This window comes from Elgaria multicarinata, chromosome 3, assembly GCF_023053635.1.
Source record: "Elgaria multicarinata webbii isolate HBS135686 ecotype San Diego chromosome 3, rElgMul1.1.pri, whole genome shotgun sequence".
Lineage (NCBI taxonomy): Eukaryota > Metazoa > Chordata > Lepidosauria > Squamata > Anguidae > Elgaria > Elgaria multicarinata.
Genome location: NC_086173.1, coordinates 99133862 through 99278040, shown reverse-complemented (window position 1 = coordinate 99278040; position 144179 = coordinate 99133862). Strand labels below are relative to the sequence as shown.

The following is a 144179-nucleotide window of genomic DNA, read 5'->3' as shown; positions in this document are numbered from 1 at the left end:
CTTTTAAGTTGTAGTAATATTATTAAAGCTTATGTCATAATCAATCCATTTGTCTTTAAGGTGCTATAGGACTGTTTGTTCTCCAACATGGGTTACTCTCTTACATAAGATAAAAACTAATAAATATATCTGGGCACTCAATTATGAATGTCATTCTAAAGATAGCCAGTAACATGGCATGGACCAGGTTCTCAGCAGTCTATGGTGTTAAGAAAAACATTCTCCTAATTATAAAGGCGTATTTGTGGGCAAAATAAGGATAAAGATATGGATCAATTCATACAATCTGATCTGAGCAAGGCATCTGTGGTTTAGAGTCACTGTGCTGATTTTTCACTTGTGCTGCCATGTGCAGAGCTAATCAATACTAATGCCACGTGCAAAAGTTTGCATGAGGCAGATATTCAGATGCCATCATCACTGAAGAATGGCTATGGTGAGGGTATGAGAACAGCTGACGTGTGTGTGGCATACACAGAAATCAGCTAAGGGCCCTACTGGATCAGACCAAAGGCTTGTCTAGTCCAGCATTCTGTGTCCATCTGGCCAACCAGATGCTCATGGGAAACAGTGGCATCAGTGCTCACACAGAAGTCTACCCCATGTGACAGCATGGCTAAACATCAACATGGGCCTGACCAAAAAAACCCAAAAAACATCGCTGTCTTGAGCAGAATAGATTGTGAGAACAGGCCTTGAGAAAGCACATTTTAGCTCATTTTTCTACTTTTGCCTCCTGTGCTGACATTTTGCAGTTACTAACAAAACACATACTGTTTGTTTCTGCTTGTTGTCACTATCTCACACAGCATCTTAAAGGTGTCAGCTAGAATAAACATCCGTTGGTTCATCTGGCGTCAGCTTATAAAACTGAAATCATGGTGGGTAGAAGTAGGCTGTGCACACAGAATTCCTTCCTGAAGGTCTCTTGGATGATTAACAGCCCTGGGCCATGGGTACCACTTCCTTTCTGCAGAAGCAGTGAGTTTCCATCTTGATTCACCAGAGTCATTTAAGCATGAGACTCGTTATTTCCAAAGGATGACAGGGTTGCCCCACCCCGACTCACAGCTCAGCAAGATTGCTGCCACACAAAAAGCCTTCCTCCACCAACATTCTCCCAAGAATCCATCTGGTCCCTTTTTGTACACATTCCTGGTGTTGGAAACACATTTCTCCATCTTTGATTCCAAGCCTCCATAATGACCTCATGGACAGGGACACACACACACACACACACACACACGAGTTCTGGACTTGCAAAAAAAGGGGCCCAGTAAGATGCCAGAACCAGGCAAGCTGCCTGTAAACTCACCCCCCAGAGACAGGTTAAGAGACTGATTTAATTAATGCAAGCAGCACATTAAGAGCTGCCAAACACTGTTCCCATGTTGACACTCTCCAGACTTTCATCAGAAGAGCTCTGGCTGTCATCACCAACCCTCACGTTCTTTGGACATAGCCTTACCCCTCGCTGGGGAGACAAAGCTTATCCAGACACACAGGCTTTCTTGCGCTCAACTCAAACCTCGCTCTTAGGATAGGTGGGGTTGACTTGTGCTTCTTTGCCGCCATTTTGAAGAGCTGAAGAATACCATCCCAGAATGGGCTAGGTATTGGAGTGGGGAAGGGGAGGGAGATGAATGGGAGAGTGCCTGCTTTGCTTTCCCAGGTGTGATCTCCAGGTAAGGCTGGAAAAACTCCTGCCTGAAATCCTGGAGAGCCACCGCTGCCAAACTCGGTGTTGACGCTGAGCTAGATGGACCATGGGTCTGACTCAGCTTCCTCTGTTCCTATGAAGTGTCATCCAATTTTCAGACTACATATGAAGGGCTAAGATGCATAATTGGGCCTTTGTTATCTGAATCTGCTTTCTGTTCTCTTAAATCATGATATTGACCTCGCCAGGCTGTATGTGAGTTGTGGCAGAATGCAACTCCTTTGGGTCCAGCCAGCATGGATCCCTGAGTGACCGGGCTTTGGCAGCAGCTGTGGCCTGGCAGGCAGGCGCGGCTTCCGACGTCAATGAAAGGTCACCTCTTATTTCTTGCTCAAACGAGGACCATCCAGTGGAGAAAGCGTGAGGCAAAAAAATGGAGAAGGATGAGGGCTGCAGTGGTGGTGGACGCAGCCACAAGGCCACAAGCTGGCCTAACTGGTTTGACAGAAAACGACAAAGGCAACCTGGTAGGGACTAATCCCAGTGGAGGCTGGTGCCTCCAATTTTGGTGGGGCTGTGAATCCATTCTGGGTTTCCGTCAGAACCAGCCAGAACTCTAAAAAAAGCTATCCAAGGTGCTGAACCATATCCCTCCAAATGGCTGCTCTGCTTAATGGTAGGGCTGACCTATTGTAGGCATGGGCCTACAAACCAATTTGGTTTATATTTATGAATGGCTTGCGGCTTGAACAGCAAAACCTCTGTAGCTGTGCAGCAAACAACCTCTTTTCCACAGCCTCCTATCTCATTCCTTTAATCTGCACTGTTTCTCTTTTCCTTCACATCCCATACCAATGTCACGCCTCCCATGGCCTTACTGCTTGTTGGGAGAACATGATGCCAAACTCTGTTCAATGCTCATGGGGCGGGGGGGGGGGGGCTAAAAAAAGAAGCCAAGCAAATCTATGCAAAACATAAGTACATTTTCATAAAGTATCTTTGTTTTTAGCATAGATCTTCAGCTCCCTTGGCGCATAATCTGATTGTCCCATTGAACAGGCTCCGCAGGTCTGGGCCTGCCTTTGTTTTGACATTATGCATATATTTTGCATAACTTCTTTAATGTACACCACACATGCGGTTTTTCTGTTTGTTTTCTTTTGGGATGGGGGCTTGATCCCAGGGCCAGAAAAGTGATTGGACGAGTTCTCATTGACTTCACTGGAATCCTTTGGGCTGGTCCTTTGGTGAGATGATGAGATGGACATACAGCACTTAATTGAGGTTGTTTTTGGTTTGGGGGGAGGGTTCCTGTTAAAATGCAAGAATTGTCTAAGCAGAACGAAGGGCAGCAGCTGAACAAATAGAACCTGTATGGAATAATTGATCTGCAGGATTGTGCAGCTGGCTTTCTTTGTGTGCAGGCCCAAAGTTCTCAAATTTACTCATTATTCCAAAAATCACTGGCAAATTTCTTTGTGCAAATTTCCCCTGAGAGCGCTTTGTGAAATGCCTGAAGTGCACGCTGCTTCAGTTACACACATATCCGGTTACGCACATCTTGGCTGGAACTATCTAAACACAACACAAATTCCAAATACTACAACTTAACTGTACAATCTGAAATTCATTTCCGTAGAATAGTTGGTCTTCACCTACGAAAAGCTCCACAGTTATAGCCAGTCACGCTAGAAGAACTAAGCCATAGATATTGTGGCAACTGGTTGCCCCAAAAGGGAGCTGAGGCCCAAAGTGGTCCAGCTCTGCTTTCTGAAAGGGAACCTCCCCCCCCCATCCCTACAAATATATATAACTAAAACCCCAAACCCTCCTCCTGCAACAGGCATAGGCAGAAGATCTGGATCTGCCAGTGGATCTCTGGATGACTTCCAGTAGATTGTCAAGGATTTCTGACTTACAACTGTTTAACAATAGCAGCAAATAAACAAACAAAAAAAGGACTCCCCACCACTGTCCTAAAATGAAGGACGCTTGGGGCAACTGTGAGTGGGCTCTTGTGTGGAAGCACTGTGAGCTCCATTCAGTTCTGGTGCGCAAAACTAATTTATGGCCTCAGAATTCTAAAATGACAACCCCATTAATTCTAATGGCAACCCCAGCAGATCAATTGCAGAAAGGGTGCTGATGTAAGCAACAAGGAAAGGAGGACTTCTATAGCAAATGTTCCTGGGATACTTGCCTGCAGTGACCTGGAGAGACTGAGGGTAAAACAAGCCATGGCAAGCCAGTGTGGTGTAGGGGCTAAGGTGTTGGCCTGGGAGTCGGGAGATCCAGGTTCTAGTCCCCACCCGGCCATGGAAACCCACTGGGTGACTTTGGGCCAGTCACAGACTCTCAGCCCGACCTACCTCACAGGGTTGTTGTTGTGAGGATAAAATGGAGAGGAGGAGGAGATTTCAAGGCAGAGCAGTAAAACTGAGAGGGGAATTACATAAAACCTCTACCATTCTTGCGCAGTACCAAAAATATGTTTTTTAAAAAAAAATCTGACTGTGTTTGGGACACTCTCCAGTGTCCTTTCAGAGCCACCTGGCAAGAGCGATTAAAAACACCGGTGCTCCTTGCCATGTTGCTACCGCTGCCTCCCTCCTCCATCATCAGTATTTTCCACCACCACCCCATCCGCTCCGCCACTGATACAGAAATGACACTTGGGAATGTCCATAACTCATTGACACCATATATATATATATATGCTTTGGAAATATGCAAATAGCTTGTTTTTTTCTGTCGTTTGCAAGTATGCAAACATGCACATTCGCCTGTATGCTATTTACTTTCTTTTGCCTTATCAGCACTACAGATCAACACACACCCCTGTACATATATGATGAATCCCATTTGTCAATATCACATTACAATTTCACTGTATTATGTCTTGAAATGATCCTTGCCAGTTTCCTCCCCCACTTCAATGCTTTTCTTGACCCCAAACACCAAAAGAGGTGGCCTAAGGAAAAGGGAACCCTAAAAATTCAAGTCAGACCCTGAGATCTGCCAAACATAGATTGGGTGTGGAAAAGTCCACCTCAAGGGTAACTCAAAGTCCCTCAGAGCATAGATTAGGTGGGCTAAGAATCTCTATTACACTCAAGGGGTCGGGCAAATACTTTGTGCGTCTTTCAGTGGAATGTGATTAAAGCAAAAAGTTGCCTTTCGATGAGTCCCTAAATGTTTGGGTTCAAAACTAAGCAGGCCTGCATCCACCTTGAAGTAGGTCCTCTCAGACTCTCTCTCAGCCAGCATATCTGCTGCACCTTGGGGCTCCTTCTAGCTTTTTGGCAGCATTATTAAATCTCCCTTTTAAAGCTATTACAATAATTAATAATAATTTGCGGCAGCTACAACCTGAACCATGAGGAGGGCTGAAAAGCGGAATTTCATCTGGCCAGCTTTACATGTCGCGTGCAATTACAGCCCAGTCATTTTTTTGCCAGGAGAAAAATGCTGTGAGGTCATTTGCAAAAATAGAATTTCCGAAGAGTAATATTTTGGACTGATTTCTGTGGCCATGGTTACTCTGTGCTGCTCTCAATTTGCCCCAGTGACATAAGGCCTTGATGGGGTGTCCAGGGGTGGGGGGGAGAGAGGAGGGGATGGAGCCCAGCTTGGTTCTGCCATGGCTATACTGGGTTTCTTAGCCAATCACCTCATTGTTTTGCTTCTAAACTGCGACACAGCACACCGACTCGCACAAAAGTAGGCTTGTCCTGTCTGTCAAAGACATCACGTTAGGAAGCTGGAAAAGTGAAACAAAGAGAGTTTCTGAGCAGCACGTGTGTGTTTTCCTCCTCACAGGGGCCTGCGGCTCTCTACACTTGTGCCTGTCCAACACCCCAAGCAGGCCCTAATCCCCTCTCCCCCCCCCCCACAACCAATTGTCCCAGAAATCAAAATGAATCAGGTTATTAGACTCCAGACGTACTTTCACTTCTCCAGGGCACCGATTCTGAGAATGGAAAGTTTATGTGCAAAGACTTCTTTCCTTTCTTCCTAACTCACAGCAGAATGCACAGACACACACACACACACACACACACACACACACACCTTATTTCCTGTGCAAGTATAGGAGAAATCACTTTTTTTCCAGTAGCGGAAGAAAACACTGTAACAAATAAAGTGGTTAGAGAGATGTAGCCTAGAATCCCTGCACTGAATAGGGGTTGGACTGAATGGCCTAAACATCCTTATCTGGACAGATATAGCCTAGAGTTATCCATGCTCTGATAACTTCTTGTCTGGATTACTGCAATGTGTTATATGTGAGGCTGCCTTTCAAAATGATCCACAAACTTCAGCTGGTCCAAAACAGGGAAGCAAGACTGGCCAATGAGTCCACATTGCGCCAGTACTTTTCCCAGCTGCATTGGCTGCCAGTCCATGTCCAGGCCCAGTTCAAAGTGCTGGGATTAACATTCAACGCCCTAAATGGTTACCTGAAGGAATGCAAATCTTCAGGAGCAGTGAGTTCTTGACCAGATTTGCATTTTCTGGCTGGGGATCTAAGTCAATCCTTTTCTGGAGGACAAAAAAGTATTTTTGAATCCGAGGAACAAATTCAACAAATGCTCCTCTTTCCCCACCCATAAGCATTGTGATGTTGTTGTGATATTCTGTTTCTGGTGAAGCATTTGCGAAACAGGTGAAAGAAGCTGAGGCCTGTAATTGCTCAGTTATTGCAAACTAATCAGTTATCATTCAGTCTTGTAAGCTATTTTTGCTCGGTTTGTAAACAACTTGTTTAGTTTCTGTAAACTATTACTGTATTCTTACACTTGATGCATGATACAGCACAATTAATACGTTATATAAAATGTTTGTTTACTCCAGTTCTTTTGATATCATTTCATATTCTAGCAGTTGTGTGCTGGTTAGCATTATTCTATGTTGGCAATTCCCACTGCTGCCTTCTGTATTGTTTAATTGTGTTTCTTTTGTCGACACGTGTGGCTACTCATGGGGGCCGGTTCGGACGACAATAAGTCTAAGTAGAAATGTAATAAATAAATAAATAAAGTACATGAATGAACTCTTAGTTGAATGACCATCATAAGGAGATACAGCTGATTTAGTCCTCTACCTTCTGGCCTGCTTTTAATTGCTGGAGAAAGGCTCTGTATTCTGTATTTATATGCAAACATTGGTGCCTACTGGAATCCCATTGGTAGAATCAAAGTTTTGTCTTAGGGCAATTGACATATTTCTCAGTTGCTGCACCTCTTTTTAGCCCCTTTTTAATCAGGGGCACATCTATGGGGACTCTTTACAAAGGACAAAGTGATTGGCTGAGCTCCCGCCTTCCCACCTATCTCATCCTCCTCTGGCTCCCTTGTTCCTTTGCGCCCTTTCATTTTTTAATTCTATGATTCTCTGGAGCTTATATTAAATATGAAAACAAACGGGGGAAACGGGCAGCCAGAGGCAGGAGACGTGTGGTTTTCAACGCTCTGCTTCCCCCCCCTCTCATATACTCCTGTGATGCCTCGTTCCTTTCCCTTGCTTGTTCCTTTCTCTCGCTTGCTGTGGATGCTGCAGTGTGATACTCCTTGCATAGATTCGAATCTATGAAAATTCGACTTTACATGTAATGAGGAGCAATCCCGTTGTCATATAGACAGGGGCCAGGAGACATCTGTGCAAAGTGGTGACAAAGACCGAAGCGTGTGTGTGTATTTCTGTAGGTGTCTCATGGGATTATTCTCTGTAGCTGCACATCTGTGGATAGAGGCAGGTGGAGGGAAGAGACGTAAAGGCCTCTCCTGATAGACTTGCAGTGTGCAGTTGACATTCAGGGGGAAATGTGCCTTGTTTGAAACACTTGCTCACCAGCATCATCATTTACCCACCAGCAGCCTTCTAACCTTAGACATCGCAACACAAAGACCTCTGTTGCAATAATAAACTCTTCATGTCTGTAACTGTGGATCAAAGGTCTCCCTCCCGCTCTGTTCATGGGCTGTAAAGGTTAGGGCTTCAAGGGAAGACTGAGATGTCATTTCAACTCTTGCGTAGTACAAACCTATAGAGTTCCCTCCACTTTATTACCACTAGCTGAGCAAATATGGACTCTTCCCCCATCAAATACAAAAATGACAAAAAAGGGGCCTTTGTAATGTTTACTTAGAAAAGAGAACGTGCCTGAGCATTTACTTCTGAAATAACAAAGGCTTACCGATAAGGAAATTTCAACAACTCATTCTGTTAGTCATGGCATCATAATCCACAAATGTCATTTTGCAGTCTAAGATACCGGAAAGATTCTTGGTTTTCTTTCAAAGTGGCCTTTAACGAATTCCACCGTGTACGTTTTGTAGGAGCGCTTTTTAACAACGTGCTTTTGTAGATTTTAATCACATTTTTCCCCTCTTGCCAAATGCCAGCCATCTTCTGCGTCAATGGTGTGATGTGCACCAAAACCCACAATGAAATGCCATTGCTTGTCACCTACTCTATGCTGTCTGACCATTCAATATCAAATAGCGTTGGATGTCAAAGACCCAAACTCTCATGCTGTTGGGTGAAGATGTCTGGCCACTTTTGAATGCTGGGTGAAAATCCAGGGAATGCGCAGAGGAGGATTTGGGGTAGGGTGACCATATTTGGGAAACCAAAAAAGAGGACACCTAGTGTGTGTGTGGGGAAGCAGCTTTCTGAGTCCTGCAGAAAGTACGTTATTCCCCCGCCACCTTGAAGAACCCGATTGGAGTGGAGGAGGGGAAAGGATTTCATTCTGCACCACCACCATCCACTCCAATGGGGGCCTTTTCTATAATGTCCACGAATGACCCACTTTCCCCTTTAAGACCTCAATTGGAGCTCGGGGTGGGGGAATGACGTGCCTCAAGAAAGCATGTCATTCACTCCTGCCATGCTAATGGCAGCCTTAAAGAGGAAGGTGTGTCATTCCAGGACATTATTGAAAATTATAGAAAATCCCCCCTGACACCATGGAAAGAACAAAAACCAGGACAAATCCGGGGAAATCCTGACAGTTGGTCACCCTAATTTGGGGAGCAAATCCACTTCGCCACTCCTCTGGCTTGCAATGGTCAAGAGTGCGTGTTATGTGCGCGCGCATGTGTGTTTAAGAGCTCCAGCATGTGGAGGCATGTGATTTGTAAGAGTCGCTGCATTCATTGAAAATAGATGCCTCCAGCCCTTCATGGTTGTGGAGAGAGGTGAAGAAACCAGCCCTTTGGATTGGTTACCACAAACACGGTAGACAAAGTTTAGGGGTGTAAAAGTTCACAGACCCCCAGTTCCAAGGTGCTCAGCTGTCAAGCACAAGGCTTGTGGTGTTCTTCCAGCAGGCTCTGAATGAATAAGTGCAGCAGGTACGGCCTTCTGTAATTCTCTTTGAAAAGCGAGGGCCCAGGGCACTTCGCTGCTCAAGCCAGAACGTTGCACAGTGCTGTGGCGATGTGTTCCTGTGACTTCAAAGACTCTATTGATGCAAGTGGAGGGAGCATGGGCTGTGCCAGTGCTTTGTAATTCTGTTTGACTTTTTCACTCTAAGGCAGAAGTCATCCTTATGCAGGGCGGGCGCTGCAGAGGGAGGAATGAGGGCCAAGCCGAGGACTCAGAACTCCTGGAGTCGGTTTTCATCTCCTGGTGGGGAGGTGGGAGGGATTAGGGGCTAGAGTGCGGAGAACTGGACTCAGGGAAAGGAGGTCTGTGGTTTATTTCCAGCTCTTAGAGCTTCGAGAAAAGCCTGTGATTCTAATTCAAGGGCTGGGTAGAAACTAGCATTCTGAATTTCCTAGGGAGGGCAAAGGACAGCCCATACTCCACCCCTCCTCCTCTTACCCACAATGCTGGGTTAGAATGATGACAGAATTGAGAGGAATATATATGCTTTCTTAGGGAAGGGGAAATTTTATTTACATATAGTAGAACTAGCTGAAGGACACTCACCTTTCCATGATCAAATGACAAAGGGGTGGAATTTAGTGGGAACTAAATGAGATCTGCCAGCATTGCCCCTTGATGCCCTACCCCTACTCCAGTTTTAGACAAATCATGCCTTCTTAGGGTGGCCATGTGTCCTACTGAGGTCCAGCCCTACCATTAGACAGGGTGAAGCAGTCACCTCAGGCAGCATATGCTGGGAGGTGGCAGCAAGGTGTTGGAGGAGAGAGCTGTGTGCTTCATGGCCTGCCCTCTGCTCCCTCTGCTAGCCTGCTGTCTTCAGGGTCAATGGGGAATGCTGTCCCATTACCAGTGTCGTAGAAATGATCAGGTCAGCTTTTGTACATGAAATGGGAGGGGGTGCCATCTTGTTCTTCACCTCAGGCAGAAAAATGTCTTGGGCCAGCCCTGGTCCTACTGATGTGTCCTACTTGACAGAGGTCAGTCCTCAGTTTGAAAGTGTCCTCTATTTGAATAGCTGTCCAGTCAAAGTCAAGTTTAAAGATAAAGAAGGGACAGCAGAGCAAGGAGCCTTGAAGGCGCCTATCAAGAATTAGCATGTAGTCAGCAGACTGAGCAAGCAGACCAATAGTCACCTGGTTACAATTGTCCCCATTATAATGAGATATATAGTATTTCTATTTAAATCAAAGTAATTACTTCTTAATTTGCATCTAGCTGTGTAAATTAGCATATGAATTTTTTTATTGAAAGTACCTCTACAATAGCATTACTATTCTAGAAAAAGCAATATTCAGATACAGCATGCAAATATGTGTCCTCCATTTTTTACTGCTGCATATACTTTTATACAATTTTTTTTTAAAGGCACTCACTGGAATAAGAATAAAATCTAAAACCCTTTAAAATAGTTCTAAAAGCTGTGATCAGAGCTGACATCTCTCTTAGTTGCAATCAGTGATGTCTCAGCCACTATTTAATATTTGTCTGTGACACTGGCACAACAACCAATGACACTACATCTGCAATGAATTGTTCTGCTGGAAACCTTGCCCATGGGGGTTCCCCATCTAACCCCCATCTTCTTCCCCAGGTCCCGCCTTTTCTTCCAGCAGGGAAAAGCTCTTATCTCCACTCAGCTGATTGGAGATAAGAGCTTTTCCCTGCAGTGAGAAAAGGAGTGTTTGTCACTTGCAGCAGGGAAAATCTCCTTCCAATCACCTGTTGGGCAAAGATAAAAGCGTTTTCTTTCAGGGGAGAGAGGGGGGACCTGGGAGGAAGCTGCTAGCTACTTCTGAAGTTTGTCCTCCTCACTTGTGAGTAGACATACAGAATGGATGCATATTCATGAAGGAGCTAAATAGAAGGGTACATGTGTTCATGAGCACAAACGTGTTTCTCAAAAATTTAAACACATATTCACTCATGTGCGTGACTTAACAAGAATGAGAAAAACAGGATGGAACAGAAAACTGTTGGAAGATTCAAGTGTACATGTCCAGCAATCTTGACAAAGTCTGGAAATCCATTCTGAAATCATGGTGGATAACTAATGCACTGGTGTCACTGCATAATCGGAAGCAACTAACTAAGAACCACAAAATCTGGGGAGAAATTTGGTGGGAGATAAGTTTATAAGCATCTCTACTTTCTAGTGGCTTCTAGGAGATCTACTATAGCAACGGCTTCTCAGGAATTAGCAACAAATGAAGCAGTACTTCAGGTAGGGGGCCATGAGGGACAGTAAGGTTTTTAACAGCCCAGCATCCTGTGTTAGTCCCTCCTTGGGTGACTGGGGATACCAAAAATAAACCATAAAAAAATATCAGCCCACCTTCCTTGGTCAATCACTTGTGAAATCCCTTTGAAGCAAGAACATAATTCATGAAAGATTAACTCCAGCTCCGACGGGATGGATGGGAGAGGTTATGTGCAAGAAAATAGCATTCCTATATTAAAGCTTTTCATAGCAACAGCAGGTTAAGTTTTCACATGGTTTCTATGTAACCAATATTTGATTCCTCCCATCTTATTTTTTTTTCTCCCTTTCAGCCTATTCTTTAATAATTATACATCTTCACATTTCTGTGACTGGGTGTAAGTGCTTTGCGTTTCCAAAGGAAGGGGATTGACCTTGTGCCTTTACATGTAATAGCCAGTTCCAAACGTTCTACCTCTTGACCAGGCTCTGAGCTGTCACACCCAGATCTTTCTCTCCCTCTCCCCCAGCTCATGAATTGAGTTGGGCAAAGAAGGCAACTACTGGCTGATCCAGGGAGAAGCATTTCCCAGGAATTGGGTAAAGGAGACATGTTGCCTTACTTTAATGATCCAAACAGGAATCGAGGATGGCCAAGAACAGATGTCCTTGGAACTGAGGATGTCCAGCAACCTGTTGGGTTCAAGCAACCTGTTGATGTGGTGCATAGCCTCCAGGGAAAACCTAAATGCACACGTGATGTTTTTCCAGTTGCAGCAAAAAGCACCCGGGGAGGGGATTTTCATCAGCAAATTGTTACAGGGGGAGTGGTTGTGGCTCTTCGTAAAAGTTTCAAGGAAATGGAGATGCATTTGTCATAATGTGTGCATTGCCCCCGAGTTGGATGTCCCAGAGACTCGAGACACCAATTTGGCTCTTGGCACTCTTTGACTTTGCAGGCACCTTTCCCACTTTCCTCTCCCCCCCACCCAACTGAATTGGCAAGCATCTCATTTTCTTTATTGTCCAGCAGCTGTGCAGAAAAACAGAGGCCTAATGCATTCACTCCATTGTTGCCTTGGTACATTCACTATGGCTGTTCTTTCGCTTCATTGAAAGCTTCCCTTCCAGGGCTAATAGGAACTGGGGTGGGGGTGGGGGTGGGGGTCACTGGAACCACAACGATGGGGGAAAGGGTTAAAAAGAAAACCTCCTTGAGTACCATCTTCCTGAAGAAAATCCTCCCCCTCCCGACACAAAAGACACATGGTGGCTAGTAACAATTTGAAAAATGCAACTTCAACTGATACATTTAGCTTCACATCTAGTTTGGCTCCAAGGGCACGACATCTGGTAGAAGTGGGCAACATTCCAGCAAGCCAAATGTATTCCTCAACCTGATGCTGGTCATCTGGTTGCCACCCTATCTTTCATGTTCCATACAGGCCAAAGTCAATACAGTAGAAATATACTCCTTCTATGTCAATTTTACAGTGCTTGGTGGGTGAGTGGGAAATAGGGTCCCCATGACGTGAAATCCGACAAATAATAGAAAAGGCAGACAATAAAAGAACTGTCAACTATTGCGCAGGACAAGTGAGCAATTGTCCACACTTTGCATATTCTTTGGGCAACAGATCAATGGCAAGCCCTTTATAGTTGACTGGGTTCCAGGTTGCTCTGAAGTTCTCATTTTGACACACACACAGTAACAAATAATAATTTAATTGGAGCAGCCAGATTTGAGATGGGGGAGAAAAAAATACCTGCTTTAGTCCTTTCTTTTCATTTCCCCTTTCTTCTTCCTCGACTTTAAAGAAGGCAAGTTCAAGGTCTGACACGTTGTCTCTCCTTGCCAGGAGGAAGATATTTTTGAGCGAGATCAATAGACCCAAAGAGAGAGTGAGATGAGGAAATGCATTTTATCGACCGTCTAAATCTCCATGCTGGGAAACTCTCGCCGGGAAATTATTTCCCTCCAGTTAAAAACAATCACCAAGAGAATCAAAGCACTTACTGTGTGCCTGGCTCTCTGCCAGCAGGGACGTTGTAGGTGTGGTGGGTTCAGAGGCTTTCTGAAGGGGTGCTGCTGTCCAGGCAAAAAGTACAGCTGACAGTTCACACACACAAACACACACACACACACAGGGGGCGGGGAGAGAGAGAGAGAGAGCATCCTATGCTACCTGGCTGCATGGGAATAGAATGGGCAAGTTCCCTGCATTTCCTGTTCTTCCACAACATCACATCTGAAATGCAGGCTTTGGATTGGACCCAATATCAGTCTAAAACTTAAATCCAATCCATTTCCCCTAAGTAGGACTAACATTGGATACAACCCATAACATTTCCCCCTGGCTGGAGATGCCACCTCCAAGAACAAACAATATCAATTTTGGATGACTTAGGGATGATGCAGAGATGCAAACTCCCCCATGAAAACTCCCTGTGTGGAGGCAGCTCCAGAGAGCCACAAAATGACATGGCTGCTCTGAAGCCATTCAAGCCACCTTTTAGAGCTGGAGACGGAACCAAGGATTTCTAAGTGACACCCTGTTCTCTTCCTCTTTGCTAACTAAAGACTCTCTTAAATACTACCCTTCCTCTCCTTTTTGACTTGCCATGTCATTGCAATCTAGAAAACACAAAGGGTTGGATCCAGTTTTAGACATACTTAGAATATGGTATCAGTGGGACTTCAGTTAATCTGGATCCAATATTTAAAAAGTATTGAGTCTGAGCATTGGGGTCCAGGCATGGGGAACCTCTGGCCCATGGACTTCAAGTAGTCCACAAGGCTCCCTGATGTGGCCTGCAGAGCTCTTCCAGTTGGCCACGCCTCCTGTCCACCATCACCACCACCACCACACCCATTTGCCATTTCACTGGATTTTGATCGCCCTTTATTTGCAGCTTCCAGAAACACTTGTATCTTTATTTTATTTTGCTTGCCAGAACAAGCTGTGCACTTTTTCCATGTGTTCTGGCTTCTTTCCATGTGTTCTGGCTTCTTCTTGACCTGAGCATTGTTAGTGTACTTCGTCTTTTTCCAGAGCACTTTGGCACCTCTGTGGCTGCATTGCGAAAGTTCCTGCAGTTGCTGCATCAAAGCTCCCATTCAGGTTCCTCTTTTATTAAAGACCTATTGAGGGGTGGGAGGAGGGATGGGAAAGACAAATCATATTTTGACTTTGATGTCTGAGTAGATATGCATAGGATGGTGCAGTGGGTCTTTGAGTGGTAAGTTTGAGTCTGTGATTGTTGGGTTATTTCACTGCTTGGGGGTGGGGTGGGTTGAGGCTACAACGATCACACCAGAGGACACAGCAGAACTGGAGGAGACGGGTGGCTAGAAAGGGAGCTGGAGTCCATATCCAGCAGGCACTGTTACTATCTACTCAAAATCAGTAAGAATCACATTTTGGTTACGCCCACTTTGACTTTGGCCACACCCACTGCTGGAATGTGACTTCTAAACCTTTTCCAGATTGGGATTTGGCCCTGGGGTGGAAAAAGGTTCCAGACCCTGGCTGGAACCAGGCTTCTTGGGCAGGGGGGTCTTTCTTATCATGCACAACCCAATGGTTTTGACTGGAGATGCCAGTGATTGAATGCCAAGCTGAGCTTTTTCATGCTGAGAGTGCTGCTCTGCCGCTGAGCTACTGTCCCTCCTCTAAAATAGCATTTCCTTTATGCTGTTCTAGAGTCAATGCAAATTCAACTGTACGTCATTTCAGGCCTGCGTGGGCAAAGGGGGCAATTTGCCCTGGGCCCCTGCACAGTGGTGGTGGGGGGACAAGGATTTTGTATGTGGGTGTGTGACAGCCCTCCCCCCACAAAAAAATTCCGTTGCTCCGGGCCCCCTGGGTCCCTCTGTGTCATTTGCAAATCAGTGGCCAGAATCCAAAGAAGGCAAACTAGTTTCATGAGCCTATGTTTTTGTTGTTGTTTATTCGTTCAGTCGCTTCCGACTCTTCGTGACTTCATGGACCAGCCCACACCAGAACTTTCTGTCGGCCGTTGCCACCCCTAGCTCCCCCAAGGTCAAGTCTGTCACCTCCAGAATCTCATCCATCCATCTTGCCCTTGGTCGGCCCCTCTTCCTTTTGCCTTCCACTTTCCCTAGCATCAGCCTCTTCTCCAGGGTATCCTGTCTTCTCATTATGTGGCCAAAGTACTTCAGTTTTGCCTTTAATACCATTCCCTCAAGTGAGCAGTCTGGCTTTATTTCCTGGAGTATGGACTGGTTTGATCTTCTTGCAGTCCAAGGCACTCTCAGAATTTTCCTCCAACACCACAGTTCAAAAGCATCTATCTTCCTTCACTCAGCTTTCCTTATGGTCCAGCTCTCGCAGCCATAGGTTACTACGGGGAATACCATTGCTTTAACTATGCGGACCTTTGTTGTCAGTGTGGTGTCTCTGCTCTTAACTATTTTGTCAAGATTTGTCATTGCTCTCCTCCCAAGAAGTAAACGTCTTCTGATTTCCTGGCTGCAGTCAGCGTCTGCAGTAATCTTTGCGCCCAGAAATACAAAGTCTGTCACTGCCTCCACGTTTTCTCCTCTATTTGCCAGTTATCAGTCAAGCTAGTTGCCATAATCTTGGTTTTTTTGAGGTTTAACTGCAACCCGGCTTTTGCACTTTCTTCTTTCACCTTCGTCATAAGGCTCCTCAGCTCCTCCTCGCTTTCAGCCATCAAAGTGGTGTCATCTGCATATCTGAGATTGTTAATGTTTCTTCCTGCGATTTTAACTCCAGCCTTGGATTCGTCAAGCCCAGCATGTCGCATGATGTGTTCTGCATACAAGTTGAATAGGTAAGGTGAGAGTATACAACCCTGCCGTACTCCTTTCCCAATCTTAAACCAGTCCGTTGTTCCGTGGTCTGTTCTTACCGTTGCTACTTGTTCGTTATACAGATTCCTCAGGAGGCAGACAAGATGACTTGGTATCCCCATACCACCAAGAACTTGCCACAGTTTGTTATGATCCACACAGTCAAAGGCTTTAGAATAGTCAATAAAACAGAAATAGATGTTTTTCTGGAACTCCCTGGCTTTCTCCATTATCCAGCGGATATTGGCAATTTGGTCTCTGGTGAATTTTCTTCAAGTCTGAAGAAGACAATAGAATTCTTTTGGATATTTATCCCAATAGTGCATTCTTCCCTGCTTTTCACAGCCATCCATGACAATAGGGGAAATGATTATACCCACTCTTGTGTAAAAGAACAAAAGCAAAGAATCAACCAGACAAAAACCAACACACCATTGAGTTTTCTTCTCCAGAGCTCTGATAGCTCCCTGATACATTAATTATGAGACCCAGGTATATATAATTTAAGATGTGTTCCATCTCTGTTCCTTTGTAGTGTAACTTTGCTTTGCTGAGCTTTGCATCTGGGGGTTGTTTTGGAGAAATCATGACTATTTTTCACCAGGTTTCTTTGCAATGCCTAGGTGCTACAAAATTACAACAAACATTAGTAACATCTTGGTAGTTCCTCTTCTGTAGGCAACTATATGAGCTCGTGAATATACAAACAAACACTCCCGGGCTTCATGATTGGTTGGGAAATGATTGATGCGTTTATTAAAGAGGACTGTACTGAGAATGCTTCTCCAGTCTGCACCTTGCTTGTCTAAAACCTCTAGTTTCTTTTCAGCTCATATCCTGCATTTGATGGATTTGTACACAGATTTAGTGAGGTCATATGTTTCCCCCTCCAACTGTGTTTTATAGCAATTTAAGGAACAACCCTGGATACCAGATGAAGTCAAACGTTTTCCTGAAGTCACTGGCAAATATTTTCCTTTCTTTCATGTTTTACATGTTTGTTGATTGATGACTATGTTGCAAAGTTGTGGTTAGTGTTGCTTTTTCCAGGGAGGAAACTAGTTCAGCTTAACAGAGTTACTGTGTGTATCAGTATGAATTATTCTAAGGGTATCTCATTAGTATAAATTATTAGATGTGTTGTGGTTATCAGTAGAATGAGGAAAGAGGATGTTCTTTTAGTTGGGCAAACCATTCTTATGGGACAGTTCTATGGTCCCTGGAACAGTTTCAATAAAAACTTTAAAATCAGAGAGTGAACAATCGAACTCAGCAGCAGTTTAATGAGTCTTTCATGGACTGGTGGTAGGTGGGAGTAGGGCCAGCAGGCCTAGAGTGGCCAGGTATTCTACTTTACAGAGGGCAGTCCTCTATTTTGGAGAGCTGGTGTAGGACAGTCCTCTCTTTGAAGGATCCTCTCTTTGAAGGCTGTCCAGTCCAAGTATGTTTTAAAGATAAAGAACCATTAGGAGGAAGAGCTGGGCCTTGAAGTTGTCTACCAACAGCACCTGAACAGCAGACGAGCAAGGGCACATAGCCTTCTCCACTGTGGTGAGATGTATCATATTTCTATTTAAATTATAGTAACATTTGCATGTATATATGCAAATGTTATGCAAATTTATGCCCTTCTCTTTGGGCAATGCATAAGTGGCCACCCTAGAGTGGGGACAAGGAAGATGCTATGGCAGAAAATAAAGGTTTGTGTAAGCAGGAGCCTACGTTCCCAAAAGGAGCCAGCTCAGACATGCAATCACAAGCGGCTCTTTTGTTAGGAAAAGAGTCTGAAATCGCCATCAGGTAATCTTGAAACGGCCAGCCTCAAGTGTGTTGGTGTCCCTGCTCTTAAAGCACTGGCAAGCACATGCATTACTTCCAGTTGTAACTTATTGAGGTCAGAGTGGTTCTCCCTTCCTTCCCTGCCCACTCCCCACATACACACAGACTTTGGGGGACTTAGGTTACTGGAGGCAAGTGAGAGAAGAGACAAGCCTCCTCAGTCCTTTGAAGGGCCACCTGGGCTGGAAGAGGGCGGCACAGCAGTCCTTGAGAGAAAAGGCCCTGTTGAGCTAAGCTTATGGCAAACTCTTCCTGGATTACGGATCTCACCTATACAAATCTGGGAGGGTGAGCAGGGAGATGGTTTCTAAAGGAATTCACTTGCTTCTAATGTTTCACAAAGAGCTGGAACCAGTCGTCTTGCTGTTGGCATCAGAGGCTACAGAACATTCAATCCTAAAAAGAGGTGTGAGGAAGCTACATAATGCTAGGAAATTTGCCAAAGATGTGTGCTTCATACAGGCTTCAACAGCATGATCCTTCGGTCACACACAGGACTCCGTGACTCATTTTCAACAAAGAAGGAGAGGGCTTTATTTAAGCCAAACCACAGCCCTGGAATATACCTTGACACATACATAATGACAGAGTATAGACCAAGATTGGATTTATTAGTGGTTCTGTTACATGGTGTGTTTTTTAATTGTTAGATCTTAAAGACAGTTGTGTGGGTGGGTGTGTTATTATTACATTATCCTCGTCATCTATACAGTCACAGTGCTACCAAGGTCCCATTTGGCTTTTGGGGACAGTAAAAATGCAAAAAAAAACCCAAAATAATAGAGTAGATAGTTGACTAGAAGTATACTATTATCAGTGTGAGATTCAACATTTAGTATTAGTATTAGTATTTGCCCCATAGCAGAAGCTCTCTGGGTGGTTTACAAAGATTAAAACATTGAACGTTAAAACTCAATATTCAAAATTTAAAACCATAAAAGCACAAATTTTAAAAACCATAAAAGCATACACACACACACGTAAAACAACTATGAACTCTCAGCAGATCCAGGGTCAATTAAAACTTAGCATATATTGTTAAATGCCTGGGAGAAAAGTCTTGACCTGGCATCAAAAAGATAACAAGATTACAATGTTGGCACCAGGCCTCATCAGGGAGATCGTTCCATAATTGGGGGGCCACCACAGAGAAAACCCCTCTCCCTTGTTGCCATCCTCCAAGCTTCCCTCAGAGTAGGCACCTGGAGGAGCACCTTAGATGTTGAGCATAGTATATGGGCAGGTTCATGTTGGGAGAGGTGTTACGTCAGGTGATAGAAATTAATTTTAAGCCTGTGTAGGCAGAACAGATCAGTAGAAGCAATGCTTATGTCACAAGAAAGTCTCCATGTGACTGGCTCATTTAAACATTGTCCCAGCTCTGCAGGAGTGGCTCATAGATAAACTTCCCCCATGCAGTGGGACCAGAAAAATATTCGGGATGGGAACACAGCAGAGACAAAGTACATTGTGGTTGTGAGCTTTGACCCACAAGTGAGATTTCTGACAGAAATAACGCTCCCATCCAAGACACATGGAAAGGGGGGAGCTCTTTGCCTGGGGAATGTTCCCCTTCTAGTGCAATTACTATTGATTGGTCATATTCATATCCCACCCTTCCTCACAAAGAACTCGACCAATAGGGAGAATAAGCATGGCACAGACTTTTATTTCTGTCCAAACATGCATAGGATTGCAAACTAAATCTAAATTCTGAAAGTTGGGAGTGAAGGAGAGACAAACATGGATGATTGCTGTTGGGGATAAAGACTGGAGTGAAAGGAGGCAAACAAGGGCTTCATTGAAATATTGGGTTCGGATTTGGAGGACAAGGGAGGTGGTGAGACCACATACGTATTCTGGGAATGGAACCAGTTATAAAGGGCAGCAAAAGAGATAGTTGCTGTTGTCCTGACTCCAGCTAATTGTGTTAACAAACCACTGGAAACCCAATTTTCTGAGTGACTCAGGAAGTTGCTTGATATGGCACAGATGGAAAAGCATACAGCTCTTGCGCATCTTTGAGGGAGGGAGCCTGACCAAGTGCTTTCACTGAGGAGGGCTTTGGAGGGACTTCCAGGTTTCCAGTCACAGTTGATTAACTACTGAAATAAAAACATTTGAACTACTGCCATTAATTGTATTGTCTAGTTGAGCCTTGCCCACTCTGGCGTCCTCCAGTTGATGTGGATTTCAACTCACACCAACCCCAGCCAGCAGGGTTGATGGTTAGAACTGCTTGGAGTTGTAGTCCAAAACATCTGGGCAGCATCAGGTTGGGGAAGGCTATTATAGTCTGTAAATTGTTCATCTAGCTAAGCCAACACTCAAATGCATCTCCCTCCAACAAGTATAGTCTAATCTCTTTGGCAGAGATACAAAAGCCACCCAGCCACCGCCACCACCAACCCCACAAGAGGGGGGGGGATCTCACCCACCCACCGCTGCTGCTGCCACTCATCATCATCAGAAGAGGAATTAGCCTGCTCCTCCTGTTCCTGGCGCCCCTGCAGCAGCAGGTACCACAGCTTCCATGCTGCCATTAGCAGCACAGAAACAGCGATGCCCGTCAGTGTCATTGGGGCAGAAGCGGCCTCCACCTATGTCAACCATTTATGTACTTGTATGTGTATATGATGGAACATGCATGCACGTGCAGCCCTGAGGCACCCCTCATCTATGGGATTAGGAAGCAGGGCTTCCAGGCCAGGGCGTTTAGCCTTTGTGCATACTTGAGATGGAGATGGCTTTGGAAATTAACCACTGCCAAGCAGGCAACCAAAAGGGCTCCAAGTGAGAGTGAAGGTTAAAAGCAGAGACCCCAAAGCCTGAAGCAAAAGGCCAAGCCATACAACCATTCTTGTTGTATTATGTATCTGCCATTATCGGAGAATAGTTTGCCTATAGGAAATGGCTATCACAGATCAGCTATCATGGACAAAGCTTTCCTTAATCGCATGAATGCATGAATTGGTGGCAAGATGATCTCTTGGTAACAAAGACCTTCGGTAATTGTGTTTTGACCTAAGGCAACCCTCATAGAAACTAAACATCCACATCCACAGTAAAGCTCTTGATGGGGAGCCAATTTGGGGGGGGGGGGGACAAAGCAGGCATTCTTGGAGATGTAGTGTCATCTAGTGGGGGTTGTGCGGTACTGTAGATGCTTCCAAGGCAGCCACAATTCTGCCCAGCTTTGTTCTGATTCTACAGATTAAAAATAAGCATTTGTGACCCATGGACAGAGGGAAATGGCAGCTACTCCAACTACACCTCTACACTAATATTGCCTTACAACACACTTGTCAAACTTATAGGGAAAAAGGAGGGACAGCACCAACTGGAGATGAAAAGCCTCAGATGGGTCAAATGCCCAACACCCTTCTTGTTTTCTTCAGGAACATCTTCTTGCATTATCTTGTAGCACTTCACTCAGGCGGTGTTTTTTCAACATGTGACACAATAAGTTTTCTACCTGCGAGCATCCAGTTGAGGCTTTCCGTCTGCTCCCCCTTGTTAAACTTTCTTGGTGAACTTGTATCTTTGAGGCCATTGTTGTCATGTCCCTTTAGGGACATTTTTTTTTTTAGCTGGAAATCGCTCGAGACAATTCAGTTTCCAGAAGTGAAAACAGATTCCATTTTCCAGGGCTCAGGTCTGACCAATTCTCTAAAATTAAACCTCAGATTGATCAGTGTTCACACGTGCATTCAGTTCACCTACTGCAAGCTACTCAACACTCAAGAGTGATTTATTATATTTCTATCCCACGTTTCCTCTACAAAGCACCTAGGCAAGGATTGAGCACAGCTAGCTTGAGCAAGGTTGCTACAGCATGTGCCTTCAGACTATGCCTTGGCTTCTGGATACAATTCCACTTTGGATGTGAATGTGTAACTCAAGCCGTCCATTTACTTCTCAGCAACTGCAAAGAGTACAATGCTGTAAAATGCAAAGTCCCAGTCAGGTGTAGCAGTCAAGTCCACCTTACAGCATTTAGTCATCATGAACTACAGCCCATGGCTGCTTGAGATCCATGCTGGGTGTTTGTTACAATTCTAGGCTATTGGATCTATTATCACTTCTTCCAAACTTAGTAGTACATGAAGATAAGGATGTCCTTCAATAGGAGACTCCTCCCATCTATTTCATGAAGAAGGACATTCAGAGGCCTCTGGAACTTCTATTGGTAGGAGCCCTCTAAGCCAGCCTTTTCCAATCTTGGATCTTCAGATCTACAGCTCTAATCATACTCAGCCAACATGGCTCATGATCAGGTATGATGGTAGTTTTAAGGCTCTCTAGACCTCAACTGCAAAGGAACAAATTAACTACACAACCAATTTATGTTCAAGGGCCAAACTAGAACTGATGTGGGAGATCCATGATCAGGACCTCCCATTTTTCCTGGCTGCTTGGAAGACAAGGAAAACAGCACCTCTGAGGCAGAGTGTTGAACCCTTTCTTCCCTGATCTAAAACATCCCCTTAAAGCTGCTATTTTGTCAGGATCATGGACTCAAAAACTGCCAAGAATCTCCAGAGGAGCAGGACTTTACTCTGCCCCTAGCTCAGACTGGGACCATGGAAAGTCAACACCTTGTAGGGCAGCCTGAGCCTACACCACCTTGTCCTAGCACACTGCAATATTGAAGGATCCAAATGCCAGCCACCATCACTCTCCATGACCACTGCAGTAAAGATGACAATCGACTCATACCAGTGCCTTGACCACTTCCTTGATCTTCAAAGGAGTTGCATGAGGGTGCCAATTAGCAAAAACAATAAAACCCTCAGAACTGAGAGATTGCATCCCATCTAGTTTCACCTTAATCTAACTCTAATATAACTATTTAAAATAGTTAAGATGCAGAAATGGCAAGAGAACCATGTCCAGGTGGGCCATTGTGTCCTTTTCTGCGTAAGCAGTAAGAATCCTTGCAAATAAGCTGTCATTGAAAACAGCGGTTGGGATGTTTTAAGAGCATTGCCCACATTTGGTCTGCTTACCTGCAGTTTGTATACACCACCACCTGCTAGAGGCAAAGGTGTTGATGTAATGTCTGACAAATGGTGAGATTATCATTGCCTACATTAGAGCATTATATAATTTTTTCAGAGCCATGAATGACCTCCAACCAAACTGGGCCACAACAGGCACCTTGGACCATTGGTAAATGGTTAAGGCTCCAAGGGTCTTTCCCCAACCTGCTGCCCTCCAGATACAACTGCTAGCATTCCTGACTATTCGCCATACTGGCTGATGGGGAGTTTACCTCCAAAAACACCTAAAGTGCACCGGATTGTGGAAGGCTTTGTATGGTATTCTCTGCCCCCACGTGCCTTTTAAAACCGAAAGACTGTAAAATAGAAAGTACATCAAGTCTTCTGCAAAAATCAGCTAAATTTTCACTTTTGCACAGCTCTGATGGCAAGCAAAACTGATTACATTTACATTTATCTAGGCCATCTCAACAATACTATTTTGTCCTGCATGAAAATGTCTGATTTACGATACTGAAGGGAGATAGGTACGTTACTGAAAAGAACAGAATGTACAATCTCTCCATTTCATTAGGCAAGAAAAAAAGTGCCTAAAATAATTAAACAAGATTCAAGAAAGTTCTCAAACGCCTACCATTACTCTTCCCCACACCTCAGAAAGCTCTTACAGCTTCTGATGTCCTCTATCAATAATACAAGTAGGGCAAGAGTCTCAGTAACTAAGAAACTTTATATTATAAACACAAACACACATACAACCATCCTTTCTTCGAATTGTTGGCCACTGGTCATGAACTTCTTTTTAAAAATGAAACGTATTCTTAATGGTTGTCAGCCCATGTAGAGGGCTCTTTTGGGGCCACCTAATGCTACACGTTTTAAGTAATACATCTCAGTCTTCTTAAAGGAAGCATTTTTTGTATTTTGTATTAAATGTAATAAATACTGCAACCTCTCCTGAAAGAATCTGGACACAGATCTTTCTAGGCCTGTTGCTGTTTTCTTCCTGGATGGTGAATGTGAGTAGCTGCAGATCAACTCCAGGTACTCAAGGATGGAACAGATTTCCTAGATCTATTTCAATCATTGATTAGGTTTGGTTTGGGCACTGAAACTGCCTTGATCACCAACAACAGGAATGGGGTCCTGCAGCTTTTGATACCATTGGCCAAGGTCCAAAAGGCTGCCATTTCCAGAAGGGTGTGCTGGGAGATTACTGCTTGACCTCATGGCATTGTGCTTAAGGGTCCTCATGCTGTTCCAGCAGCCACACGACATCCCTGAAGTCACCCAGTGGTTTAGAGCAGTGTCACCACTATGTAATGCAACTCTCATTTTAATTTTTCAGCAAACCCAGGTGAGGAAGTAGAGTGTGCCTGGCTATAGTATAGGACTGAGAAAAAAGAAACTGAATCCAAAGAATGAAGTTGTTAGCAGTTGGCTTAAACTACACAGATGGGTGTTGATCAAGTTGTTCCAGGTACACTCCCCACCCTAGCCCCCAAAATCAGGTCGCTTATTTATCTGTCTTTGTCACCGAAGGCACAAGTAGCCCTGTTGCTCAGAGCATCTCTTCACAACAGCCTGGCTTCATTGATCCATGCCCTGGTAACCTCCTCTTTATGGTAGTGCAATGTACTGTAGGTGAGGTCTGCTTTTGAAAATGGTCTCTGAACTCCAATTAATACAAAACGCTTCACGAGTATTAATTGTGCATTACGAACATGTTGGATTACTAATGTCTGCACTGCCTCCCAGTGTTTCCAAGACTAATTAAAAGTCTTAGTTTTAAATTCATAAAGACCTTCATGGCTTGGGACTTCAGTATCAGAACACTTACTCCTTATATGTACTTACCTGACCCCTGGAGAACACCCATTAAGGACCTTCCAAATGCCTCTAAGATACAGCAAGTGGCTATGAGAGTAAAGGGCAGTGCCTTTGCAGTTGCCTACTTTAGGGAGCAATCCTATGGCCCCTAGACATCTGAAGGGCCATAGGATTGTTCTGCTTCCTCCTTGTGAGGTTGGAGACAGAAGATCACCCACCCCCGGAAAGAATCGTGCTGGCTGCTCTAAAGTAGTAAAAGCAACCTTGGAGTAGTAAAAGCACCCCAAAGGACCCCAGCTAGACATGCAACAAAACCTGTCTAGCAAAAAATGCCAGGTCAAGGAGGCAACAATCACCTCCACCACTCCGCCTACCCTACACTGACCGGAAACCTCCAAGTTTGGAGGCTCCCGATCATCAAGGGCACAATCTATATTACGCTACAGTCTGAGGACAGATGTTCAGCTTTGTTAAATTGGTTTTTTTACCGCTTTCTTCTAATTGGTTATTCCTACACTACTTTAATCACTTGATTGCTATTGAAGTGATGTGTTTTAATTTTATTAATTGCCTTATTCTAATGATTTTTAATTTGTACACTGCTCAGAGGACTCTTCGTGATTGACTAATACATTTAATAAAAGTAGAAAGAAGCATGTTTGTAGAGCAGGGGTACAGAATCTCTTTCAACCTGAGAGCCAAACTTGATTTCGCAGAAACCCTCAGGGGCCACATGCCAGTAGTAGCGTTTTGGGGGCAAGAGCTGAAGGCAAAAGTGGGTGGGGTCAGAGTACTACCATACTGTAGCTTACTTGAACCTTTTCAAATTGAGAAAAACTACACAAAAGCTAGGAAACCACCAAACTATCAGTGGCTGGTGTAGTGGAGTGTGGCCTTCAGGGGACATCCAGTGGGCTGGTTTGGGATCCCAGGGCTGAGGTTCTACACCCCTATTCAGGAGGGTTCAAAAAACAACAACGATCATGATCTGCATCCCCAGAATAAACAAGCAGATATAGTGTGAAGACATCTTAATAACATCAAGAAGGCAAGCTACATAAAGAGCTAGCTTACATTCTGTAAGATTTAAGATGCTACAAATGACACCTAATGCCATTTGGAGGTCACAACAATTGCAAAATATGTCAATTACCATAAGACAAAACTTCAATTCTACCAATGAGACTGCAGGACTTATGAGAGTTTCTCTGGCAGTAGGCATCAATGCTTCCATATAAATATGTAATATAGACCTTTCCTCAGCAATTAAAAGCAGGACAGAGGGTAGAGGATCAAATCAGTCATATCTACTTCTGATCATGAAACCAGGGTTCATTCAGGTACTTAAGGCTCAGAGTCATCCATTCTGCCCCACAAACCCACCTTCCTCATTGAGAAACAACATTTGGTTTAGGTTTTATTTCGTTTTGAAAGAAGCCTGGACTGGCATCTAGAATCAAAATCTTCAAAAAAATCTATACAAATAGTTATCTTACAAAATGTACAGGAAAGTTTTGCCAAAAATGAGAAACAATACAAAGTCAGCAGATACAGCAGTGTCAAATCATCTTAACACTTCCTCAACTGATCCACAGGACAGGAGTGGCTTTTAGACTACGCAAACCTCTGAACACAACACATTAATTTACACTATATACAAATATGTATAAAGATGCAGCACCCCCCTTTTTATCTAGTTATGGTTCTTCCAACATGAAGCTGTGATGCTCTGCGTTCTATGATCCATCATGGAAACCATTACACGCTGGAAGGAAAGGAAAACCTGGAATAGAAGTGGTTAACCTCAAGCCATAACTAAAACACTACACTGCCTCCAAGGCCATAAGGGTTTTAACAGTTATTTTGGGAGAAGAGTTAAATGTTTCATGCCTTTTATGATTCCAAGATGGACAGAGCTTATTCCATTTCAGTGAATCGGGCAAACATAGCTTTCCGCACTGCATCTTTGTATGAGTCTGCTGTTGAGACACCATAAGAACTACCTTTTGCTCCTAGGCCAGCTCCCCTCATTCTCACTTGAGCCTGCAAAGGGAAACAGACATTTCAGCTGTTTCAAAGCAGGAACACAAATATTATCACCATAGCTGCATCTTGCACACATCAGGTCTCCGAATGAACAAGTCCCCCAACATTATTTAAACTCTCAACACTTCTCAGGTAAGGTATTTCCTAACTGATCCTCCGAATGTGTATTTGGAATCATAAGTCATATTCCTGTCAAGATGCTTCTAAAAATCAGAATTGAAGGAGCAAGAAAAATGCAGTTATCTAACAGATCTTGTTCCCACATGCACCAAAAAAGTCTGTATGGCTCTAAAATTCACATAAACTGCTCATCAGTATGACAGCGAACAACCGCTTGCAGAATCTCCACATTCTGTGTATGCATCAGAGTACAATTCTACGATTTTTCATGTGTGATTAAGCAAACTTTTATCTATAGCACCAGCCTCCAGAGGAAAAATCAGCAGGACCTCTAAGCTAATCAGCATTTTTTACTTTGTTTTAGAAACCTATTTGCATGGAGATAGTTCATAGAATGTAGTCTAACATTAAACTCATCCATGCTTACCTCAATGGGAGCTGTTATGCCTTGACATTTCCTTCCTAATCCTGAACCTTCCCTCCACCCCATGGCCTGAAGCATTTTATTGCCAATATTGCTGTGGTCAATGCCATCCTTAGTGGGTTGCTCGTAATTCCTATAGAAAAAAACAACATATAGTTAAGCTAAGGAAAATCTGGGAAACTTTATTCTAACAGTACCCCTCCCCACCCCCCTTTTTATCTAATTGTAGTCTCTCAAATACATACACAGTGCTTGCATCAAACACTTTTTTCCGCTTTGGTTCAGGTGGCTCTGGTATCCCATACTTCTCACGTCTTTCAGCCGCTCTGTCTCTATATTTCATCTGAAATTAGTTAAATCCAATTTATTTTTGAAATCACTGTCCACCCCAACACATACCATAGTGCCCTTCTGCCTTCAAGTAACAAAACAAGGTGACTACTGACAAAGGCTGGACAAGGAGAAGGGATTCAAGTACTTTAGCCAAACAGGAGAGCACAGCATGTATACTGATCCTACTCTGTTGCTACTAGGGTGGATCTTTTTCAGAAGTCACTACCAAGTTTTTCTGGTGTTCAACAGTGTAAAAGAGGGTCACAATAGGACGTTCTGAACCAGATTGACATATCTTTAAAATTTATGCATGGCTATCATCCATCAGCATTTGACTGAATACGGTAATCTGTTCGTCTAAAACCCTGCTACACTATTAAATGAGACATACAAATGGGACATACATTTTGTGTGTGTCCCAGGCAACTGCAAGTTAAGAGCCCAATCACAACTGGCTTTAAGTATCAGGCATCTAATCTCCACTTGAACTTGTTTCAATTATTACAAATTCCAGCTCAATATCTACTCCCCCTCCCCCCGTCCCCCGTTTGGCTGCTTTCCTGGTTGGGAGGTGTTACAGACCATTTCTGCAATTCAAGTTTCTCTTGGCAACCATAAGGACTAGTAATGTACACAAAAACCTAAACCTACGGTTGTTACTTTTGGGATTTTATTGCTTGGGGGCTGAACATGCTTCTCTCTATTTATGGTCTTGTTGTCACGCCACTAACCTCTCTCTCACGCATTTCCAAGGCTTCAAGTTCTTGTTCCGATAGTCTAGATCTTCTATAGATGTCCATGTTTTGCTTTATAGAAAAAAAGTTACACAGTATAATCAAACATGATCAATCAAGAGTGATTTAGGAAGCAAACAACTTTTATATCTTTTGTGATTAAGAGTACTTTACAATTTATTTCTGAAGAGCTATATCCATCCTTAAATTTCAAAGCAGTTTTTTTACAAGTAATGAAACACTACTGAAAGCCCATGAGAAGTGTCATGCTGGATCAGCCCAAGGGTGCATCTAGTCCAGTATTCTGTTCACAGTGGCCAGGAACCCACAAGCAGGACACAAGTGCAACAGCACCCTCCCATCCGTGTTCCCCAGCAACTGCCTCTGATACTGGAGGTAGCCCAGAACCTAACTGTTACTATTATTGTCAATATAAAGTGGAAGGATAAATCTCCACTTGGAAAATCCATTTAACATTTTTTGTATGCTCTTTTTCTTCAAAGCTAGGCGAACAAGTTGAGCTTCAATTATTTAGGTCACTACTGTAAAATTCTGCAACACCGAAGTTTAATCATTTGAAGTACCTTGTGCAGGTCAGAGAGCTGCTGGTGCCTGACTAGAGCTTCTTTATTTGGAAACTGTCTTCTACATAATAAACAGGCCAACTTTTTCCAATCTGTTAACTTTTCTTCCTCATTCTCCAGTCTTTCCAAGAAATCCTCTTCATTATCACTGTCCCCACTGTAAGCAGCCACCAATCCACGCTAGAAGAAAATCCATGTCAAAAATGTATAGTAAGTATGTTAAACTGATATGTGACAGTAGCAAACATCCAAGTTCTATCACACTCATGAATAGCAAGCTCAAAAACACTCCTTTCCATTTTCAGTACTTGTTTTCCCCAAAGTTTTAAATGATTTCACAAACCACACTAAGCCACGTCAACATTTAGGTTAAAAAAAAAACAAGAGCTTCATTACTGAACTTGTTTAGTTCAATGTAGACTGACCATTAACGATAACAATACAAGCACGCAAAGAAATAATTTAGGCTAATTAAAGAAAAAAAGATGCCACAGCTCAAGAGCAAGCATTGGCCAATACTTGTTCCTCAAGGTTATGAATTTACTGGGGCATATTACCAAAGACCAAAGGTCAGTATATGTTTCTATATACGTACTTTCAGTGGGTTATCATCATCACCATTCTTTATCACTTCTGTCATTATCTGCTGTCTCTCAGACAAGGTGCCCTAGGAATAGAAGAAACTCATGAGCCTGAAGACTACATACAATGGCCTCCTGCTGCATAACAATTGCTATTAGCCAATCACTCCGTACCTTTTTCTCAAACAGAGCAAAACCAGCATCTGCTGCTGCAGATTCTCTTCTTTCTTCCTCCCTTGCATTCAGAGGCTGGAAGCTATTCTTGAAGTTCTCCTTCTGTTTGTTTAGGCTCTTAGCCCAACGTTCCATGTCTTTAGCAATCTGAATGGGAAACAATAACTTAATTCAGACTGTGTACATATTACAATGCAAAATTTACCATCTGTGCACAATACCACATCCCCCAACACCCCCAGTCCATTTGCCAATTTCGGGTCATTTGCACATGCCTTAATTATGTCAAGAGAGACGTTATCAAATTAATATGAAAACACCTGTTTTGGGAATTATTCACCAAAGCCAACTTTCAGTGTAAAGTTGACCATTTAAAGGCTGGCTTACAGTATCTCCTAGCTAACACAGTAGTGTCACTTAGTAGTGATTTGAGCATACAGTGACATAATTCTGTTGTAAACACACAATCACACCATTCTAGAGCACATTACTTCTCTAATGTATATTTTCTCACCTCTTATCTAGTGCCAAACATTTTAAAATTATCCAGTTTTACTATCAGTATTGTTCATAAGACATGAAATTCTCACTACCAATAAAAACAAAGCACCCCTTATTTTTGATTACATGTATAATCCTGTCTTTCCACCATAAAAGGCGCCGCAAGCTCTGATTTTAGCAAGAGAGGCTGTTATTTCAATTATCACCTGCTGTGCAGTTTTACTCTTGGGTTTCTCTTTCTTTTCTTTCCCTTCTTTGGTGGAAGATGCATTACTTTGTTGATATGTTGTGCCCTCTGCTGCAGGCATGTAGGTTTCTTTCTCACCATCCCAGTAAAGATACTGTTGTGTTATTGCATTGTAGTAGTACTGAAAGAGAAACCAAACCCCATATCCTTTTATATGCAACTTACATGTAGAGAAAGCTACTGCTACTTTCAAACTAAGAACAAAGCTGAGATAAAATTGTTTGGATTAAGCATGTAATCGGAGTTTTATAATGCCTCCACCTAGGAAGTATATAGGTTCACTTCACATTACTAACTCCCTATGCAGTTTCAGTTTTTTGTGGCAGAGATGGTCTCAAATGATGCCCAAGACTAATGCCAAAGACCTGCTGATCAAATCACCATATGGCAAAATGCCACAAGACTGTGAGGACATGCCAACATTGCAAATGAATTCGAAATCAGCCCATTGGTCCATGTACCCCAGCACTCTCTCCCATTAGTAACTGGGAAATGGTATTCCCCAGATGCCATGAACTGGACTCTTCCAGTGGCTAATCAGTACTGAATAGTGCTCTGCTTCCAAAATGAGGCCTTCAAGTCTTGGCACAGGGTTTTTATTACCCCCCCAAAAAAAATTTAGTTGGAGAAGTTGAGAGAATTCTGTTTACCTGGGAGTTCGGATCATAATAGAGCCCTGTCACAGGATCATAATAGAAACCTGATGATTCATCATATTGATATGTAGAAGTATCTGGAATAGCTGTAAATTCAATTAAACCACCATTATTTAGAAATAGTCAAGAAAACAACTGACCACAGCTGTAGAGATAGTAAATTGTTTCAAGCAGCAACTCTGCCCTTTCATTCTGTTTCTCAAACTCTCCCCTCCATTTAACTAAGATAGCTCTTTGGGGTACACTCAACTCCAGGAAAACACTGCAGCAGAGATTAAAAGCAAATTCATCCTATCCACAGGTTACTTTCTTCCTGGGATTTACTATTACCAATATAGATGTAAAACGTGTGCCAAGAAAAAGTGCTTTACAGTCTTACTCAAAGGCTCATCTAGCAGTAGTTAAGCTTACTTACCATATTTGGTGCCAGGGACTATCCCAGTTGAAGAAGATGGTTGTAGTTGGGAACTAGTGCATGGCAGGGCTGCCTGTGTCTAAGGCAAGAAAAACCCACGAAGAATTTTAAAAGTTATCACAGTTATTTCAAGAACAACTTACAAGTTTTCTGCAATATATTTTCATGCATGAGAATACACAATAAAGTATTTGTGTGTAGATGTACAAAACAAGACATTTTACAAAAATCCATCATCCTGAATGCAAGCCAATAGATCTTAAGGGTTTACATGTGCAAGACCCAAATTCAAATATACACAGCCAATAGCTGCCTCTTAGCCTAATGCATTGATACGAATTTGATACAGAAGAATAGTATACTGAGGAGTGTTATCAAAATTAAAATGTATACAAATGAAATACATTTGGTAAATCCTTCAAGATTATGCTAACGTACTAAAACTCTGCACTAAACCAAACTCTGCAATAGAAGATATTCTGTATTTACCGGAGAATCAGGTGAGTTGCTCTGTTGATTATACAACTGAGGACTCTGGGAAACAACAGCTGCTGTAGTAGCAGTTGTAACTGGAGCACCTGCCAACACACAGTTTATTAGAATACCACAAAATAAATTTGAAAAACTAGAATATTACTTCACTACTTAACTATAAAACATACTGGTGCACCTCAGCTGCCCCGCATAGAGAATACAAATCAAATTCACAAACTAAACATTTCTGCCACTTTAAGCTGCTGTCTGTCTGAATTTACACCTCAAATGATAGCCTGTAGAACCTTCTTCTGGACTGTTTAGATTGAGATATTAAATGGTGTAGTACTTCTAACTCATTTGGGGGGGGGGGTGTCTGCTGATGTTTCTTGATTGCTTGCCACTCTATTGCACCCAGAGACCAAAACTTAAATCACATCCTTTATTCATGGTCTAATGTGGAAGGATGTTGTTTTAAATGGATGCTGTTTTTATACTGTTGTTTTTATGTCTCTGATGGTTTTTAAATTTTGTATATTTTTAATGTTTACTGTTTTTAGCTTTTGTGAACTGCCCAGAGAGCTTCAGCTGTGAGGGGGTATATAAATGCAAATAAATAAATAAATAAAAGGTTTGGTGATGGTTGCAGGTGGCTCTAAAGCTGCAGATGGCTCAACTAGAAATCTGCAGACAATTCCAACCACAGGGCAAATTTATTCCATACAGAACACCCACAAGGCCATACACAAGTAGAACCTCTGTCTAACAAAGATGAAACTGTTACCTGATATTGTAGCTGTATCTGTATCCAATGCTCCTGCTTGATTCTGGTAAAACTGCTGATAATCCTGTGAACACTAAGCAAAAAATTAAGACAAAGTTAGCCTTATATGGTATTGAGTGGTGTAAACACAAAAGCTTAGCTCCTAAGATAAACAGCAGGAAGTTTCCAGAAAGAAACATATATGCGCCTAAATGTGTCCTAAAAACATCTACAGAGGCCCTTCTTCAAGTTGAAGTTCAGAGGGAGGCTGCAAGAGAAGTCTCGTTGGTGGCAGCCCCACCCCACCTTATAGAAAACATAAACACACACACACAGGAAGTTCACCTGGTGCCAACATTGCATTACTTTCAGGGCCAGGTTAAGATTTTTCTGTTCTGCAAGGACTTTAAAATCTGTTATTTTAATCCTCATTACATTTTAATGATTTTAACTTCTACATTTATAATGGGCCTGTACAGACCGCATGCTAAACCATGATTAGGCCGCTAACCCTTTTGCAGCAACCACGATTATGTAGCCACCACGATTAGAAATGGTTCATACGACATGCTAAGACATATATAGCTCAAAATGCTTAACTACCATGCTTAGCACATCAGCTGAACAGTGGTTTTAGATCTTTGTTTTGTACTGCATTTTTATCGTGCTTCTTTGCCTTGTCCGTGTTAGCTTTATATTGATAAGTTCCAGATTTCTGTTACATTTTATTGTATTGTTCTGTTTTAAAATAATTGCACACAACCACCTAGGGAATTTAATAAGCCTTTCATAAATACAAATAATACATTAAGTATCCTGCCCCCACCCCTCTGTTTCCTAATGCCTCCTGAAAAGCCTTTCTTGAGAGTCAATACACCTTCCTGAACAATGTGGGATGGGGAGCAAGAATAATCTCCTCAAACTGGACAGAGTACCACCTGATTTTAGGCATTTCTTCCTTCCACCAGCAGTGCCCCATCCCACCCACACAGTTCAGGAAGGGCTCTTGACCCTCCCGAAAAGCTTTTCGGGGAGCACAAGATGTGGTGGAAAACTTTCCTTCCATAAACTTCCTTTCATTTATTTATTATTTCTTCTCCCCTTGCAAGGAACCCAAGGCAGCATAGAGTCTTTGTCCTCTCCATTTTTATCCTCAAAACAAATCAGTGAGGTAAGTTAGGTCAAGAGTCACTGACTGGCCCAAAGTTACTCAGTGAGCTTCATGGCCAAGTGGAACTAGAACCCAGATCTCCTGAGCCCCGTCCAACATTCTACCACACTGATGCTCACTTTTATCTTCAGAGCCGAGCCACAGTTTATAACACTATTCATGCCTACCTGAGTGTACTGGGTGTAGCCATCCTGTCCTAATTGAAGGTAGTTGAAATCAACTGCGCCACCTTCTCCACTCTGAGGCTATGAATTAAAGGGAGAGGGTTATTAGACACAGCAAGAAGACTGGTCAAATGGCTACTGAAATCACTATTAGTGAGCTTGTGTTCTGCTAGCAATCTATTTTTAGAGAGAGACCTCCTACCTGGGTTGATGACCATTGGGCTGCAGCAATTGCTGTACTAGCAACAGAGAAAGCACTGACACGATTGCCATCTGGGAGAAGCAAATCCCTGGAAACAAGAAAACAGCTAAGCAGATTTCACAGACAACTATATTGTATATCACAGGAGACTTCAAAATGTCATTGCAAGAAACTGGCAGTATCTTATCTGTGGCGAAACAAGGTCAGGAAACGTTCCACCCCTTGATCACCTGATTGATTCCCTTGACTGTTCCCCTCCTCTCCATCTTTTCTGGAAATCAGACACAGCTAGAAAGAGGACAATGGCTCCCTTCGTAAGGCTCAATATTTAAGACTAACAGTTGTGGAACAAAACAGTTGTGTAATTAAATGTTCAATTCTATGCCATTTGGAGAAGATTTGACAGACGTCTTTAACATGAAAGTGTAGGGACTTATAACTTACTTCCTAGCACTCTTTGCAAAATCCACACCAATTGTTTTGCCATCTATTTTCAGAGGTGGCTGAAGACTCTGCAAAATCTGCAACAACTGAGAAGCATCCTATAAAGAAGACAATAGTTGATAAAGGACGATGCTCAAGTTGAAAACACAAAAGCAAACATATTTAGAACAACGTAACACAATCTGGCACATCACATACAAACCTTTAGCAAAGATAAGGTTTTGTTCTTTTCCACACTAGAAAGTCATAGCCTGGCACAACACTACTGGCTGGTAAGATGCGGTATGCCTCTCACCACATTTAAAAGGTGTTTGCTAAGAGCTTAAACTCATTGGTATCTTTCCCTCTATTTAGCATTTTGTAGGCCATGTTGCTTCAACAAGAAATACTTTAAAGCAGTTTAATTCCACTACCTCTCCAAAGAAAGAAAAATGCAATGGTTAACATGTTGCACATCTGACTGAACAAGACTGCTACTAAGGGATAGGATTGCAATTTCCCACTAAACATAGACCAAATTTGACATCAAAATAAAATTAACTAGATTCTCACCATTGCCGAAGACAACTGTACAAAAGCAAAGCCTCTATTCTGCTGGGTCTGTTTGTCTTTAATAAGCCGAATGTTATTTACTGCCAGAGAAGCATATGGTGAGAGAGCTGTCATGATCGATTCCACTACTGTGTGTGGAGCTATGTTTCTGAGAATAAGAGCTAGGGAAGGAAAACATATTTTGTTAAAAGTTGCTTTATACACAATGCTATAACCAAGCTATAGGTGCATACAAAATCAATTATACTTATTTTTTTTAAAAAAAAAACCGGGAGAGAATGAGAGCGCGAAAGCAGCACCAGCCTTCCTCAGCTCAGGCAGCCGCTTCTCGCCAGCTGCAGGCGCACAACTAGAGCAGGGAGAGGAGAGGTGGGGAGGGGAGGCTGTTTACATGTTTGATGACGAACAGCCTTATGTTTATAAGTGACAGTTTTCCTGCTAAGTACCTGCATGTCATAAGCATTTGAATTAAAATTACCATATTGAAATCAAATCTGATTTTTTTTAATTTTTATTTGGTGTGCGTTGGAAGAGGGGTAATCTTATACGGCGAGTATATCCCAAACTCTATATTTTAACTGGAAAAGTTGGGGGTCGTCTTATACGCCGGAAAATACGGTACTACAGAACTACAGCTGGAAAAGCAGGGATGGAGTAAAAAGCTCCTGCAACAGCTGTGAAGGCCAAGACAGTGCCCTTAGCTAGATGAATGACATATTTCCTATGAAATTCCAGAGCATGAGTACGCAGCTTGGAGTTCTGTTTTTGTCCTATACTCTCCTCTTGTGAAATGAAAATACTCAAAGAAATCTATGGGGACTTCTGTATAACACAAGGAGAACATATTCGTGGAACACACCCCATGGGCAACCAATCCCACAGTGTAATGAAAGTCTTGAGACTTTACTCACTATCACAGTAGTAGTCCACAGACTGAACAGCCTCTGGTCCTCCAGGTGGTACCTCCTGCTCTGAATCTTCATTGCAAAACATGGAAAAATGAATTTAATCTCACAGAAAGCTTAAGTTATTACATCAAGAGAGCTCTACCATGCCAGAAAAAAAATTACATGCAGTTCATAATTACGAAAGAAAAATATCTGTTTAATATAACTTAGTCAAACAGAACTTACCAAATTTATCTGCTCCACAACGGAAGCATTTTAGTCGCCTCCTGAAGTTGTAAAGGCAGCACTAACAAACAAACAAACCCATTACATTTTAGATTATACACCTGATCAAGCACGTTGTAGGACACACCACATCTATTTCAATTATTTTAAACTAAGCATCTGTGATACAGATGGTAATTTCATGTGGTTACTTGTCATACCTGCCTACTGTCCAGATATTGCTATACAAATACATTAGAGTAAGGCTGGCACAATCTTGAAGCCAGGATGGTATGCTTTAGCAGCCATCATCTTGGGGGCCAGTTCACATTATCCAGGATAGCACATGCACTACAAACTCATTCATTAATCATGATAATTAGCACCTGACCATCTTTTGCGGGAGGTTTGAACTCCTGCTAATTTTAGATATTAAGCACTGTGTTCTGCATATAGTCAAGACCAGGTTTGTTTAAGATCGACTCTGCTAAACAGTGAGAGAAAACAGGCACATTGGACTCCAGTGACCATTGAGCTTGGTTCAAAGACCAAGTCTGTGGATGGTCTGTAAATTCATCACTCTGAAAAGATAGTAAATTCTTTAGTATTAAAGCAGATCTTTCAGAGAGGTACTCAAGGTGAACAGACTAAACGGTTCAAAAAGAGCTTCAGAAATTGATAAAATTAAGAGTCGCAATCCATGAATACTTGGTTATGATAGGTAGAGTATGGCTTTGTCTACAAGCATGGATCAACACTTTTGTCAGGTGGTAGCCTTCTATATCAGTTAATGTTTATTCCTGGGTTTGAACATCAAGACTCCTTGTTCTCTCACCATTTATTTAATTAAGAGTCAATACAGATGTAACATTCTCAATTCTGTAAACTGCCCAGAGAGCTTCAGCTATTGGGCGGTATAAAAATGTAATAATAAAATAAAATAAAATAAATATCCCCCCTCCAATGTATAAATTTAACATCTGACATCTTTGGCTTATGGAAGACTGCAGAGGCTATTTCCATGCATATTGTGATTTTTTTCCTAATCACAGAAATAGCCACTGCAGGCTTCAGGTGTTCTCTCTTTAAATATTAACACTGCTCATGCCAGTAGATCACTTGCGTGAGTAGTTATTTTCACAGAAAATAGCCTTGCACTAACTCTAAGTGGGACTAGATTTTGGATCGTCCTTATAGAGTCTATGAATAGCTGCAGCATTATCTCAAGGCAGTACTTCCTAGCAATGTTTATTCAACTTTCAACTCATTGTACATTTACTGAATTTCTGCTAAATACTAATCCCTGTTTAAGAAGATCTATTAAAAGAGCTAGAGTCGACAATGGACAGAGCTGCTGGACACTAGGCTGATAATCCTGGGTGGTATCACTGGCTGGGGTCATTCAATAGGAACAGGGAAAAGGCAAAAGGGCATTGAGCAGGGGGTTGGACTCGATGGCCTTTTAGGCCCCTTCCAACTCTGCTATTCCATGATTCTATTCTACGAAAATACAAGAAACTCCTAGGACACTTTCTAATTCTAATTGAGCTAAAATTTCCCATTATTTTATAACACCATGTCATATATGTAAAAAACCAATAATCATATTTTTCTTTTTTGCCATTCTACTGACTGGCATTTACTTCTTCCCAGAAGTTCCTACAAATTAGTTCTTGCTGAACTGTTTGTGCTTGTTTGTGGCTTAAAATATTTTACTCACATTTTGTTGTAGCATCACCATATCACTTGCTCTTATTAGAATTTAAACCGATGCAGTATTCATTTCCATAAGAACAGCTAACTATGATGGATCTAGGCCAACAACAGTTAGGAAATGCCCTTTGCAGAAAAACCATCGTACCTTGTTACAAAGCCAGTCTTCAAATTTAGGCCTTGGATTGCTGTAGTGCATCGCAATTTGTTTCCCTTGAATCAACAGTTTTTTCTGCAAAAAAAGCACGTTTAGTTATTCCAGTATCACAGCAGATGTGTCCATTTTCCCATGGCAGAGCACACTTCGGAGGATTCAGTGCTCATGAATTAAATGGACAACAAATGGGGAGGACGTAGAGAACCAACCACAGCCTCCTAAACTCTGCCCATCCAATCCTGCAGGAGGACACGGGCAGTAAGAAAATGGGATTTGCAGTAAAAGTAAACGGAATCAGGGAGTGTTGATCAAGCTGCCAAAACTAAGCGCTGGCATGGAACCAGGAAGCGTCTCAAAGGAGACCGAGTCCTAATGGCATAGCAACACGCTGCTTTTAAAAATATTGTTAAGTGACTGCTTCACTTCTGTCCCCAACACCCTAGAGTTTTAAAGCTTCAAAACATATGGACTACTTTCAGTTGCCTTCTTCATGATGTGCAGTAATTCCTCTCAAGAGGACCCTGGTTACACATCTCAGAGTCTGATTTAAAGATCATGAACTGAACACATGTTCAGTATGAATCTTTTTTGACTAATTCATCAGTTCACATGAAAGCTTGCATAAGAAGTTCTTCAGACAGTAGCTTTCTCCAAACAACTAGACTGCTACTGATGTTTCGCCAATAGGTTAACAGTTCATTTTGCTTTCAGTGCCTTCAAAACTAGCATGTTATAAAAAAAAGATTAGCTGCTTAGATCTATAAAAAGAAGCCAAGTTTCTGAACTTTAAACTTTATTGATTCCTACATATACAGAATCCCATAATCCCCTAATTTCTGCAAGTCTTTTATAGCTCTTCATTCAGAGAGATGCACCTTTAAGTATGTCCAGGGGATGTGTATGTTGAAGTAACAATGGCCAAACCTAAATATAGCTGAAAACGTACATTAGAAAGGCAAGTTCTAATATAAAAGGCATTAAGAGCCTTAAAGGACCTGGCATATCTAAGGTGCTGAATTTATCCCTTATTGCTGGAGTAGGCAAATGAGGGGAAGGTTGAAGGGCCCAGAACAAACTGGGATATGCACAGAAACAAAAGATGTTGGCATATTTACAATATATCATGTTTGTCTGACAGTTAGCAACAGGTCCACTAGGGAGGTTCAACTACTTTTTCCCTAAAACTAGAGTATGTGTTGTTATTTTGGAGTGAATTTGAATTTGATTCAATAAAATGAAAACTGATATAAGCTTTGTATATATTAAAATTGTGATATCACAATTTACTAGTAAGGTTAATTCAGGCACCCATTGCATGCTATTGGTATTATAAAATCCAGTTGATGCATGCAAGGATTAGCTACTCTTTTAGCTTAATTGCTGTGATGGATGCCCATGATATGAGGCCCACAGAAAAAAACTATGTTCTGACATCCAGAACTAAAAGCAGAAGTGGTAAAACTCAGCACAAGGTGCTTTTTCAGCCTTGTTCTCAAGCAACAGTACTTGCATTTTTGCATTTTATATTTTTAATATCTCCTTCAGCTGCATGGGTCTAGTGTTACAGCAATTCAGTAGGAGAGTAGTTTTGTTTTGACAAACTGTTTAGATTTAACTCCAGAAGCATGCCAATGCACTGGAAATCTGCAGAAAGGTAATACACTGTATTTTAACTTATCCATTTTTGATTACCTTATTCATACTCTTCGCTACAAAATGTTAAATTGCCTTTCAAAAGTTTAATTTCAATCTGTTAAGTAATATTGAGAAGGCTTATTTGTTACTAGAAAGTTGCAGCTGCTTCTATTATTACGTTTCGGAGATTGTATTTTCACATAGAGTGCTAGCATATAGCACACATCCAGAATTATTGCAACAGTCAGAAAAGCCTGTTTGATTGGACATTTAAAAGGAATTACTACAGAAATAATGATCAAAGACCGATCAGGTTAAATGCTATGTCATCATTATTGGGGATTAGGCTTATTTTATAAGAGGCGGCTTGGCAAAATCTACTGGTTTTATCTAAAACTATGCAGTCTCATTTTGAAAATTTTGATATATACAAAGCGTTCTTAATATTTAGGAAGTCACGGTTTTAGAACAAACCACTCCTTCAGCTTTTTTATTTATTCCTTTTTAAAAACTGTACAGACTTGTTCCATTTTCAGGAATTATCTAGACTTTGTGAGTGAAGCAACCTGATTGGCTTCCATCCAGCTGGTAGCATCTTGAAAGTGATAAAACTCCACGAAGGCGAAACCACGGCTTACACCTAGAGACAGCATTCAGATATAGACGGGATACTTGTGTTAGTCAGTTCCTTTAAAACAGGTGAATCTCTCTCCAACTGCTTCATTACTTCACGACAAAGCAGTTTTATAAATGCGACGTCAACTCTGAATTTGCTTCTTGTTTTGCCATGGCAAGGAAACCAAGCTGCCTTAACAGGCTACATTTCATCTGAATGAGATCCATGTTTAAAGATAACCATGCAATGGACAACTAAAATTTAAAAGTCAAATTTACAGTAGGTGTTACTTACCAATCAATACCTTTTAATATATATATATAAAGAAGGCTTCTTCCACTATCTATAGCCTTTCAAAAGGCCAAATTCCTTACTCATGGCAAACCTTTCATTTTGCTTTGCACTTGCAGGTGAGGGGGAGTTTTGGAAAGTGCTTTAGGCCTGGGGAAGAGGAAGGTAGTGCTAAAAAATAGGTTAACACTCTCACCTGTCTTTCTCTTCATCAGCCTCACATCTGCAGGCCGAGGGCCTTCACAGGATTCAATGATCTCTCGAATCTGCATGCAAGTTTAATAAAATACCATAACCATTCAAAAGCTGATCAAGCTTAGAGAAGGGAAAGCAGCAACTGTCAAATGCTTACTTGGTGTTCATTTTAATACACTAGACCACTGCAAATCAAATTATCTTCCAAAATGTATTAATATCTAGCTTAAGAATTGGACAAGAGTGCTTTATAAATGCAAGCTTTTCCCCAAAAAGTAAATTAGGAACTTCATGAAACCAGACATGATATGCGGTACCCAAAGTTCAGAGGTGCTGACCACTAGCCACATTACAAGTTTATCAATCACATCTTCAAATCCTAAATGCATAAAATCTTACCACTTTCTATGGAAGTCATTTCTAAGTAAGTATTTCCAAAGTAGTCTGATAAATTATAAAAATAATTAAAATACAACATTCCATGCTTTGTTGTGATCCAAATTACCAAAGCAAAAAAATATACACTCCCTATAAATTCATTTTTTCATTCAACCACTACGTGAAATTAAAAGAATGCTATACCCCAGGGGAAAAAGTATGAAAATGAAAGGGAACATAAGACATTTAGCATAATTTTAAGCATTTTATTCTTTAATATACTTTCTTGTCAGGGCTGGATAGTTCACATTATAAATCATTCAGGTACAGAAATGCTTTTCCTTTACTAACTCAAAGATATGGTGAGACTGCTCTAAACCAGCTTTCCCCAATCTGGTACCTTCCAATATTTTGGACGACAACTTCAAGCAACCTGAACATGCTGTCTGAAGTCCAAAACATCTGGAGAGCCCCAAGTTGGAGGAGGCTGGTCTAAACACAAGAACATTTTTAGCAGATCAACTCAGAATAAAAAAGTACTTGGAAAATTCTTTGGTAATTAATTCTTTTAGAGTCTGCATATTGCAGATCAATTATACTCAAGAACAATTTTTAAACCACTCAAATCATGAAATGTTAATATAAAACCATATGAAATGAGCAATCATATGGGAATCAGTTTATAGGGGATTATTATGAAAGGTACACAAAGGATTAAAAAAATTCAAGGCAACACTTCCACTTGGGGGAGGGGCAATTTTCCATCACCACAAAAACTGGCCCCAGATCAGCTTTCAAGTGGGAGAGAGAGAATTGGCAACCCCTCCTGACAGCAGGATCTCTGGATTCAAGCCAAAGCACTAAACAAGTAACTCGAGAGGTAGAACAAAGAGTTAAGAAAGTCACAATTAAGAACTTTAAAAGCTATATTGCTACCTAAGGAATTCTTATTATAATGCAATTTAAATCTTCCAAGATAGCCTAGCTACAGTTATCCATGCTCTGATAACCTCTCGCTTGGATTACTGCAATGCATTATACGTGGGGCTGCCTTTGAAAACTGTCCGGAAGCTTCAGCTGGTACAAAACAGGGCAGCCCGTTTACTAACAGGGACTGGCTGGCGAGATCACATTACGCCAGTCCTTTTCCAGCTTCATTGGCTGCCAGTCCAGGTCCGGGCCCGATTCAAAGTGCTGGTATTGACATTTAAAGCCCTGAACGGTTTGGGGCCAGGTTATTTGAAGGAACGCCTCCTCCCATATGTACCTGCCCGGACCTTAAGATCATCTACAGGGGCCCTTCTCCGTGAGCCCCTGCCAAAGGAAGTGAGGCAGGTGGCTACTAGGAGGGCTTTCTCTGCTGTGGCACCCCGGTTGTGGAATGTGCTCCCCAGAGAGGTCCGCCTGGCGCCTACACTGTACTCCTTTCGTCGCCAGCTGAAGACTTTTTTATTCTCTCAGTATTTTAACTTAAATTTAAATTTTACTGTTTTAACTCTGTATTTTAATCTTATATCAATTTTGCTGCGTGGTTTTATCCTGGTTGTGCTTTTTATACTGTATTTTGTAATTGTGCTTTTAACCTGTTGGTTATTTTATTGTGTTTTTAATTTTTGTTCACCGCCCAGAGAGCTTCGGCTATTGGGAGGTATAAAAATGTAATAAATAAATAAATAAGTCAAAAGTAAAAATTTACTTACATCATAGTCTGTAACAGTAATAGGGAGCCCACGCAACATGATCGTCTTGCTTTCTTTCTCATCATTAATGTCATTTCTATAGTCATGTTCTCCATAGTCTCCATCAGAATGATACCCATCTTCTGATTTGTCGCTATTACGCCGTTCACGTTCCCTCTGCCAAGTGAGATGCAGTTTAGCAAACAAATAACGCAGCATCACAAAGTAATTATATAGCACGTTATCCATTAAAATAACACCCAGACTCATGAAAACCTTTCTATCCTCTTTCAAACAATCCTAGTAATTTCTCAGCTTCTTTTTTCATTTTATGGGTTGGTTTGAGAGAGAGAGAGAGAGAGAGAGAGAGAGAGAGAGATGAGATTTGAAGCTAGAAAGTGTTTTATCAACTAATACAGGCTAAAGAGGGCAAAAACACTGATTATGAAACCAAGGTTTAAATTTCATACATTATTCAAACCTGTCCCAGTATACCAATATCTCTCACTAACCTCAGGGCTGTCATAATCTCTGCCATCATAATCTCTACCATCATAATCTCTGCCATCATAATCTCGATAATCATCATATCTGTCACTTCTGCGTTCCTCACTAGATCTTTTATAGTCAGAATCCCGTCGTCGGCTTCTGGAATCCCGGTCGTCCCGGTCATCCCGATCTATGATAGAGCCGTATCTTCCACTCCGTTCAGTTCTGCTCACACTGCACCGAGTTTAGAAAGAGAAACAGCTTGAAGGTTACCATATTCATCAGTCAAGCTGTTAACATGGCATGCAGGGTTCCACAAAAAACACCAACAACAGAAGCAGCAGGCCTGGCCACACTGCATGGTGCAAGAACAACTGGCAGTGTTTGCTACCTTTCGAGTACAGAATATTTTGCATATGACCATCTCTTTTTCACAAAGCCCTGTCCACATCATGTAGAGTGCTGGCAAAAGGACACTGGGCTGCTGAGGGAAATTTCAAGCCATCATGGTACAACCTTGATTAAGCATCACTACATATATGAGTTATATAGAGGCGATTCACATACATTTTGCTTACCAAGGAGTATGCCCTCTGGCTGGAGGAAATGCTGCCAAAGCTTTCATTGTAATAAATTTCAAAGGTTTTTAAAATAAAACATGACAGTATTTAACAACTTATAAATTAAAATGTTATGATCTGACTCAAATTAACTGTTTATGCTGTAGAAGGCCACATTCAATTGGTTTTATTCTGCATTGAGCAAATCACAGGATATAAAATCCCAAACGAAACGTTGAATGTTTTTTTACAGCTGTACTTCTTAGGAAATAAGCCTTATTGAACTCAATGGGACTTGATTCCAAGTAAACATGCAAAGCATTGTGCTGTAAATTACTGTGTTGTGTGGCCAACACAGATATCAAAATGATCAATGTATTGACCACTGCAAACATTTCAACAGCATTTTGCTGGAAAAACAGTATTATTCCTCCCATTTCAGACTGGTTTTATAGGATTTGGGACATTACTATAATGTAAAATTATATTTATTATGTAGGTGTTTATGAAATCCAAGAATTTATTAGAAAATCATTAACCTTTATATAGTTTTCTGAAATGATAAATTTAAGTCCTTATTTATTATTTATATTGGTAAGATAAATCTATAAATATAAGCATTGTACAATGTTTTTTTCTGTTTTTTTCCAACTAATATATTCATTAATTTTTACTTCTTTATGCTGTCTTTTCCTTTAAATACATTCCTTACATAATTATAAATATAGAAAGACAAGCAAAAAACAAGTGCACCTTATGGCCCAAAACGTTATATAAGCGCAATGCCCAACTCTACCCAAACACCAGCAGGGCCCCAACTAGCACAATGGGGAGCTGGCAGTTTTAAAAGCAACCAGAAACAAGCAGAAATACTTGTTTCTGGAATGGTGCAGGTCAACCAAGCTTGCAGAAGTAAAGTCCTTCTTGCCAACCTGTTCTAATCTTGAAACAAGTATTTCCTTGTTTCGGTATCACTGGATACTGCCCTAAGCAGTTTTCATTTATTTATGTATTAATATTTTCCCCCTTTGTCTATCAAAACGCTCAAGCCAGTTTTTATTAGCCTGTGTGTGCAGATATGGCTGCACAGGGATGGGGTGGGGGAACATGAGTGAAAATCACAGGACAACTTAATTTTTCAAATTCTCAACTTTTGCATACACAATAGTTTCTCAAAGTCGATTCATTTATTATAGCCATTAAAAAGATTTTCTTTCCACTGAGCAAAGACATAAACCCTGCTCAAGCATCTGGTACCTATGGGTACCAAACAAATGAATGGGCCAAGAGGAATAAGTGTGGCTAACCCCCACCCTGCTCATGCCCCCCAAATAGCACATGATTTCCTCAGTCTGAAGGGCAAGGCTCCTATCCCCATGGAGGAAGCTGTTGCCTTCATATCACAAATCAGCTAGGGGATGCAGCCAGCATGCACGTTGTACATTATTAAGTGGATGGGGCTAGCCCCACATGTTCCTGCTCCTACAGGCATTCAGTACTGTATGCAGTGACTGCTCCCAGGTTCTGCAGCTCCCTGCTGAGGGAGGGCAATTTCACTCCTTCTCTGCTGTTCTTCCAGTAGCAGACAAAGGCATTTTTATTCAAGCAGCCTTTGGTATGTATGTGGGTCTGCTGGGCTGACCACTGTTTTATTCTCTAATTGTTGTGTTTTATGTATTTTAAAATTATTGTTTTAATCAAGTGTTTTTAATCTATGGTTCTAAAGTGCCTTGAGTGCCATTTACTTGGTAGAAAGGTGGGATACAAATAAAATAAATAGCAGTTTAGGGTTTTCCAGTATGTGCTGTTCTTATTCATCAGTCTACATCTCCAAAACTGTAGCCACCATTGCATATCACAAATGTTTTAGAACTACATACCGTTTGTCTGAACCCATAGCTTGCCTTCAATTGTTGATTTTACTGGTTCTAAAATAAGCTAAGACGTCAATCTAAAAGAAAAAAAAATCAGCATAGAGATTAATAACCATTTAAAGCCTATTGCAGAGATCTACATACTGCTAAATAATGCCTACAAAACCCTGCTACGTGGAATACCACAAAAGACTGCCTTTCAAACAGCAGAGTTGCAACTAAAAATTACCTTCAATAGTTTACTCCTAATTCTACTTCTACAAAAGGGGAAACACTAAGCAATCACTGAAGCAACTTATCTGCGTGACCGTATTTAGGAGCAGCACATTCGGATATCCACAAAAAGCCTCCTTAAGATACGTAAATATAAGCAATAATGGCAATTCGGTAAATAAATTGTCACAGCAAAACTGTCTCGGGCAACTTAAACCTAGATAATTCCCTCTGCGACGGACGGAATATGAAAAAGGGCAACGGCAGCCTCTCCTGGATATTGCAGGAGACGGGTTGACAGGGCGGCATTTAATGGCGGCTGACATCCGCGGTGTCGGGATGAAAAAACCCCCACAAGAATACAGCCGCACCTGCGAAGATAGCGATCTTGATGGCAAACATGCGGATTTGACCACAAGCACCCCGACTGAAATAAAAGGACGGAACCGGCAGATGTTTAAAACTAAAGCTCAAGCCACCAAAATATTATGTAGATCGTCCGATGACGGGATCTGCACAAAATGGACTGTTGACCTCCCAAGCCATCGTCGGCGGTTGACCTCACCCACCCCCATTTTGCCCCGGCCGGAGGCTACAGCAGCTGCAAATATTTCTAAAGTTCATGTTATTACTAAATTGCTGAAGCTCAGACTCTTTGTCTTCTTTGTACTGAATATATTTCTCCGCACCGGAGACCTCAGACACTGTACTCACCGGGAAGGGGGAAAGGGAGAAGGACCGTCCTGCTACCGTAGGAGCCGCAACAACAACCGCCACGGTTTCTGTCAAGCACCACAAAATGGCGCCGAAGCAGAGCTCGCCGTCTTCTACCCACAATACCCAGCACTCCGCCTCCTGGAAGCTTCCAGCAAGCAACGTGCACAAGCGTCGTCCTTTAACGTCGCGCGGCATGCTGGGTAGTGTAGTGTGTTTGACTTGAGCGCAGTCCCGGCAGCGGGGGTGCTATTGTGGGAGGAATTACATACCGAAAACATCCCAAATGGGGTTGAATGGTTGTGGAGCTCGGCTGCTTGTTGGTGAACATAGCATAGCAAAATAGGCACCTTAGGCCCTTTAAATTGTCTCCCTAAACCCCACTAGTTTGTTACTCTCTAATGCAACCGCGAGTCCTTTGTGTAAGTGCATGTGCGCTGGCTTCGGAGATCTTGCTGGGCGGACAACCATCTTGTGAGATTTACATCGCTAACAATCACGGCCATTTCATAAAGCCGGCGAGTTTCATTACGACTGTTGACAATATTTTGTTTTTAAAAAGCAAAAATGCATTGAACACGTTCCCCCGCCCCATCATTCACATGTACGTTAAATAAGAACTGCTTTACGGAATTGGCATCTTCTGGGATCGAAAAACAAGCAAATCTTTGAGTGAACGACGTGGCAAGGCAACGCTACCACCGCAAGGCTGCAATTCCGTGCACCTTTACCTGCCGACGCTATGCTCCATGATTTATTACTAAGGAAACCATGCCTGGGACTGGGCTGCAAAATACATCTTAGGCGGAGGAGGACCATGTAGCTGTGCCGCTTTATAACCGAGACCCCACCCCGCCGATATCTAGCAGGATCTACACTGCTGCTTTAAAACGATTTATAACAGTAGTGACAACTGTTGAGGCCCAAGACACGCTACATGCACAGTTTTCAAAACGTTATGGGTCTTGACGCAGGGTTTGCGGCTTTTTGTTTACTCCCTGGAGAAATATTTATGAAATGGGAGGAAACGGATACGTTTGACATAAAGGGTGCAGTGAAGAAACTAACGCCACACACACACGAATTTGAACCTTCACAAAATGGCACGGAGAGAGAAGTGAATCAGCTGCTCACCACAAGTGTTCATGTTGTTATATGGCTGGCATCTAGTCAAACCCCACTTTACACAGAACAAAACTACAGCAACAGGTTGAAGCAAATCATACTTCTAGCTACCTAGTTATGCCTTTCCACCCCCCAGAATACTCTATTCCAACCTCTCCCCCAACTTTTCCATTCCTCCTTTCCAACTGTCAACCAGCATTCCACAGCCAGTGAACATCTTCATTCTTTATTGGGCTGTTTTGGTTCTCTTTCAGTTTCCCCCACCTACAAGGGTGTTTGCTAAATATTTGAGGTTCCCCCAAGCCTGGCATCTGAATGGGAAGCTTGCTTAAACCTAGGTTACTCAAAAGGTTATGCACACCCATGCTTTGAATTTATGAAATAACCTGGAAGGCCTTCACCAGCTGGTATAAGGAGGGCAAGAAACATATACTTTTTCTCCAAGTGAGTTTAGACTTGGGCCTTAAACTTAACATCCTACATCGGCAGGCCTCAGCACTCTCAAGACCATAGGCGTGCACAAGGGATGTGCCAAGTGTACCCAGGCACAGCCTAATGTCTCAAGCAATAAGCGCCAAATTGAGGGGGGCATTGAGTAGGGAACCAGATGCACCAGGAACAGTCCTCCAGCTGCCTTCTGGCTGCCCTGCCGCTGCCCCTGACAGCGCGCCATTGCTCCAGGCAGCAGGCGTGAAAAGGATTTGCTCTGCCACGAGCCACACTTCAAAGAGTCCAGGAAGGCCCCGAAGGCCATTATCGCCTCATAAGCCCCCCTGCTGGCCAGTATCATTACAAAGCCCCACCAATGCTGGGGCTTGAGTAGAGTCTCGTTTCCCCACCACCACCTGTTTCCCCCGCACCCACCTCACAGCAGTTAAGCCATTCATAGATGCCTCCTCACACCAGAGAATGTTAGTAGCACACTTCTTTCGCATGATGTATTTCTCCATCAAGCTTTCTGCTTGAATAAAACACTCCGCTTTAGAAGTACATTGTTTTGTGTGCTCTTTTTTCTATTCCATCCCACCATTTTGTTATAGACAGTAGAATTTTAAACCTGATCAATGATTCTTACACACAGCAGTACAAAAACAGACATCCAATTACAGAGGTTTATCTTGTTGATTTCTAAGGGATTCACATATAAGTACCTAGGACTCATCATTTATTTCCATAGCTTTAAAACCAGATTTGCATAGCTGAATTTGGGTGACCATATGACTGGATTTGCCCAAGTTTTTGATGACAAATCCGGGAGGGGGAGGGGAAATCCGGATTTTTCCAAAGAGCAGCTCTAATGGGAATTAACAAAAATGCTTATAACTCTGTCATTTTTTAAGATAAAGACATGAAACTTGGCACAATGGTAGCTCTTAGGAAGGGCTTTAGTCATACCAAATTTGAAACAGATCTGTTCATCCATTGATTTTTTAGGATTTTTTTAAAAAATGAGGTTTTAAAATTATTTTTAAAATCGTCATTTTTAAAGATAAAGAGATGAAACTTCGCACCATGGTAGGATTTAGGTAGAGCTTTAGCCACACCAAATTTGAAACAGATCTGTTCATTCATTGATTTTTTAGGGATTTTTTTAAAATTGAGGTTTTTAAATTATTATTTTTAAACCGTCATTTTTAAAGATAAAGAGCTGAAAGTTGGCACCATGATAGCTTTTAGGTAGAGCTTTAGTCATACCAAATTTGAAACAGATCCATTCATCCATTGATTTTTAGGAATTTTTTAAAATTTGAGGATTTAATTTTTTAAAAAATATATATATTATTTTTAAAGATAAAGAGATGAAACTTGGCACCATGATTGCTCTTAACAAGCTATGCCAAGTTTGAAACAGATCTGTCCATCCACTGAGTTTTAGGATTTTTTTTTAAAAGTTTGAGGTTTTAAAATTATTTTTTTAAAATGACATTTTTAAAAGATAAAGGGCTGAAAGCTGGCACCATGATAGCTCTTAAGGAGAGATTTAGCCATGCCAGGTTTGGATCTGTTCATCCATTGTTTTTTTTAGGATTTTTTAAAAAGTTCAAAGTTTTAAAATTATTGTGTTTTAAAACTGCTGGAGCCATATCCTTCAAACTCAGGTTCTCAAACCTCCTCTTTGGGGTTTTGCATATTGAGCAGTTTCAGCCCCTGGCATTAAGGGGATCTCCAGTCTTTAGGTAAACTGCCACAACACCCACCCTAATGTTAGAGTAGAGAAACTTGTGACAATTATACACAAGCTTTTTTAAAAAATTGAAATTTAAAAAAGCCAGCCATCCAGACGACCAGTAGCAAACCCTGTTAACAACAACAGCAGCTTGCAATGAGTGAAGACACAGTCAGAAAAGATATTTGAGCAAAGCATAGCAAAAGCGTCAAAGTACAGCAAAACCTACAAAAGTAGGAGTGAAGTTAATTTCAGATACATTGAATCTCTCACTTGTTCTTTATTTCAGTGATTTTAACATTAAGATGCTATGTAGAACAGATTTGTCTTAAATGTGTGCTGTAAAATCAGACATGTGACCAAGGCTATGTTCGGGTGGGCACGCCCCCTTGGTGCTGGACACACCCCCTTAGGGGCCGACCATGTTGTCCTCCTTTTTGGTTTCCAAAATATGGTCACCCTAAATTACACTCAAGAGAACACTCCAGCACAGATAACACAAAGTTAACCCAGCATCCTAGCAGAACCCTTCTGGTTTGAGATTGGATTATTTTCCCCTCACTCCAAATTGGTGGTGGGTGATAGCAGCTGCTTGAAGTAAAATATATACCCCTAATACATTCAGAAGGTTGTCATTTGGGGTGTCTAGCAGACTGCAGAAGAGGCACCCTGGTTCACATGTAACAACAACGTATTGCTGAGTGTGACATCCAAACATGGACTGCTGGGTTGTTTAGGGCATAACCCAGCAGTCCATGTTTGGACAATACGCTCAGCAGTCTATAACAGAGACACACATACTGTCATTAGGTACAAACTGGCTTGGTATATATGGCAAGATATTGTATCTATGGATTGTAATAAAGTGATGATGATGATGTTGCTCTGATGATGTTGCAAAATATTGTCACTTCAAAGAGATTTGAACAGAAACTATTTCCCCATTAAGATTTAGCTCAAAAATATGGGAAGCAGGAAAGAGACCAAATATTGACTTTTCTGTTTTATTGAAAAACGAAGAACAAAAACACACTTCAGCAGCAAATAAGAACATTGATTCAAAAAAACAAGAGACGGACACAGAGAAGGACCAAAAGGTACAGGATGTGTTGGGTGTGATGGGATTCCTTTCTACATTTATTCAAGTTCCTTGTAGCGGGCAAACATGACTCTCCGCACAGCATCTCTGTAGGTTTCATTAGATTGCCTTCTGCTGGGCCTCCCTTGGGTCCCCAAGCCAGCTCCTTTCTTCCGATTTTCTGGCTGGAGAGAAACAACAACAACAACCCATAAATGCCATTGCTGCTAGTAGCACTTGGACCTAGAAAGTTCAACAATCGTACCTTTAGGTTGCCAGGGAAGGAACAGATATTCCGTATAATGAAACACATAATTAAAATACATGCAAACTATTCAAATATAGTTTGAACAACATTTCTTTGAATTGTAATGTAGAATGAATATATCATTCCATGCCACCTAGTCTTGCCTAACACATTTATAAATGAAGGCATTGAGTGTTTGATCTTTTGGGTTATATTAACTTCATTCTGTAGTTTTGAGTCCCACTTCCAGTACCACTATCCACCCTGCTCCCAGTACTGCCAACCACACTTTCCACTTCAAGAAAGTGCTCAGAACAGCTAAAGTAGTAAGATTAAAAACAAAATAATTAAAACGTCAAATAATAAAAAGTATTCTGCACACCAAAATCTGCTGCATCTACAGACAAAGAAATAAACTCAAACTGCCAGATGAAAGACCTGCTAAGCCAGAAATAGTTTCATGTGGTGACAGAGGACCAGTAATAAGGATGGACTTCCTGGAGCAGCATCCTGGGTGCTGCAGCTAAGAACACCCTTTACCTCATTTCCACCAACAGATGTCAGTGAGGCATGCAAAAAGATCAGAGGATGGACAGGATCGTACAGAAGGTGGTCATAGCAGGCCTTCCCCCATCCAGACACACTGGATGGAAGTGCGTACGAAATAAAAAACACCCTCCCCTCCTCCACCCACAGAGCACAACATCCTGTTAGGACATGAAGCAGGGAGAGTGTCTCTGATATGCTTCAACAGAGATGCTAAGAATTTGGAGATAATCAGTTTTGCTCCTCTCATCCTTTAAACTGTGAGAGTTTCAGCTGATGGCTTTGTCGTGGTGAAAACAAATTCTTATGGTCTACGGATCTACCCTCCTCCACACACACGCACACAAATACAACTGGTCAGAGATAAACACCACTGTGGGAAACAAGATTACATGCTTGCCATGTTCCTTTCCACTAACTCTTCAAGTGACTATATTAAGAGCTGCAGACCAATAAAAATCTTCCTACAGGCAGCTTTTTAGAGAAGTCTCTATTAAAACTGTGGGTCCATGCAGACATATTGTTCGTACACCTAAACTGCAGCCAATGAAAAATAGGCGCCTTTGCAAAGACAAGATCTTGCTTTACCTCCACTGGAGACGTCATGCCTTGTTCATTGCGCCCCAGACCTGAGCCTTCCTTCCAGCCCATAGCTTGCATCATACGGCTTCCTTTGTTATTGCTCTCCATTCTTCCTTTATCCATGGGCTTATAGTCACTGCAAACAAAAGCAAGCATATTGACATGAAGACTTTTCCAATAGCATGTATAGCTGTATAAATAATTGTATAAGCAACAGCATATTTTACAGACACAACTAAAACTCTAGGAGGCAGATTATCAGAACTGCCTAGAAGCTCATTCTCTAAAGCAGGAGCAGACTGACTTCAGTCTTGTAAGTCTTTTTTCCCCTCCTATAACTGCTGTGGTCCACAGTGCTTTAAAATAACAAAGCAAGAATGTATAATCAGGATTGCCTAATAGTTAAAATGTAATTAAAGGAATGATCCTGTGGCTCCTAAACAGCATCTGAAGGGCCATAAGACAGTTCAGATTCCCATATTGGAGCTCCGCTCTGCTCTTCCTCCCCCTTGCAGCTGGGGCAGAAAGAAACGTGCCACTCCCTCTCCAAGGTTGGGAAAGCAACATGGAGAGGTGGAAAAGGGGGTGTTTTGGTGGGTGGATAGGGGAGGAGACAGGAGAGACCAGGATGTGAGCTATCTTGAGACACCCCCCCAACCTCTTTCCGGCCCCTCCCCTCCAAGGCACTGTCGCTACAGAGGGGGGGAAAGCACATCTAGCGGAAATGCAGGGTAGGAAGATGGGAAGGTGAAGATCACCTCCACTGCTCCTCCCACCCAGCATCGGATGAATGGAAGTCTCCAAGTTCGGAGGCTTACCATCATTGCAATTGGATTGCATCCTAAGTTGTGTTAATTAATCTTTCCTTTAAAATCTTAAGTGTCTTGCTGGATCAGATGAAGTTTAGCATTCTTTACAAAACTTCCAGCAAGTGCTGGGTATCCATCAGAAACAACTCAGAGGTTTATCGGTGGGCTGTGGTCTACCTTCTACCTGCCCCTGCTCTAAAAGATATGACCCACAACACACACACACAGAACTACCTGAAGAGGAAAAGCACAACATCCCCACAAACTGCATCTCAGTCTCTTCTATATATCAGACATGTATTAAGGAACTTTCTTGACGTTAATAGATGAAAACTTTTAAAATAAAAATACAATTTAAGAATGAACACTGGTGTAATGTAGCAATCACAATGTGAGCCAGGAAGCCACTCATTCAAAACTTCCCTCAGCCATGAACCCCTGACAGAGCATAATGCAAGACATTCTCTCTCGGCCTCAACCTCCCATTTTCAATGAATGCAGATAGACCTTTTTAAATTGGACTGTTGTAAGGACTACTGAGAATGTATGCAAAGTCTTTTGAGCACTCTAAAGCATGCTATACCTGCTAAAATACAGTATTAATTTTAATACTACTTGATTTAATTTCCTTGCCTATTTATAAGACACACCAGAAACTGTATGGTTATTTTGCCTAGTGTATTTCTCAAGACAAGAACATGCCATCACCTTTCAGAATTCCTGAAGTACTTTGGCCGTTTTCTCTCTGGGGAGCTCCGTTCCTCAAATCTCTCTCTTCGGTCACTTCCCTTTTCTTTAAACCTTCCCTTTATATTAGAAGAGAGTGTTAGTAAAAATTGCATCACTGATTCTGCCTGATACGGTGCCAAAAAAACTCATTCCTTCACTAAAAATAAAATAATGAAATAATTGATGAACATTTGATGAAATAATTTAAGCAGTGGAGAAACAGTCCCTCAATATTGCCACAGAATGTATCTCACTTTCCACACATTTCAAGCGAAGAGTATTTATAGATATAAGCCAGGTGTATCAGCTCTACAACAGCCTACACACCTTGTTAACTGCATCATAGGATCAATGTAAAATCAAAGCCCTTCCAAGCACAAGAATCTGTCACTTTGCACCAAGACATAATTTGGCTATCTTACAGGTGTTTGGATTTCGTTGGAAGCGTGCACTGCATGAAGTGCTAACATTAAGATACACGCAGAGAGGTCTAATGTTTGCACATAGAAATCAGGTCCCTTCTCTTCTCTTGTAGGCATACATTCTGCAGCCAGAGCCTACCCCCTCTTGCAAATCCATCTTGTGTCCAAATATCTCCTTAACATGGGAAGACGGGCTACTAACTCCGGAAGAAAGCTTATGGGAAATTCCTCAGTTCCACTGGGTGATGAAACATTATAGTCTTTCTTCGCAGCAGAGAAGTATCCCCAGGGCTGGGCAGTCATAACAAACCATGTTCCTAAGCAATCACGTTGCTTTATTTATTTCATTCCACCTGGAGTTTCTCCCTACATATGGCTGTATTTTTAAATAGTAGTTAGACTGATATCCAGAAAAAACTAAGTATATATCAGCTTTCTCCAGGTAACAAGGAAGTCACAAGGAGGCATACAGGTCACACAAAGGAGAAATTAACCCAAAATTAATTCAAGTAATCCAGTATTTTTAGCATTATTATATACAATTTTTCCTCTCTGATGGAGGAGTGTACATCTGTAGACCATAAGATTTTTCACTGTATGACAAAAAAAGGTACGCTAAGGATGATAATTTTACCTCCACTTCAGGCTACATTCTAGATAAGGGGTGGAGAATCCAGGGCCCTCTAGATGTTGCTAGACTACCATTCCCATCATCCCTGACCACTGGTTATGCTGGCAGGGGCTGATGCAAATTATAGTCTGGAGGGCCACCGGTTCCTCACCACTGACATGATGTACATGCGTACAGCTGCAAGTCAGTACCAGTAGGAGACATAGGGAATTGGTGTTTTCTTTATGTATCAGGATCCAGCAGAGCCGCAGCTGTACAGGACCATACAAAACAGACATAATTCCCCAGTCACCTCTCGCTCTCGCCTCTCCAAATACGCCAGCTCTTGCTCCGATCGCTTTATCTTCCGATGAATCTCTAGGTTTTGCTGTTAAGAAAAAAGTAGGAGGAACAAATAGCTTTTGAATTCTCACTTTATGCATTGAAACCTATTTCTTCTAGCCGTTTTGAATATTCTAGAATAAACTAACCATTTAAAATATTCAGCCAATTCTCAAGTTTTGTGAACAGCAAAATCTTAGGATGAACAACAGACATTTGGGAATAAAACAAAGCTTAACACTAAATTCCAGCACTTCAGTATACAGTATATTACTAAACCAATGAACTAAAGAATGCAAAATATAAGCAAAATAAAATTCCATTTATTGTACTGTTCCCAATAATTTTGCCAAATGAGTGTAGTTGCCAAATGAAGCTTGGCGTGCATCCACTAGATATCCACTAGGAGATTCGTCAACTTAACAGTCTTTTAGCATTTAAGAAAGCTATAAAGACTGATCTCTTCCAGCAGGCCTACCCAATGGAATTTTAGGATGTTTTTAGGATGTTTTAACAATGTATACTATGTTTTAATCAGTATTTTATGTATTTTATACTTACTGTTCCCCACCTCGATCCAAGCGGAGAGATGGGTAAGAAATTATTATTATTATTATTATTATTATTATTATTATTATTATTATTATTGGAGCAGGGCTTTTTCAGGAAGGGCACTAACTGGGCAGAATGCCTTCCCCTGAGAGGCTCAGCAGGCAACTGTCCTCTTTCAGGAGTGTCAGGCTAAAATCCGGCTCTTTCAAAAAGCCTCTGGCTAATCTAACTCAGTTGTTGGTTTCTGACTATAGCGCATTCTTCATCTGCAGGTGACTGGGTAAATTTTCTATGCTACATCCAGTCTGTGCACTCTGCATGGCTCAATTCCCAGATCTGAAAGGAAAACACGTCCTGAAACTCTCTAATTTTTGATAGCATTTCTGTCTAACATTTCTGCTAATCAGAAGATGTATTAAATGAAGCAAGAAACCAAACGAACATCCCCCTGAATGCCTCCATTCTTACTTTGTGAAGGTTGGAAAGCTGTTGGTGCTTGATCAGTACTTCCTTATTTGGAAACTGCCTCCGGCAAAGTAAACATGCCAACTTATTCCAGTCAGTCAGCTTATCCTCATCATTTTCAGTCTTCTGAGGCCGCTCTTCCTGTTGCACTGGTGGCCGCGGAGGCGGAGGCGGTGGTTGTGGCTCCTCTTCGTCATCCTCTTCCTCGTTGTCACTGTCTCCACCATACTCCCCTAGGAGTCCTATCAGAGGATTCACCACCTTCGGCTGTAGAGAAAGGAGAATAGAACGAGACCCACATGCAACTCTGAAACCTATACAGCCGTTCTGAGAGTTTGAGGTGACTGAAGTGTTCATGATGTATTACTACGAATCTGCTTCTACTAGAACATTTAGCTAGCGCAGCATAGCTTTTGAGAGACTGTGCTACAATTCAGGAAGTCCCTGGTTCAAATATCGGCTGCATTGGGACGATTGTGACAGGGGAAGAAGCCATTGCGGCTTCCCCACCACCACCACCACCCCCTGCCACGCACATGACCATTTGCATTATTGTCACACCATGCGGTAGAGGTTGTAAAGTGGGTATGATGCCACCCCCATCGTGAGCCAGTGTCGTGTTTCTCAAAACCTCCTGCCTTCTTGGGACACAATAAGGAGGACTGCTAAGTAATCCACAAAGTTTTATTCAAGCAATAAACATCTCTTCCCACCTGAAGAGAGTCTAATCTCTAGGAACTTTCCCACAAGGCAAAACTAGGCAAACTAAGCGAGACAATTGTCCTTTCAAGAAGAATGGAAAGCCTTTTCCCAAAACACGCTAAGTTCAGGGAGACTAGTTCTGAGGCAGCTTCTGACGAGATGCGAGCCGGGTCAACTTCCTCTCGCCTTCCTTTCACTCCGCCCGTTTTAGTCATTGGCGTACTCTAGGATTGGCTAACCTGTCCTTGTTGGCTTCCCACTGACTGTGTATTATTTGCCCTTGATGAGATAAGCTCTGGAGAGGGTTCACTCCCAGCTGGTAAAGAGCTCGTGAAAGTTTTATCCCCCACTGATACAGGCTGGCCTCTACTTCAGAGTCTGATTCTGATTGATCACCTGAAACACCTTTTTCCAACCCAGGGGGAGCAGGGCTAGACATGACAGCCTGGTTCGGATGACACATGCATGGGCAATAATGCAAATGGTGTGCACAATGACCTTCTTCCCCGCTGCGATTGTCCGAATTCAGTCATCGCCTCAGTTTTGAACTCACTGGATAGACTTAGGCAAGCTTTTCTCTCTCAGCCTCAGTCCTCTCATGGGCAATACAAGGGATGATCCATTACAGTCTATTACAGGGTTGTTCTAAGGAATACATTTATTCCTTCAATTTATTTGTGCCCTACTTTTCCCTCCAAATTGAAGCCCAAAGTGGCTGACACCTTAAAAAAAATACAATTTCAGAAAACAATATGAATTATTCTCCAACTATTAAAATGCTACAATAAAACTACAATAAATAATCTTTCAATTCAATATTTAAGAAAACACCAATTCAGTTAATACAAAATACATAAATATATCAATGAAAGGGGTTATAAAATACAGTCCATATTTTAGACAAATGAATATAAACTTAGATCCCTACTCCAGCAGCCAATAAATTCACCATGCAGACAGAGTAGTACTAGTTATTTGCAAGAAAGAGCATTCATTCCCTCACCTGCAGCTGGAGTAGTATGGTACGGTTGTGAATGCTACCATCTCGGTCTATCAGCTCTTTCTGCAGACTGAGATGGTAAAATGGACAGTACAAAAATTGACAGCAGATTGACAGCTTTTGCATAAAAAGCTCCCTGCAAATAAAAGGCTGGACTAGAGACTCTCCCCTGATCTGTTAGGACACATTTTGTTTTTATTACTTGCAGAAAGTCTTTTATATGTTGGGGAGCATTAAAAAAGCTGGCATTCTGAAGTATGCAGTCCATTCTACCAGCTCAGGGCTCTACCAGCTCATTCTGCTGCATGGGTAGACCAGGCCTGAGACACCACTCAGAATCCTTGTTCATTAGTTTACTGCTGTGTACAGCTGTATAATTTCAGTAGGGCATCAAGGACCACCCTTGCTAAGATTACTGGTTAAAAATTAAAACAGAGAAGGAAAAATTTGTTCCAGCAGACAAATGGCAAGTAAGGTCTTCTTGAACCGCCCAGAGAGCTTCGGCTATTGGGCGGTATAAAAATGTAATAAATAAATAAATAAATAAAATCTTCTTACCGGGGGTGCACTCTCTTCCTTTTTCAATGATGGAGGTAGTGGCTTTTTAAAGACGTCTTCGGCAGGAAATTTCTCCTCTTGGGACTCATTCTGAAACATTAAGATTGAGAATTAAAACTTAAATTGCATTGGTTTTAAATGCTCTTTTAACTCATTTTATGTATTATATTTTATTTAGTGTTGTTCCCCGCCTCGATCCAGAGGGAGAGGCAGGTAATAAATTTATCATTATCATCATCATCATCATCATCATCATCATTATTATTATTTGGGCTTCCCCATCATTTCCTTCACAACTTATAATTCCTACTAATAACTTTGCTTCTCTCCCCTCCCCGCCCCCCACCGTGGTTCCTTTAGAAGGACCAGTGCAAGAAACTTGTTTCCTTGTTCTATTCCACTCTTGCCATCTTTAGCTGGCATCTTTTTTGCCTTCAATTCTCAAGTGTAAGAAGCCATGGGTGAGAATTAGAGGGGTGTACACATGGGGTTGTGTAGCTGGCTAAATGCTTAGCAATTACAGTGCCAAAGCTTTCAAGAGGGGGTCAGATGCAAAGCGGTGAGATGCCAGCTTTTGGCTGTATGTGATGTTGAAAAGTATACTTCTGGTTTCCCTCCCAAACCAGTTTCCATCCTAGAATTTAATAAGTGTTGCACCTCCCCATTCAGACCAAGTCAAACCTGCTTTAAAACAAGGACAAGGACACTGCATCCATTTGGGGATTTTGTTGTCAGAGCCTGAACAGATTTTATATCCTGTCTACTTGCAATCCTATTTTTACATCCATCTTATCAGAGAAGCATATGAAATATTGATGTATCTAGGCATCTTATTTACATTTCCAATAAAAGAATTAAGCTAGATAATTCTGCTATTTATCAAGCTGTTTGAAAGCCAGAAGGCTAAGCTTTGCCACTCTCAGAACTTTATCTTCAAAGAGACCTGACAGGCATGCCAGGCTATTTGACTGTGCCCATGGACGGGCTTCATAATCCCTCTCTCGGAACTCTCAGTTCTGGATGTGAATTAGATTTGTCTCACTTGTCAAAGAAGACAAACAAGTATTCTATGCTCTCTAAAGTGAATCGACCTTTGAGGCCATTTTTTTTAAAAAAAATATTGTGTAAACTGAGGTGGCTTGATCCACATCTTACCATCTTGACAGTTCAATTATTTGTATTATACCTACAAATCTATGTTTTCATAGTTCAGTTGCTTTGCTTGTTTTTTTTTTAAATAAAAGCCTAAGTTTAATGATGCTTTGCCTTTGGGTCTCTCTTTCGAAAGACTTTTTATTCTGCTTGTTTCTGTGTTCAAAAGGGGCTTTTTTGCTCATGAAATGTTGGGTGGCTAAGAAGGATTATAAACTGGAAAGGAAACGGGATCATCTATACATTAAGATAAACTCTACCCAGTGCCTATTTTGCAAGTTCCTACATTTCCCTAGTTGTACTGGGAAGCTTTAGCTATAGTAGCATTAATCCTTAGTCCTTCTAACTAGATTAAGACTATGCAAATGGCACAGTTCATAACAGCGATCTCGTAACAGGTATCTACCTTGGCCGACTTATTTCTGTGTCTGTCTCTTCTCTCTCTGTTATCTCTACTGGATGTCTCATCTCTTTCACTTGTCCTTTCCTGGCTCTTACGCCTCCTTCCGCTAGGAGGTGGTGGAGATGGAGACGCTTCTCGGCCCATCGGTACTTCTCTCTGGACAAAGATAATTGACAAATGTTTACAGAACAACTTTTCCTGGTAACAAAATGGCAAAGTGGGTGTACTCATGTACCTACTCTCACCTGAGTATTGGGATCATAGTATACCCCAGTTATGGGGTCAAAATAGTTTCCAGTGTCTGGGTCATAAATAAACGTTGACACATCGGAAGAAGCTGAAGGGAAAGAAATAAGGGAAGAGGTCATATGATTCCATAGACGACACACATCCGTAAATAAAGCAGTAGTGGTCCAAGACATTCTGGAGCCTTTGGCAGAAAATGCAGAAGCTGCCACTAGGGTAATGAAGATAAATTAAATAGTTAACAATTTGCTGCCCTTTACTGATTCCCCCAAGTCTGCCAACTGAGACAGGCTGCTTTAACCATGTAGGCCAGTCCTAAAAGAAAAGCATTAATTGGAGTAAAAATTATGTTGCTAAAATACTCTGGTTGATGAAATTTTAATCCAAATATTTTGTAAGGAGCAGGTGACTCTGGCTGAATTTTTCAAGTCAGGAAAAAAATCTTGGAAGATTTTATAGTCCAAATAGAAGTCTATCATAGGATCAACACACAATTTCACTGAAAAGTCTCAGATGGCCAACACACCGTCTTAAAACAGAAAAGGTGAGACTACTCTACACTTCTCATCTTGTTTTAAAGCACAACCATTTTTAAAAAGAGGACTAGCAACGATTTTGGTTTTAATGGGAAATGTCAACCATCCTAGATAATGAACATTTTAAATATGGAATAGTGATACCGAGTTCTCATAATAAATAATTATGAAGTGACAAGAACAAAATAACAAGAAAACGAGGTTGTGTCTTACACTCTGATCTTCGTTTCTGTGAGTCAGCACCTCTCCTGTCACTCATGCCCCGTTTGCCCTAAAACACAAAAGACACTTAAAAATATAAACCTAGAAAGCAAAACATGTGGTGGACATTTCCCTATTACTCAAAGCATTCCAGACTAATTTGCATGCACCAAATTAACATGTAACCAAGTACAATTATATATTCTTTTCTGGGCTAGAGGAATAAGCTCAGGAAGGTGAATAAGTAGCCACCTATCAACATCCAAAGTTTCTCATTCAGATCAGATGTGCAGTATAGAAATGCCTAGTTTTCCAGTCTCTCCAGAAGAGAGGATCTTTTTCAGCTCATCTGGCAGGAGGGTGTGAGAAGCAGTCATCTGAACCAGTACTTTAAAGTACAGGTAACTTTCCCCGGAGCAACTATTAGGGCTGGTTCATACAATCAAAATATTGTGCCATGGGTTACGTGAGGGTTATTTAACCCTCACATAATCCATGTTGACTGGGTTCGGATGCAATGACAACTCCCGGGTGGGGGCTGAATATGCAAAATGCTAGTTAGCATACACTGGCATGTGCCATGGCTCACCATGGTTTAAACAACCCACAACGAGCTGTTTTGATTGTGAAAACCTGGTCTTAGTCTGGTCCTACTTAGCCTGCTGTAGCCATGGAATACAGAATGCAGGAAAAAAAATGGATCTGAGTTTGCTTCATCAAGCAGCCACACATACTGTCTTTGGTTTGGAGGGAAAAGCAAAGACTCTTGTCCTTGGCAAGGAAGACATATTAATCGCTATGAATAGGCCTTGTTTAGACATGAGATAATGGGAAGAAAAACAAGGATGGATATGTCTTATTGCAGGTGGCATGGTGGTCTAATTTTTACGGCCATGAGCCTAGGAATCTTTCCCTGATTAGACACCTGAGATCTATCAAGTTTCCTAATATTATGCTTTACTTACAGTTTACTTTGCGTATATACTGCAGTTTATAGTATACACATAAATATGAGAAATATTTATTTTGATTCTTTACAGTTGTATTGGTGAGAGTGAGACAATGAGTGTGTTTATGTGTGTGATATAACCATTTGCTGTAATAACAATAAAACTTTCACATTTATTTTACTTGGAATTTGACTTGAGTCCTTTCCTGATTACAGTCCACAGGTCACTGGAGCAAAACAACAAAACCTAATTTTCAGCAACTTCTGTGAAACATTTAAGAATGCCAGCAAACACTGGAAAGGCCAATTATTTAATCCTTCGGTCTCAGCACAGCTGAGAAGCAATAACCAATGCCCTCCGAGTGCCAACATGGATTACACTACAAGTGTACCTGGCTGAAGCGGGGATTATCACCCTGGTCTCCATATTCATTCCTAGCAACAGAAAGAGAAGAACATAAGTTAATACTAATTTAAGAGCAATGAACATGCTACATGCATGGCAGGTGTTAATTTTGCTTCCTGTAACAGCAAATTCTTTGGGCCAGTTGGTCTACAAAAGAGTGAATAAAATATAGTATATTATGGTATTCTTACAGCACCTGCCAGGACAGGACAGAATATTCCAACATCTTCAGAACTCCTCCTTCAAAGAGAAGTAGAGGCATCCGATCTCTAGGGGATGTTTTGCCATAAATCTTCCGTGATCAAAGTAGTATTGCAATTAGCTTTATAGCTTGTTCTTTGTTCAGCCAGCTGTCATTCTTATTCACTGAACCCACCCTCCAAGTGGCTTAGATGCACCATACCATGGCCAAAGTGATTAATGTGTTACAGAAGGAACTACGAGTTGAGTTTGATAGCAACTGCTCCTAACAATGAGATTCAACTCCTTACAACCATAATATCACCACAAGTTATTTTCTTTTTTTCAAAAATACCCTGCCTAAAACTCTCCTCAGTCTGTACATTTAGGTTCTAATGAAACAGTTATGTTAACATGGTGTCAATAGAGCAAATGATTTTGTGAGGTCTCCGTTACCTCCTTTTTCCTGTGGCTAGGTTTACATCCACAGCACGTCCATCAATGCTGATTGGAGGATCCAGATCTTGTAAAACCTTCACTAACCGGAGGGCCTCCTGAGGAGAGAAAAGGCCATTTAGGAGGAAAAGGAGACAACTTTGAACTACTAAGCAAGAAATCAGTTGCCACACCCAGAATCCTTCCCAAGTCCAAGTGTGCTCTGCTGCTCCAAGCAAGAGTCTAGTTTCCCTGACCTGGTCATTAGACCCTCCTGACACCAGCTGCTCTGAGACATAATGAGCCACTTTGCACAATCACCAGAGCCCACCATGGCTTATTTAAGCTGCAGTGGGTTGTGGCACATGCAGGCAGCTATTCTGAACATTGAACCCGTGTCTGGTGGGCTTATTGTGTTGTCAAAGTACATAAACGTTCAATTATATCCTTCAGTTGCTTGCAGAAGAACTAAGCCTGCGCCATTCGTTTTGAAAGACATAGTCTGAGCAGCCAGAATAGCATAATAATGGTAATAGTAAATTGTTATGATGTATTTTATGTTGTATTTTTAATGCTGAGTTTTATTGCCTTATGAATTGTTGTAAACCACCCAGAGAGCTTCGGCTATTGGGCAGTATAGAAATAAACCACCACCACAACATTGCATACATCTAGAAGGATTACTATAGTAATGTGAGAAGATCCTAGGTCACCATATAGTACTCACTGGCTATGCTCGCACCATGGCTTAGTGTTTCAAGGATGTGCAAGCTTTGGGCTCATGTGCTCCCCCCAGTCTGACTGCAAAGTGTATGGAAGTCTCCAGTTCTATTTTTGACTAACTGCAGTTTGGCATTATATACAAACCCAGACAAACTACACCTAGTTTTAACCATGATTTACTAAAATAAGCCAACTTCAAACTGCTGTTTAGGAAGCTGGCTTGTTTCAGTAAACAGGCTTTGGATGCAATCAAAAACAGAAGCTTCTGATATTCTCCTTACAGCCGCACTGGAAGGCAAGAGGGGTGCAAACCTGAGGCTTACACAGGCTCATCCTCATAATGCTAACCATGGTTTAGCTTAGTTTTATGTGTGAATGCAGCCACTGTTTGCTAGAGAAGGATGTGTATGTGTGTGATTGACAACATACAGCATGAGAGTCCAATTCAATGAAGCCATAGGTGTAGCCCATCCGACCAGCTTTGTTCTTCATCACACGGACACTTGAAGTGGAGAGACGGACATATGGTGCCAGAAGCCCCACAATCACTTCCGGTGGAGTGAAGCGAGGGATGCGTTTTAACATAATCGCTGTGAAAAGTAACGCAAGGAGAAAAAGAAAGATTACTTCGGGAGGATGTGTGCACTAATCTTTTCTAGGATCAGTTGCCGTGGAGGCTAAGTGACAAAATCAATTAACAACAAAATACTAGATTGCTGGCCGGGATTTAAGCATCTATGTAGAAGTAACTCAAATGCAAATGCCCATTATGAAAGTAACGAAGGCAACATGCATGTATATACAACTTACTTTTACTCTCGTCCTCCTGGTGTTTGGTGTCAGTGGCTTTTCTTGAACTACGTTCTTGGTTTTCCTTTCGGGGTGGATACATTTCAGAGTCCCTTTTCCTTTCTTGTGAAGGCCACTGTTCCCTGATTTCATCCTTCTTTTTAGGTTCAGGTTCCTGAGGCTGGCACTGCTGCTCCAACACAGGCTTCTGAGGAGCAAGTTCTTGTGGTGGAGTAGCCTCCTCAAGAGGTTCTTCCTCTGGCGTTGGTTCTTCAGGTAACTCTTCCTCCCCCTTTTCAACTTTCTCTTCTGTTACTAGGCAAACCAAACATTAATGAAGCCATGACAGGAATAACCACTATTTTAAAACTGTTCTCTCTTAGATCTGGTCTTACATATACCATTAAATCACTTTTGGTTTGGCTGTCCACCTTTGAGCCCGGTTCAGACGACACTCTTAGCTTTGTGGTTAAGTAAACCATGGTCAGCTGTGGTTAATGCTAACCACATGCAAAATGGGTGCAGACGACACCGTTAACCCTTTTGTGGTTAATATTTCCTTAACCACACGCTAACCACAATGCGGTTAGTGGAGGGCGTGAGTCCTCCAAGTGCTCCTCCCCGTATTCCAGAATTCAGTGCGTAATGAGCCCATGCAGTAGCGGCCGCCATTTTAGCTTGAACTACCATGTAAACTTACATATTTATGGGTAAATCCTCCATTGGTATAGTGATTCATGGGCGGTCCTGCTCATCATCCTGTATCGCTGAAGTAGCAGTGATATGCTTCGTTTCTTGAGGCAAGCAGTTATGACAGCGATGATGTGGTCATTAGAAGGTGTGGCGGTGGTACCGTCTCCCTCCCGCGGCTATTTTGAGCGTGTCTACAGTGCCTACTACTGCCATCCACCATGTTTGCCACTCCCCATTATTGCACGGCTCTAGCAGCCATTTTGTGTGTGTGTGTGTGCTGTGCCTGCCAATGCCGTCCGCCATGTTGGTGATCCCCCGTTATAGTACGCCTCCCGCAGCCATTTCCAGTGTGTCGTCCGTGGTGATGAGCTGTCCCCCAAGCACTTACGCTCTTTTAATGGATTGGATTACTGCTATAGCAATGCCTTCCCCATTCCCCAGCCAATGCTATTGGGTAGAACACAAATGGAGAGCATATAGAAATAAAAAGCCTTTATTGATGTATGTATGCATAAAAGTAATCAGTACATAAGCTACAGCCGTAGTCTATTTGCCCTTAGCATGTACACATATTCAAGCAGCACTTAAAAGTAATTCACACATCACAGCTGTCAATTTGCCCTCCTCATCCGACATGGGGGTAATGATCCCCTATCGAATCTGCTATTTTCCCACGTATGATTACTGCCTCTCTCCTCTCCCCCCGAGGTACATTTGGTGCTTGGTTTGGGGCATCTCTCTGCGGATTACGACGCTGGACAGGGACTGCATCTGCATCAGCGGCAGGTCCAGGCAGAGCGGGGTGATCGACTAGCAGCACGTCCCCCTTTGACTCACAGATGTTATGCAAAATGCTGCATGTTACTATCACATCAGCAATGATTTATTTATTTATTTTATTACATTTATATACCGCCCCATAGCAGAAGCTCTCTGGGTGGTTTTCAGAAGTTAAAAACAGTGAACATTAAAAACAAGTATACAAAATTTTAAACCATCAAGAACATAAAAACAACAATATCCTTTTAAACAACTATTCTGGGGTCAAGTAAGGGCAAACAAACTCAGCATATGTTAATTGCCTGGGAAAAGAGAAAAGTCTTGTCCTGGTGCCGAAAAGATAACAATGTTGGCGCCAGGCAAGCCTCATCGGGGAGATCATTCCAGCAACGATGTCATCGTCAACGCATAGGGCAGAGAATAAGGAACGCCACCTAGATTTCAGGCATCCAAATGCCCTCTCCACCACTAGCCTCGCCCTGCTGTGGTAGAAATTGTAATTTCGCTGCTTGGCTTGCCTAGGAGCACGGTACGGAGTCATGAGCCATGGGTGCAGGGCACAGCCCTGGTCTGCAATAATTAGGGGCTTATTAGAGGTGCCACAAATCATTGCTGGCGGACTTTTGAACATCTTGCCTGAAGACAGCTTGTCAGCCAAGGTAGAGTTCCAAAAATTCCACAGATTCCATGTGTCATGGAATCTCATGCCTCTAGCATCGACCAAGGCTTGTAATGACATGCTGTAAACTGTTTACGGTTGTAGTACCTTCCCCATGGCCATGTGGCGCTAGTATTCTAATGTGGCTGGCATCTAAAGGGCCTGTCGTACGGGGAAAGCCGACATTGCAAAATCCCTTCATGATTTCCCCTTTGTCCCCAATTCTTATAACGTCATCTAATTACAGCGAATTACAGAGGAGGAGGGTGCTAGGAGAAGCGGCCGGGCCGCTTCAGTTAACTCATGCACTGCCACTATTACTACAACACGTGCTTCGATGGGCGTCTGTACTGTCTGTGTCCAGGTCTTCTAAAGTCCAGGTCTTCTAAAGTCCTGTGGCGTCGCTCCACAAAATTCAAGCGTTGCTGCATGGCTCCCCAATGACTTCGCCGCTCTGTAAAGAATAGATTAATAAGTGACAGGGCACTTTACCCCTGTCCCAATTATTAGTCGTCTCTTACCCACCACTGCGATGTTGCACTAACCTCTCATCTGCAACCATTGGAGCCGTCTAATGATCCGGCTCAATGCAATGACAAGCTTCATAGTGAGGCGCTGCCTGCTTCTTAGGGTGGGCATGTTCAAGATACTGCACATCGACCTCTGACTGTGGCATATTTTGTATATTGTTTTTAAATGTTTTACCTTATGTGAACTGCCCAGAGAGCTTCGGCTATGGGGTGGTATATAAATGCAATAAAATAAATAAATAAATAGTGACCACGCTATACTAATAATACCTTGGGAGACGTAAACTTTGTTGCAAGTTAGCTCATAAGTTATGGCCTTGACACCTCAGAACACAAAGACCTTGCTGTACATCGCAGACACTTTGGGGGAGAGAAGGTATCAGGCTGGCAACTGCCATAGCTACAGGGGTGCATAGCAACACCTCCACAGCTAGCACACTACCAAGTTAATACAGTAATGAAAGTGGTGACACTTTAGGCCACAGCCTCACCGTTGTTCAGTGACGTCTGGTTGACATCCTTCTCTGTGGCGCAGGGCTGCGTGGTACGACCACCTCAGGCGGTGGCCCTGGTGGCAGATGTGGGGGAGGCAGATGTGGAAATGCTCCTGGAGGAGGATAGTGGTAGGCATTATAGGCTGGAGCGGGGGGGGGGGGGGCAGATGGAGCATAATGGCATAAGGGCAGCAGTGAGAGCCATAATGGCATCAGTCTGGCTTCTCATCTCCTCGGTGCCTGCAGTCATGGCTTGCTCAAACACCAGTCCGGATTCGCAAATTGCCTGTGCACACTCCTTGATGCTGTCACCAACAGTTCTGGTCAACCAGATGCGCATTGCTCTCTCACTTGTCCGACGCTGATCTTCCTTGTCATACATCTTCCGCAGCAGAGCACGAGTCTCCTGTGCGGAGGAAACCGTGGCATCCACAAGATCCTTTGAAACCTACAGCTGGTCTGCTGTGCGGTTCTGGCGGCGCATTTGACAACTCTCTGCATTAGAGAGGATTGGTGGCTCCTCTTCTGGCACAGGGCCCCCTCCAGCGGGCGGGTTTGGTTGGCCCTCAGGCTGGGGTAGCGCACCTTCCGGCTGGGGAGCAGACAGCCTTTCCAGTGGAGCTGGAATGGGAGGCTGTGGTGCAGGAAGCCCCCCGTTTTCCATCACCCCCGGCACCACCATTGTCATCACTGTCGTCTTCCTGCTCCTCTGGTACAGTAGGCACTGGCCTCCCCACTCCTCCACCATGGTGGCAGCACTGCTGACATTGCCTCCCCCCACCCCCCGTGGTGATGGCATTGCTAGCATTGGCCCCCTGCCCCCTGTGGTATTACGAGGGGGGGCACTGGTGTTGGACAAGGTGGGGTCTCCGGTGAGCCTGGGGAGACAGGAGGGATCTCTGGCAGTAGGCTCCACCAATCCAGATCAAATGCACTGAACTCATCATCCAACTCCTGCGACATTTTGCGCTCCAGGGTTAAGAGGGTGTGGCTGGACATCTCCATAAATTCATCATCTGTGAGAGTGCGCAGTTCCGTAGGATGAAGCACAGGCGGTGGGTTACTATCAGCTCTTGGAGCAGGTGGCACTAGAGGAGGTTGCAGGGGAAGTTGTGCTGGAGAAGGTGGTGGGGAAGTGCGTGGGAGCGGCTGTGCAGAGGGGCCCTCCATTGGGTCTGCAGCTTGCTTAGCCTGCCCTAAAGGAGTCTTCTGCGTCGCCTTTCTGCCCCTTGGAATTGCTCCTGAGTCAGGAGTGGGTGGTATGAGCTGCAGGCGAGCTCTTGTCCTTGGTGGCTGAGAACTTGGCACACCGCTTCCAGCAGTGTGCCATGGTGTGACGTCCCTCCTCTCAATCAGAATTCGGGCCAATTTGTCGTAGAACGGTATAATCTTAGGAACTACTCCAGACGGCTGGTTGTGAGCGACAGTTGCCTTGAATGTCTTCTTCAGAGCATTTAACTTCTCCCTGCACTGCCTAGGAGTGCGGGTGTAGCCCCCTTCTGAAGATTGGTGGAGAACCAAGGAAACACCTACTCATGCTTCAGAGAATTCACTATTTCTTTCTTTCTTTTTTTTAATCTACTTTTTAAAAATATTTTTCTTCCTTTTAAAGGCTTTATTTGTGTTTGATGAGAAGCACAGAGGTGAAAGTAATTTCTCATTTTAGTACAGTCTGGCTTGAGAAATAGCTTACTCGGTTGGATATCTTGTATAGGCAAAACCATCATGTTGGAATCTTTTTTTTTAATTGATTTTTTCTATAACTACATAATAACCAAACTTCTAAACAATACAAACAATACAATATAAAGTAATACCCCATAATACATACTAAAAAATTAATAAACATATATTCTTTACTTAATTCTATTTAATCATTGATTAACATTAACGTGCTCCCCCCACCCAGGGATCTTATTCTGATTTCCAAAATCTCATTAATTCCTCTGGAGGTGTTTTCCCTCTCCCCCTTAATAATACAAGTCCAAAAACTGTTTCCATATTGCTTCAAAATCATTCATTTTAATCATTCCTCTTCTGACTCTGATATTACATGTTAATTTATCATTAATAGCAATATTCCATATTTCTTTATACCAATCTTCTATATGATAATCCCCTTGAACCTTCCAGTTCCTGGGAATCATTAATCTTGCAGCTGTTAACAAATTCGTTATTACTTCTTTTATCTCTTGATTACATTTCAATTCTCCATACACTGATAACAATGCCACAATTGGTGTCTCTTCTATCTCCATTCCTATAATTTCTTTTATCTCATTAAACACCATTTTCCATAATTTTTGTACAAATTTACATTCCCACCACGTGTGTAAATACGATCCTTTCTCTTGACAACCTCTCATGTTGGAATCTCTTGGCACCTTTTTCTCCCCATATTTTATTGTATTTTGAAAATTAACACACTATTTCCTCCCCCCAACCCCCTACATGCGATAGTCCAAGCATTCAGTAATTATAATAAATGAAGGCAGAAAAATACAAAATATATTATTCGCATGAACCAGACAGACCGATATGCTACAGGCAAAGTGTTTTGAAATTGAGTGTTGGCAACATACACAATAAATTGATACCAATACATAGCGAATTTTGCCAATTGTAACTTGTTTGTTAATTTTTCAGATAAGGCAATCTTCCAAACCCGAGTCCACCAGGCATCATCCAATGAAACTCCTTTTAGGTCCTTCCAAAATTGATCAATGACCAGTCTGGCTGCCGCCAACAAAAATCCAGCCAATGGCTTAAAGGAGCAGTTTTTGTTGTTTCCCAGAAATAGTCCTAAAAGTGCCAACTCTGGTGTTCTCTCCAACTGCTGCCCAAGTACCTTATCCATTTCACCGAAGACTTCAGTCCAAAATTTTGCCACTTTTACACAGGACCACCACATATGCTGGGTGGTACCTGGTTCCTTACATCCCCTCCGGCACAATCTTGTCAATTCCTGGTGAATGTGTGCTAAACGAACAGGGGTCATGTTCCATTTTTTTTTATTTTATTTTTTTTGAAGAACCGTCAAAGCTTGTTCCCTCATATTAATAGATACTAATTTAAATGGGATTTTCCCCCAGCACTAAATTTCATAATGCATCCTCTATTTCTATGTCCCAGTCCCAGAATTCACTATTGTCTGTGCCTCTTTGGTTCCCCACAGTGCAATGAGGCAATGCAACGCCTGCTCTGTCCAGGCCTTCGATTTCTTTCTTTTCTGCCCTACAGCTGGTGGCTCCTCCCTTCTTCCATTGGGCTTGATGGGCGTTATAGGTGAGGTGATTCATCAGAGCCCTCATCTGAATACAACATTTGCGAGCCAGCCCCTTCCTCCGACATGGCAAACGGGGAGGTGGGTCTTCCTATCGGGAGTCAATTCTCAATGAGCTAATGCTAATTGGGTGCTATCAGAGCAATCACCAGAGACAAATGTGAAGCAGTACTGTTTATTGGCCCTGACAGTGAACCGCCCAGAGAGCTCCGGCTATTGGGCGGTATAGAAATGTAATTAATAAATAAATAATAAATAATAAGAGGTTGCTATTGATTTTGCGAGCTGTGCTTGCTAATTGATAGGAAGGGACACAGCCTTCAAAGGCTGTAAAATTTGTTTAGCGGGAGCGCTAACTCTGGCTGACCACCAACTGTGCTAATTCAAGCTTTCTTCCCAGCGTCATGCTAATCACCAGCAGAGGAATAGTGTTTTGGCTACTGGAGTTTGAGTGCGAGATCCGCACCTAGCACTGCAGAGCTCTCAAGGCCAAGCCATAGATACGAGCACCGTGGGACTGAATACAAGGTATTTACCCGCGCGCAGCTCAAGTTTCACAATGTGGTCATTAACGCACACTCAGTACGTGTGTCTTTGCCGACGCCATCATATGAAGTGAAGAAATGCTGGGCAATGAGGAAGTAAACATGAGTTTAACATGCGCCTGTTAAATCAGACATACCCGCATGTAAAAATTTGCCAACAACGCAAAATGGCGGCCTCTGCAGACGCGTAGACAAAGCAGCAGCCAGGAGCAGTGAATTTGGAAGCAGTATAGAGCAGCCGCAACAATTTCGGCCACTCTATACTTGAGGCTCTATGATTTCAGCCCGTTAACCACAGACACGTGTCAGATGGCTCTTTTAGCCATAGTTTCTACTGCTAACCACGTTGCAAAACATGGTTAGTGAGCCAAACCACAATGGCCTGGTTCAGACAACACACTAAACCATGCTGCTTAACCACAAAATGGTTAAGAGAATATGCATTCCCTTAACCATTTTGTGGCTAAGCAGCATGGTTTAGAGTGTTGTCTGAACCAGGCCCATTGTGGTTAGCGGCTGAAATTATTAAGGAAAACATCTGTCAGACGACACTGTAAACCATGGTTAAGGATTCCATAAACCATTTTGTGGTTAAGCAGCATGGTTTAGCATGTCGTCTGAACCGGGCCAGTAAGACATCAGCTGAGAACATGATAGTTGCTTAGATTTACACTAATGAAATACATATTGGAACACACTGACACACATCCCATATCTTGGGATATGCACCAAGAAGGGCCACATGTTCCTCAAAAGTCAATGTAATTTATCTTTCACCAGCTTCTGGGATGCTTTCTTTCCTTCTTCACAGTTGGGCACACTATCACTGAAAAGAGTTCTTGAATGTAACATTCTCACACCAAAAAGACAAAAACAAAAAAAGATTTGTGCAAATTCAAGGGCTGTCCCAAGTCCAGCCCAAGATTTCTTTTTCCCTGTGTTTATTTCCTGGGAGTTTATCTCGTTTTAAGTCAGCCATCTGAAGAATGGAGCACAGAACCTGATCTAACTCTGGCAATAAATATTTAGTAGTACATGCATCTCAGGTCTTCATGCCTTTAGAATTCACACCGGTCTTTGTGTATAACAACCCACATTAACAAACACAGAAACAAAAGTAGGCTCACCATCTCTTGGGAGTTTGCAGAAATAACAGGATGAACGATACCCTATCCTAGGCAAGTTACACTGCAATGAAAGAGGCACAACATAAGGTCAAGACACTTTAAAGGCTTTTGTCGCTGTACGCTACTCTGCGACGTCCATAAGCAGAACTAAACTGATGAACTTTGGTAAACAAAACATATTGCTTTCCTAAGGCTCAAACTACATGTTACAGCTAGATGCATGGGCGCTGCCAACCTACATCTCTGTGGTAATGAGTATATATCATGTTAGTGTTCCACAATCTCTGAAAAGCAGCAGATAAAGTCACATTATGCATTATTCCAGCTCCACATTACTGGAAGTCACAGCACCGATGCATCTCTGCTCCTAATGCGTAGTTTGGGGGTCACGTAGTTTGGAGGTCACAGCACCCACCACCATTAAGAGGCCTTGTGTACAATGGAACAAAATCTCACACCTCTTTGGCAATGAGACTTATTGCAATTCATTTCAGTTATACCTGTAATAAACTTTAATAAAGCTTCATGAGCAATTCTAAGGAAAATACCCAAATCTATTGTTGTTTTTAACCCATACAAGTTAAAAACAACAAGAAGCCATAAAAACTAAAGAGATGAAGAGGCATTGGCATACATCAGGTGTAGGGAACTGGTGACCCTCCAGTGTCCTGGTTGGGGATGATTCTCCAAATGATGAAGTAAGTACTGCCAAGGAGCAGAAGAAGGCAGCTGCTCATTATTTACTTGAGCTCATATATTACAAAATATGTTGAAGTCCCACAGATGCCTTGCTTTAAGTACATATACATTTAAACAAATACCACTGGAATTTTAGGACCAGACAATGATTCAGAAATACCCTGTACACTTTATTTATTTATTTAAATTTATTTATTTAAAACATTTATATCCCACCCTATATCAATAAGATCTCAGGGCAGCATACAGGTAAAAGCATACAGTATAAAATTGTAAATATACAGAGCTAAAAACAAATTAAACCATAAACCAAGTTAAAACAATATAGAATTTAAAAGGATTCTCAAATCAGTAAAAGTCTGGGTCAGCCTTCCCCAACTTGGTTCCCCCCAGCTATTTTGGACCACAATTCCAGCATGCCTGACCATTGTCCATGGCTGATGGAAGCTGAAGTCCAAAACAACTAGAGGGCACCAGCTTGAGGAAGGCTGAACTAAGTTGTGCACATGCCTTCCCCCTGCCAATGATTCACCCCCCTGGCCCCAGGTTGTGTCCTTAGGGAGGTCCTATATTCAAGTAAAAGACATTTTAATAACTACAGTTATTTTCTCCAGAAGAAAGGCATGAATATCACTCCAAGATCCTTACCGGCTTAAGATTCCTCCTAGAGAAAGTAACAAGCCAATAAGAGTATCTCCAACAAACTCCATCTCTAGACTCTTCCCCACTGAAATAATTTTAAGAATTCTCTTTTCAGATACTTACACGCTTGCAGTGCCAAAATTCAGGGGACTGGCTATATTCCAGGGTGACTTGTTTCCCACCAATAACAAGCTTTCCCTGTTGAAATTAAGAGAGAGGAAGGGAGAGGGAGAGAGATGGTTAACATGCTAAACATAACAGAAAACACAAATAGGGGCTTATTGGGTGAAGAGCCATCTGGCTGAATTAAACACTGTAAATTTATGAAAGGGAAGGTGACTGCTGCACTCCAGACACAATGGCTCTATACTGTTATGAGTCTCCAGGGCAAAAAACTCAGGCATTAATTCTGCAAAGAAGGGATCAAATAGGGAATTGTCTTCTATGGAAATATACCTGAGAATGCTACTCATGTGCTCTGAAGGGTATGTTGAGAGAGTGGGGATGATCAGACTACGTTTTGTCCATAAATACATATGCAGACTGAGCAAATTTAATGGCAAAGACATTGACACACTGATCCTCAAGTGCCAATGCTCTTCTGCCCAATTGCCATGCCACTACAGCCAAACCTGTGCATAACAGCATTTTTTATGATGTGGTACTGATATACTGGTACCCCTTATCCTAACCTTGTTTGCCAACACAGCAGGTCTTAGGGCTACTTTCTACATTACCTTTTCACACATGCATCTTAACACCTTAATATGCATCATGAGGGTTTACCCTCATATCCATTACGTTAGCAAGGCAAATGCTTGGCTTTCAAACTGAACACAAGGCATATGCTTAAATGGTATTTTATACACATCTACCTGTAAGGTCATGTGTGTAGAAAAACAAAACAAATTTTCAGATAAAAAGAAGTAGCTAATTGTATTGTTTTCCCAGATCACTACTTCCCGTCAAAGAAAGTTTCCCACACAGGTAAGAATTGCCAGCATGTTGAAAAAGCAGTTGTGGGGTTCACTGTGGAGACCTCTTGGCTAACAGGGGTTCAGTACCTCAAAGAAGATGCTCTCAGACATAGTCATCCAGCTGTACGTTTTGCTCTAATAACCTACCTCTTCTGGCAGAGACACAACTCTCAGAGACTATCAGGAATGTTAATTTTTACAGTGAAAGAAAATAGGCGACATTTCACCAGCTAGAATCAACTTATGAAATACTAAGCACTGAAAACTTGTGACAGCCTATGCAAAGATTCTGTAATCAGATCTGTTGGTTCCAATCTATGCAAGTCTAGAAGAATTTAAGATATTCTCCTCTCTGCACTCGTATTCAGTCATTGATATTATTATGATAAAAAGTGTTGAACACTCGGATGATGCCTTATTATAATCTAGAAAAGCTAATGGCACTTGTGCATTGCTCTCTACCTAAAGATATGAAGGCGTCTTTTTTCAACATGAAGTACAAAGAAACAATCACTACAGTGTTCTGTTGCTAATAAATTGGAAGGAATGCCAGAACGGAAATGCACGACGTCATATATGACAAAGGCGCAATTCTACACCTACAAAAAAATCGCTCCACCCTAAATCTGTAAATACAATGAAATGAGATATATATGAGAAGGTAAGCTTTGATCTAAAATTCTAGAAGCTACATATCCCAGTATCTATTATTCCTACATCAAGAAGGTTGTAGCGACAAGTATGCAAACCGGATTTCAACCATACTGCAGAAGTAAACACACACGGTCATATATCCCATGATGCGCAAATGGAAGGCAAGTTCAGGCAATGGATCTTTCCCTTTGCCTCTTTCGTCCTGAGGCCCCCCGTGTAGCAGTGGAAAGGCCTCATCTGAAGTGTCTTGCAATGCTGCAGGGAGTGGGGGATCACTGACATTGGGAACCTTGCCCTTTACTCCTCTCCCACTGCAGCCCACAAAAAAAACACAGCCCACAAAGTTTTGTAGGTTTCCCCCAATCCTCTAGAGGTTTTCTGGAGGGTACAGGGGGCTGCAAAGGGGAGGGGAAGGATCCAGTATTGCGCAAGTGAAAGGCACTCACTTCGTTCAGTCGCTATCACCTATGCAGTTCCTTGGAAACTGGTTTTGATCAGGTATATACTGAACCTCAGTTGTTTGCCTCTACAAGGAAAACCTACAGAAAAGATTGGATATATTCTTCATGCTTGTGTCTTTGACCTGTCCAGTTTCTTGCCTCCTCTTGAAGTATCCTACTAGCCATCGGTTCAGTGGATGAAAACTGTGATGTTGAAAAGCATTAGGCGCAACACTGCATTTGCTTCGTAGGCTTATGCTTATTTTATTTATTTATAACATGTACTAAATGTTTTTGCTAGAAAGTTCAAAATCGTTTACAAACTATAAAAACGTAAAAATTTATGGTAGATACACTGCAGCAAATATGGACACTTACAATAAAAAATTATGAAACAAATAAATTAATACGACATTAGGTAGGCTTAACAGGAGGGCCATAAAAACAAAACAGACATTCATTCCAGTCGACACTATATCACACTAATTTTTATTAAAATCCAGTTAACTGATCTGCCAGATATTGAATGTCAATTCAGGGAATCAGAATTTGGACAAGACTACAATGCCATGTAGTCTAAAGTTCAGTTTCAAGGAACAACCCTCATTCAGAAAATATCACAGGATAATGATGATGATGATGATGATGATGATGATGATGATGATGATGATAAGCTAAGTGTCACAGAAATGAAGGTTAAGGAAAATTGTGATGTTCTGTTCCAGTGCAATATTGACATTATTGCAATTTTGCAGCATTTTGTCTTAGTTCTTACAGCTTCCCCTGTAACATTTTTTTAAAATCTCTTCTAAGTTGACACCAGTACTTTGGTAGTTTTTAGAGGTGATTTCACCAAAACGGTGCCGTTTTAATGATACATTAGTTCTGAATAGGTGTTGATATGCTGCCACATTGTGAACTTACATTATGTCTCTATCCGTTTTTTCCATAAAATGTCAGAACACATAATAAGCTCATTCGCACGTAACAGTGGCAAATTGTGAGTTAATTAATAAATGAAACAATGATATGTGCAGAGCGCATTTTGCATGTGCAATCTCTGATCGGGCCATAGTGACCAAAGTTGGTCACTATAGGTTGTGGGTTGAACAACTCACAGTTAAGCTAACAACTAATTGGAAGTTAACAGTGACTTGTTTGACCCATGATCAGCCTATAGACTGTGTACAGACAATCACTCAGGGGGAAGACGTTATGGGGGGGGGTTTCCCCCACCCCCATACATGCCACATGCATGACCCTCCATCTGCATACTTCCCCATGTTTCAGTACGGGTTGGTATGTTTCTTGAAACCAGCGCGGGGTGCAGCTTCATACCCACCCTATAGCCCAGGGTGTGCAGTAGAGGTTGCAGGGTGGGTATTAAACCATTCTTGACGCGCCGGGTTCTGATGACATGCCAATCCGCACTGTATCGCAGGGGGTTATGCAAATGGTGGCTGCACGTACAGCATGTGGGGAGAGAAGCCATGATGGCTTCTTGCCCCTGCACAATCATCCAAACAAACTTATAGTGTCTAGGTTCAAACATCAAATAGCAACCTCCTATCGGCCCAATTGGAGTTTCCATATTCAAAATGGGGCTGGGACACGCCCAGCACTTTCTGCAGCAAATCGTAGATTAGTTAACTTATAATTTGCCCACTGTTACGTGTAAACCGGGTCATAGTATCCAGATTTGAACATCACATAGGAACCTCCAATCAAGTGTTACCTCTGCAAGAAGCAGAATGCACACAGCTTGCTCCATGACAAAACTTGGGTTAATTAACACACAATTTGCTGCTGTTACATGCGAACCGGGTCAATGGGAACTGGGCCATCCCAGATAAAGTCCTTGATTTGGTCTCCATTTCCTGGTTTTGTTCCTAGCAAGTCAGTACTTAAGAGTTATTAACTTTCAGCCAAAGTCTAAGATCAGTTGACTGGAGCACAATATCACAGACACGTGCCTTGCTTTGTCATGTCTCATTACTCCTTTACTATTACATTATTAAAATGATTTATCTAATATGTCTTCCACTGATCCACATTTAGGGATACTTGAAGACATGCTCAGTTTTGATTCAGTCACCATATCCTAATATGTTAAGAAAATGTGCATTCTTGACCATTGGGGTTTTGTTCTAGAATATCCTGTTTTCCTGGGCTTATCTTGGATAGATACTGCAGCAGTCAATGATAAATTCTAATCTCAAACCCACATGTAAGAGAAACACTCTAGGTTATCCAGCTGCTGCCACCACTTGCAACAAAACAGTGTGCAGGTTATCCTACTTACATTTCTTTTCTTTTCTTTTTCAGTCTATAGAACAGTTTTTAATATATTTCCCATTTAGACTTCACCATTAGAGAAGGCTGCTTCAGCTATAAAACCTTTATCTGTTGCCACCAAAATATACCCTCTATACTTAAAAGAAAATCAGTAGCCTGGTTCCTATGGCAACCTTTTGGGCCTGTGGACGCATTTGGAAATTTAATAAACTATCATGGGCATAACCATAAGATGACAACCATGGGTGGGCATGGCTAGTCACAAAGGACAAATAACCTGCCCAGAAGCATTCATGGGAAATTAAAATGGTATTTCATTTTGAAGCAATCCCAGATGCCAGTAAGAAAATATAAAGATATTTTTTTAAAAAAATTGGGAGGAGTATGGTGCCTTGGTGAGCACCAAGCAAGTTATGTGGGGAGACTTTGATACCCACGGGCACCATGTTGCTTACCCCTCGTGTAACCACTGGATTGGCACCACCAGTAGAAACAACCTTTAAAAATTAACAAAAATGAAGAGGTTTATTAAGGTGAATTATTTACAAAAGGGAATAAAATGTCACTTTTCAAATCGCTTGTTTGCTTAAAAGTTCTTAAAAGTGCTTAAAAGTTCAGCACCATGTACATTGATGGTGCTATATAAATAAATAATAATAATAATAATAAAAAAAAAAAAATTATGTTAACTGCCCAGAGAACTTCGGTTATGGGGCAGAATAATAATAATAATAATAATAACAATAACAATAATAATAATAATAATAATAATTCCTAATTGGTAAGAATCTTCCCCAGTTAAATAAGCTCTCAATGGCTTCTCCTTCAGACCAGACATCCTTACACTCCACCCCCACGAATTCCTCAAAAACAGTACTGTACTTCAGTTCCCAGCTCTTCCTTCTTCTTCTGGGTTCTAGGATGATCCAAATGTTTCAGGGACTATATCCTGAAGTTCCCCCAGTCAAACAAAGTAGGAATTTAAAATGTATCGTGTATTGATTTTCTCATCAAGTCATCATGTTGGTACAGCACCATGTACACTGATGGTGCTATATAAATAAATAATAATAATAATAATAATAATAATAATATATTCAATTTAAAAGTATAATTATTCAGCCAATAACTACACATTCACCGGGTTTACTTTTAACAGTTTTTAGTTTTAATGATGATTTTATGAATGAACTAAGTTACGCATAATACATTTGATATTCCTAAAGTAACCATGACTTTAAATTTATTTTAAAAAACACTAAAAAAAGAAAAGAGTATTATACATTTTCTCAAAAATCCAATTTCCATTCCAAAAAAAACCTCAAAAGAGATGGGGTCCCTCCACCCACCCCTATTTCACAGACAACAAACTTTTTGTCTTCCCGCTCCCTCTCTGCCAGTCAACTCACACATGCCCATCTCTATGGGCATGTCTTCACCAGCCCTATATCCTGGGATCGTTCCTGTGCATCCAAATGCCACACAGGGGATCCTGGGAGCAAGCAGGGATGATCCCTCCATTTTCCTGGGATAACCCTTAGGTGTAGAAAGGGCCTTTTTCTCTCTTACCTGAGATCTCTGCACTCTCCATTGGATCACCACCCATATGTACTTACTTACATACACTCCCTCCCCACATGCATCGTATGCACACACACCACAAGTACCTGAAAATCCACACTCTTTCATGATCCCTCCAAACCCCCCTTTCTGGATTACCTCTAGGCCCTTTCCCTCTTTATCAAATACCTGCATCCCCTTGCAAACATGCAAGTACACAGCTCTTCCCAGCCCACTCCTACAGATAGCTTTCAGCCTCATGCTGCTCTCCCTAGACCTCTCTCTCTCTGCTTCCATTGACCCTTTCAGCCCTCCCCTCCTGATAGCAACAATGGGGGCCCTTTTTCTTTCCCCCCTTTTTCTTGGTGGGTGGGCACGGTGCAGAGGAAAAGATCAGCGTGTAACCCTGAGCGCCACATGCAGCTCAGAGCCATTCATGGGAAAAGAAGATGGCATTGGCTAGAGGTCATCAGATTCTAAAGCATAAATTGTCAAGCTCCTCTGGTTTGTTTTTTAGGCTTTGTTATATTTAAATCTCTCTTTGTATGTATAATGTTCTTCCAGACATGAGAACAAAAAGCTTGATTTGTGTACACAGCAATTCTCAGGATGTCATTCTGGATCAGGTATCAGAATTGGAATTATCAAATTTACAAAATCTTTCTATGTCCCAGCCTTCAGTCATTCCACAAGGCCTTTCTCTTTAGAAAGGCATATGAGACTTTTTAAATATATTGTATGTTGAAGAAGTGTAACTTTTGTTTTGAGATCTTCAGTTGTTCTTTTATTAAAGATTTAATCTTTTGTGATTATCTGTTGTAAGATGCCCTTATTACCTTCACCCAAATAAATGTTCTGACTGAAAAAATAAATCTGGTCAAATTGTACTCAGGCAATTAGTGGGAATTCACAGGCAATTTTTTGCCTATTGTACATGATGAAAGCCAAAGCTTTCTACAATATGGAAAATGGGGTGCATCTCCTGGAGTATAACTGATGAAGCTTCATCAACACTGCTGAACTAAGCACAGTAGATACCACTATTGGATTTTTCTTTTTATAAAATGCTGGTCAACATCTGCATAATTGTTTAAAACCAATGTAAATGCATGGCCTATTAATCAAAATATCTACATCAAGTATACATAATTCACCAAATTAAGCTTAGGTCTCCTCAGTTTGGTTCCCAAGCCAAATAAGCCTGAGGGAGATTAGGTGTTGCTAATTGTGGGATCAAATGAAATCTCCAACTGAAATCTGCTCAATGAGATGCTTGCCCCCATAACTCCTTTATGGACATCAAGGCCTACAGAAACAATCCCCAATTTGTTTCATGGAAAATTAAAATTAATTAATACATTAAGAGCCTCCTTTTAAAGAAGACATTCCATGATGGAAGTCTTTTATGTTTTGATTTTATCTGTACGCTACCTGAGATCCCAGTGATACAGGGCAGGATACAAATGTTTTAATAAATAAATAAATAATAAATAAATGTTTAAGGGAGACCTGTACAGCTCCCATGACACTGAAGAGAAGTGTTATGTTCTAGCAGACATAACTCCTAGCTTAGCAAATATAATTTGCATTTTTCTTCTTACTTAAATTTCCTATTCACTCTCTAGATATATTTGTATTCTCCATGTAAAATGGCATTCATGAGTAATTTTAGTAACATTCCCCCTTTACATTATGAAAATTTGAAAAATAAACCAAATATATTTTGTATCTGTGGATATACAACCCTAAACTGGTTCTCCATTCCACTGTCATTTGATACAGAGGTCTCCCTTCAAGCTCCATTAGTCGATTTTTCATCTGTGACTTTCTATCAATTCCAAATGAAATAAAAACTCAGGAGCACTCGTTTGTACAACAATTTTTTTACTGAAGTCATGTCATGTGAAACATTTTCTATCTACCAAGACTAATGTTAAGTTAACAGCAGTAACATTCTCCTTTTTCTGGTCACCGTGTTCTTTATATACACATTTAAACCTGATGTTCCAATTCAGTTTCTCAGATTGTAGATCAGAGATTCTTTGGCCTCCACATATGCCTAAATGGGAGGCGGGTTCCAGCGTGGAAACAGCTGATCTCCTGAAACACACAAAGCATTAAGAAACAGTAATACAGCTATGTTACCAATTAATTGATTTTTTAAAAGTTTTACTTTATTAACAATTATAGTTATTACTTACCAGACTGCAGCCGCCAGCATCAAGCTTTTCTTTGTTTAAAAGAACTGCTTAATAGTGGCTGTGTTATCAATGCTTTATTGACCTTGGATGCCACAAAATTTCAAGAACTTCGCAATTCTATTAACCAGTTCATCAACTTCTTACAATCACGGGAAACACCCCAAGGCAAAATAAAGTTTTCCGGTATGTTTATTATAAAAATAGTTTTCTCTTTTCATATCAGAGACTATAGCTTAAACACTCAAAGGAAATGGAGCATGTTCATAATCTCACTCCTTTATGAGTTTATTTATTATCTTTATATCCCATCATTCCTCTCAAGGCAGCATACATTCTTCTACTCCACATCCACAAGAGTAAAAGAAAAGCTTCCTATTGTTGCTTCTCCTTCCCATTTCCAAAACAGATTATATACAGAGATTTTCAAAAGGATCTAGGCAGCCATGTTTTGCTCTTTATTTCTGTGAAATCATCATCATATTTAGCACATTTTGGTCATAGTGAATGAAGGTGTTCAGACATTCTTGTTGATAAAAGAAGCCACTGCAGCTTCTCTCCTCGCCCCCACTCATGCTGTGTGCATGACCATCATTTGCATAATTACCCACAATGCAGTGCAGGTTGCCCGCATTGTCTGAACCCAGCACACTGCGCAGCAGGGGTACTTTCTTACCAACCCTACAACCCCTACCGCAAGTCGTAGGTTGGGTAAGAAGCCAGCCCTGCCATGCTGTGCGCTGGGTTCAGACAACACAGAAACCTCCGTTGCATCACGGGTAATTATGCAAATAGCAATGGCACATGTGGGGGCATGAGGAGAACCCATGATGGCTTCTTTACCAACGTGACTGTCTGAACCTAGTCAATTTTTATTATTGTTGTTTACACAGTTGCTCCAGTGTGCACTTACAGCTATCAAATATATAACCTTGCCTTGTCAATGCCCTTGTATATTTCAGCTGTGGAAGGCAGCCAAGTGCAATAGTACTGCACAGAACAGTAAACCAGGATTCTGATGAAGCCAGAATCATACACCAGGATTTGTTTTTATCTTACAAATCCTGCCTTGTAATGGCTGGAGAAACAAGCCAGGATCCTAATTCAGACAACATACTAAGCAATCATTTCTGGTTTGTTTAGCCCGTCATTCTAGCAGGAGAAGCCAACCGGGAACAAATAGACCACATGCACTAGCATTCAGCTCATTCATGGCAAGTCAGGATTCACCAGAATCTTTTTCTAAATGAATGTGGCTAGTGACTCAATAATTCCCAAAGCTAACTTAACTTTCTCAAGGGCTTGGGTGCACCCAGTGGGATTGTATACTTTTCTTTGAAGAGCCAATTTCCACTACATCCTATATCTCACACTGCTGTTAAAGCTCCTCTCATGGCATGCGGTAATGGGGGGGGCAGTGGGGGGAGACGTGGCTGCTGTTTGAGAAATAGATCCAAAGTCCTTTCTGTGCATGGAAGTAGCTGTGCAATTCTTGGCATCCTAGCCTTTGTTTTCTTAATTGTAATAATTTCTGCTCTTGATATGGGTCCTTGCTACTACATCATTTATGTTTAAGGATAAATTGGCTTACAGCATAGTTACTATAGGCATGCATTTTCAAAAGTCAAAAAAAATTGTCAGGAGAGAGTAAATACTACTTTCACAAAATAGCCATCCTTTTATGCTTCAGAATTTGAATATTAATAGAAAATAATGTTGCACATCTTTTCCTACATACATTATAATACTTTCAAGAACCATCTTCTCATAATTTCATGCTCAAGGCTAAGACTGATTACTGCATATAATGCAGAATCATTTGATTCCACAAGTTGGATCCTGAGCTCTCTTCTGTGAATGGAAGAGCTCATTCTGTCAGGGGAAGGAATTCAGATTCTGCAGAAGTTTCTTCCACTGGAGGAAGAGGGAGGAGATTTTCACCAGTTTTCCCTCCCCGCTCCAGCCTCCTTTGCCATCTCTGCAGCAGGTGTGCAAGAGGCTGCAGCAGGAGGGAGAATCAGCAAAACCTGCCTCCCCACCTTTTCACTCATAGGAGCACCCCACAAGTGGAACTTTACTGAAGGACACTCCCACCAACAGAACATTAGTAGGGATCCAAGCCCATGGCCCTTTCTTTTTGAAGAGAATGCCATACCTCGATCATTACATTTTGTTCTACTTTTGGGTGGCTGCAGCTAAATGCATCAGCTTGTCTTCACCCACCCACACAACTGGAGAAGATGGGAATTGCACAGGAGGGTATAAGAAGAGGCATGAAAGGTGTTTTTGAGGGGCTCACAGTGCATAGGGATAGGAGGCTTAGCCCTTCCCTCCCCATTCCCCCACCCCAAAACTCATGCCTATGAATGACAATAAAATCCAATGGAATTCTCTCTTTATTACTGTTGCTCATAAGCAGACTTCTGAGGGAGAGTTTTAGGGGAGTTATGGCTGAGGAGGGAACGGATAAGCTCCCCCATCCCAGGTAGTGTGATCCTCCTTCCAAAATCATCCCACCACCCATGATTAACAAAAAGTGGTGTAGGTACAAGTTACACAGTAACTATAACATGTAGTTTGACCCTCACCCTGGCCGTTCACCCAATACAGTTCCATGCATATCCAATACAGTAACAGAGGAAGGATGTCCTACCTTTATCTAACAAACAAAGATACAATACACATTCCCCGCCACCCACCCACCCACCCCTCCTTTACAGGGAAGTTCCCTTGCCCACACACCAAGTTCACTTCTCAGAACCACTTTCGACATGGTCTTTCCTAACATTCTAAATACTCATGTATTGAGGAAGCAAGATTAAAAAGAGGCATGCTTTCTGTCAATGCGTGGTTAGGTAAGAGTCAAGACATGCTTTTAGCATGTTTTTTTTCTAGGTTTGTATAAGATCAGTTTCCAATTTTGTATATTACCACTCCCCACTACAAATGTGTCTACAGCCATTTTCAGCCATTTTCTGTAATATTACTAAGGCAAGAGAGAAAAATACAAGACTGGAAACATTTATATTGAATTCAGTTTGAGACTTACACCCTGGTCAAGTTGTTTAGGATTGCAACTTCAAGGGAAATTTTACACATCATCGTCAGCTGCACATCACCATATATAGTCAGTCTTCATCATTTCCTAATGCAGCCTTCTTCAAGCTGGTGCCCTTTCCATGTGTCGAACTACAACTCCCAGCATCCCCAGCCAGCACAACTGACAGTTGTGCTGAATAGGGTGATGGGATTTATAATCCAACACATATGGAGGATGCCAGTTTAGGGAAAGCTGGCCTAGTCTTAAACAATGCATCCTTGAACACACCAATAAGCCCCCATGACTGCACATGGTAAGGAAGATAGATACATGAGGGCAAGTTGCCTTTCCCGATATTTTTGTTAAGGAACTCCAGGTTTCATCAGAACACAGTTTAAAAAACCCTGGGCAAAAAAGATATGAACTCTAAAATTAGGTCCAATGAGGGATGCTTCCAACATTACTTTTCCTTCCTTGCATTCTGAGAAGTGCATGAAAGCGGTTGGAAAACAGATTTGCTTGTTTCTAACCATCCATGTGTTTGGCCAAAGTAGTAATAGGAGTAATGTGACGTTGATTTGCATAATTACCCATGAAGCCACACAGGTTGCTGTTTAGGATGGCTTCTCACTGATGTCACAACCCATGGCTTATAGCAGGGATTCTGCATGGGTAAGGCACCCTGCCATGCACCGTGCCAAGTTTGCACAACACGACAAGCCATGCTACATCACAGTCGCAGGTGCAGCATGTGTGGAGGAGAAACCACAATGGGCTTCTTTTATCCCCATGATTGTCCGATCATCCTAGTAGACTCTTCTTCATATGTTGCTGCTGTAATAACAGCAGTTCAGCCAGCAATACCAGAATAGCAATATTGTAAAAATGATGCAAAGTAATAAAATTCAAGTATCAGTACGGAGAGCAAGTAGCAGTCATTTACAAATAAAGCTACAATGTGGGGCTCATTTTTTGCAGGGTAATCTCAACGACATTAAATATATCTCAATATTTAATTCAGTGTATCAGTCACCACATATCATGCGGGGGAACCATTTTAGAGCACATACTGTGATCATGCAGATATTAATTAGATTACAGAACACAGCGGGGGGATTCAGGCAGGGGCAACCTAACAGAGGATGAGTAGATAATAGGCTGGAAAATCTGCAGGGTAGGGGACAGACAACTCCTGTCCACCTTTGTCTTGCAATCAAACTATATATAATGCTTAATATGTCATCAGGAACCATGCTGAGGTTTTTGTTTGTTTTTCTTAGTTACAGCCATGGAAGCAATATACAGGGAGTGGAAGATTTACCACCCCAGCCATAATCATAATTAAAATGCCCCTTGACCAGTGTGGCTACGAGACTTAGGAAAAAAGAGCCTATTGGTGGCAGGACAGGTGGGGTGCATTTATCAGGACTGCAACTGGGGAGGGAAAGATTAAACCTCCCCTGCCCATGTGCACTGCAGGCTCAATGGATATTGGGACCCACTGCACCAGTAATTAAAAGGTAAAAGATGTAGTTTCTAACGATGTACTTAGCATCATATGCAGTTCTATGAGGTATTTAGGAAAAGCATCAATGTTGGTACTGTGTTGAGAATTTTTTATGGATCTCTATAGAACTCCCACACCCAAACTATCAGAAATAGCTGGACTGATTTCAACAACTTGGGCTGTGATAGCCTACTGATCTGAGATGTCCCCTTTTTTGAGCCCAAACCACCAATTATTGAATTTGTGCTTGTTTCAGCTTGTGAACTGCTATTCCCAACCAGCATGGTAATGAAATATTTGAGTTGAAATTTTAATACCTACTCATTTCAGTCCTGTTTAAACAAGAGTTAACTATACTAAGATGTGAAGATTTTAGCATGGTGAACTTCGTTTTGTAGCTACAACTCTAGCTAATACAAATGATGTTCCAAAGTCACACAGATGTGTTAAAAATACTTGAACTTTTTACATTTTAAATTCAAGAGTTCGTACTTTAGTTGTAGGAACCCTAAGATGCTTGGAATAATGACTAATCTGTATCTAACATGATAAAAGTTCCAAACTCAGGAACTCTGGAGTTTCAAAAAGGGTTCAAAAGATATGCCAGTGAAATCTAAAGCACTATATTGGAGAATCCAGATAGAAATTTTCAAGGCACCAGCAGGATGGCAGTACAATGTGTTTAAGAAATCTCTTAATTTTAGGGGGTATCACAAGATGGAGTTGGGCCTCTAGTTACAGAATATATCAGCCTGATATTAAGTTAAAGCCCTTGACAAACCAACTTGAAAACGTCCTAGGAATTTTTGGACCTTGCGCTAATGCTTCAAAACAATAGATGAGCACTCATCAGATGGTGTCACATCTTAAATTAGGCCTTTGCAAATCAAAAGGCCATAGTTAAAGATGGGTGGGAATTTCATCTGATTCATTTTAGAGTTTGCAAATGTCTTCATATACGGAACAGAAAAATTGTGATTTAAGAAAACCAAATGCGAAACTGCCAGATTCATCTGTCCATCTGTCCCATCGCTACATCCTCTATCACCAGCCACAGCAGTGTTTAAGGTAGATTTCCAGCACGGCCAATAACCAGGAATACTGGAAGTTAAATCCCAAGTATCTGGAGATCTACTTTCTGTACACCCGCTTTAGTCCATGGAAGCAAAGTTTTCTGCTCGGTTTTCCACAATCATCTCAGGATATCTGAGTTTTCCAGAACATCTAATGGCTTCTGTAAGCCAGGCAGTATAATCTGGGTCCAATTCCAAAGCTTCTCTTTTTACTGTTTTTTCACTCTCTCCAAATATTCTGCCCTTACAAAGACCATTTTGTATACACTTTTGTGAGAGTTAGCGTGGCTCTCTTTTGTATTTGTTCTCCCCTGCTAAGAGTTTATTTCTGCAAATTATATACAGAACAAGTAGGACTCAGAGTTGCCAGAGCACATAAACAACAATGATTTAGAAAAACAACAACCAAAGGTTTGGATTTTTCTCAACTTAAATCAGATCTTTTAAAAAAAACACCTCTAAATTTCTGTCATTTAAAAAATACTGTAACATAGTTACAATTAAATCTAATCATAAACATTCTAAACCTACACTTACAGTCTCATAAAATGAATGAATAGCCGTGTCATATTCCCATACACTCTCAACTACCAAAAATAAGCATTCATTTCAGTGTTTCCCCTCGTAAAAATGGCTCTGTCCAGCCTGACCACCATTTACTTTTTAGACATTCAGTGCTTTACCATACATTGATGGTGCTATATAAATAAATAATAATAATAATAATACCTCAATAGCAGGCAGAAGATTCCAGGTTCAATCTCTGGCAGCAGAAGGTAAGGCTGAGAAAGAACCATTCCTGAAACCCTGGAGAGCCATTGCCAGTCAGTGATGACAAGACTATGTTATATGGACCAGTGGTCTGACACAACTTATGGCAGCTTTCTATGCTTCTCTGACTGAAGTCATGCTTACAAAGGCTGGATAGGATTTTTGTTCTGTGCTTATGTGGTGGTAGAGCTGGGCCAGGCAAGGCAGAGACATTAGAACAGAAAGGCAATATAGGAAAGGATGGTTGGAGGCAAAGTGGTAAGTAACGGTGGACTGAACTGGGAAGTAAAAGATAAGGTGTTATAGTACAGCTCCCAATTCTTATATTCCCCCACACTTTTGCCACAGAAAAAGTGCCATAGCTCCTGGATATAAGATACCCTATCTGGGTATATATCCTTCTTGATGTTGTAGATGCTGTACTGAGTTTTAAATTAACATGTTTTAGTGATCAGATTTGCACAATTGTTTAAGAAATATGTGAAAAACTATCAATAACAACCTTAATTTAATCAATGGTTTAAATCAGCTACCCTGGCAAAAGCTAAGCTATAATACTGGTGTCTCCAGTGCAGTGCCCATGACATTCTCACAGTTGTCCTCACTGCCCCATCCACTGCCCAGATAGCCTCACCTCAGCAAGTAGCAATTGTACTTTTTGTATGGGAGCCAAGCAGCTCCCATTCAGAAGCACCAGCACCACTTCCCTGGGTGAGCAGAGTGTTTTGTATATTTAAGAATGTCAGGAAGTAGGGGAGGAAGCAAAACAACTTATAAGTCAGGAGACAGGTCAAGAATGGGGTCCCAGAGGGTGGCCCCCTCCCTGCTGAGAAAAAGTCTCTCTCTCTCTCTCTCTCTCTCTCTCTCACTCACACACACACACACACACACACCACTGACCACCATTAAAACATACATCTGTCTCTAAGGACTTAGAGCAAAAACATAGATCCATGGCATGGATACTTATGAATCCTGATATTTTACAAGAAACCTCCCCTCTGCAACCACACCATTATATCATAGGTCACTTCTGGGTCCACAGAAGTATTCTATGATTTTGTATTGGTTTTGTTGGCATCCCATGTTTATCCATGTTTTGGATCCTTGTTTTTCTGCCATGGTGGTGCGGGAAAGCATCTGATGTGCTTTCTGATGTACAGTGGTTTTCACTGTACAGTCTACAGACATCAATGCAAGCTTTAATTTGCTGGTGATTTGGGAAGGGGAGAGACCCTGTGTAAAAATCTGGCAAATTCAAGAGGATCCATTCTAATTCTACTGTGTCCAACTTTTATCCAGGCCCCATTAAAAAGCAAAAGAGAGGGTGGTGTACCCTGTTCCTACTACTAACTCCAAAGGAACAGAGTATATGGAACACAGATGGCTCTCCGAGGAAGGAGAGCTTCCAACCCTCCCGATCTTACTACTTACCAGAGGGAAAGTATGAAATGGCAACTGAAACAAGAATGCTATTCCCAAAGGCTGGTGTGATCTGACTTGGTGGAAATGGGTTCAAGTCAGTCTGTAACATTTGCATCCCTAGAGTTGAGCAGTGTAGAACAATTCTCTGTCAATTACTAGTGGAGAGAAGAACTCTCTCTGCTACCTTGTGGTAGGAATCACTTACCTGGCAGGCACTGAACTCCTTAAAGAGTCCTGATGCAGCTGTTTCCACATGTACCCTGACCAAGGACAGAGATCAGCTTCTTATGGTTCTCAATGGCATCCTTCATCACAGTTTCACACACACACACCCCGCTTGTTTGTTTTTGCAACTCCTAGCTATTGCCCTCTGGGAAGGCATGCTGAAGTTCAGCAGATCACCCTTTCCAGTGCACAAGTAGTGGAAATGGGAGTAAGACGACTGCACTATCCAGTCAGGTTTACTGAAATGGCTGAGGGCCACCTCTTCGCCCAATGCCAGAACGAAGTGAGGGAGTCATACCATGGTTAACAATTATATAGTCAACATCCTACCCGAGGGACTAGGTGTTGCTTACATGATTAACCATGATGTCATAGCAGTCCATGTGGGCAGAATACTTTAGATCAATGATCTTCACTCTTTTTCAAGCAGGAGCCACCAGGCACCACCACCAAGGACACTTGGGAGGGGGGCTGTGAGGGGGCTCTCCTCTCCCTGCCCCATCAGGTGGCAATACTGTGCAATGGACTTGGCCGGATGAATTTTCAGGTCTCTCCTCCCCCTTCATGTTATCCAAGCAAGGCCTCAAAAGTCAGTCACCAGGCAAGCAAATTCCAACAAGTTCACTTTGCCTTTGGCTTGCAATGGAAAATTTTCTTGTCAGAGAGAATGCTCTGCAGTGCTGCAAAATCTCCCACTGCAGGTACACGTTGCTTTGTCTCTCACCCATGCACTGAAATTCCCCCTCCACGCCCAGCACCTGCACAGTGTACAGCAGCAATTAGCCAATCACTTTGTCCTCTGCCTCTTGAGCTCCTCCCCCTACAGCTGATTGGCTGATTGCTCCTGCGTTCTCTCCCCATTCTGCCCCCAATCTACAGCTGATGATGGAAGGTATCCTGAATCTTGACCCACAAAGCCTCCTCTAGTACCCTAGTTCACAGATGCCAGACCACTGCTAAAGCAAATATCACGGCAAAGCTAAAGAGATCCTGCTGAGAGTGAATGAGAGAGGGGTGGAGAGCCACCCATGAAGTAATTAGGGGCTGCCAGTAGCCTCAGGTCTTGCAGTGAAAAGCACTGCTTTAGATGTTCATTACCAGTATGAAACTAAATGTAAGAACAATAGCGACCACACTGGAACAGTGCATGTTGAAACAGAATTAAAGACCAAGATAACGGGGCCATTTGTAATGGCGAGATTCTTCAAGAGGCACGTACCAAGGAGGATGGGAGTTCATCACTCAGTTTCCAGGAAGAAGAAGAAGAAAAGAATTGAGACTGATTTGGCAGGCACAGAAAATGTGCTTCTTATGTTTCAGATCAATTCTCTTGGCCACACACATGCACAAAGAGACCTTTATATTCACACAGAATAACAACTCTTAACATCGTCCTTGTATGCGGCAGTTGATCTCCAATGCCCCAGTATATGTCAAGTCATTTATGCGTTGGTTCCTTAGAATGAGATTAAAAAGTGAAAGTAGAAATTATTGATCAACTATGGATTTAAAAGCATTGCTAATTTTTAAACTCATAAGTTTAGACAGCTTTTCATGAGATCAGAAATATGCAGTATTGTATGTTTAGTTTCCAAAATTTATTCTGCTTCTGATAAAAGGGCAAGGAACTATGCTGAGCACTGAAATGTGCGAGTTCTACAGAAGCCCTTCTGACTTCCAAGACCTTGCAATGCCCACATATTTTCAAAGTTGCTGAACACCTTTATATCTCAGCATCCTTTTAGTATTTGATTTGATCCTCCACTTCGCATTCACTACTTTTTAATCTGCCCTGATTGTTTTAAACTGCCTGATTTTATTGTTTAATTATTATTTTGCAGGGTGTGTTTATGTTATTGCATATTTAAAACTTTTTGTAAGCCACTTTGTAACAGAAAAGTGGGAGGCTATTCATCTGTCTAATTTTATTTAATACTCATATTTGTATTTATCCCTACAAGCACAAATGCAACAAAGAATTGCTGCTTCCCTTCAGGAACCAAAACAAGTTGCTTTAAAGGGTGTTCACCTTTGGTAACTAAATGTTTTGGCTAGCATCCAAATTGGTCAGTGGACACCTTGGCTATTTTTATTTCCACCAGAAGCACCCTAAGTCTTGTGGGATTCTGCTTCAGGGCAGCTTTTCAGTGACACAAGGACCTGCTGAAGAAAGAGAAAGTCTAGAAAGCTCAATGAAGGCAACTCAGAATACACCTTATTATGTCTCTTTGCTCATGAACCCCAGGCTTTCATCCAAACTTACCTCTACAAAGAGGGTTCTCTATAAAAACAGTTGATGTTTTCAGGAATGAAATTATTAATATGGGTACTACACTGTGGGGTCATTTCTGTACTATGTTGCATGATCACAGCCAGGTAAACCAGTCCTTATATCTCCAGGAGTTCTGAATTACTAATACAGGTTGCATTATTGCTGGCATATGTGCACCCTTTCTATCATGGATGTCCATCATCTTCTCCCTCTGTAGCTGACCATTGGTATAGCTTGCTGCTACTTTCAGCCATGAATGATTTTAGCTAATTTACAGATGTGATCAGGAAGAAATCGGAGGAACCAGCATCAACTGGACTGCGCAAAGCCCAACAACAACTTGACTATAACCAAAACACGTTAAAGAGACATAAGAAAAAGCACCAAGCCTCTCCTTTGTTTCAATGGTCAAACCTGCAGCATACACATCACAACCAGACTGAACTTCTAACAAAAACATTTCTTCCAAATGCCGAACAGTTTATCAAACAGAATGCACACTAATTTGGAGGAGTCCAACCACAAAAGTCAAGTCAAAACTGGGTTGTATATGAGCTATTGCAGCTGCTCTAAGTATCTTAATTTCCCTACCAGCACTGAAAGTACAGAATAGGATGGGGACTGAACGAAATGTTTCGGATAAGGCACTAGGCTGTAGGAAAGACACCTGGTGCCATGTGTTCTAAATTATGACGCAAAACAACAGCATGTGGAATCTCAGAAAGTTCTCATAATACCATTAGAACATGTCACAATAAAAGGTATCAAGGCACTCTTAACCATGAATGCCTGAATCACCAGACCAAGCTTATCTACACAAAATAAAAATTATGAAAGAAGAATGAGAGTGTCTCCACTGTCCAAGTCCCTTCTTTTACAATATATACTAACAAACCTGTTTTCTCCTCTAGCACAAGACACTTAGTGATCTGGAGTTGGCTGTAGAATATTTACATATGTAAAATATTATGTTCCAACTGATGTGCGTAATGCCCCAAAGGGATCTTTACTGTACAGAAGAGCTTAAAGACAGGTATAACATCTGTCTCAACAGCAAACCTATGATCTCAGTCTTCTAGCTTTCAAGAGCAATAAGTTATTTTAAGGCTAGAAGGGCATACAGCCCCATGCATGGCATTTGTTTAATATTAGACTGTGCTAGAGGGGCTGTGCACAGAGTTTCCCATCTTTTATTGCTCTTTTTGTGAACCATCCAGAGATCTTCAGCTATTGGATGGTAGAGAAATGTAATAAATAAATAAATAAATAAATAAATAAAATAAACAGGATATCATGAAATCTCCATTTCCTATACTCCCTCCTTTACAGGCAAAAGGAGGCAAAGAAAGACCCAAGAGATCAAAGAGCAGAGTGTGTGGCAGGGGGTAGTTAACAGCTTTATCAATTATGATATGTAACACCAATACACATGTCATGGACCAAGACACTGAACCTTCAGAGGATGCCAAACCCCTTGTCCTCCAAGGTGCTCCTGAGAAGACTCCTGTGAAGACTCACCCATGGCAAGGCATCATGAGGCTTCCATTTCCCCAGGACCCAATTCACCAGAAAGATGCCAGGAGTCAGCTCCCCTGCATGCAGAGTTGGCCACATTACCATCCTCAGACTCTGAGGACTCGGGCCATAAAGACACTAGCAAGCCCCCCAGACACTCCTACATTGTCACAGCCTGAAATTGCTAAAACTGCTCAAGCCCCTTTAAGGGACTAAGCCTTAGTCAGTATGGGAGCAGGGCTCAAAAGTCTCATGGCCGCTACATTTCTATTTAAGTCTCAGTCTTGATCCTTGTTGGAGTAACATAAAAACCACCCAGTCTAGCCTCCAGCCTCAGCCCCACTTGGAACTTTCCATGGTGCTGATCTCTTTTCCTCTTGCTTCCAGAGAAATCTGACTCAGCTGCATCACACAAGCATCACCAGAACTCACAGCCTGAAATTCAAGCATTATCAGAACACACAGCCCCACTAAAGGACCCACTGATTCAAGTAAAGTATTTATTTTGAAAATGAAGAAAGCTTTATGCTAGAAGAGGTTACAGTTGTTTATAGATGTATGTTTTTGTGTATGTGCTGTATATTTTTATGGTTTAAAATGTTGTATATTTCTAATTGTTTTAATCTTATGTAAACTGCCCAGAGAGCATCAGCTATGAGGAAGTATAGAAATATAATAATAATAATAATAATAATAATAATAATAATAGAAACCATGCTGTCTAGTATGACATTTCACACCACAGAAACACCTCAAACATATATCTATGTTTTTTGAGCTATCAGGTGAAGCTAAAATACCCAGGATGGTAAGCAGATGATTGGCCTGTACCCAATATTCATTGGTAGCAATTTTCCTATTGCTTAACTTTTGCAATCTTACTGAAGAAACAACTTACAGAAAAACATCAAAATTCACCATGCAAGTATTAAAATATCCCATGCAGATACCAATACAACGGGACTTCCCTAGCACATTGCCAGGAGTGAGGGCTTACAGCTTCTGCTCTATCAGACAGGAAACAAACAGCTTTTCAACTGCCTTCCCTAGATGATGATGATGATGATGATGATGATGATGATGATGATAATAATAATAAATTTCTGTATTACCATCCATCAACAATAAACCCCATTTAATCCAAAGCAAAGCTACATCCTTTTATAAAAGTTAGGGCAAAAAGGGATGAATTCAACTAGAATTGTTTTTTGTACTGTAAGTGTAACATAGTAAGTTGATTCACAGAATTCTTAGCCTGGAATAAATCTGACCATAGTCCAGCTCCCTAAAAAGATGTACAAGAATCTTCCAAAATTACCAGTCCCCAAATCAACTAGCTATTTATTATCCAATTTAGCACGTGACATGGGTAAACAGCATATCCAACCAAGCTGTATGCCGCCCTGAGATCCCAATAATATAGGGTGGGATACAAATGTTCTATTAAATAAATAGCTATACCATTGTTTGGTACAAGATTTAGAAGCATGTACCAGAATGTCATATATTACAGGTGAAGGGAAACTATCAGAAAACTCGAATCCCCAACAGTTGGTGCAGGACAATCTCCCCCAACCTGGTGACCCCCAGATGTTTTGGACTACAACTCCCATCAGCCCCAGCCAAAAAGGCCAGGAAAGTTGAGAGCTGTAGCTCAAAAAATCTGGAGGGCACCAGGTCGGGGAAGTTGATACTGAGGAAAGTTTGATACCTCAAATACTGTACATAAGGCACAGCCACAATACAAACTCAAATTGGGTTTTAAAATAGATTTATGACTTCCAAGAAAATAATAATCCAGAGTTTATATGCTTACACTGCTTAGAGGATAGAGGACACTAAAGCTACCAAGAATGGCATAAAGCATAATCCATAATGTAATCCATAAAATAAACATTGCTAACATTTCAGTCTGCTATGTAAGATGCCAAATTTCGCTACAGCTGTGCACTCCAACATGCACCTACCTGGGAGTAAGTTCCATTGAAATCAATATAATTTATGTCTGATTAGACATGCATAAGATCACACCGTAAGAGAACTTCATATCAGGAGGAACAAGAAAGGTAGCCAAAGTTATCATCCAGCCACAACACAGTCAAGAAGAACCAGATGTTAACCTGGGGGCTCAATACTATTATCTTCTAGCAACTGCGCAATGGTCACTAAATCAATATTTTAATTTGCTCACCTGATATGCTTTGGAAATTAACACTTTTGCTATTTTTTCACACCTTTTACACGGTGTGAAAAAGGTTTGATGTGTCACCTGGAAGACTACACAGTTTTGACAAGTTTGTTATGGTTAAAGAAATATATACATCCTATCTTCCTACAAAATCATGGCAAACAAAAGGGATGGCTGGTATGAAGCTTGAGCCTGTTGAGCAACCTCTTGAGAATGAGCCATCGGTGTATCTTGACAGCCAGCTGCCCCCAAAGTTCTTTGCCAAAGAATGGCTTTCAGTCTTTCAGAGTGATGTCTCCAAGTTTGCTTTGAAAAAGCTTGACAGTGGGAGCAGAACTCCACAGTGTGCTCCTTGTCCAAACACAAAAGACACAATAAGTGTCCGTCCAAGGCTGGCAATTGACTGCCACACCTCACACAGTTCCTAAATAGGCCCCTGAGGTCCATACGCTCTCACAGCGATAGTGAGATCGCAAACAAAAACTCAAACGAATAAAGAATTAACTTGAAGGAATGAAAAACAAGAAACAGAATAAAGATAAAATAAAAACACCAAACTAAGAAACACAAGCAACTTTCACGAGAAGCTTCCCTGACAAGGCTGCCACTATGGCAGTCGAAAGAGAACTGAGGGATCAGGCGGAAACTGTTGGGACATGCGCAGTCGATGCTGGGGGAAGGGTTCCCACCTAAAAATGCCATTAGCTATAGAAGTTTCCTGAAATTGGGCTCTGCCCATTTGTGTGATGCACAGAGACCACGAAGAAGAACCAGTGAGATCTCTCAACTTCTGGTCAAGAAGAAATAAAGCCTTCAAGTAACTTACCAATCAGGAAGAAACCTAATTAAGCAACAACACAGAACATGCAAGAGCGTGCTCTACCAGGTTTGTGCTATGAACACTCCATTTTGCTTTGCAACAGAGTTATTTGGGGTACTCTGAAGCACATAGCAATATTGTCTTTAAAACTGTAGCACGTACTTTTCCTGATTAGTAAAAAAAAAAAGTATATGTGTAAACCATATGATTAAGTAACAGAGTATACTATATAAAATGTATAATAAAAGTTGACAAATCTCAACCAACTCATGGAAGGTATGCTGAAGTAGGAAGGCCTTGCAAAGTTTTCTAAAGACACCTGAGGAAGGGCTCAAAATGACTGACTAGCTTTAAAAAGTCATTGGTTCTATGCCTGTTTTTGTGGAGCCTACACCCCTTGGTTCCAATTCTGTGGATTTCTTTTTTAATAAAAAGTGGCATAGAAATTCTCTGAAATAAACACCCAAAATATAATAGAACTGATTTCACTGCTTGATGGCTGAAGACGATGACATCAAGCCTTGCAAATATACCCATACAAAGCTACTTCAATTTGATTGCCGTATTACTCACCTCCTATGAGAGAATCTCAAGAAGAAAAAGGGGATAAGAAAAAAAGGCAGCAAGACAAAATAAGCGAGAACTGAAGGAGGAAAAGGCCAGAATAATTGAGGGTAACTCTCCCAAAAGCAGAAGAGAAAATACAAAGGAAGATGTGGATTCATACAAGAGTAACATAATTCTTTTTAGTAATGGGGTGGACACGTCTTTCAAATGAGGTTTCCCCTAACTGGCGAAAGAGCATATGAAGGGCTGCCTTTTAATGTAATCTCAGTGTAATTGTACATTGAAAGGGATTAACATTTTAAGACAGAGGTGAGGCAACTGTGATCCTCTACATGTTGTTGGACTCCAACTTGCATCAGCCCCAGTCACCATGACCAATGGTCAGGGATAATGGGAACTGTAGTCTAACATCCCAAAGGCCACAGGTTCCGTACCCCCATTAAGAAAATATTACAGAAGAAATAACAGTGACAATAGAAAGCAAAAGAAATGTAGACTAAATGGAAATAGCTACTCCGATAATTACTTAACCAAAGTCTCTGAAGTATCACCCTTTGCACAGAGACAAAATATGCAAGGCAACAATAAATTGCCAATACACTCCATATATTAAAGCGAAAGGCAAAGGGTTTTTTTGTGGGGGGGGGGATGATCTTTTAACAATGTCTGACTTGAACTATGCCCACTTCTCAGGCATTTGATCCTAGTGATATTTCTATTTATTTTACCAAATTTAAATCCTGTTTTCCCCTTAAAGTTATCTTCAAAGCAGCTAACAAAATTAAGACAGTCAAAATACAGCTTTGAAACAGTAAGTTGCAATGAGACACAACACAAGAAATATCAATACAGTACAGCAGTCAAAAATGAAAGGCTTACTTGGACCAAAAAATCTTAGTTGCACACCTTAAACACAATCAAGAAGGGAGCCTGGCTCCCCTTCCCTAAGGACGACATCCTGCAATCTAGGTGCTACCAGAGAGAGGCCCTCCTTCTTGTGCCTACCTGCTGTACCAGAGACAGTGACGGGACACAAAGAAAGGAGGGCCTCTCATGCTTATCTTAACAATCAGGCAAGTTCCTTCAGGAGAAGAAGGTTCTTAAAGTATCCTGGTCTTGGGCTATTAAGGTCTTTAGTAAATACCATCAACTTGGATTGAGCCCAGAAACAAATAGGAAGCCAACGGAGATGTTACAAAATCTGAGCCCCAGTCAAAACTCTGGCAGGTAAGAGAGCAAAATCAAACAAAATGGAAAGATTAATATTGTGGCAATCCAACAGCTTAACACGTTGTGTAGCCACAGTCTAGCACATTAAAAGGCACAGAGAAGGTGATTTTAGCGCATCGATAACCATGAAATCAAATATTTTTTTATTCCACCAAAATAACCCAGCATATTTTTATTAATTTGGCACAAGATTTCTGCTGGTGGCTTACTGAGCTAATCAACTTATTTCAAAATTGGTTGAATTTCAACGAGACTGAAGGAAGAGTTTGTCATTATCTTTGCTTTCTTCTTTAATTTTCCCTTCACCCCTTTCAGCATCTGCCCAACAAGGCAGAACAGATCAAGAAGAAGCAGGAGAAACTTTTCTTCAAGAAGCCTTCCTCCTACTGGACAAAATGCAAAGCACTCCACCCTTCTAGACCAAGGGATGGCAATAAAGCGAGGTCATTTTTTTCATTTAAGCTTTCTGTATGGATGACAAAATCAAGTAATAGAAATATTTATGTTTTTAAAATGCACACCACATTATTGTACTACTAAGTGAGGAAAATATGGGTGTGTGTTTTTAAGCTCAAAACACGCTGTAAGTAGTACAATAATAGGTTCATTTCAATGCAAATGAGAACACGCCAGTCTGAGTGATTGCAGTGCACTCAGGAGTGTTGCCACCCAATTGTATCCCAATTAAATGCTCTTAACTTGCATTATGGAAATGTATAGAACTCATAACCATTAACACATTAGACACCAGGACTGCATGGACAACTGCAAGACATAGAGAAAAGGGTGTATTTCCACTGTTGCAATCTGGTGCTATCAGAAACTGATGTCAAGTGAATATATACAAAGTCCTGGCTGGAGAAATGTTTGATTTTCAGGTGTCAGAATAAGACCTTGAATTCTTCACTTCCGTGCAAAAAAAATATTGTCTGTCTTACAAAAGACAGGAATCCTTTCAGCAGAATTCTGTAAAATCTGATCCTTACAATTCTAAACACAAGTGCCCTTCACTAAGTAGCACAATTACTAGTCAATCAGATACTTTAAGGATGTGTCTTTAAGAAAGCTTCTTCAGAACTGCAACGTGTTCCATGTTGCATCTGACATACATATTTCAGAATAACATCTTTTTTTAAAAAAAAATGTTCAAGTAATGGCAACAGAAAACATCAGTGTGTGCGTTTTCTATAATGACTAGAGTACTTAAAAAGAGAAGTATTTAAAAATCCTAACCACTTGTGCAACCATTTTTGACTGCAGAAACAACAACTCTCACTGTTTTTTCACAGGACTTCCAGAGGTGTCCCCAAAAGAGATGCACTTTTCCTGGGAAAAGATACTGACCGTACGCAAATACAAAAGGTAAGAAAAACTGCATTCAAACTGCAGCCACCATCTGCCTTTCCTTCCACATGACTCTGTTTCCCCCATGTCACGAATGGCTAAATATCTCATAGTTGAGTTATTAGCCATAGAGTATTCTATCAAAGAAATATAATCCATGCCCCTCCTTATGTCAGTGCTCTAAATGGGTTGATAGACAACACTAAATAAACCTCACAGGAAAGATGAGAGAACACCACTTCTCCATAGTTTCTCATTAAAAGCTTTCTAACACATCCTAATGGTTACTCGAAACATAATTCTCCAGACAGAGCCAAGTAGGAAGGCCTGCCTTTGCTTACAGCTACTTAACAGTGGCGATGAGTTGAATTTTCTATTCAATTTGATTTACTGAATTAATATCCCTCATATCAAAAAAGCTCTAGCTACCAGAAAGTGGATCACCTAATTCAAACCAAGGAAATAAACCCTGTAACATGCCTCAATGACAGGTCTACCTCTTCATCTATTCTGGCAACTGTATCACCGAAGTCAAGCTCAAGAACTATACTGATTCAACAGCATGTCTGCTAACACCATATATGCCACCACCTACTAGGAATACTCTTCAAAAGTAAATCAGGTAAGTGATAGAAACTGGATGTTTTAAACAAAAACAGAGAGAAAACAATGCTGAAAGCATTTTAATCTCCCTGGCATCCAGGTAACTATGAAGTTTCAAGGGCCAAAACCTTTAAGCCATATATGCTGCATCCAACATACAAGTTACCCACCACAAAAAAAGATGGAACACCTAGTTAGCATTTTCCCATCTCTGCTTCCATCCAATTATTGGAATGAAAGCACGTGAATAACCTGGCTAGATTATATTTTTAAAATTAGCACAGGTTGTTTCCTTCATCCCATGCTGGAAGCTAAGCTAAACATGGAAGAACACTGAGATAATCAAATACTTTCAGGAAAAAATGGGCACTCCATAATACCAATTTCCTATTAAGAAGTAATGCTATATTCAATAATTCCTTTCCAAGCCTATTTGCGGGTGGGAGAAAGGAATTGTCCCATTAAAGGTGAAATAATTTCAGTGGGTGATATGAATTCAGCTTTGTGTGAAGGCGATTCAAGCCAGATGCACAAACTTCAAATTACTTTCTGCACTTCTTCGCCATAATGAAGCAAAATGGTAGTGTTTTTCGCAAATGGTGAGTAGCAACCATACTAACAGGGAAAAGCGATCTCAAAACCTAAATGAGCAACAACTGATAGCAGCCTACCAATGGCAAGGTATGGTTACCAAAACCTTACGAGCAGCACACAGTGGGTGCTGAATGAGTCCAGCAGAATGGGAGACACATTGCAATGGAAAGGCACAGACATCCCTTATAGTTTGCTTAACTCAATTCTCCATCCTTTGTTGAATGGCAATGCTCCAGTGCAACACCAGTAGCTGGGTTTTCAAATAAACCTCTATACCGAGGTCAAGGGTAACAGTAACTGTCTGGGATTTTATCATTCATCAGTGGATCCTGATCTTATTGCACTGATGACTTTGCCAAAGTAGCAAAGCACTGAATAAATTTCAGTCACCTCTCTATCTGAATACCCTTTCAGTGGTGCTTCTAAAACTCTATAAGGTATTTTGAAAAAACATTTTCAACTGGTTTAGCTACAACAGTCAAAACTCTCAGAAGTTAATACATCAAGTATACTTCCTACAAAAGGAGAGTAGCAGGGGTGGTGGTCTTTAATATATCCACAATAATTTCTACCCTGATATCAAGAACACACACACACGCACCACAGTCACTGAATAGGATGATGCTGGACCTGGTGAATCTGAGTTTGGAAACAGCCAAAACATTATAAAACTGAATGCTGGTCAAAATGAAAGAAAGTGACTCAGCAGTATGCCCACAACTTATGTCTGATAGCAAAAATAGTGTCCCTGGGATTTTTCCACCTCTCCGAACAATCTTGTTCGCACGTTAACCCAAGAACAAATTGGAGGTTAACTCAGGGTTGTTTAGGGATTAAACAACCCAGAGTATCCAGGTTCAGACATCACACTCACAACCTAGGATCATAGGTTGTTTACAGAAAGCAGAAGTGAGACATGTGCTGGAGTTGGGTCACGCGCACCTGGTAACCCAGTTGTTTACATGCGAACCAAGTCAATGACTATTACTTCCTAGAAAAGTGACATGCAACAGGAGCTTCATGGTTCTAATAATATTATTGTTAGACTGGACTGAGATGAACTGATAGTTATATATTATTTTTGTAATGGCTAGTTTAGGCCATACTGCTATAAAAACTCAAATTATTTAACAAAATAATATTTAACAAAAAATATGTTTCTCTGAATTTCGTCTCCACAGAGTTGAACAGTATCATTTCAGTAAACCGTAACCTTTATTCAGAATTGAATTAAAAGTTAATGGCCAGTCTTAAAGCACAACTTCAATTGCCTGGGCCACAAAACAGAAGCTTTTGTTCAGATTAAGTTAAGACTCTTAAAGCTATGGGTTGTTGGGAAACTTTTAGGGGGTTGCCAGCCTACTGGAAATAAAGGTTGATGTTGATGCAGCATAAATGACAAGAAAAGAAACAGAAAAACTGTTTCAAGGTTAGCAGATAAGATGGGATTTGAAAAGAAAATTGGGGGTCATTAGTAAAAAAAAGGGGGGGAACACAGCAATCATATTGAACACAAAACTGGATTTGTGTACTTATTTATTACATTTAATATGCAACCTGAGGGTCTGAGTGGTCGACAGGCAAGGGGAACAGACACTGTGACATCTGTTGGGTGTTACCCAACATTTAAATAGAGTGGGGGAAAGTTAAAGTTCCACTTTTCCTGTATTCACAGAGATGCTGGAGGTACTATAATTCTGTCTAAGCTTGAGTTTCTTTGCAATTGTTCCAGGACCTTTCTTCTTGGGTAGGTTTTAAGCTGGAGGAGACCTGTTTCACCATTTTTAGACTAACTCTTTAAAAAGAATCATAAGTACAGTTTTGTATGGTGTTTTTTAATCTTCTGGGTGTAATGAGCTATTAAAATATTTTTTTAAAAAAAAAGCCCAGGGGACAACTTAGCTGCAGCTCAGAGTAAAGCTGCAGACAGTAACTGTGAAATTCTTTATTCTTACTTGAATACAAATTTTGAAATTTAATCATGATTTTGAGAATCTACAGAATATCCGAGTTTAGTTAATCTGAACAAAAAGCCCCATTTTACTCGAAAACTGCATTGCTTATGTACTTTATGCTTCTGCAGTTGGTTTAGCTAATTTTTAAAAGGAGTTGGGCATTCATACACCTAGTATAATGTTTATATAGATCAACGTGTTTGGAATTAACATTCCTAAACAGCAAATGAAACAAAAATTAATAGTATCATAGCTCCAAAACTAAGCAGATAGATTTAAACTGTGCCTGCCTGGATGGAAGACAATTAGGAGCTCCATATAAACCACTTGGCTTTCTCTGGGAAGTGTGGAATTAAGGTATAATAACATATTCCTAGTGGACCATTTTTGTAGAACAAGAAGGGATGCACAATTTTTGAAGGGAAGCTGATTCCACTGATCAGTTGTGCAGTTCTCTCCATAGCTTTTCTTCACTTTTACAAGGGCTTACATAGGAGAACTTGCCTATGGATTGTGCCCAAGGAAGAGAGAAACAAATCGCAAAACTAAGCTGCAGCAATCATTGTCTATACCTTGTGTATTTAACCACCACAATCCATAATGCCATCTGGAACATGCAATCTCTTTTTACTGACTGATATTTTATAGAATTGTGATGTGTGTCAGCGAATAACCACAAGCTTAAAAGGCTGGTATGACCTTCCTTACCCCAGCCACAATTAAAATGGATAAATATGCATCTGATAAGATGTTTGGTGATGCTAAATTTGTGGGGGAAATTTATCTCTCGAATCACTGGGTATAAGACATCACATTATCAGGACATAGTGTTTCTGCCTCTCATGGGTTGTATCCATCACTAGTCGTCAGCCAATGGACTGGAAACCACTGGTATAACAATTTGCCCTTTCCCCTGCATGCCCCCCCCCAACATCTCACAGCAGAGTTCCGCTTATGCAACATTGTTTTTAACCTCATGAATTTAACAAGAAATATTTACCACTTCAAGAATGGTAATAGCCAAAAACTGGAAGTCAGCGTTTAAACTGAATATGAAGTATTGTGTGATAACATGCATGACCCCAGAATAGTTGTTTTTAATGGATATTGTCTGTTTTTGTTTGTATTTTATGCTTTTTAGGGTTTTAAATTTTGTATATTTGTTTTTAATGTTCACTGTTTTTAACTTTTGTAAACCGCCCAGAAAGCTTTGGCTATGGGGCAGTATATAAATGTATTAAATAAATGTAATAAATAATAATAAAGAAGGGTTCCCATGTATAAATAGTTCAGAATTTGGGTCACTTCTATAACGTGTGGAACACATGGGGCTTACTTTCTAAAAATTTGCAACCACAATTTTTTACTTATAAAATTCAATATAAAAATCTAGCCCATACTATTATTTATAGTTAATATGAGCAGCTTTCTATTTCTAAGAAAATTTGAAGACATTCAGATTAACCAGGTGCATCTGTAACAGGCCAGACCTCTCCTATGCAGCTCCAACTTGCATAAAGGCAACATGAACACAAAAGGAAACAAACAACGAAGCCCCAAATGTACCCACCAGATGAAAGCACATGGACAAATGAGGCATGCAAACAGGATTTTTCATTCACAGCTGAATAGTAGTGGTCTAGCCCATGGAAACATAGGGAAGGTATGTGTATTCAAACATATCACGATTTCGTTTAGAGAAAGTACAGATTCCATTTACGGTACACCCTGAAGAAAGTGAAAGTTCTGAGATTAGCAAGCTTAACTCCTGTCACCTGAAATCCATCACATACACAAACTCACAAGGACAACGAGCCGAACTGGGAACCCTTTTCGTAACTACTGCACTTTGAATCCATCAAGCCTGCAAAGCATGCACAACTTGAATGGGCAAGACTAGTCAGGAAAAAAAAAAACATGAGTTCCTTCAGTGAAACATTAAGCCTCTCCAGATTTTTGGAAAACATCAGCATATTAGCTGCCATGTTGTACATTTTGGAATAAAGCCTTCCTTTGAATCTTTGTTTCACGAGTCACTAGATGTCCACCCGCCCCACAAAAAATTCTTCTAGCAGCATTTTCGACCGAAGTTTAAAGCAACCTGGTTGGCTTCCATGCAGGCGATGGCCTCTTCCAAGAGGGAAAACTCCACGCAGATATAGCCATAGTTGTAACCTGGGGACAGCATTTAAATACAGACGGGATTTGCGTTAGTGCCAGAAAGCCACATTTTCAGCACCCAATTCCCCCTTCCCCTTAGTACACACCCAACTACCGCCACCCTATGCTTCCCACAAAACAAAATAAAAGCAACAGTTGATGCTCTTTATAACTGGATTCGTTCAAGCTTTGGTAGTACTTGACCACAAGCCCATAATTCTCTTTACTGCCTCTGAAACTATACAATACAGTAAGTAATTTGGCTTTCTATCAAAAAAGACCAATAGTGTAATGGGCCCATTCCTGTAGATGTTAAGGAGATACTGACCACTCCAGAGCTAAACATAAAAGAAACACAATATCCATATCAAAAATCCAGACAGAGTCTGCTTTCAAGAGCAATATTTAAACACATATGGAAGAAAGAAATCAAATACTCTATTTGGCTGTGTTAACTTTTGACTGTTAACTTTTGTATTCAAGGCCAGGAATCTTTCTCATTCCATGTGTAAAGTAAGATCAAGAAATTTCAATCTTTAAAAAAAAATTATAAACTGAACTAATGCAGTTCCAAAACCCACAAAAATATTAATGAGAATATCCTAAAATACTGTTGTTGTTTTCTTCAGTAGTAGTCCAGGATAAAGGACAAGCAAACACTGAAGTCTTTTATAAGCTTTCCCTGAAGTATAGTAATGATTAATTAACTATATTGCATTAAGAAAGAATAATCTTTACTAGTGATGAAAGCTATTTCAAGAAGGAATGCACCCATCTGCCTGAAATGGAGGTCAGAAAGGCACATAAAAATGTCCTTACCTCAAAATTATCAAGGATTCATAATCATCTAAATTAAAACCAAGGTTTGCTCAGGGGAAGATGTGTCACTTAAGCAAGGAACAGTGTGCAAAGTTTCCATGGCTGAAACTGCAAGAACTGATTTGCATCGGTATAATTCATAACAAAGCTGAAGAGAACATTGTGTGTTGAGTGTTTCAACTCCTCAGATGCCTCCATTCTTTCCACAAAACACTCAAACCATAGGCATTATGTACTCTGTTCTACCTGGATTGCAGGTATCACAAATTAATGCAGTGATGGCCTTCCAGAGCCAATACTGTAACACCAAGAAGTAGTTACCCATGATGAACCCAGCACAGGTTTGCATCGAGGTTTTTTGTTGTTGTTGTTTTTTAAAAAAGCCAGAACACTTCCTTGCACATTTGAGTTTATCAAGAGGTATCTGCCTTCATGCGACAACGTAGTGGCAACTTGTGTTAAAATAGTTTGTAATGCTGCGTCTCCTGAACAGAGCAAAACTGTGTGTTCCAGGTGACATTGTGATGCTGCTAAGAACAGCACCCCAATGACACCCTCTCTCTACATAATTTGAAATATTAGGATGTCATGTACATTGATGTGTCCCCATCCCTACTCCACAGTATTGGCTGCAGCGGGCAGGGAAACATACAATGATGTCACGACATGACTAAATATTGCCACATATTTACAAGGAAAAGGGGCAGAACATGGTGGTGTCATTTTCAGCAGCATCCCCAAGTTCTGCCCTACAGATTGTTCCAATTTGTTTATTTCTTCTGGATTTCTTCCCCATCAGATAGAGTACATCAATATTCAAAACTACAAAGAACTATGTAACTGGAGAGTGAGCTGCTTCTGATATTGTTGTAATCAATTCAACAGTTCTCTAAACATTTCTTGAAGGCGAAACTACAAACTACTTGTTTATCAATCCAACTATTTATATTGATATTAAAAATCCCCATGCTGACAGAACTTGCTTGCAAAAGGAGGGGGTCCCCCCTATGGGCTGCACCCTCCCCCGACCCACAGCTGCATAGGCAATAGAGCTACTATCAGGAATAGACAATTAGAAAAGGATTGATCAGATTTATGAATATCTGCACTGAAATAAATTTGTGCTAGACTTTTACTACAAGATGGGGCTCAACTAAAGTTTCGTGAAATAAACATGCACTATTCATTGCAATTTTAATTCTAGCAATGAAAGTACAGTAAAGAGCAAATAAGAAGCCTGGAGTGAAAGCTCATACATTTTCCTTTCTACTAGGCACAAGCACCAAAATGACAGAGCTGTCTAGAATTGTGCATGGTGTAGAAAAAGTACTGAGATTCTCATAATACTAGAACATGGGACCATCCCACAAAGCTGAATAGTGGGAGATCTGGTACAGATAAGCAGAAGTACTTCTTCACACAGCACATAGTTAAACTATGGAATTCACAACTACAACTTCCTACCTGTGAGACATGTGTTAACAGAGTTCATCAGGCAGCAGACCTTGAGAGAACTCAGTTTCACATGCAAGTACTTTCTGATAGAACTAGGCAGCAGCCAAAGTGGAGGGCGGAAATCAGTGATGGGTAAGATAGGGACCGAAGAGAGATGTTTCAGCACAGACAAAAGTAGCTTGAAGCACTCTTTGCACCTAAAGCACTTACCCAATATTGTTATATTTATACCGCCACCTTTCCATTAAAAATGCCCAAGGTGAACAAATCATAGGAAGCTGAAAAAATCCAGAACTTTTCATCTGACATTTGCCGATAAATTGCTTCAGCATATATTAAAGTAAAATAAAAGCACTCCAAGGAGACCACATAGTAATGCAAACTTATTTCCCACAAAGTATTTCAGAATTACTCAATTTTCTAGCTGTGGTCTCCTCAACAAACCCTCCTCTCACCCCTACAAACTCATTTCTAGTTTTGAAACCAGGGACTCTGCCTCTACTACTGGGCTTTAGCTATTCCAATCTGGTATTCTAGTATCTGCCTGAACTCATCTGATTCTTTTGCGTATTTGTCCAACATCCCTAGAGGAACGCAGGTTAATAAGAACACATATAAAGAGCAAATTACATGCAGGAAGAACTGTTGCAATTTATGTACACAAAGAAAGTAACACCTAGTTAGGATTGCCATGGTTGAATTGGCCTTACAGAGGCTTCGCTACTATTCCTACCAACTCTATTTTCTTTCCAGCTCATCTGCTTTCTCCAGACTTTTCCCTGGGTGCTCCTTGCTTCCCTTCTTCACCAATGTGTGTACTGTATACACACACACACATATGTCTATCAGCTCAGAACTCCTCCTCTTTGCTCCCCAGATGTTATCATAAGAGCAGGGATGGGGAATTCCTTTCAGCCCATGCATAGAACTCAATTTCGGGGGGGGGGGATTGGGGGGGCACATTCCAGTGGCTGACAAGACTAAAGGCAAAGGGAATGGAACCAAAGTACAAAATACCAGCGTACTGTAGCTTAAAGCTGCTACTGCCAGCTGGGAAACAACCAAATGATTTATGGTTAGGGGAAAGCCTTTCTGGGGGACACTGGAAGGCCAGACTGGGATTCCAGGAGGGGCGGGTTTGGCCCCTGGGCCTGAGGTTCCCACCCATCATAGAAAACCCTGCACAAACTCACATGCCTACTCACACTTCCCCCTTAGGGCCCATCTACCAAATCATCAGTACAAAACCCAAGTCCTTGTAAAACCCAAATCTCAATGTGCTTTCAATGTTCTTAATCTCAGAATACATTTGAATAACAAGGCGAGAACAAATATTTTGTTTCCTTCCCAAATTCAGTCACTATTAGCATACTTATTAGATATTGTATTATTCTTACAAATACGTATCAAAATGGCTTAGAATAGTACATACTTCCCACAAAACCTAGGTGTCTGAACAATCTAGAAATTTCTCCGCATTTTGAATCTTGCACATCCCTTGATCTTTCCCCTGTATTTTCAACTCAAACCTAAGACTTTTGCTAAAAGGTGTGTAAATAGTTGGCTAGATCTTTCAGTCCCTGAGGTTTGAGAGCAACTTTTCAGGAAGCATAGGGAGACTGTTTGAAGGGATCTCAAATCCCACCATAGATCTAAGTGTGTAGCATTTTAATATATAACCTGAGATCTGTTCCGATTCCCACTGAAATGTCCCATGCTCTCTAAAACATTGCAGGTCCATCCTGAGCAGCATTAAATGCACAGAGAAGGACTACAATTGGAAAGGAAAATCAACAAACATCTCCTTCCCTTTGTGTGCAGACAGAAGCACTTTCAACTTGCATGTGGGTCTCTTTGGATCCCAGCCATTAAAAACAGATGGGTACACGATAGGTTAATAAGTATTTTAAAATAGATGGGTGGCCAACTCAAACCTTAATTCAAACCGAATTTAACATAAGTTTACACCTCCTTATAAATAATAAAATGTCTCTCCTGTCAATTCCCCCCCCCCCCCCATTTTTCTATTGCTTTAATGAGGCTCTTTGGAACTGTGTTTTCACCACAGTTGCCCAGTGAAACAACAGAATACTGTCAAAAATCACTCAGCCCTACATTAGTGTTGGTTTCTGCAATTCACTACTGGACTTTAGGCACAATTCTATTTATGACTACATCCCTATCCAATCCCACCTCTTTCTTGAAGCACATTTCTCTGAAACGTATTAAATATTGTACTCCATTTTCTAGGATTTTTCACTTCAAAAGATCCACTTAAACTTTTAAAGCAAAATCAGATGATCATGAAAATAAGTAAGAGCATGCACTTGCTATGTTTTATTATCTGTGGTGTTTTAATATACGGTTTTATTGCTTTATTTACTAATAGTATTTAGCCTCCCTGGAAACAGAAATAGTGAAGCATGTGATATAACCGCTTAAAAAGAGGCAGAGTGGTATAGTGGCTAGAGTGTCGGACTGGGAATTGGGAGATCCAGATTCTAGTCCCCACTCAGCCATGGAAACCCACTGGGTGACTTTGGGCCAGTCACAGACTCTCAGCCCAACCCACCTCACAGGGTTGTTGTTGTGAGGATAAAGTGGAGAGGAGGATGAGGATTATGTATGGCGCCTTGGGTTCCTTGTAGGAAAAAAGGCTGGATATGAATGCAATAAATAAATAAATAAATAAATAAATATGAAATATACCTGGCATGCCATTCATAAATTTGCAAACAATTTGTAAACAGTTATATATATAGGGCAACAGAGAGGTACTGACCATATGCTCTCTTTCAAACCTGCCTCCTAGTTGGAGACATCACAGAGAGCTCCTTTGTCACTGAGATGTATGAATACTGTAGGAAGAACTAACAATTGCCCTAACTGACAATTTTTTGCATCTGGCAGAATGGACCCTTTGAGTCTATTTACACATAATACAAAACCATAGTTTTGCATCACAAGAACAATCCTCAGGACTGCATGTTGTGATCAAAAACTTTGTATCATAGTCTGGACCAAACCATAGTCAACAGTTTTGTTCCAACATTTCAAATTGTTGTTTTGCCTGCAAGCCATGTTCAAACTGTGGTGTGCTATCCTGGTTGATGGGCAATCTATTGTTTCCATAAAGCGTACTTTCTAGGTTCAGCTTAAACTGTAAACCAGGCTTTGCTGCAAACTATGATCAATGTTTTTAATCTCCATGTGCAAGGGAAGGAGGGACTGCACTAACCGGACTCAGAACACCAAACCATGGTTTGCTGTTACATCTGAATAGCTCCATTATTTACTACGAAAGTAACCTGCATTTTCTACATGGCTTCTTCTAAGACACTGCCATAAAAGCAGCCAAACATTGTTCTTTAAATACCAAGTTCAAAAACCAATTCATATATTTTGTTTCCCTTTAAACTGCTCCTATGCCAAGTCCCCAAACCGATACTGAACTTGGCAATCCTGAAAGCAGTTTGGGGGGTACTACGGGGGCAACTTTTTTAAAAAAATATTTTGCAAGAACGTAAGTATGCCCAGTGACTTCATCTGGACTGCACCTATATAAGTGAGCTATTTGAACCCAACACAACATAGCTTCCCTGAAAATAAGATGTACTAATGCCGAAGCACACAATAGCCTACATACAATAATTTGTTTTATAGAAGTTTCAGATTCTAAATCCTTTTGGAGATTTATGTTACAATCGGACTGGAGCAAGAAGGGAAAGATTTCCAGAGGTCCTCTCCATTTTCCTCTAGCATATCTCCCCCACATCTGGAACTGTAATCTTTGTTTTCTACATTCCCTATCATGTTTAACTTTGCCAATCTTATTCCCATCCCATTCAGAAAACTACCAATTATTCCCTTACAAAATTCGTCTGGGTACCAGTCAGGAACATAGGAAGTGAAGCCAGGAAGCTGTAAACAAGCCATCCTCTGAAACAAGAAAAACCACCCAATATAGAAGTCTGGGAAACATCCATTGACCCATTCAGAGCTATCTGCATTTGATGCTTCTAAAAACAGATGCATCCTTATTTACAAAGCAGTTGTTACAGGGCAATTATTTCAGGGCTAAGACAAAAGCTTGCCCAATGAGAAGATTTAATAAGGGACATTCACTGGAAAACAAACCGATGTGAGCTCTTGAAGGCTCCCTTAGAAGAGCTTTGTTTTCTGTCTTTCATAGGTGTCTAACCTCAAGGTTAATACTGACTTGCCGAGTTTGTGCCTGAAGCTGTCAACCCTGGAGAAGCCAAGGGGACAGACTAGATGACCCAAGAGTCATTTAAAAACCATTGGTAACTAGGATGTCAGCAAAGGAAGTTATAATTACAAGGTAAGACAGGTCACCCAGTACAAGCTTTTTGACGTTTTAATGTATACCCACCCAATACAAAGAACACTGAAAAAATTCTCACCTGTAGTATAATCTTTTAGGCGCAGGTTCTTCACTGGTGTCCCATCACATGCTTGGAAAGCATTGAGAATCTAGAGAGGCAAACCAAGCGTCGTGTTAAGTACCAAGCCCTACATTGCAACCAGTAACATTTTCAGCACAGAATGAACATTACGTCTGGCCCCGATGGGAATATTAAACTCTATGTAGTACAAATAGAGATGTGTAGGCCCAGAAAAAACCTGGAATAATTTAAGGGGAGGGGGATGTTTTTTTCCCAAAGCCTTTTTTGTTTTGTTTTTCTGAAATATTGAAGGGAAAAAATGAAGAAAATATGGATTATGGAATGTTTTATTTTAGCATGATGAATAAAATGTTTAAGACAAGGTATTCATATGTTTACTTCTTGAAATGATTTTTAAAAACTATGTACAGTATCAGATTATTACAAGTTCTGTGCACCGAGGACAAGCACATCCTAGGTTGCAAACGGAGACTGCACAAGAGCAAGATGCATTTCTGCCTCTAGGGGGCACTGCCACTGAAGCAGAGACTGAAACTGATAGTGATAGTTATAGCTCAGAAAATGAGTCTGATTTAAACTTCATGCATATTCATTGAATCTTGGTCCCCCTTTTTTCTCACTTCTTTTTATGGGAATGGGTGCTTTATGTCTGCTTGACACTATGAAGGACCAGTGGAGACATAAATAATTTTCCTTGTTACTAATGTTGATGGCTTCCTCTGTTGTTGTTTTTAAATTGTTTTTGCCTGCTCCAATGAAAGAGGTTCCTTACAGTTCAGGTGTTCCTTACAGTTCAGGAGCTTGTAGCTCCACTTGTTACAAAAAAAAGTAAAAATTTAAAAAAGTAAATTCAGTTTGTAGTAATTGCTTGAATACAATGTACTTGTAATATACCAAATATAATTTTATGCCAAGCCAACTTGTACATAATACCATGTTATGTACCTAGAGTAATAAAGTTACTTTCAATCTGTAAAAAGTCTTAACATTGCATATTTTTTTCAATTTTTCCAAAAAATTGTGTTTTTTTCCCTTGAAAAACCCAGAAAAAAATCAGGTTTTTTTCCAATGGCTTCAAAACTTCCAGAAATTTTACAACCCTAAGTATGAATGGAAGTGAAAATCAAAAACCTGAAGAAGAGTATGTCTTCTTTTATGCAGATGATGAAATGGGCTCAGGCCCATTCAAGTTTATGCCATAATAAATTTATTTAACTTTAAAATACCACCAGATTTTGGGGAGTGAGGGGAGGATGATCCTGCTGCAACAAGCAAACACAGCTATTATGCCTCTGGAATTAAAGGCTAGTAATGGCTTTAGGCTTTGGGCTTTCAATTCAATAACCCAAGTGTCATATTCCAACAAAAACTGAAATGTACTCAAACTATTTTGGTTTTCTTTTTTCCTTAATTCACTGAATTTACATTTAAAACTTGCTAGATTAGTATGCCAAAGAATTTTTATTTACAATGAACTATTGCGTCTGAGTTTTCCTTGATGAAAATTGGATATCTTTAAGAACGCCTTTGACACTAAGAACGCTGGCGGGTTTTTTAAAATCTCCACAACTGACAAGACTGCCTTCACCTAACTTTGTGCTGCTGACATTGCTTAGAAGCCTCTTACAGTCAAAGAATGAGAGCTTTTTTCTAAAGAAGGTAAAAGTTGCAAAGTAAATTCAAGTTATGCGCCACAAGAATTTAAAGCAGGTGTGAGGTTTTGGCCAACAAGTTCCATCAGCCCTGGCCATTAGGGTTGCGCACTCCGCTCTGAAAATCTGAAGGTTCGAGTTTTCGGTGCGGAGTAGGGATAGTTAAAAAACTGTTGAACACCCACAAAGCAGAAAGGAGCCCTGTCAAAGCTCCGCTCCGTTTTTAGATAACCACTCCACTGTGGTCTACGGAAAGTAACAAAATGCTTACATCACCATTATTTTTAAAGATAAAGAGATCAAACTTGGCACCCTGCTAGAGTTTAAGTAGGGCTTTAACCATGCCAAGTTTAAAGCAGTTCCGTTCATCTCTTGATTTTTAGGATTTTTTTTAAAGTTGGAATAACCACTCATTGAGTCAATGGAAATTAACAAAAATGCTTACGTCGCCATCATTTTTAAAGATAAAGAGATGAAATTTGGCACCATGATAGCTCTTAAGTAGCTGGGCAGGCGGAAGGGTTGTGTTAATTTCCTTCTCTGATGCTGCATTAATCCATCCCAATTTATATCCAAACTGTGCATTTGTGGGATCTTTCATCCTTTACCTTGCTGATGCACCGCTGTGCATCTCCAGTTTATAGAGATCTGCCTACTGTTTGCTCTAACAGGGCGAAATTGGGGTGGGGGTGCCCTCATCGGTATGAGGGATGATGTGAGTGGTAGACCAACACATCTGGAGAGCCACAAGTTGGCCACTCCTGATTTAAAGCAACCTGAGTAAGAGGAGGCAAAGTGACCACCAACACTACTAGAAAGCTAGCAATCCTATTCTTCTCTTCAAACAGAACAAAATTAGCACTTCCTACTAGGGAGTCCCAGTACAAAACACAATGCAGGGTGTGTATATCTGGTACTCTGAAAAACTAGATATGGGCAGTACACCTGGACTCCAACCTCACATTAAAAAGTGCTTTGGGTGAAAAGAATTGCCAAAATTGTCAAAGATCATGATTCATTCAAGCTCTACAGTAAACAGTTACAGTGTTAGCATATTGTTAAATTAAAGGAAAATGTAACTATTTTAAAGTATTTCCATGTTGAGAACACTGTTAGTATGGAATATCAAATATTTCTAGATAACCTATGGGCAGGAGCGGGAGGAGAATAACTACTTACATCATCTTTTGTGGCAGTTTCAGGAACTCTTCCTAGTCGAATCAGCTTGCTTGGTTTTATATCTTTGAGACAGGTCCTGTAATCCTGGTCCTTCAAGATAAAAATTAAGAGAACTTTGAAGAAAATAATGCAGAGGAAATGTACAGCCATTCAAATATAGAAAGTCAAAGGTGCACCAGTTCACTAAAAATGTTGTATTATGATTTATGAGCAGTAAAACAGTAGATTGATTTTATAGTTTAGTCCTACATATGTTCAAACACAAAAAGATTACAAGTAAGCTTTATAACATCTGACACTTTAAACTGCCAATCAGAAATAAGAAATGTCAGTTTCTAGGACACATAGCAAAACCACAAGATTTGAGAAAATTTGAATGTTAAGGAAGAATGTTTGGGAACATCATAACTAGTTATATAACATCATATACTAGTGGTGAAGTAATAAACAGACGAAGAGAACATATGACGTTTACCTAAACAAAATGCTATCATCTTCTCCAAAAGACTTTGCCAACATGCTTACAGGTACAAACTTTCCAACAAGTCACATACCTGAAGATCTGGCTGAGAATCTTTAGAAGACTTTCCTTCTGCAAAAGACTTCCCATGCTCATAGTCAAAGCGCTGATTTCCTGGCAACCGATGATCTACATCCCGATATTCAATGCCTCTGTAATCTGTATCCTGCTGCCCAAGGAAATCCAGGTCACTTTTTTCCTTCAGTCCATGACCAGATGATTCAGATACTTGCTGTTCACCCGCAGAAAGCTCCTGAGTGCTAACAAAGGCCTGAGGAGGCTTATCTTGGTCCTGAAGATTGGGAAGAGGACCACGGCTATTTTGGAACTCTAGAGAAGATTCAGCCTCAGGATTCTGCCCTTGGGATTCTTCTTCTCTGGCTCTTGGCTCTGAATGTGGAAACTCCTCAATTTGAACACCCAAGGAAGACCTCTCTCTAACAATACGTACAGCCGCTTCTATCTTGCATTCTCTATCTGTTATAGGTACTGTAGATTGACTGTGTTGGAAATCCACAACATTTGGGTCCACCGAGGGCATTTCCCTATCTGCAAAATCCAGAGATGGTGGCACATCCCTACTCCTGAAATCCTGATCAGCCTGAGATTTAGGCCGGTTTCTGAAATTTGAATGGGGTACATCCCTGTCTCTAAAGTCTAGGTCAGCTGCACCCACACCCCTTAAGTCTATATCAGGTGCATCTCTTTTCCTAAAATCTGAATATGGCTGCTCTCTGCCCCTGTACTCCTGTTCAGAGACGTCTCTTGCTCTAAAGTGTGGATGAGATCCATCTCTGTTTCTAAAATCTAAATCAAATGTTCCCCTTGCACGAAAATCTGATGGGGCATCATCTCTGCCCCTGTAGTTCACAGTATGAGCTTCCCTATCCCTGTAGTTCATACGAAATGCATCCCTGTTCCTGTAATCCATAGGAGGAATATCTCCTCCACTATAATCCATAGACTGTCCTTCCCTGTCCTGGAAATCTCCTGGATACATCTCTCTGCCTCTAAAGTCTGGATGGAGTGGCACCCTGCCTCTGAAGTCCAAGTGTGAATCATCTCTACTCTGGAAGTCAGAAGGTGGGTAATCTCTGCCTCCAAATTCACATAAATGGCCCTCCCCACCTCTGAAATCGCTATGAGGTCCATCTCTACCTCCAAAGCTGAAAGAAGGTTCCTCTCTGTTGGCAAACTGAGGATTGAGGATGCCTGGGTGTCCCTGGATATCAAAAGGAAGTGATTCTCTGCCAGAGAAGTTGCCAGAGTGTCTTTCTTGAGCAAGACTATCAAGGGGAGGAGAGTAATCCCTGTTCCACCCGGGAGCAAATCTTTCTTCTTGGCTCCCACTGTAGAAATAAAGACAGTGTTATTCATAATGTCCTTCGAGTTTGTAATCTACACATCAGCAAGTTCTTCTCTAAACTTTTTACAGAGCTGTTCAACAGTAAGATCCGCAGAAGATAGTGATGTTTGGTAGTTTAAGAGGAGGTAGCATACGACAGACGTGATAAGTAAACTTGCGTACTCCCATTTCACCATAATTCCCAGAAGAACTCAACATGGAATACCTGAAATATTAATGAGTTAATGAACGTAACAATCTACATAGTCTTGCATTACATGCAGCTGGGATGTTCACAGAGTTCTGTTTAAGAAGCCACTACATTTGTCTTTCCTGCTCTTTTAACCAGTGAATTCTCATTAAATCTGATTGTACCACCACCATCTTAAAAAGGAATTGTCTATTATAGAATCATAGAATAGTCTATAAGCCCATCGAGTTCAACCCTCTGCTCAATGCTTTCTCACAAAACGTAGTAATAGCCATAGTATGTCCAATGACATACATAGAATCATTGAGTTGAAAAGGGTTGCTCAATGAACAATCTAAAATGAAGGATGAAACTCTAGCATCTCTGACAGATGGCCTTTCAACCTCTGTTTAAATATCTCCACTGAAGAACAGCCAATCACCTACCAAAGCAGTTGAACTGCTCTTACATTTAGGAAATTTCTCCTAATGTTTAGCTAAAATCTATTTTCCTGCAATTTCTACCCACTAGTTCTAGGCCTGTCCCCTGAAGCAACAAGGAATCAATCTGAAGATGCATTACCCATAAGCAATTCCATCAATCTATACATACTTCAGGCTACCCTTCCAATGTTGTTACATATGATTTTCTTGGCCGGGATTCAAAGAGACCTGTGTGCATACAGAGTGCTTTCCCTAAACTTTATGAGTTGCTGCTATGGAAGGCCTACACTACATACTGCGGGGAAAAGGAGAGAACTGGAGGCTGTTGCTAGGAGGAGAGAATTTGGGATCTCCATGAGTAAATGTAGAACACTGCCTAAGGAGTTTTGGATTCCACTCCTAGGCTATAACTACTTCCAGGTGTAAGATACCAACATTATTTTGAAAATGCCTTTCAAAAGTATGGAGTTTGGAATAAAATGTTTAAATTCCATTGAACAATGATCATATAGCAAACAGAAGCAAAGTAAAAAAGCTTACTTCTAACATCATTTCTTGGGGTTATAAAAAATAAAATACAAATTCTCACAGTTAATGAACATACGACTGAAACAACCTTTTTGCATGATTTAGCATTGATAAAGCTAGAACCATTACATATTTCATCTATATCACATAATCACTAGACATAATGTCTTTGCAATGCTGTGTGAACCTAGGAAGCTGCCTTATACAGAGACCACTAGTCCATCATATAGTGCAGTATTGTCTACACTAACCACCAGAGTTTCAGACAAGGGTTTTTCCCAGCCCTAACTGGAGGTGCTGGGGTTTGAACATGAGACCTTCTTCTTGAAAAGCATGTGTTCTACCAGTGAGCTATTTATTATTTTATTACGTATTTATACTGCCCAACAGCCAAGGCTCTCTGAGCAGTTCACAATTAAAACCATAATATACAAAGGTCAAAACTTTAATTTTAAAAAATGTCATATAAAACCAGCTATGGCCAATCTATGCCACCTGTCACAAATTGAGAGAGAGCCATTTCTCTTGCCACATCAAAAATATTCTTTAAAACATTGAGCACTGTGAACATATGCATACCGCTCATTGTATTTTTCATAACGGCTAGTAAATTACATAGTTAACCAAACTTGGATGCATCCGCATCAAGTAGTGAGGAAGCTAAGCCCTTTTAAGATCAAAGCTTGCTTTAGACAATCCTTGTGTGTTTTGATTGTACTATCCAGATGTGCAGCAATCTGGAAACTATTTTTTCAGTTTGCAGCTATATTACTTCTATCTCAATCTGCAACAATCCATCCATAAGACTCCTCATGTATCAACCCTCACCCCAACTTCACAGTTTTTGTCCATCTAATGTGGCTGCCTTTAGTAAGTGAGATCACGTTTCTCTATTGCTGATGGCTGTACATTAATACTTAACTCGTTCAAGACTTTTCTCAAAATCCACAAATGTGGTTTCTATCAGTGCCACTCTCCCTGTTCTCAGATTCTTGTACTGACAGAGCATATGACTGCCTTCCATAAATATTTTTGGCGCTTTAAATCCCAAATGCTCCCAAGACCCTTCAGTAATTCAAGGCATAACATGCAGTCCCAGTAATCCATAGCAAAGTAATGGGGGTGTTCAGATGATCATGTAGGAAGAAGGTATTGTGGTTTCCCCTACCTCCGCATAATAATTTCCCGCGATGCAATACAGGTTGCCGTGTTGTCCGAATCTGTGCTGCATTGCAGGGAATTATGCAAGTGGCGCTCAAGCTCACGATGCACGCGAGGGTGGCGGGAGAAGTCACAGTGGCTTTTTCTCTCTACACGATCGTCTGAACCAGTCAGCATCACAGTAAAACCCACAAGTGTCAGGCTTATGTCCTGCGCATATGAACATGAACATAAGGAGGATCAGTATTAAGAAGCCTACACATAGGGGTGCTGTTTCGCTACATTCAGCAAGCCCATCCACTTGTGGGAGCAAAGTGTCGAACTCATGTGTACTCTTCATCATGCATCCAAAATGAAAGTATTTCTTCCATGACCATATGTAACAGACTAACACCAAGTGGAAACTTTTTTCTGGCAGATACCTGCCAAGACTTAATTCAAAAGTTCCTCTAAGCATTTAGATTTCATTAAAAAAAAACTCTTCAAATCTCCCAAATACATACTAAGTTGGAATACAAATCTGGATGAGCTTCAAGCATCTCCAGTTATGCAGTGAATACTGTAAATTTGTCCCTTATATGTTTAAATGCATTTTTTAAAAAATTGCACTGAAGTCTAATTATATTTCTTTCAAAGAAGTATTTTCAAAACAATGTTGGCAAGGGACATCATGTCTTTGCTTGCACCTGGAAGCAATTACAACGAAGGAGCCATCCACAACATAAAGAGGCAGACATATTGGACATCTATTATAAATCAAACCAGTGGGACCTGCATCAAAATGTTGCCATATGGAGCATTCCAGTTCAGGGTTCCATACCATTCCATCCTCCAGTTTGTTTTTAGGTTTATAAGCTGGAATCCAAAGAAGTTTCTAGCTAGCATATCAAAGACACATGGAGCCAACAAAACCCTTACTTATACCTATTTCTGAGGTACACCTCTCTTGCACTCTGGCAATTTAGGACTAGTGCAGCAAAGAATTTATCAGATACTAAATGATTCTCAAGATTGATGCTTAACTACATTTACTTGATATCTCTGGCCTTATCCTCTATAACGTTTATGAAGCAAAGCTTTTCCGTAATTTACATATGTGACATAAGGATCACTACAAAAACATTTTTCATGTTAATACACTTACCGGTAAGGACCCATTCTGTTGGCTGGTCGAGGATTTCCCCACATTTTGTCTGTGATGACAAAATGAGTGTTCGTTGTTGAAGTACAGAATCTGTGAGATACAAATATGATAAAAGCCAAGTAAGTTAAAACCCATTAGCCTGAAGTATGCTATCTTCTAAATCAGCAGACGTCATCTATTGACATTTTTTAAAAGGCCTTGATTGCTCAGCCAATTTGACCCTGCAAGCTGGGATTCAAAAGTTCACAAGGAAGTAGCATGTACAGAGCAGCATGTGCCTCCATCAGGAAGTTGAACTTAACTATTCTAAATCAAACATCTTCCAGTTGCCAGTAGTGGTCCACTGCATAGCCTAAGACGTAAAAGGCCCTTTGTTTCATTGGAGCAGCTGAATCAACAACAGCTAGAACAATACACCTGGGTTCAGCATCAGACCCTTCAATGTCTCAGCGAACTTTACAGAAATTTAAACTACAGCATCAAAAGACAAATCCCAACATGGACTATACCATCATATCGAAAAACAAAACCAACTACTAGCTTATTTTATCACTGCTGTTGTTTATTCACACCTGTCAGACTTGGTAAGACATGGAGATAGGATAGAGGCAAAGAAAGAAAGCACATGGAAGGTAGCTCCAAAAATACACACACTTGCACAGCATACAGATGAGTCCTTATTTAATCTCTGTTAAACAACTTAAACACATCTGGAATACCTGAAATTCAGAACCATTTCCAGTCCACTTTAACTACCCACCACAAAGAAATAATTTGTCAGTAAGTGTTTTACCCCAAACATTGGCAAGGTATTTTTTAATTCTGAATACTTATATATGTTCAGTGCCTCCTGAACTCCACCCCAGGGTGCCTTAGAAATCCTATAAACTTTATCCTGATTTAACCTATAACTTTATCTTGGTTTAAGTTAATGCACAAGATGTTCAAAGTGGAAGATGAAAGATCAGAACTACCATTACTAATCACAAAGGAACTAGTTATATTAGGTCTTACCATGTGCAGAAGAACTTTCTGCAGCTGTATTCGGATATCACTTTAAGCCATGGTGGGTTAATAAGCTGCTCACAGTTAATAAGCTATTTTATCCCACACACAAGCAGGCTAATAAGCTAATGCGAATAGCTTATTAAGCTACTGTGTATAGTTTGACTCAACCCCTGCCCTGCTGAAGTCCTCCTGCCTGAGAGCCTCCCCAAGTCAGGAGGCACCCAATCTACTATCAATCCCCTGGGCAATAATTTACCAAGGAGGAAAATCCCAAGTGACCCAAAAAGGAAGAATAGCTAGAAAATCTGGGGGGGGTGGGGGTTGCAGCATCAGAACCAAACCTCATAGCCAACCTCCTCTACTAGCCTTCTTTTGATGACCAGCCACGGTTTACTTTGCATTTTGGTTTTTAAAAAATCTATTTTAATGTGTCTTTATTCTGCTTTTATTTTGTTTTATACACCGCTCCAAAAAATTTAACGGGGAGTGGTATATAAATATTGTAAATAATAAATACTAAGGAATCACTTGATGCATTATGAAAACCCAGCGCCCTAACACTGAAAGCAGTGAAAATCCTAAGTGCACCAAAAAAGGGGAGATGCCTATAATACCTAGGGAGGGGCATTGCAGGATTTGGACCAAACATCATACCCTTCGTCCTCTACAGACAAGGCACCTGATGTGCTATGAAAACCCAGCCCTAACTGTGAAAGCAATGAAAATCCCAGGTGCACAAAAGTGGGTGATGCATATAACATTTGGGAGTTTGCAGAATTGGGACCAATTATTGTCTACATAGCTGATTGGTTTTCTTTACGGTGTTCCTAACCAGTAAGCCAGCGAACAGCAAACCAGCAGATATTTTGACTGCTCTTGCTGCACAGTTCTGTAGCTAGCCAAAATAACCCACTGGGACCACTACAAAACACAATATCCCATGATGCATTAAATAACCCGCTGTGCAGACCATGGCCTGGTTCAGACGACATGATAATCAACTGTGGGTGGGTGGGAGAGGCAACCATCTGTTGTCTTGATTATTGTGTCATGTGGAGGTACACAATTGACACTCAACTCACAGTACATTATTTTGTCAATTTAAACAACTGGGGGGGGGATGAGTTGCTCCATCCCCCCCAAACAAACAGGGCTGCTCCATTGCTTATCCAGAGACCCATTAATTAAAATGTGTAGCAGGCTCCATTGTGTAATCTCCCCCGATAAGTGCACTATTCCAGAAGGTCATAGAGTTCTCCAGCAGGAGCGGCCAAAAGCACCCCAGTCGCTCCTGTGCAGCCGGCAGAACTTTCAATGCATGATGGGATAGGGCTGGAAGGACTGAGGGAAGGAGGAGCACCAGCAGCCCAGGTCACCGGGACTTTAAGCTGCATGATAGGGGGAGGGACAACATAACGAATTGTAAGTTGCCTCTCCACCCCCTTCCATTGCCTAATATGTCATCCGAACCAAGCTCGAAGGTAATCAGAGTGGGTTATTTTGGTCAAATACCATATTTCTTCGATTCTAAGACACACTTTTTTCCCCATATAAACATCTCTAAAAATGGGGTGAGTCTTAGAATCGCAGGTGCGTTTATTATTTCTTAGAATCAAAGCTTATTTTTTGTTGGTGGTACTGAAATTAGTGTGCATCTTGCAATCGATGGCATCTTAGAATTGAAGAAATACGGTAAGTCATTGTGGGTTAAAAAAAACTCCCACCAGACAACATGAATTAATCCATCATAGGTTATCATGTCATCCGAACCCAGTCTGTGATGAAATAATATAACCCAGGAAATAGACAAACGTGTGGCTGGAACAACCCAATGCATTGTCCAATTGATTTATTTTCCAAGGTTTTTATCTTTTAAACATTCTAGACACTCAAAAACACATTGGCCTCTCCACACACAAAAAGAGAGATTTTAAGTCTTGATTATAGCAGTCTAGTACTTAAGCACTAGCCTTGGAGCCATTGGCAAAAAGGAATTCCCCATAAGTGAGTACATGGAATCCTATGCAAGTAAGTGAGCAAGCTGGAGGAGGAGAGACAAAGCAATCGATCCTTTCTCTGCAGCCAGCATGGAAATACAGTAGGCTGCTGCAGGAGGGACTATCCCCCTTCTACCAGAAGGTAGCAGGCTCATAAAAATGTTGCTGGCTAGTAACTTATGAATTTATTTATATGGCTATAATAGAGTATATTTAAAGATAACATGGAAAAATCAGTATGCTATTATTAATCTGATATTGTCACACAAAAATATCTAAGTGCCTGAAAAACTAACATAGCATCTACATGGGCACTACTTTTTATATATGGGAAAGCAGCAGGTAAAAATGATAATCCAGTAAACTAAGTACAAGGGGGGAAATGTGCCAACTGTTATTTATTTATTTCTAAATATTCTAAATATTTTGATCCTGATCACAAGTGCACAGAAACAATATTGTACTTAACTATACCTTTAGTTTCTGCACTCATAAGGTATAAACAAAGGGGTTAGCTTTCAAAGCTAATGACCTGGTTCACATGTAAGGACAACTCAAAGTATGGGTTGAATTGTGGGTTATTGTTACATGCAAACTCTGCACTATTGTTTACCTATGGGATGTTAACCATGAACATCCAAGGATTCACAGCCTAACAACAAACCATGGGTTCTCTTCCTGGAAGGCTGTGGTTAACAACCCACAGTTAAACCATTGTGCAGGGTTTGCATGTAACAACAACCCATACTCAACCCATACTCTGAGCTGTCGTTAAGTGCAAAAGAGGTCGATGTGTATATCAGCACAATAGAGGGTTAGGGTGCAGTAGAGTACCAATTTAGGAAACCCAGTATCAGATTGTAGACAATCCCTTCTTTGTGTCTCACTACCAAGACAAATTCTGTGTCATCTCTAGCTTGTGAAAAGTTTGTGCAGAAAAAATACCACACCTCAAATAGTCTTATACTTGCACTGACTTTAGGATCGGGAATTACCATGGAAGAAATAGCTGCATGCTGTCTGAACAATAAGCAATTATTACATTTTCTGATGATGGTAAATAACTTTCTGTCATTTGCAACAATGCCCTTCTATGGTTTACACAAGACAAACAGGATGGTCTTTGCATTACAATACAAGGACAGAAGTCATACATTAGAAATGGCAACAGAGAGAAACCAGTAAGTATTTCAATGCAGGGATATTCCATTTTTGCCCTCGAGGTCACTATATTTAAACAAAAAATGTTTAAGTTGCAGACAGAGTACAAGGCTCCTGAATTGGAATTTGCTGACAGATGACACAAGTTCTTCTTTTCATTCATGGGAAAACAGAAACACTCCTCCCCCACCATTCTGTTTTATATCTAATTTCCACATGCACAGCACACACAAAAGCTAAACACCAACAGATGCAACCAGGAATATAGAACATAGAGAAAAAACAGAATAAACTGAACAAGGAAAACACCAACAACAGATAAGGGGTTAAAAAGTCCACTTCTCGCGTACTGTGAAATATTTTTGAAATGTCACAATTCTGCATAATCCCAAAGGCCTGCCTCTGTTCTGCCCAAACCTAACAATTGTAATCACCACACATTTATTATACTTATTTCCACTGAAAAATTTCCAGTGCTTTTATTTTTCTGTGGACAATGTTCCAATTCATAAGTTCATCAGTAACACTGAATGGATGTCAATTGCCAATACAGTATTAGGCAAGATGGGCAGTTTCAATTAATTAGCTTTTCAGTTAATTATCCCTAGCAAATATGTGAGAGAATACATATATGTTACTGAAACACATATGCCTCAGTATAAAATGCACAGTGTTCTTTGGGATGCTAATTTTAACCAGTGCAGCCTTCCGCACCTTGGCACACACCAGATTACAACTCCTTGACTGGAGTAGGCTGAGAGTTCTAGTCAAATCCAACGCATCTGGAGGGCACCAGAAGGAAGGCTGAATTAGTGTGTCAACAGTTTTCAGCACTTTATTTTTTCTTACAATTAAATTATATTTATTTATTTATTTATTAATATTCCAATAAAAATTCTACATAATCTAACATTTAAATGACATTGTGTGCTTTAATTCCCCCCCCCCCCGGGCAAACATTTATGGTCAGATTCTTGTGATGTTTTAGGACAAAAAAAGTTAATACAGGGTATTTTTTAGCATTGTTTACTAAACAGATGCAAAATAAACATGTTAAGTTAAAGCACTCTCTAGAGCAGAGATGGGGAACCTCCAGCTTTAGGCCCAAATCCAGCCCTCCTGGGGTCCCACTCTGGCCTTCCAGGTTTTCCCAGATGGTGATGCCCCATTCTCCTGGCCTTGGGCCCAATCATTTGGTGGATTCCCAGATTTTGTGCAATTTCCCCCCACACTCTAAAAGGTTAAAATGTCTCTCTTAATGCTTAGTTACTGGCAGAAAGAGCTTTAAGCTACAATATAGTGGTATTTTTTGTATTTTGGCCCCACCCCTTTTGCTTTCAGTCCCACCCACCACTGGAATGTGTGCCCCCTCCCCGAGACATTTTACTTCTCTGAAAATGTATTTGGCCCTCTGACTGAAAGAGGTTGCCCACCCTACCGGAAAGCCCACGTCACTGGATACATTTCACTCTTCCTTTATAAAGCTAAGAGTAGTGAACATGAAGCTCCTTGATCAGGCCCACACCTCTTTAGCTTCACTAAGGACTTTTGGTCAGTAGGAAAATAATTCCAGAAATGGGTACTATGAAAACCAGGTTGCTCCTGTGGTCAGAAGTACTTTGGCACAGCTTCAGCTAGTGCATCAGCTGTAGTCTTGCCTGGAAAAGGCAGATGTGGCTACTTTGACTACATCTAGGTTGGACTATTGCAATATGCTGCCTTTGAAAAATGTAAGAAACTGCTGGCGTAGACAATTATCATGAGGGGAATGCTATTGAGAGCATATTACATGAATATTGTTCAATCTGCTTTATCCCCTGGTTTGTTTCTAAGCCCAACTAAAAAAAATCTAGTTATTACCTTTAAAGTTGTATATTTGTACCAAGGGTATCTAAAGGGCCAATTGGTCCCATAGGATTCTGCCCACCCACTGAGGAGGCTCTGCTTGGTATCCCACCAGCATCTGAGATTAAATTGATGGGTGCATATATATTCCCTGGAAGGTCCACCTGCCCCATCCTCCTCTCAATCTATATAAAAGTGAAAACAATCTTTTAGCAAGTTTTTAATGTCTTCCAATTTTGTGGGTGTTTTTTTTTAATTAAAATATGTAAAAAAAATGGAAAGAAATATACAACAATCAATGTTTGAAAAACATGTATGTGAAGGGACACACACATTTTTCCTCCTCCCTCCCAATCCCCTTTCCTTTTGTGTCATTTTTTTTTTAGATTGTAAGCCTGTGGGCAGAGACTGTCTTAAGAAATATTTTTGTAAGCCGCCTTGAGAGCCTTTTTTTGGATAAAGAGCGGGATAAAAGTGCTATAATGAATGAATATAGACATGCACATAAACTTATAAATACATTAAGAAATTAGATAAATCAGATATTTCTAGAAGTATGTGCCTTATTTTACCAAACTTCAATGTGATCCATTTTTAAATTTCTTATTTTAATTAAACATAATTTTAATCATCATCATCAATTAATGTTTGATAAATATATTGATGTCCTGTTTTGAGTGTTTCTCAAAGTTGCTGTCTTGTTAAATAAATATTCATTTTTAACCTTTTTTTATTTCGTGTGGTTTTGTTTTTGGGGTTTATCTTGAATTGTACTACACACAGAGAGAGAATTAGGTGCTTCCAGACCAGTCAAATAGGGTAGCTTTATACAATTCTACTTTACAAAATTTCTAATTTAAACAAAAATATGCTCTATTGCCCTTAATGTGTATTTCCAGGTATGAATTAAATGTAAAGGGGAGGGAAAAGCCACATAGCTTTATTTCCCATTTGCACCCACCCTTGTTCTGATGAACTAAGGGTTGGATAAAAGGTTGTTCTGGGTACATGAATAAACAAAATTTGCCAGCAATGTGAAAAAAATTCAGACATGATTTTGGCCCATTTGTGTTGTCATTATTCTGCTCTATATAATTTTGTCTTCCAATATGTACCTCTCCTCCAATAAAGACCTCTGAATAGAGGCTGTCATTCTCTATATTCTCAGCAGCACCAACATAGAATTGAAAGATTTTTAAAAAAAAATATTAATACCTAATGCTACTGCATTTGTTCTATTCCTAAGAACTATGGCTTTTACCCCATTCCAAGATATCATCTTAGAAAAGGCAATCTGTCCTGGGAGCCAGGGGAAGGGGGAAATGCCTCTTCTAAGACATCAAACATTATCAGAAGTTTAGCTAAGTAGCTACTTTAAAAAGCAGGGTTCTTTTAAAAACTGCTCTCGCATTTATAGTCCATTTGTCCAGTTTGAAATAATGGACCATTGCAGCCCCATTAAGATAATCTAATTTTAATAGGTTTTAACCCCCTGCATAGTTATTTACACAATGACATATGCCTGGAATTAGGTTTTTTTCGTTTTGTTTTTTGAACTATTCGTCTCCCGGGGCAGAAACCTGTACAACTGCAGTATCTCTCCCTGGTGGAATTTAATGACATAGGGAACCATCTCATACAAAGTCAGACCAGCGATACAACGTCTAGCCCACTCCCGTGGAGCGGCAGCAACCTCCAAGGTGTCAGACAAAAAGATCTCGGCCAGCGCCGGCAACTGAAGTTACACGGAAGAGAAGCGTCAGAAGATGCGCTCCGTCAGTAGGCGAAGTCCTGTCATTCACCGCAGCTAACACCAGCAGGAGGACTGAGATGTAACGTCTTCGTCGTGCACAAGCGGCTGCTCCCCTTATACATGTCTGCGGATGAGCCTTTCTGTAACCCACCTGCCCGCCGACCCCGCCAACACAAGGGAAAAGATGGCCCGGAGGCACCCGCCCGCCTCTTAACTCCCCTCATCCAAATGTGCACCTAGCGGGCGCCGCCAACCGAGGAGGCGTGAAAGCCACCGAGAGACACCCCGAGAGCCCCGCTCCCCGCCACCCAGTCCCGCCGTGGCCCTGTCAGCGCAGAGCGCGTTTCCCGCGTGTCGTGTCGCCTCTCTCGAACAGACAAACCGAGAAGAAAACGCCCAGAGCAGAAAACGACTGGTCCTAGATGCGCACTATGGCAGAGCAAGTCCCGCCGCCATCACCAAAATGGACGGCAAGGGACATATAAAGACGTACGTTTTTAAATATATATTTATATACACACACACTCACCACAAACAGACTCAGGGCACCGCCGCTCCGGGCCTCCAGCGAAGCCGCAGCGCCGATCAAGAAGAAACCGGAACTTCCGGTACGCTGGACCATGTGACCTCCAGCCCCTCCTAGGAGAACGCGCCAGATGGCCTGTAAGGCTGATCATAGACATAACATGCACAGAGCGCCCAGCTTCCAGGTTGACTTGTAGACGCGGTTTGTGGTTCTCCTCCAGGGCGGAAGTGGGAGCTGCCCATAGAAAACAATGGAGAAAGCTCAAGATTTGAGCGTAGCTGTTCCCGCAAAAACAAAAGGATGTGATTTTTAAAGATTAGACATTTGAGTGAGTTACAAGTCTTCTGCATTGCAATAGGGTATTGAATTTGGACTTATGAGAGGGCAAGTAACGTAGATTAATCTTGCTGTATTTAGGAGAATTTTATACGTGGGATTTTTGGCTGGAAATCCGTACTAGTGTCAGCTCCATCGCTTACCTTCATCGTTAACAATACGCTACATTGTACAGTCGTCGTAAACTACAGTTTCTCAGTCGCGCCCACCCTCCTCTGCCCCATGCACACATGCCCACAATCCGTTGGCGTGACTTTAAATGATTAAAACTAAAAACAAAAAAAGCACTTTCCTCACGTGAAATAAATCCTAAATTAGAAAAAGTACTAATTTGCTGCTACCTTTTTAGTCCACTCATAATATGATTTTATGTCAAATTAATTGCAAATAAAACGAGACTTTTAGTATTTAATTCATATAGGCAATGCACCGAATATCAAATTAGGGAAACATTTCCAAAATAGTAGATTTCAAAGATGGCCACCATTCTAATGTGATCTAGCACAAGACTACCATGCATCTATGACATGCTTCTGCCTTTTTCCTGCTTTGATAATGTTCGTGTTCCAGTAACATAGGTTATATAATTTAAATAAAAATAATGAATGCATAACATACTAAGAAATATTGATGGAAAATGTATATTAAACATTGTAGACCACTTCCCAGTAAATAAACATTGCGTGATTGTACATTTTTGTCATTAAAATAATATAAAATATACAATATGCATCCAAAGATGTTTAATTTGTGTTTTGACTCATCAGTAAGATCACTGCGAAAAAGAGATAGTGAATTAGAACAGCTGACACCATGGCAGTATCTACATACCGTTGTACACTTCCAAAAATCATTCCTGTGGCTAATATTGCATATAAAATACCTTCTCCTAAAACAAGCTTAAGATGAGTAGCTGTTCTGCCACAGGCATGGTTTTTGGAAAAACTTTTGACAGCCATATTGAAGAATAATTAATTGTTTACTTAGGATGGGTCATTCATAGAAACTGTTAGTCATCCTCGATCTAAAGATTTATATAAAAGAGCCAAGGACACTGGGGGTGTTCAACCGGTTCTGGATGGGGTTGCACTCCTCCTGAAGGACAAGGTTCGTCGCTTGGGAGTTCTAGAACCATTTCTGTCACTTGAGGCTCAGGTGGCCTCGGTGGCACGGAGTGCTTTCTACAAACTCCTGTTGGTGGCCCATCTACACCCCTATCTGGACAGGGATAACCTAGCTTCAGTTGTCCATACTCTGGTAACTTCCAAATTAGATTACTGCAATGCCCTCTACATGGGGCAGCCTTTGAAGACGGTCCGGAAGCTGCAGCTTGTGCAAAATGTGGTGGCCAGATTGATAGCTGGAACAGGGAGGTTTGAGCATAAAACACCGATTCTGGCCCACTTGCATTGGCTGCGTATACATTTCTGAGCCCAATTCAAGGTGCTGGTTTAAAGGGACCGCAATACCTGATGGAACGCCTCTCCCAACATGAACTACCCGTACACTGCGCTCAACATCTAAAGTCCTCCTCCGAGTGCCTACTCCGAGGGAAGCTCGGAGGATGGTAACAAGGGAGAGGGCCTTTTCGGTGGTCCGACTGTGGAATGATCTCCCCAATGATGCTCGCCTGCTGCCAACATTGTTATCTTTTCGGTGCCAGGTCAAGACTTTTCTCTTCTCCCAGGCATTTTAACAGCATTTAACAATGTTAAGTTTGTTTTTAATGGACCCCAAAATTGTTGTTTTTAAATGGATACTGTTTTATACTGCTGTTTTTATGTTTTTGATTATTTTAAAATTTTGTATACTTTTTAATGTTTACCATTTTTTACTGTTGTAAACCGCCCAGAGAGCTTCGGCTGTGGGGCGGTATATAAATGTAATAAATAATAATATAATAATAAATAATAAAAAGTGCCAAGGACAAGTGATTTGTTTTAGGCCAGGTTCTTCGCCTGGCCTGGAGAAGAGAAAATTGAGGGGTAGACATGATAGCACTCTTCAAATACTTAAAAGGCTGTCACACAGAGGAGGGCCAGGATCTCTTCTTGGTCATCCCAGAGTGCAGGACATGGAATAACGGGCTCAAGTTAAAGGAAGCCAGATTCCAGCTGGACATCAGGAAAAACTTCCTGACTGTTAGAGCAGTACGCCAATGGAATCAGTTACCTAGGGAGGTTGTGGGCTCTCCCACACTAGAGGCATTCAAGAGGCAGCTGGACAACCATCTATCAGGGATGCTTTAGGGTGGATTCCTGCATTGAGCAGGGGGTTGGACTCAATGGCCTTGTAGGCCCCTTCCAACTCTGCTATTCTATGATTCTATAACATGCTAATCAATGGCTGACTTCCATTTTGTTCCTATAACCCACCCACCTCCGCCCATTTGATTAGTGTGTCGTCCAAACCTGGTCTTCATGTAAGTTTTTAGGCATTTTTATCTATCAGGTGTTTTTATTATTTGTGTTATTATATACATGATCGTTAGTTCTTGTATTGAAACCCATGCTCTTGAAGATAATTTTTTTTCCAAATCTAACTTGGTTGGCCTGGTAACATTATTTTGGAAAACCCTACAGACAATTAAGCATTTTGCAATAGTATATAGCTAGTGGAGACACTGGCTGGATAGTGGTAGACAAAATCTCAAAGTTGTAAGGAGATAAATGAGACTTTGAGAGTGACTGTTTTATGGATTGAAATTGCAGACCTGCAACATCTGGTGTGAAAATGCTCAAGAGCATAAGAACTAAATGTCTGCAGTCCTAAGCACATTTCCTTGGGAATAAGTCTCAGTGGGGCTTACCTCTGAGAAAAACATGCTGCAGCTGTTTTGATAATTTTACCTTTAAGATTTAAGAATGTGATGCAAATTAATCAGAACACCAGAACAGAAAGCTTTTACACACAGCGGTACAGAATTGCTTTCCCCGAGGACCAAATTCCATTTCGGAGAAGCTTGTAGGGGACCATATTCTAGGCACATTTTTACTGAAAGCTCTTAAAGCCTATAATTAAGCCATAGGAGATGCATTTCAACCTTAAGGGGTGGGTGGGTGTGCAAACTGCACAAAAGCCAGGAAACCGGAAGGAGGGGGCAGTGGCCCCGGGTTCGCGCCCCCTCCCGGGAGAAGCGGCTTCCCCCCCTCAAGACGGTTGTATAAGATTTCCCTCTACCTCATGGAGGACTCTGGAGTCGCCCATCAAATGTTCGGTGGTACTACCTGAACAACTTGGATATGATGCCAAAAGATCTCCAAACGATTTTATAGTTTGACCCAATGTTTCTTCTGGATATATATTTCTCTCTACAAGAATAAGTGCAAAGTCCAAATCCTGCTTACTGGCAGATATTTTATTTTAAGATCATGGACCATCTTACTAGAGAGAAAGATGAAAGGTGAACAGGAAAATGAATACGTAGCAATCAAACTGGAGCCATTAAAATCCCGTGCCCCACAGCTGCATTTAGAGTATAGGTTTTATAAACATATTGGCTGTACAGTTGAAGGCTTCCCCCAAGTATATTACTATGGACCATGCGGAAAGTATAATGCCATGGTACTTGAACTCCTTGGTCCAAGTTTGGAGGACTTGTTTGACCTCTGTGATAGAACATTCACTCTGAAGACTGTCTTGATGATAGCAATCCAGCTGATCACGCGAATGAGATTTGTACATTTAAAGAATCTCATTTATAGAGATGTCTGATGTGGTAAGTATAGTAATGCACTTTTTAAAGCTAGTGCAGAATGCAACTCACACAAGCAGAGTTTTTCAGGAAGTCCAGTGTCAAAACAAAGAAGCTGATCTCAAGATGAAAGACCACAGACAAAGATCAGTGGTGCTCAACTAAGTCCTTTACTGTGCAGTATCATTACAGCATGGCAGTGCAGCAGTAGATATTTACATCAATATACACAATGACTTTTCACTCTAAACCTAACCCTTCTTCTCCACACTATCCATAGTCCATATTCTTCTTTATAGTCCTTTGAGCCAATCAGTTAGTGGCATTCTTACCATGTGGTATTATTACATCAGCTTTACCACACTCTTTGTGAGTCAGTAAACCATTCCAGCTGCTCTTGTGATTTTTCTCCGTGGTGCCTGACTTAACCTGCTTGGAAATGGAAGTCTTTCTGCTGGCGGGAGGGAAAGAAGTCAGCTGGGCTGAACTCTGGGTAGGTCACAGAGATGCAAATATAGACTGCTGTAAGTGAAAAGTGAAAGAATGAGGCACTTTTGTCCATTTAAAGGGAGCAAAGCTACTCCATTGGGGAGAGGACACTGTCACTGCCTTAGACTTCATCTCTAATCAGACCTTGCAAAGGTTTTTCCAGGATATCTGTGCTGAATAGAAGAACGTGTGGCTTCTGCCAGAGCAGTCTCGTGCATTACCTGCAGTTCTTTCAGTTTTGCAGTCAGGGCTTTTAATTAACGTGCCCCAGGAGAGGGATCATTACTTTGCCCCCAAAGGGAATTGGCTGTTCTCCATTCACTCAGTCTTGTGCTTCAGGGCAGAGATTGCAAACTTCCACAGCGCTTCTTTGGGTACTACTTGAGATCAGTGTTGAAAATTTGAGGATTTTGCTCAGAGAGGTCTGGACCACCATGTGTCAGAGTGGACTGCAAGGGTTCCCCTTTCAGAGCTTCTGGGCTCACCTTCTGAAAGTTGTTGCCGCCATCGTCAACAAAGGGCAGCACAGCCCTTGATTTCGGTCAATAACATATCTGGCTCTTTGGGAAGAAAACTGCCTTCATCATTGTGACACTCTGGCAAATAGGAGGAAGAGTGTGAGACCTCCTTGCCTACAGTAATAAGACCCTGCTCTGCAAGGAGGAGAAGAAATTCTCTCTGCACTGACGATTTTGGTTCCTGCCAATTTTAAGTATTCTTTCAAAGTATTCTTTCTTAATCTAAAAATCTCACCTGTATATAAAGGAAGTTGCCATTACTGAGCCCTGGAGTGCCTTTCTCTCCCCAGTCTCTGAGCCAAAACATTCTTTTTCCCCCATGAACCACCATTCCTAGAGGCCTGGGCATCCATTCTTTGAGTCTTATCTGTTGCCTTTCCCCAGCATTTCGGATGCATCTTAGAAGCATGAAGTCTTCACCTTTAGTCATTGATAAGGAAAGGGAGATTTTTCTCCTTTGCAGCCCATGCCTCCTAATTTCTATCTTTTCATTTAAATGTTTCTCATGCTACTTACCATGGGAAATTAAGCCTGATTTCAGGGGGAGGAGGAGATGTAGGAATTTGTGAAGGAATACTCCAGCTTGTATGTTTCCAGCTCGGCCACGTGCTGCAGCATTATTATTATTATTATTATTATTATTATTATTATTATTATTATTTATTTATATAGCACCATCAATGTACATGGTGCTGTACAGAGTAAAACAGTAAATAGCAAGACTCTGCCGCATAGGCTTACATTCTAATAAAATCATAATGAAACAATAAGGAGGGGAAGAGAATGCAAACAGGCACAGGGTAGGGTAAGCAGGCACAGGGTAGGGTAAAACTAACAGTATAAAGTCTGCACAACATCAAGTTTTAAAAGCTTTAGGAAAAAGAAAAGTTTTTAGTTGAGCTTTAAAAGCTGCGATTGAACTTGTAGTTCTCAAATGTTCTGGAAGAGCGTTCCAGGCATAAGGGGCAGCAGAAGAAAATGGATGGAGCCGAGCAAGGGAAGTAGAGGCCCTTGGGCAGGCGAGAAACATGGCATCAGAGGAGCGAAGAGCACGAGCGGGGCAATAGTGTGAGATGAGAGAGGAGAGATAGGAAGGAGCTAGACCGTGAAAAGCTTTGAAGGTCAACAGGAGAAGTTTATATTGGATTCTGAAGTGAATTGGAAGCCAATGAAGAGATTTCAGAAGCGGAGTAACATGGTCAGAGCGGCGAGCCAAGAAGATGATCTTTGCGGCAGAGTGGTGAACAGAAACCAACGGACTGATGTGAGAAGAAGGAAGGCCAGAGAGAAGAAGGTTGCAGTAGTCCAACCGTGAAATAACCAGTGCATGAACAAGCGTCTTGGCAGAAGAGACAGACAAAAATGATCGAATCCTGGCAATATTATACAGGAAAAATCGACAAGATTTAGCTACTGCCTCAATATGAGGAATAAAGGAGAGCGAGGAGTCAAATATAAAGCCAAGGCTACGAGCTTCCTTGACCGGAGTAAGCGTAACATCATTGACAGTAAGAGAGAATGAGAGATGAGGAGAAGGTTTAGGAGGAAAAACAAGCAATTCAGTCTTTGCCATATTGAGTTTCAAACGACGATGAAGCAGCCAAGCTGAGATATCTGAAAGACATGCCGAGATACGATCGTGAACATCAGGAGAAAGTTCCGGAGATGACAGATATAGTTGTATATCATCGGCGTACAGATGATATTGGAGGCCATGAGATTGAATAAGCTTGCCCAAGGGCAACATGTATAAGGAAAACAACAACGGGCCAAGCACTGAGCCTTGCGGAACCCCTACTGAAAGGGGAAAGGAGGAAGACGAGCTGCCATTAGCCAACACGCTGAAAGAGCGACCCGCTAGATAGGAGGCAAACCAGTTATAGACAGAGCCACAAAATCCAAGGTCATGAAGGGAATCTAAGAGAAGATCATGATCAACCGTGTCAAAGGCTGCAGTTAGATCAAGGAGAATAAGAACGGAGTAATGGCCTTTAGACTTGGCAGTAAGGAGATCATTGGTGATCTTAGTAAGGGCTGTTTCGGTGGAATGCAGAGGACAGAATCCAGATTGAAATGGATCCAAAGCAGAGTTACTAGAAAGAAAGTCAAGACAGCGAGAGTAGACCGCCCGCTCCAGGATCTTTGAAACAAACGGCAACAAAGAGACAGGTCGGTAGTTAGACAGAGATAGCCTATCAAGAGTAGGTTTCTTGAGAATGGGAGAGACTGTAGCGTGTTTAAAAGCAGAAGGAAATGAACCAGAGGACAGAGAAAGATTAATAATATGAAGCAAGGAAGGGAGGATAGCAGGAATAAGATTAATAAAGACACGAGAAGGAATCGGATCACGAGAACAAGTGGAAGGCTTTGAAGAGCGCAGTATTGTAGACAGTTCATCCGCTGAGACCGAAGGAAATGCAGAGAAATTTGCAGGAGGAACTGACAGATGAGGAACAGGAACTGGAAGAGGAGCAGAGCTGGCCAGATCAGAGCGGATAGTTTGGATTTTAGCATTGAAAAAAGAGGCAAAGTTATTAGCAGACAGAGAGGCGGGGAGAGATGGAGGATTAGGCTTCAGAAGAGAATTGAAGGACGCAAAGAGCCGCTGAGGATGCCTAGCATTTGACTGGATCAGCGTTGAGTAGTACTGCTGTTTGGCCAATGAAATGGCAGAAGAGAAAGAGGAGAGTACAAATTTGTAATGGACAAAGTCCGCCCGGTCCCTGATCTTACGCCAAAGGCGTTCAGCTGCCCTGGAACAAGAGCGAAGGTAGTGGAGGGAAGAGGTGAGCCACAGTTGGGGTTGAGAAGGGCAATTTACCTTTCTCTTTACCAATCCCTGTAAGTATCTGGCACTCTGATTCAAAGGTGAAACTCTCTTGCACTCTACAAGTCAGTCTAGTTCTCTTCCATCAAGGAGCGATTTGGAGTTTGCAAAAGGGAGAAGCTACAGTCTAAGTGAAGGCTTTTTGGGAAAGATAAATTAGCTTTCCCCCCTTCCAATTAGATCTCTTCGTGATCATTTTTATGTAATATTGCTTGAAAGCTCCTGATCCACTTTTTCATTGCTCAGGAGATCTAGCTTTCTTATGAATGAAAATGTTCATGTTCTCAAAGCAGGCTAAATCAATATTCAACTCCTATTTTGCACAAGCAAGAAAATAATTTGAAGAAATTCACTGTAGGGATGCTTCTAAATCTTCTGAGTAAAACTCTGGATTTTGTGGGATCATGATAGAAACTAGAGGTCTGCTTAGTCTGGATTAGCTGTAGCTTTCCTTCTCTATCACAAGCAAACATTTTAGCTGATAAACAGCTGCATGGAATAGAGAATGTGTGGAAAGCGCTAGTCCGTTTCATGAACACAGCCTACCAGCTTTCCAGTGCTTCCTTTACAGAGTCTGAAAACCAGAGCTGGGTCTGCGGCTTCCCGTTTCCAATGAAACAACCGACTCCAACTTGAAGACCTCTTCCAGTATTGTGGTCCTTTTCTGAAACGTGTTCATCTTTTCCAGGAATTAGTAAACTATGAATTGGCGGTCTTCCCCTTCATTCTTGGGAGTTCTAAGATTAGCTGATTTGAAGAGAAGGTTATAGCCAGTTTTCTTCTCTGCTATTAGCAAGACAATTCTGGCATTCTCATTGCTTAATTTGAAACTTACTGTTGGAAAGCAGGAGAGAGATGTTATAACGAGGAATGAATAAGAGTAAACAATTTGCATCTCCCCACTCCAGTTTTGTGTGTCTTCCTCAGATATTAGGGGCCAAATCTACTTCCTTCAGGAAGTCTGAGTCCTCTATTAGCCGACCCCTAATAGTCCCTGGTTTTATGGGAATAAAATTTCAGCATATAGGTCATGCTTCTATTAAAAGACAACTAACAAGGTGAGCCTTACAAGTGTTTGTTCAAGATCTACTTGCTGTTCTTCCACATTGAAAGGCAGACATCTGTATCTGGAGGAGGAATTCCATATCTAGACTTCTCTACATTTTTGAATTTTAAACGATTCATCTCATGGGTGTGATCATGACTTCGCTAGCCAAAACTAGCCTGAGTTTTTTGGGTAGTATTCAGGTTGCTAATTTCTATTGTCACTCAATCTAGCTATTAGGGTAATGCCAGAGAAGTGTTCTTGTATCACTCTGAGAAGTGCTGCTGTCAAAATCGGAATCGGAAAACCATAATTGGTTTTAAAACCTTGCTCCCTTTCAATGTCCAGCCTTAATCTTACTTTAAAAAACACACCCTAAACTATTGCTCCCAGGGACACTGGCACTTCAAAATGTCCCCTGTAGTCCAAAACATGGCCTAAATTTTTCCACTTTCATGGTTTACAATATCTTCCAGTGGGTGGAGGAACAAACATATATTGCCCCTTAATGAATGGAACTCTTTATTGTGTTCTACAAATCTCCTGAGCCTTTTGTGAGTGGTGTTTTGTTGTGAAAGGCAAACAGAAGATGCCATAGCGAGGATTCCCCTGAATTTATATAGTCTGATGGAAGTGAACTGCCAAATGCCCACCTCCCTATAAAGACAAAGCCATAATCCCTGCTTTCTCGAAATACTACTGAATTTTCAAGAGGGAACAAATGACACCTTTTCTGCATTGTTTATCAGGCCTTCAGGTGTACCAACGTTTTGCTTGGAAGGCTTGCTTTCCATTATCCGTTTTAAGCTTCCGTAACAGAGAAATGAGAGATCTTCCTTTTTTGCTTGTAAGTCCTGATGTTGGAACCATGTCTATCAAGCAGTTGAAGGGTCTAAAATTGCCAGTGTACTTTGCCTTGCCAGTTCTCAACACTGTGTTTTGTTATTACGCATATCCCAGTAAGAGAATGGAATGGATTGGATTCCTCAAACACCCTTTAATATTTTTACTGTAGATGAAGTGGTGGTGGGTGGGTTTAAGTTGTACTGAAATTATGGGAGCCACTGTACACAATGTGAACGTCTGAAGGGGGTGGTTGGGGGAATCTTCACTTCAGTATTTGTATGCAGCAGGCTTTGGATCTGAGGATAAATAGTAGATGCTTTTATTACCAAACTTCTTATTGCGAAGAAACCTGTCTTTGATCGGGATGCCCCCCTCCTCAGCTTAATGGTGCTGTAGCAACCTGCATTTCAGCACCTCACAGGGATGTCATTCTGAGTTGTTATCCTAGGATATTGCACCTATGGAGGCTGTGGTGTCCGAGAGGGACCTGGGATGCACTCTCACATCGAGCAGGTAGACGTTACCTGGTTCCCAGTGTCTGCTCCTGAGTTTAGCATGCCATCCCAAAGAAATGGCAGGCACATGCCAATCAAGTATAGGCAGGGGGGAAAGCTTCTTAGATAGCCTATCTAGTCCTTTTAAGACTGTCTCAGGAAAATGATAACTTTTTCTAAATAACAGCTTTTCCAAACTGCATAACTGCTGCATGGTGTAGGGGGCTGCTCTGTGGGACTCAGAACAGGTTATGTTCTCCAGATAGAAAAGCAACTTTGTAGTGATGGTCTGTCTCTGCAGTTACCAAGCAGAGAGGAGAATTATCAGTTTGGGGCATGTGGACCATACCAAATATTGCATCTTCCCCAAACAGGGAAATTTGCAGTTAAGTGGCTTGTTCCCACTGGAAACCTTGTGATGTATAATTTATTATGTCTGTTTCTTTAATGTAGGCCTTTTGTGCTTTTAAAAATGGGATGATTGGGATAATGAGTGCAACTTGTTACTGTAAAGAAAAATCAGCTGTGAAAATCTTTTTTTTTTAAGTATTGTGTGCACATGTCTGATTCTTGTTGAAATGCCTTTTGATTTTTAATTGTTTTATTTTAAACATGTAATGCAATGTTTTATTCATATAATCCTGGCGCTGCTCTTGGACTCGGCAGTGAACATGATATGTAGTATTTTTAACATGAATGTCAATTTCAAATGCATTTGAAACGGTTCAACCAGGATAAGGGCTTACACACACCATATGCGGGAGGCTCCCTACTCTGGCGCTGGTTGGATTTGACTTTGCCAGGAATTTGAATCCTGCTACTGATCTTTCTGATGTGCCTGTTTTAATGGGACATTGCAAGAAATGTTGTGTACCTTAAATACTCCCTTTCCCCTATTTGCACCCTTTTAATGTAAAATAAAACATCAACTTTGCTCTGTTAAAAAAAAAAGCCTGGAAACCAAACAAATGGTGACTGGGGAGGGAAGGGGGTGGGTTAGCCTTTTGGAGAACCCAGAGAACTGAATTGGGGGGACCCTGATGGCTGGATTGGGCCCCAAGCCTGAGGTTCTGCATCCCCACTTTAGCAGGTTTAATAGCTGGAATGCTTCCAGATAGAGGGTACCTATTGCTAATAATCAAGCTAGTCCAGTTTTTCCTCTCTAACCATTTTTTTCCCTTAGGAAGAAGCAGTGGGAAAACATGGGAAGTTTACAAACTCAAAACGATGTCATCTGAACTGCCTGTAAAATTCTATGAACAAGGCAAGACAGTTGCATGATAAAAGCCTCATCTGGAAGGCTTTGATACAGGGCTTTCTCCTCCACCCCCATCTCCAGTATGGGGTAGTAATACTGGCCTACCTTACAGGATTATTGTAAGGATATGTGATATAATGTATGTACTGTAGTTTGAAAACTCAAAAAGTGTCAAATAAATTACTACTATGATCAGCGTCATCGTTATAACATCAAACAGTTACTTCTGGATTGAAGGAAAGCTTCAATCTTCCTCTTTTGGTTTTTCAAATGTTGGCAGATGTGGATCAGTTCTCAGCGTTTTCCGTTTTCTGTGAATCTCATCTTTTGTCTATCAAAAGACTGAACTGCAGAGTTTTGGACTACAACCCCCAAGATGCATTGGGACTGGAGACACTGAAAAAGTGACCTTTGATTTCAAAGGAGAAGTAGGTAGGGCGGAGTACTTTCCTGGCGGTAACTGACAAGGGCAGAATCAGCTGGTTGGTTTGGGAAGCATGTCCGTGACGCCGCTGATAGAGTCTCCAAAGGAGGCAGTAGCAGGCTGAACACTCCCTCCTCTTCCCTTGGAAGATTACGTTCTTCCCTTTCTGCTTAAACATCACAGGCAGCAGGAGAACCGGACGCACTCACTGACGCTGTTCAGCGCCTTAGCAGGCTGCTCCTGTCAAAGCTGTAAGTATCCTTTGTGTGCTGCTGATGCTACTGTTAGCCAGGGCCGTAAGAGCAAACAGGGAGAAATGTACAGAGGCTGGGCCTTTCTTTCTTCCTTTCTTTCTTCCTTTCTTTCTTCAACTTTGCATATTTCTTAGTGTTATTTGAAGAGCACAAATTCCCCACTGTGGACTCTGGCCACTGAAATGTAGCCAACTTGAATTTATTATTATTATTATTATTATTATTATTATTATTATTATTATTATTTATTTATTTATTTATTTATATAGCACCATCTGTGTACATGGTGCTGTACAAAGTAAAACAGTAAATAGCAAGACCCTGCCGCATAGGCTTACATTCTATTAGAATCATAGTAAAGCGATAAGGAGGGGAAGAGAATGCAAACAGGCACTGGGTAGGGTAAACAGGCACAGGGTAGGGTAAAACTAACAGTACAAAGTCCAAACAGCATCAGGTTTTAAAAGCTTTAGGAAAAAGAAAAGTTTTTAGCTGAGCTTTAAAAGCTGCAATTGAACTTGTGGATCTCAGATGTTCTGGAAGAGCGTTCCAGGCGTAAGGGGCAGCAGAAGAAAATGGACGAAGCCGAGCAAAGGAAGTAGAGACCCTTGGGCAGGCGAGAAACATGGCATCAGAGGAGCGAAGAGCACGAGCAGGGCAATAGTGTGAGATGAGAGAGGAGAGATAGGAAGGAGCTAGACCGTGAAAAGCTTTGAAGGTCAACAGGAGAAGTTTATATTGGATTCTGGAGTGAATTGGAAGCCAATGAAGAGATTTCAGAATTGGAGTAACATGGTCAGAGCGGTGAGCCAAGAAGATGATCTTAGCGGCAGAGTGGTGGACAGAAACCAACGGACTGATGTGAGAAGAAGGAAGGCCAGAGGGAAGAAGGTTGCAGTAGTCCAGCCAAGAAATAACCAGTGCATGAACAAGCATCTTGGCAGAAGAGACAGACAAAAATGATCGAATCCTGGCAATATTATACAGGAAAAAACGACAGGATTTAGCTACTGCCTCAATATGAGGAATAAAGGAGAGCGAGGAATCAAATATAAAGCCAAAACTACGAGCTTCCTTGACCGGAGTAAGCGTAACATCATTGACAGTAAGAGAGAATGAGAGATGAGGAGAAGGTTTAGGAGGAAAAACAAGCAGTTCAGTCTTTGCCATATTAAGTTTCAAATGACGATGAAGCAGCCAAGCTGAGATATCTGAAAGACATGCCGAGATACGATCGTGAACATCAGGAGAAAGTTCTAGAGATGAGAGATATAATTGTGTATCATCGGCATACAGATGATATTGGGGGCCATGAGATTGAATAAGCTTACCCAAGGGCAACATGTATAAAGAAATGAAGAAATGTATAAAGAAATGTATAAAGAAATTTAATAGAAATCTATCTACTATACCGCCAAAGCCAATGACTGGAAACCAGAATACAAAACCGAACATTGGTTTTAGTTATTAGCATGCTCTAAGAGTTTCTTCTTTGATAGAGACAATCTATGGGAAAACATGCTGGTGGGGAAATCAGGGGCGTCCCTGCAGATGGATTGTTAAAGTGGCTCTGTCACCACTCCTTGAAATGTGTGCTAGCTTGACCTCTCAGTGTAGCTTGGGTAAAGATTGTAGGAAAGCACAAATAACTGCTTAATCTAGAGAGATTAACTGAGATGAATTGTCTTTGTCTTCAGAGCAATTAATATTACCATGTAGCAGCAGCAGGGCAAACTGCTTGCTCACCACTTCCTCCCTAGGCAAAGGTTAATAATACTGGCTTTAAACATATATGCTACACTGTTTAGCTAGCAAAGCAGTTAACCATTTATTGTAATTTATTATGGCACATAAATATGTTATGGCAAAGCAGTTAATTTTATATAACCTTAATTGTGTTGTGTTTATAACCTTAATTGTGTTGGCACATAAATGCTATAAATTACTATTAGTGCAATTGTGTTAGTGAACAAAGTAGCTTGCTCAAGGCCGCACAAGGTTAAGACCTAAAACCAGGCCCAAGGCTCTAGGAGTATATGTATACTGTTTTGTATACTTTTTAATGTCCATTGTATTTTAACTTTTGTAAACCGCCCAGAGAGCTTCGGCTATGGGGCGGTATATAAAATTAATAAATAAATAAAATAAATAAATAAATATGCAGCTATTGACTTGCATGGGAGAGAAAAAAGGAGTGCACTTGAATACACGGATGGGATGTGTATGGGTGGGGAGGCAGTTTTTCATCCTATACCCCAACTATATCCTATATAAGTCAGTGGGAGCAATTTATACAAGGCAGAAAGTAAGTTGGATGCAACTAGGGACACAATTTGGGATGACTCCAGTGCTGGGGCAGCCCTATGCTGTGGGGTGGGAAACAGAAACAAGGTGTTCAAGGACTGAACTGTGTGTCTCACACAGCCTCCCCCACACCCCTTAAGTTGTCCTGCTGCCTTCTGGTGCAGAGGAGAATGTTGCCCTGTCACCAATGTTAAAGGAAGAGTCTACTGCTGGTCTGGTTGGCTTCTGTGTGTGAATGAATGAATGAATGAAATCTTTATTGCTAACAGCCATCACAATTTAACATAGAAAAATAAAATACAGGTAAAAAGATGAGCTGTACACAAATGGAATAAAAATAGATAATTTAAAATAAAATTAAAAAAGATAAACAAAAATACAAGAATATAAAAATACAAAACCACATTTACATAAATTAAGAGTGCCACAGTGGGGTATTAGAACAACACATTTAAAAAGGGAATTCTGGGAAGGGTGCTATCATGTCCTTTTTCTCAGGAAGCAAAGGTTTTGGACTGGCTCTAATTCAGTGTCTTGGAATAAAGACAGGAGTTGTCTTCCTTCAGCTCTGTCCTTCGGTGTAGTCCCTTTATTTTGTGTCACAGAATAAATGTGACCCATTCTGAAGAGAGCTTGCCCCTTTCCGCATTGTTTTTATGGTGAGCTTTAGATATACCAGGGATGGGCAACTTGTGGCCTTCCAGATGTTTTGGCCTACAACTCTCATCAGCCCTAGCCCATGGTGAG

The 144179-nt window shown here is 41.2% G+C and overlaps 3 protein-coding genes across 5 annotated transcripts in view; 1 reads left to right on the top strand and 2 right to left on the bottom strand.

Annotated features, from left to right (window-relative positions):
• Positions 1–26165: 26165 nt before the first annotated feature.
• On the bottom strand, positions 26166–47092 carry RBM5 (RNA binding motif protein 5). Its single transcript, XM_063121072.1, has 25 exons — positions 46973–47092; positions 46052–46122; positions 43635–43845; positions 43144–43299; positions 41067–41136; positions 40530–40603; positions 38320–38403; positions 36480–36540; positions 36258–36323; positions 35347–35507; positions 34795–34892; positions 34351–34438; positions 34152–34229; positions 32835–32907; positions 32066–32154; positions 31577–31655; positions 31156–31247; positions 30465–30626; positions 29758–29904; positions 29598–29669; positions 29003–29182; positions 28416–28490; positions 27597–27694; positions 27355–27484; positions 26166–26804 (listed from the first exon to the last, which is right to left on the bottom strand). Exons 2-25 carry the CDS (start codon positions 46066–46068, stop codon positions 26679–26681), a joined length of 2487 nt encoding a protein of 828 aa, XP_062977142.1. The 5' UTR covers positions 46069–46122; positions 46973–47092; the 3' UTR covers positions 26166–26678.
• Positions 47093–51254: 4162 nt separating this feature from the next.
• Positions 51255–129020, bottom strand: RBM6 (RNA binding motif protein 6). Of its 2 annotated transcripts, none has more exons than XM_063121069.1 (21): positions 128947–129020; positions 120654–120743; positions 115877–117191; positions 115323–115412; positions 112489–112558; positions 105732–105805; positions 74501–74575; positions 73037–73097; positions 64948–65241; positions 64567–64727; positions 63436–63533; positions 62786–62828; positions 61457–61514; positions 60707–60798; positions 60465–60617; positions 58907–58996; positions 56650–56913; positions 55601–55675; positions 54235–54332; positions 52724–52853; positions 51255–51527 (listed from the first exon to the last, which is right to left on the bottom strand). In XM_063121069.1, the coding sequence occupies exons 2-21, from the start codon at positions 120695–120697 to the stop codon at positions 51402–51404; spliced, it is 3411 nt and encodes a 1136-aa protein (XP_062977139.1). In that variant the 5' UTR covers positions 120698–120743; positions 128947–129020; the 3' UTR covers positions 51255–51401. The 2 variants fall into 2 exon arrangements, with proteins under 2 accessions (XP_062977139.1, XP_062977141.1); XM_063121071.1 differs by having other exon boundaries at positions 64948–65235.
• An 11896-nt stretch (positions 129021–140916) lies between these two features.
• MON1A (MON1 homolog A, secretory trafficking associated) overlaps positions 140917–144179 on the top strand; it is a 13486-nt gene continuing 10223 nt past the window's right edge. For both annotated transcript variants that reach the window (XM_063121074.1, XM_063121073.1), the window contains exon 1: positions 140917–141125. The gene's annotated coding sequence lies outside the window, so the exon portion shown is untranslated. The remainder of the gene's footprint in view (positions 141126–144179) is intronic.

Bases quoted from the DNA above. Each gene is read 5' to 3' on its own strand.
- RBM5 (XM_063121072.1), bottom strand. The intron at 29,905-30,464 runs GTGATAATTGAA...TTTCCCATTCAG, and splicing joins AGAGTAAAACTGCACAGCAG to ATTGCTAAAGACATGGAACG. The intron at 29,183-29,597 runs GTACGTATATAG...ATTTTCTTCTAG, and splicing joins ATGATGATAACCCACTGAAA to CGTGGATTGGTGGCTGCTTA.
- RBM6 (XM_063121069.1), bottom strand. From the start codon at position 120,697: ATGTGGGGAAATCCTCGACCAGCCAACAGAATGGGTCCTTACCG. The intron at 61,515-62,785 runs GTACACTTGTAG...TTTGTGTTTTAG, and splicing joins ATAATCCCCGCTTCAGCCAG to GGCAAACGGGGCATGAGTGA. The intron at 55,676-56,649 runs GTAAGAATGGAG...TTTTCTTAACAG, and splicing joins AGCTTTCCAACCTTCACAAA to CAAAACCTAGAGATTCATCG.